This window comes from Panthera leo, chromosome A2 (assembly GCF_018350215.1).
Source record: "Panthera leo isolate Ple1 chromosome A2, P.leo_Ple1_pat1.1, whole genome shotgun sequence".
In the NCBI taxonomy this organism is placed as follows: domain Eukaryota; kingdom Metazoa; phylum Chordata; class Mammalia; order Carnivora; family Felidae; genus Panthera; species Panthera leo.
The window spans coordinates 83,852,563-83,996,741 of NC_056680.1; the positions used below are offsets into that span (position 1 = coordinate 83,852,563).

The 144,179-nt window shown below is 35.9% G+C and overlaps 1 protein-coding gene, 1 long non-coding RNA gene and 1 pseudogene across 3 annotated transcripts; 1 reads left to right on the forward strand and 2 right to left on the reverse strand.

The window, feature by feature from the left end:
- Positions 1-24,121: 24,121 nt before the first annotated feature.
- On the reverse strand, positions 24,122-54,564 carry LOC122213157 (annotated as a pseudogene).
- A 4,937-nt stretch (positions 54,565-59,501) lies between these two features.
- CD36 (CD36 molecule) lies at positions 59,502-113,046 on the forward strand. Of its 2 annotated transcripts, none has more exons than XM_042916493.1 (15): positions 59,502-59,580; positions 81,998-82,091; positions 82,578-82,783; positions 92,287-92,447; positions 96,850-96,997; positions 97,438-97,617; positions 98,926-99,017; positions 101,333-101,379; positions 104,021-104,090; positions 105,488-105,675; positions 108,519-108,637; positions 109,653-109,726; positions 110,315-110,369; positions 111,172-111,336; positions 112,188-113,046. In XM_042916493.1, the coding sequence occupies exons 3-14, from the start codon at positions 82,664-82,666 to the stop codon at positions 111,334-111,336; spliced, it is 1,419 nt and encodes a 472-aa protein (XP_042772427.1). In that variant the 5' UTR covers positions 59,502-59,580; positions 81,998-82,091; positions 82,578-82,663; the 3' UTR covers positions 112,188-113,046. The 2 variants fall into 2 exon arrangements, with proteins under 2 accessions (XP_042772427.1, XP_042772419.1); XM_042916485.1 differs by lacking the exon at positions 59,502-59,580 and adding an exon at positions 74,081-74,457.
- LOC122206893 lies at positions 92,446-107,867 on the reverse strand. Its single transcript, XR_006196616.1, has 3 exons — positions 107,666-107,867; positions 107,424-107,575; positions 92,446-92,597 (listed from the first exon to the last, which is right to left on the reverse strand). It is a non-coding gene; the product is annotated as an uncharacterized LOC122206893 (long non-coding RNA).
- Positions 113,047-144,179: the final 31,133 nt, after the last annotated feature.

Below are 144,179 nucleotides of genomic sequence, written 5' to 3' on the forward strand. Positions count from 1 at the left end.
GATATCAATGTCAGATTTCATATATATTTATTTCTTGAAATGAAGAGTATCAAATACTTTGTGGGGATATTTTAATCTGGCTACATTGTGATGGTAGTGAGCCCATGTTAACTACATTTTGTTTCAGAAAATATTCCTAAAATACTCCTTAATCTATAATCCATTTATCCTGTTTGGTGCTTTATTTCTCTTAAAATTGATGGGAACCACAAAAACAAAATGACTTCCTGACCCTGACTATCCTTAACATTCTTTGGCTAGATATTGCATTTTTCCTATGTTTAGGATAGATTACTTCCAGCTGAATCACCAGATTATTTCAAATGGAAATAATCTATCCTAAACATAGATACTCTTAACTAGGTCAGTGTTTTTTAAAATCTGGTTGTGGACACGTGTTCAATTGTTGCTTTTGTTTATTTGTTTGTTTATTTTTTGCCAATATCTCTGCTACATATTTAGCCAAGTAAACAGAATTTCCATGCAGTATGTCCAACCATCTGAATTTTTAACAAACTCCACAGCTGACTTTTGCTCTATTGGGTTAAAAACTGCTAGCGTCAATTAAGCTTCTCTTTATTTTAAATTCTTTTTTTTTTTTTTAATGTTTATTCATTTTTGAAAGACAGAGAGAGACAGAGCACAAGCAGGGGTGAGGCAGAGAGAGAGGTAGACACAGAATCTGAAGCAGGCTACAGGCTCTGAGCTGTCAGCACAGAGCCCGACACGATGCTCAAACTCAAGAGCTGTGAGATCATGACCTAAGCCAAAGTTGGACGCTGAACTGACTAAGCCACCCAGGAACCCCAGCTTCTCTTTGTTTTAAATGATCACTTTCAAAGTTCTGCTTTCGGGTTCCTGGTCATGATCTCATGGTTTGTGGGACTGAGCCTCGTGTTAGGCTCTGTGCTGAGAGCTCAGAGCCTGGAGCCTGCTTCAGATTCTGTGTCTCCCTCTCTCTCTGCCCCTCCCCAACTTGTCTCTCTCTTTCGCAAAAATAAATATAAATTAAAAAATGTTTAAAATAAAAAATTTCTGTTTTGATTTTATTTTCCCAGTTTATTAACCATCATGAGATAACAATTTGAGATAATAGCCTACAGACTAATAATATACATCTCAATTAATTACTCTTATTATTATGTAATTATGGTCTCTCTTTACAGGACTCTGTGGCCTTCACACAGTAAAATCCTCAATTCCTGGCATTGGTTTTCTTATATAATGGGCTTCTTCCTAAATTTCTTTCTTAGAATTTAAGTCCATATGGGAAAAGAGATAAATGTTACTGAGGGCTTGAACTGTATTCTGTGATTTTTAAGTTATGGTTCTTTAGCTCCAGGCTTTTCCTTCTAAGCACAATTCTAAGTATTACAGAGGGTGGTCATGGAAGTACTTGAAGTTCGAAAATGAGTCTCTTGATACATGAAGAATCATTTTATATTTATGTAAAAGTTTTTGGGTCTTTTTGTTTTGCTTAGTTTTGTTTTTAATTCTAGCATAGAAACTGAAGAACAGAAGAAATGCTTCATGTGGTCTGTTAGGCTAATCCAAATATATTCACATTATTCACTGTCATTCAACTGATATCATGCAATACCATTCAACCCTTTTGTTTTTATCTTTTTCAAAACTGTATTTGTTGGTTTAATTTTAAATAATATTTGAAAATTTTTTTAAAAATAGACAATATAGAACCTCTAAAAAGAAAAGGTACAATCTGTGTCCCATTTCTGCCTACCCCCAGGCCCATTTCTCTGAAATAACCTGTTTTAACTATTTCTAGTTTTAATTCTTGTAGTAGTTCCTTCTGCAGTTGTATGTACGGTTAGCATAACATAGTGGCTTCAAGTGTGGAGGCTGGAGCTAGACTACTGGGTTCAAATTCTGGCTTTACCGCTTACTAGCTGGACAACCTTGGGCTTGACTTTCTGTGCCTCCATTTTCTTATCTATAAAATGGAGATGCAGATATGAGGTTTATAAGTTGCAATACAGTAAAGTATCTTTTTTTTTTTCATTTTTTTTTAACGTTTATTTATTTTTGAGACAGAGAGAGACAGAGCATGAACGGGGGAGGGTCAGAGAGAGGGAGACACAGAATCTGAAACAGGCTCCAGGCTCTGAGCTGTCAGCACAGAGCCTGATGCGGGGCTCGAACTCACGGACCGCGAGATCATGACCTGAGCGGAAGTCAGCCGCTTAACCGACTGAGCCACCCAGGCGCCCCTACAGTAAAATATTTTAGAATACTGTTTGACATGTAGAATGTTAGCCATTCTTAGGAACTCCAAATTTCTAAATATTAACTAGCTAATCGCTATACTGCTACTTTTTAAATTATCAATTTAAAATATTTTCTATTGATGAGATGAAGATTTAACTCACATATATTGGCTCATCTGTCTGGTCCACTGCGGCCATTTCTGTATGTATTTTAGGCCATGGCTTCTGGGTTTTTACTTTATCTTTTTAGTAATTTCTGATCCCTTTACCCTTTTCCAGAAAACTGTTGGAATCCTGTACCCTGAAAGTTCTTCTCCCATTCATCTTACTAGCTTTATATATTTGTTAGGTTCTTACTGTTATTTGAGTGAAGTTTGGGAGGAAAGGAGGTAAAAAATATGAGTTTCATGGTGTATTTTCTTTAAAAATCAAGAGTGAGATAGAAGGCAAAATGATATATACTTGTATGTGAACAGGGAAGATAAAAAATTTCTTACAAAATTACTTTATGTTACCTAGTATTTCTGATACTTAATTTCTCATCTGTGAAATAAAGTGAGCAAAATGACTTCTAAGTTCCTTTCAACTTGAACATTTTATTATTATATTTGTTTGTTTTTTTTTCCCCCCTCTCTGTTATAAATCTCTACCCTCCTTCACACTTAACTATTCTGGCCTAGTTAGTTTCAATGAAATGTAATCTACACAAACTGCCCTTCTCCTTTGTTTCCTAACTATGTTCATGTCTATACATGAAATTTGAAAGATAACACAGAAACATTCTGCCACCCTTCATAAATAATCAACTTCTTTCAAGATTAGTAAATCAACAGAAATACTTTATAAGCTTTTTTTCCGATTGCTGTTGAAGAAATAAGCTCAAAAAGCCATTTTAGTGTAATTGGGCAGTATTTAGTTATGTGTTTGGGGGATATATCTATTAGAGGCTTCTGCATGTTTTGACCTAATAAAGCTGGTAGAACATGACTCTCTTCAAGAAAGCTTGTTCACCAAGGTTGAGTTAAATAGCCCTTCAAAGACAAATATCCAGGATTCATCATGATTTTTCCTGTTTCTTCACATCCTACATCCAGTCAGATCATCAGCAACTACGCTTTACCTCATATACACGTGTAAGAAGTTGACCCTTGAACAATGCAGGGTTAAGGGCACAAACCCTTGCCCAATTGAAAACGCATGGATACCTTTTGGCTTCCCAAGAACATAATTACTAATAGCCTACTATTGACCAGAGGCCTTACTGATAACATAACTGGTCAATTAACATATATTTTGCATGTTGTATGTTATATACTGTATTCTTACAATAAATAAGTTAGAGAAAAAGTGTTATTAGTAAGGTCATAGGGAAAAACATTTACTATATTTATACTATATTGTATTTATTGAAAAAAATCCACGTGTGAGTGGACCCGTGTAGGTCAAACCCATATTGTATGTATGTATGTGTATTATTGTATGTGTGTAATCACGTGTGTGTGTATACATATATATATATATGTATATATATATATATATATATATATATATATATATATATATATAAAATCCAGCCTTTTCTCAACAACTTCACTAAGACCACCTTCTGTCAGGTCAACCCTATACCCAGTGCCTCCTACACTGGTCTCCTAACTAATCCCTTTGCTTCTACTCTTTCCCCTATATTTCCCTATTTTGAAATGGCTTCCCAACACACATAGAATACAATCAAAACTCCTACCATAACCTATAAACCTTGCTTAATCTGACCTGGCCTCCTCCTACCTTCTCTTCTATCAATTCTCTCCTTTTCCTTTACTCCATTCCCACAACATTAGCTTTGTTTTTCCTCTAATACACCAAACCCTTTCCATCCTTTGGGCCTTTATGCTTGTGGTAGCTCTGGAATGTGGACCATCTGGAATGGTCTCCCAGATCTTTGCTTCAATGCAACACCTCAGAGCAGCCTTCCAAAGCAGCCATGCTCTTCTGTTCCCTTTATCCTAGCTTATGATAACTTAGGATAAGCACTTACCATTTTGTGACATCATATATAACTATTGATACTTATAGATACACATTTATCTACATTTTACTTCTGTCTCTGTCTTTCTGTCTCTTCATCTCTTTGTCTATCTTTCTGTCTCTGTATTTTTCTCTTTCTCTTTCTACTTCTCCCAACCCAAGGAAGGGTAAGGTAGGTGTGTGGTCAGCCTCCTTCTCTGCTGTACTGCTGCTTATAGCACCTAGGATAGTGCCTGAAAAATACTAAGCATTTAAAATATTTTTATATTGAATTCTCACTGGCTATTTAATTGCTTCTAAATTGCTAGTCTGGAAGCAATTACAAAGTAGGAACCATGTCTATCTTACCATTTGATTCCTAATACTGACTAGAGTGCTTGGCAAAAATAACACTGTGTTAAAGACAGAAGGAATAAAAGTTCTGAATTCAACAATGAGTCTTATTTGGAAACCACCTATTATGACATTTATATGAAGCATTCTAAAAATTATAATAAATCACTGGCTTCATTAAATTTCTAGGCTTATGAGCACTTTTTGAATAATTTTTTAAAAAAATGACAGTCAACTTTTGAAATTCAAAATCCATTCAGATTTTGCGATGATCACTTTTCAAATATCTGTGGTTTTCTATTATATACAAGTATCTTGCATTTATCAATGTCCTACATTGCAATTGGACACACTGTATTAGAAATGAGGACATTTTAAATAACCATACGAATTTGGGCAAGTCCCTGAATCCCAGGGTATCCCATTTGCTTCATTTGTAAGTTGAAAAGAATCCTATACATGACATGCAAAATGCTGTTATTCTTGTCATACCACATGTGCTATGTCATAATAATATTGGCTTTTTATAAAAGAGTAGTGAGTCATCATTAATCATACAGGCACACTTGAGTACTACTTGGAGATGGGCTTAGTTCTGCATAACTGTTTCAGGAACATGGTTCTGGCATGTGGGCAATAGTGAACTACTCATGAGCTGAGTACATTAGCATCTGCTGTGCTGTCTGCATGGAAAATATAAACAGAGCCTCTTCAGTTCAGTTAGGCAAGATTTCTGACCCTTGAATCTATTTCCCTGTTGGATTATCATGTCTTATGAAGGCAGATGACTTTCTTTGAATTAAAAAAAGATGTAAAAACCATGTTCAGTGCTTTATTGTTTCGCAATGTTTACAGGTAAAACAAATTTATTCTTTAGATTAACAAATCACATGTCCAGTGATGGCTTCCACTCAAATATATTATTTACTATGTACACATTCTTTATTTTTGAAGAACTTGAGAGTAGATCAAGAGAAAGAACTAAAACATGACTTGCAAGCAGAATAGTGGCATTTAGAGAAGTAAACAAGAAATTTTGTTTACTTCTCTAAATGCCACTATATTCTGCTTGTTAGTCATGTTTTGGTTCTTTTTCTTGATCTAAAGTTCTTCAGATTTTATTTAATGTAGAACCCAAACTACAAAGATAGGGCAACAAATATGGTTAATAGAGACCATAAAGGAACTCCTTTACAAGGCATTAATTTTCAAGGCTCACTAACATTTCAATATTATCCTATTTTTTTAGAAATGCCCAAACATTGGTGATACAAATTAGAGCTTTACCAAGAGCCTATTAGTAGGCAGAAATAGATGTGGTAACTACACATAATGATTACGGGAATGCACTTTGCTTTAAAACAAGTAAAATAAACCAAAAAAAAAAAAAAGGAAAAAATCAACTAAAAAATCTATGCCACCATTACTGTTTCCTTTATAACTTTAAAGTGTTTTGGTTTTATAAAGTTACCTTTAAGTTAAAAACATCCTTGTATTAAATTATGGAGTATTTGAATGTTAGGAAAAATGGGTATTTAGTTTTAGTTTCAAGGTTTTGAGTACTAGACAGGCATTGTGCTGTATCAATATCAAGGTAAGACTAAATCAAGAGCAAAACAACAGAAAAGGCTAGAGAAATTGCAGATCAGGATTAGTACTCTTGGTAGATATAAAGTAAAATATGGAAGTGAAATCCTGGAAGATTAGCTTAGACTACAAAGACAGAAAAGCATAAATACTTAAGAAAATAGTAAAATTCAGGAAAGCATAAAGATGGGAGTAGACATTAGAAACATGAAATTGAGGAGCTGAGACCCGATAATCAAGAGACAGGACCAATGATCATATGTGATGGGGAGTCTTTATTTCACTGAGGAAAGAATATTGAGTTCAAAGGGGTAATATAGCAGAAGCCCTTGAGTTAGGAGTAACGGATGAACATTTCATTACTCACTGGGAAGTTCACTTACTGTGTCCTTATCACCTTATCACTTGGTAGGAGTTAGCAGAAATAGGGTTCATGGTAGTGACCTTCAGCATTTGTAGTTATGTCTTGCAGTGGATATGGCTTTATAGCCATAAATCAAAGAGTGAGAAGTATGTCATATTAATATGGTTCTTTTTATCAACTCAGATTCTGAGTATCCAGTCCACTGGAAAGTAATTCAATCTCTGTTATTATGTTCCCCTCCTTCTTGTCCAAGTCACGGTTAAGTCCTAGAGGCTTAATCTATACTAAAGCCCCATAGGCTGCGCTTTTCTCCTGTTCTGATTATCACTAAAATATCTAATGACCAAGTCTCATAGTGCCCTGAGTTTCTAGGCTTCTTTTTGAAATTTTGGATACCAAAACCTTTGTAGAAGGTAAAAGTCCTGGAGATTCTTGGAGATACTTCCCTAGGCACAGCTCACAGCCATTGAGATCCTACCCCTTTAAAAAGTCCTAATGTGGAGTCAACTTCAAAGGACCTCTATTTGATGCTCTGCAAGAATATTCATGGTAAGAGCATTCAAATGGCATAGCAAAATGTTTAGAAATAAGGGAAGGAAAAATGGAGATCAGTGACATATATGTACCTCAATATTTTATCTAGTTACTTCCCCCCACTAGTAAACCTCTATGTCTTCTCAAACAACATATGTTTCCCATTCCTGTGTGGCCACGTACTATCACCACAGTCAACATCTCCACCACCACTAGAAAGCTGAAACATGTGCATGTTATCACATAGGGGGATGTTACCCCCAGCATAGTGTGACACATGTGCAAAGTGGTGCCTGTCAACACCTCAAGAACTAAAATGATGAGCTTGAGCACCAAGATAATGTTTGACAATCCCTTTTAGGAGCCCATTTTTCTTAATTTTCCTTCCAAAGTAACTTTACCCTACCCAGGTTCTCAGTCTTAGGCTCCGGGGCCCCACTTGTCCTCAGAGATAGGTGAACTAAACATGAGCAAGGCTGACCTAACAGCAGCTGTATAAAGTTTCTATTTGCTACTGGTAATTACAGCAGCCACTGAATCCTATTCTCCATCAATACCGTATCATCTTCCTAACCATTTCCTTCCTTTTACCAAACCTATATCAAGACCTCCTGATGATATCTTCCTAGATTAAGCCAGCTGGGTATTTTTATCTGACCTGTATGAGGTCCAGGTTTTCTTTTTTTTCCAACGTTTTTTTTTTTTTTTTTTTTGGGACAGAGAGAGACATAGCATGAACGGGGGAGGGGCAGAGAGAGAGGGAGACACAGAATCGGAAACAGGCTCCAGGCTCCGAGCCATCAGCCCAGAGCCTGACGCGGGGCTCGAACTCACGGACCGCGAGATCGTGACCTGGCTGAAGTCGGACGCTTAACTGACTGCGCCACCCAGGAGCCCCCCCTTTTTTTTTTTTCCAAAGGTCCAGGTTTTCAAGGGCAAGAGAAGAATGGGAATTTATGGAGAATAATTCATATAATATCATATGTGTAGTCTGTACCTGTGTTCTCAATAGAGGGTGGCTGGATTGATCTGGCACATAGGAGGCTCTCAACTAATTGTTGAATGGGTTATTTTCCTTATACTCCTGTAGCTTCAGTCTCTGCCTTTCTATGGACTCCTTCCCAGTAGCAGTTCACCATACTGTCTCGCCACCCCTCTACTTCATTTCCTCAAATCCTTATGTTCTTCTCCACTGCTTGATCTCCCTCTGGCAGCCAAATTTCCTAGGAAAGTTCCTTGTGCTTGGCCATCCCTTTCCAATTCTTATCCCTCTCCAGTCTGACTTCCACCCCCATAAATGCCTCTGATTGAGGTCAGCCATCGTCCTACTTGCTAATCTCACATTTCTCAATTCTTACTGTACTTGCTCTCCCTTTGTTGAGAAATACACTTCCATCAGCTTTTGTGACCTCAGCATCCATTTTTTTTCTTCTTCTTCCTCCCCCTGAGGATGTTCCATCTCAGTCTCCTCTGCAGGTCCCTCTTTCTTTGCCAAGACATTAAATGTACTAGGTATTAATATACCCAAGAGCTCTGGCCTTGTACTTCCTCTTGCTCTCCATTTTCCCTGGCACATCTCACCTTCTCCTTTGGCTTCAGTTATATGCTGATGCTTCTCAATCTACTTATAATTCAAACACATCCCCTAAGGCCAGAGGTATATATTCTAGTACCTATCAGATGTCTCTATGTACCACTGGCACCCCAGACTCAAAATCGCCAAAGCTGATCTTATCATTTCTCCTTAAAACCCACTGGTTCTCTTATTTTTCCTTCTCTCTCTCTTTTTTTTTTTTTTTTCATTCTGATGCTATTATTGTCCTTTTACCTTTAGACTTCCACCATTTCTCCCACTTCTGGCAACCACCAGTCTTTTCTTTGTATCTGTGAGTTATTATTTTGTTTTTAAGTGTCTACATACAAGAGACATTATATGGTATTTGTTTTTCTCTGTCTGTCTGATTTCACTTAGCATAATGCCCTTGTTGCAAATGGCAAGATTTCGTTTTTTATGCTGAATAATATCCCATTGTGTGTGTGCATACTGTAATATGTATACTAGATATACAGTAATATAGACACATACACTCTCTCTATATAATATATACTCTAATAAATCTGTATATATATAACAAATTTTTATCTGTTCATCAATCAATAGTCTCTCAGGTTGCTTCCATATCTCAGCTATTATAAATAATGCATACAACCTTTTCAAGTTGTGTTTTTGTTTTATTCAGGTAAATATTCAAAGTGGAATTGCTGGATCATATGGTTGTTCCATTTTTAATTGTTTAAGGAACTGCCATACTGTTTTCCATAGTAGATACACCAATTTGCATTCTAAATGTGCAAAGTATTCCCTTTTTTCCACATCCTTGTCAAGACTTCTTATTTCTTGTCTTTGTGATAATAACCATTATAACAGGTGTGGTTTTGATTCATTTCTCATTGTGGTTTTTACTTACATTTCCCTGATGATTAATGGTGTTGAACATATTTTCATGTGTCTATCATGTGCATGTATTTTTTTAGATAATTGTCCATTCAGGTCCTCTTGTCCATTTCTGAATTGGATTATTTGGGGTTTTAATGGCCATTGAGTCTTATGTTCTTCAATTATTATGAATATTATCCCCTTATCAGATATAGGATTTGCAAATATTTTTGCAAATAGTTTGCCTTGTCAACTTGTTGATTGTTTCCTTTGCTGTGCAGAATCTTTGTAGCTTGATATAGTTCCACTTGTTTATTTTTGCTTTTGTTGCTTGTTATTTTTAAAATTTTTTACACTTATTCATTTTTGAGAGACAGAGACAGAGCACAAGTGGAGGAGGGGCAGAGGGAAAGAGGGAGACATAGAATCTGAAGCAGGCTTCAGGCTCCGAGCTAGAGCCCGACGCGGGGCTCCAACTCACAAACCTCGAGATCATGACCTGAGATGAAGTTGGATGCTCAACTGACTGAGCCACCCAGGTGCCCCGCTTGTGCTTTTGATATAAGATTCAAAAACTCACCACTGGGGCACCTGGGTAGCTCATGAGTTAGGCATCTGACTCCATCTCGGCTACAGTCATGATCTCACAGTTTGTGAGTTTGAGCCTCATGTTGGGCTCTGCACTGACAGTGAGGAGCCGGCTTGGAGTTCTTTCTCCCTCCCCCTGTACTCCTACCCCACTTCTGCTCACTCACTCTCTCTCAAAATAAATAAACTTTAAAAAATTAAAAAAAAAAAAACAAACTCATCACTAAGACCGATGTCAAAGAGCTTACCACCTATGTTTCTTCTAGGAGTTTTATGGTTCCAGGTCTTATGTTCAAATCTTTAGTCCATTTGAGGTTAATATTTTGTGTATGGGATAAGTAGGGGTTGAGTTTCATTCTTTTGCATGCAGCTGTACAGTTTTTCCAACACAATTTATTGAGAGTCTGTCCTTTCCCCATTGTATACTCTTGGCTCCTTTGTTGTGAATTAATTGACCGTGAGTACAAGAGTTTATTTATGGGCTTTTCATTCTGTTCCATTGATCTGTGCTTCTGTTTTAATGCCAATACCATACTATTTAATTACTATAGCTTTGTAATATAGTCTGAGTGAGGGAGCATGATGCCTCCAGTTTTGTTCTTTCTTTCTTTTTTTTAATGTTTATTTTTGAGAGAGAGAGAGAGACAGAGCATGAGCAGGGGAGGGGCAGAGAGAGAAAGGGAGACAAGGAATCTGAAGCAGGGTCCAGGCTCCAAGCTGTCAGCTCAAAGCCTGACGAGGGGCTCGAACCCACAAGCCGTGAGATCATGACCTGAGCCAAAGTCAGACGCTCAACCGACTAAGCCACCCAGGCGCCCCCCCCCCCAATTTTAAATATTTCTTTTCAATATTTTATTATCAATGTATAGAAATACAACAGATTTTTGTGTATTGATTGCATATCCTGCAACTTTACTGTATTTGTTTATTAGTCCTAACAGATTTTTGATGAAGTTTTTAGGGTCTTCTATATGTAATACCATATCATCTGAATATAGTGAGAGTTTGACTTCTTCCTCCATTCCTACTCATACATACCTTTAAAAAAGTTTACTGATTTTAAGCCTGGGATGCTCCCAGTTTTGAACATTGAGCAACCCAAGAAAACCTGACTGCAGACAGAGTATATAGTAGCATTTTATCTTCTGTATTTCCCTTCTCTGTGCTATAATCTCAGCTCTGCAGACCTTCCTACTTGCATATCTTATGTTCCCATCATCTCTTCACACAGTCCTCTCTGACCACTTTCCTTGGCTATCAATAGCTGAGCTGAGATTACACTTCTATCTGTCCTTTTACCTTATTTTGAATTGAGCAGCATAGTGATAAAACATGGGTCTACTTATGAAATAAAAAGAGCCCATTCTGCAGTTAAAACCAAGTCTTAAGATACTAATATCCTGAAGACACATGATTATGATTTGCCTATTTTACTTTTTAAAGTTTATTAATTTATTTTGAGAGAGGAGGAGAGAGAGAGAATGGGAAAGGGACAGAGAGAGAGGGAGAGAGAATCCCAAGTAGGCTCTGACTGTCAGATGCAGAGCTTGATTTCACAAACTGTGAGATAATGACCTGAGCCTAAATCAAGAGTCAGACCCTTAACCAACTGAGTCACCCAGGTGCCCTGCCTATTTTAAATATTAAGCAGTATAAGTGTAAATTTTCAAAAGAGGATACAAGTAAAAATGACACAAGAGCATTGTTTAAAAAATAATTTATTTATTTTGAGAAACAGTGCACAGAGCCCAATGCGGGGCTTGAACTCACGAACCATGAGATCATGACTTGAGCTGCAGTCAAGAGCCAGTTGCTTACCGGACTGAGCCACCCCGATGCCTCAACACAAGAGTTTTTGATGGGAGAAGGGAAATACCAAATCTAAAATAGAAGAGTTTCACAAGGATGGGAATCCAAGGAATCAAAATAAAACTTCTACTCCAGATTTTTGCCTAAAAAGGAGCTCTAGGAGTTTCTGTCTTGCAAGAGTTCCTATCTGGGTAGACACAGCTGTACTGAGCCCCTGCTTGTCACCAGGCTTTGCTGTAGACACTGGACCATTCTGCAGTAAACAACAAGGCTACCGGATTAGCAAAGCAAATACTTTTATTTCAATTTAACAGACAATAAAACTGAGGCCCAGAGAACTTGACTGAGTGATTTTCCTGAGGTTCTTGGAGACAGTCAAAGAACTGCATCAAGAACTCGAGTCTCCTCATTGTTCTTAGTAGACCATAACTACAAATCAGACTTTAGATACAGGATTCTAATAAACCTTGTCACAGTTTCTTACTTCCTGCACCCATCTGTTCTTCACTTATTGGAGTATCATTCTCCATTTTTCTCTGTCTTTTCCTCTACTTCCCAAGAACGTTTTGCACTTTGGCCTTGAGATTGTATGCATTGCTCCATTATCTTAAATAGACCCAGCCAAAGATTCACATGATAATCTCTGCTGTAAGCACATTGGTCAAGGTGCGAGGGAGGCAGGAAGTGTGCCAATACATTGCATAAGTGCCATGAACATGTAATCGGATAGTGTGACACGGACAAAGTGACCAAGGGAAACAAAGAATAAGGCAGAATAAAAGCAAAGGGGAGAAAACCACCGGACTGTTACTACAATGTACTAGAAGCAGAATAGGCTAGGATTCTTCTGTAACCACACTGTTGGAGAGTTTACTGACAGAAGGAAGTCTAAATAAAATCCAGAATCTAATTACATGAAAAGTTATTAGGCCACTTGATCCATGATCAAAGACAAGAAATAGACATTTCCCCTGCAGCACAGAGTATGTGATCTCCCTATGGGTGCTGGGATATACAAAGCGACATGATGTCTGATTTGCTCACTAATGTTGTTTGTAGTTTGTTTGTTTTTTTTCTCTCTGAAGTGTGTTGCAGTTTTTTACAAAAGATCGTAGAATTGGGGAAAGTCTTAGAATATTCTTTTATGCAGTCTCTGAAATGCCATGTTTTCAAAATGTAAAGGAAAGGTATTCACTTCACATGGTATTTTCTCATTTTAGGAACCATTTTCTGCTCACCCTCAAATGATTGTTTTGTACTATCTTTGCATGTTTAGCAAAAAATGGGTGATCTGTGCACTCTAACTTTATACATAGCAAAGGTTGGAAAACAACTCCGGTAAGGATGCCTGGGGAAGGTGCTAACATCTCTACCTTTCCCTTATAGAAAAGTCTAGAGACGATAGTTTTTCAAATCAGCTTATTCAACTCCTGCTGTCACACACCTTGATGTCACCACTTATCAGTATCCAAGATTTTCTAAATAGTTTTTAGAAACATTCTGGGAGTGAGTGTATAAGAGATGTCTGGATATTACAAAAAGAAATGTTCTGGGAGTGGGTATACAAGAGATATCTGGATGTCAGAGAATTTAGGATATGAGCTCATTCTGTTTGTTTACAGCTTGGTTTCTCTTGGGAGGAAATGTACTCCCTTTTCACTTACAGGATCTCCTACGTGGAAGACAATTGTTCTTAAGTCCTCCTGTTTGTCTTTTCAATCAAAGGTCTTGGGCTTGAGATTGATTTTTCTTCAAGGCTATATAAGTCTTGGTGTTGGCAGGATGATTTTAGAGAAGGTACAAGATGGAAAAAAAGGAGTACAAGCTATGAAGGCAGTGGGTTGACATGCTATTTCTTGTAAGTCCTTAAGGAATCTTCAACTATGTGATCAACTCCTCCCAACTGAATGAATACCACTTTTAAATTGAATTAATATCATAAAGCAGTTGTAAAAAACAATAGCAAGTATATTGTTTATAAGGCAATGCTAGTTCTATTTCCTATTCTACTATAAGAAAATGAACATATTTTATTTCTTATACTCTTATGTTAAAAATATAAGTATAACTGGCAGGCTGCACAAACTAATATTTCCTTGGAAAACTATTCAAACCATGGTTTTCATATTGTCTTTCTTGATATAATTTTTAATTTTTAATTGATTTTTTTCTGCTTAAAGATGAGAATGTATTTCAAATGTAAATAGAGAAATACTTAAAAATGAAATATATATATATATATATTATTTATTCCACTAAGTAAATATGAGCACTTTAAAGGTTTCATTTATTTTCTTCCAATGAAAACGCTATTTCTTTTCTTTTCTTTTCTTTTTTTTGTTTTGAAAACCCTATTTCTTATTGCCTAAGAGTGATTCAAGACTGACTGTTGTATAACATCAAAATATTAATAAATTCAATGTCATTAATTAGGACTTAAAAGGAATGATTAGAACTAAGATGGACATATTACATTCATCATGACAACTTAGTTCTCATTCGTTTAGGCTTTTCCACTATTCATATATTGTATTTTTTTTTGGTTGGGATATTTTTCTGATGTTCTAAATACATCTTATTATAGTTCATTTGACTATTATTCCTAGATATTATGACAACAGATATCTACAGAGCATAGTAAAAGGACAAATAACTTTGATTATGATGGCAAGCTTTTTTGTGCATTTTTTATGTCTTCTAAAGTCAAGACATATGTTTAATTATCTTTTTTTTCTTCTAAGATTTTATTTAAATTCAAGTTCATTAACATATAGTGTAGTATTGGTTTCAGGAGTAGAATTTAGTGATTCATCACTTATATACAACACTCAGTACCCTTCTTAATGCCCATCACCCATTTAAAACATCCACCCCATATCCCCTCCAACAACTCTCAGTGTGCTCTCTGTAGTTAAGAGTCTCTCAGGGTTTGCCTCCCTCTCTGTTTTATCTTATTTTATTTTCCCTTCCATTCTCCTACGTTCATCTGTTTTGTTTCTTAAATTTCAAATATGAATGAAATCACAAAGTATTTATCTTTTTCTGACTGACTTACTTCGTTAAGAATAATACACTCTAGTTGTATCCACATCATTGCAAATGTCAAAATTTTATTCTTTTCGATGGCTGAGTAATACGCATGCACACACACACACACACACACACACACACCACAATCTTCTTTATCCACAGACAGTCTCTTCAGTAAATAGTGTTGGGAAAATTGTACAGTGACATGCAGAAGAATGAAACTGGACCACTTTCTTTTTTTTTTTTTAATATATGAAATTTATTGTCAAATTGGTTTCCATACAACACCCAGTGCTCATCCCAAAAGGTGCCCTCCTCAATACCCATCACCCACCCTCCCCTCCCTCCCACCCCACATCAACCCTCAGTTTGTTCTCAGTTTTTAACAGCCGAGAAACAAATAACCCAGTGAAGAAATGGGCAGAAAACATGAATAGACACTTCTCTAAAGAAGACATCCGGATGGCCAACAGGCACATGAAAAGATGTTCAACGTCGCTCCTTATCAGGGAAATACAAATCAAAACCACACTCAGATATCACCTCACGCCAGTCAGAGTGGCCAAAATGAACAAATCAGGAGACTATAGATGCTGGAGAGGATGTGGAGAAACGGGAACCCTCTTGCACTGTTGGTGGGAATGCAAATTGGTGCAGCCGCTCTGGAAAGCAGTGTGGAGGTTCCTCAGAAAATTAAAAATAGACCTACCCTATGACCCAGCAATAGCACTGCTAGGAATTGACCCAAGGGATACAGGAGTACTGATGCATAGGGGCACTTGTAGCCCAATGTTTATAGCAGCACTCTCCACAATAGCCAAATTATGGAAAGAGCCTAAATGTCCATCAACTGATGAATGGATAAAGAAATTGTGGTTTATATACACAATGGAATACTACGTGGCAATGAGAAAGGATGAAATATGGCCTTTTGTAGCAACGTGGATGGAACTGGAGAGTGTGATGCTAAGTGAAATAAGCCATACAGAGAAAGACAGATACCATATGGTTTCATTCTTATGTGGATCCTGAGAAACTTAACAGAAACCCATGGGGGAGGGGAAGGAAAAAAAAAAAAAAGAGGTTAGAGTGGGAGAGAGCCAAAGCATAAGAGACTGTTAGAAACTGGACCACTTTCTTACACCAGACACAAAAAAAAATTCAAAATGGATGAAACACCTAAATGTGAGACAGGAAACCATCAAAATCCTAGATGAGAACACAGGCAGCAACATTGACCTTGGCCTCAGCAACTTCTTACTAGACATGTGTCCAGAGAAAAGAGAAACCAAAGCAAAAATGAACTACTGGGGCCTCATCAAGATAAAAAGCTTCTGCACAACAAAGTAAACAATCAACAAAGCTGAAAGGCAGCCTACAGCATGGGAGAAGATATTTGCAAACAGCATATTGGATAAAGGGCTAGTATCCAAAAATCTATAAAGAACTTAACAAACTCAACACCCAAAAAATAAATAATCTGGTTAACAAATGGGAAGAAGACATGAACAGATATTTCTCCACAAAGACATACAAATGGCTAACAGACACATGAAAAGATGCTCAACATCACTCATCATCAGGGAAACCAAATCAAAACCACAATTAGATACCACCTCCCACCCATCAGAATGGCTGAAATGAACAACACAGGAAACAAAAGATGCTGGCGAGGATAGGAGAAAAGGGAAACCCTCTTACTGTATTGTTGGGAATGCAAACTGGCACAGTCACTCTGGAGAACACTATGGAGGTTCCTCAAAAAGCTAAAACTCATTCGAGTTTTAACCTATGACCCAGCAATGGCACTACTAGGTATTTGCCCAAAGGGTACAAAAATATTGATTTGAAGGGGCACATGCACCCCAATGTTTATAGCAGCACTATCAACAAGAGTCAAATGTAGAAAGAGTCCAAATAGCCTTTGTATATTTCAATTTCAAATTTATATAGTGATAAATCAAGGAGAATTTTAGAATCCATATAACCCATAATCTAACTTTCAAAGGCCCAGGATTCTGATATCTCTTGTTCATAGCTGAAAAAAGGTTTTATTTAGGTTTTATTAAGTCCTCAGTCTTTCAAAAGGCAGTCTTAGTTGAGGCAGCTGAGTATTGGGAAATCATCCAGGTGTTTGGAAAATATAGAGTTATGGGTAATCCATTAGATATCCATTTCCTATTAAGAACTATAGTTGTAAGAGTAAAAACATGACAACTGATTACGAGGATAAGAAAGGATGTTACAATCAAACTACATTTTGACACATAAGGAGTGATTCTAACAGCAAGGATAAATAATAAAGCCTGGCTGATAAATGACAGTTTCTTTTTCTAGTAGTTTATCCGCACTATAGTGTTCTTTACATGAGGCACTCATAAGGCTTAACTGAAACGGGTAAGGTAAATAACTGTAAGGTGGGGTGTCATAGCAGGAACCAGAGTAGTCAAAGAGTACGTATAAGCTATACCTTGAGGGAACATAAACCCTGAGTTACCCCTCGGAGACATAAATTCAGTGTAGTGTAAAGATGAGGAGTTTGCAGTGGAGTTATCCCCTAATAGCAGTACAGAATTGCACCCGGAAGAAGGCATTTACCTTTTCTCATCTGCCATCTGTGTGACTTGAGTTAGCACTTACGGTTTGAATTCATTTTGAATAAATTAGTTCATGTATATGTGTCAGCTAGTCTGGTTTTTATAATTACAAGTCATCAGAATAGTTGCTCTCAAAAGTCAGCCTTGCTCAAGAGAATGCAAACATAGAGGTCCTTAAGGATGGCCTGATATTGGAGAGAATTCTGAGACCCAAGGGGAAAGATAGGTTAACTTGACTTGAAAGCTAAGCTTCAAAATTGTTTGATTGTGAAATAGCAAATCCCTGTGCATGATGGAGGCTCACTGTTCATGATTCTGATACTACAGATGATCAGAATTCCATCAAACTTTTGATTGATAATTATTACATTATACAATGCTTTGATGAATCTATGCATTAAAAAGTATTGACTACCCACTATGTTCTAGACACAGTGATGACTGCAAATCACTTCCCTCCGTGAGCTTCCAATTTAGTGGATAATGATAGTTAATAACACAAGGCAGCATTTGTTAATTTTCAAATGAGTGTCATTGACAGTAAATTCTCCAGGAAACCATCTTTCTCAACAGAGAGGCTCATAAAGCCTCTTTGCTCCCTGACATTAATCTGTCCATCTTTCATGTGAAACCAAACATTCAACTAAATTTACATTCTTCTCCAAGGAGAACCAGCTGGTGTTTATAGTGAATCCTTTTGGCTTGATTATTGCCATGTACAACTTATTCTTTATTTCTATTTTATAACATGACTGGAAACAGCAACAAATTTAAACAGAGACATTAGCAACGGTCTCCAAACATAGTTAATTTATGTCTTTTAAAAACATGTATTTTTAAAGCATGGTGCAAAATTACCAGAAGTTTCTATAGCATGATTATAAATGTGAAATACATTTTCATGGAGCCACCAAAATAGTTAACCTGAATACCCCTTCTGAGAGAAACTGATAGAAAAGCATATGTGGCATGCTGTTTTTCAGGTCGTTATTCAAAGGACTTCAAAATGAAGTTTGTGAATTCATACAATTATTCGCAGAAAGTTAGATGACTATAATGTTCATTAATCCAATGAACCTATTCAAAGGTATCAGAGGTATCTCACAGAATGTAGGGATATAAATATCTTTCCTGGCTCTTATGTGCGCTATCTGTGTCGTACGGGTTAAGAGGATATCTAAGTGTTTCTCGGTGATTTAAGATAAATGAGACAATTCTTGAGACTGTCCTTGGAGTATTTTTAAGCTTTTTACAGATCAGATTGCTGCCCAAGTTACTTATTTTCTATGATTACGAGAAGAGTAAGGGGATCCGGAAATCCTACTTAGTTGTATAGTCTGAAAATGTTTTCAGAGATGAAGGGAAGCAAGGTTTGGGTAGGGAGGAAAGGAGGATGGAGAATCACTGGTCACATACACCTTTTGTTTTTAGGACCTCTTTGGTGCCCATTGGAGTGTGGGAAGATTTGCTAATGCCACTGGTAAGCTAAACTAGTTCTCTCACAAGCCCACAGCTGGCATGGCTCCAAAATGTCAGGTGGGTGACTTCTATCCTCAGAGTCTGATCAACTCCCCCTTTAATGAATCTTTATCACCTTGGTAACACATCTCTGTCAATGTAACCAGCAACATTTTGTCATAGAGATCTTAGAAATAATTTGTCCAATTTCCATAGAAAGCCTTCAGTGTGACAGGCCCTGAGCCAAACAAGGGGCAATTCACTAATACCGAGTTGTTACTGGCAAATAACTGAGCCAAACTTCCAAGGGCATTTATATGATAATGCAACAAAGGCAGTGGAATACAGTTCTCATTTTGGGTATCATGAAGAAAAGTAGAGGTAACATTCTTAGACTCAATGATTTATGTTATCTCTTTGGGCCTATAGATTTCTAAACTTCTATTATAGCAAAACGAACCCGATCAGTTTCTTCTGTCTTGTAAACTGCCTTGCAGGCAATACAAAATTTCACTACTGCTCTTATCTACTGACCCCCAACCTTAGTCTTTGCAATTCTAATCTAATCTCTGATTATGCTTTCAACTTTCAATATTTACATGTCCATTCATTTTTCATGTGTCCTCCATAATTCCCTTCCCTTCATCAAGGCCTTTTGGGCAAAATATATCAAAGTGATCTGCTGTCCAAATGGCAAAATGTTGATAAACGCTGAAGCTGGGGAATGATCCTGTAAGGTCATTCATTATACCTTTATTTATACTTTTTAATTTTTTTTTTTTTTTAAATTTTTTTTTTAACGTTTTATTTATTTTTGAGACAGAGAGAGACAGAGCATGAACGGGGGAGGGGCAGAGAGAGAGGGAGACACAGAATCGGAAGCAGGCTCCAGGCTCTGAGCCACCAGCCCAGAGCCCGATGCGGGGCTCGAACCCACAGACCGTGAGATCATGACCTGAGCTGAAGTCGGACGCTTAACCGACTGAGCCACCCAGGCGCCCCTTTAATTTTTTTTTTAAGTTTGTTCATTTATTTTGAGGGAGAGAGAGAGCGAGAAAGAGGCAGGGAGAGAGAGAATCTCAACCAGGCTCCACAGGACTTGATCTCATGAACCGTGAGATCATGACCTGGGTTGAAATCGAGTCAGATTCTTAACTGACTAAGCCACCCACATGGCTCTATTACAAATTTTACAGAAAAAAGTTTATAGGAAGACTCACAGACTTAAATGTGCTTCTTCTATCCATTAAAGAACATAAATATGTCCATTAAAATACATAAGTATCTTCTGTATTAATTTCATGTGGAATCAAGTCTTTGTATGAAAGTCTGTGGGTCTCCTATGGTTTCTAAGTTTCCTTGATGAGGTGATGTCCATGTAAATCTTGATCAAGAGTTAGGCCTTGAAATCCCAACTGCTAAATTCACCATTTCTATGTGGGAGTCATTGTTGTTAAATTTAAAATTCCACAAGTCTGTGACTCTTTTTTAACACATCACTAATGTTAGGGACCAGATGTTTCCTTTAGATCACATCAGGGTTTGTTATTGGTTTCCCTTTTTTTTCTCTTATGATACATATGTAGCAATATGCACACTGAAGGCAGTTGTTTGAGGAACATTACAGTGTAGAATCCTTCAGGTGGAAGCTTGAAATAGTTTCTCAGTGACAAGGAAGGGAAATGTGACAAGGGGAAAATGTGGAAAGGAAAAAAAATAATAAGAGAAACAAGCACAATGTATATACCAGATGAGGCTAAGGAAAAAATAGATAACAATCTCTAACTTGTTTAACTACTGTGATCTTAATGCGAAAAAAAAAAAGGAGAAATGTTCCAATTTGCATTGTTAGTTTAATATTGAGAAAAACTTTTGATAACTGTCTTTTAGGATGTGAATATATCTCCATGGCTTGATATTCTCACTGTATCAGTAAATTTTCCATTATGTATCATTTAATGGGAAAAACAAAAATACTGACGTTACTCACTGTGCTTCTTTTGATGTAACTTTTGCTCCCTATGATCAAGTAGAAAATATGTACCCGCAAAGGACATTCAGGATTGTAATGGCTATTATAAAATTCAAGTTAATTGAATGTTTTTATTAATATATCATCTTTTTGCTGACTTTTACAAGTGATAAAATTAAGATTTAGAGAAGTTAAGTGACCTGTGATCACATGTGTTATAAGTGGGAGAATCACCATCCCAGATCTCCTCAGTCAGAATTGTTTAATTTTCAAGGACTCCCATTATATGAACAGCTCATTTTTTCCCTTTGATACTAAAAAAATAGCATTTAAAAATATATTTTGAGGGTTTTTTTTTCAGCTTTTCAAGTCTTCCACATAAAATTTAAATGAGTCTCAACAAATTGTCATTTAATTTTCAAACACTGAATTGTTGAGTCCTATATTTCATCTAACTCTCATTGCAAGTGGTTACAAGTTTTGCCTGATAAACATTATTTCTCGAGATCTCATTATATTTGGAAACAGGATATTTCCAAAGGAAAGAAATGACAAGGCTGCATCTTTTTTTAATATTTTAAACAACTGCTGTATTTTAGGGATGAAGGCCAGCTTCTTCAAAGTCTCATGAAAAATCATGATGAGGAATCACATGTGACTAGGAAAAAACAGGCACTAAATTTTGTTTGTATGCATGCCAATTCACAGCCCAGAAAGGAACTGGTTGGTTTATTTTGCTATCTAGTAACTTTATGTATAAGCATATATACAGAATATAAATAAATTCTGAAAATACCTTTAAATATTCAAATGTCTGTTTTAAAATGCATTCTAATAGGTGATATATGAATTCAAGAGGCCTAGATAGACTTCATTTTAAATTCCAAACTGTTAAACACAGGCTGGTCATTTGGGACACCATCTGAGAAGATTGATTTTTTTCAAGGGTCGAGACCTCATTGAAAATATCCCACTCAAAAACTGAGAAACCCTAACTGCAGATGAAATGAGCCTAAGCAAAGTCCGTAAGATAAGGCTGAGATCCACGTTCCTGGCCAAGAACCTAGGCACACCATGGTCGGTGGTGAGGCTTGAGGATAAACTCAGAGAGCAGTTTCAGAGCTGGGTGTGAGAGGAACATCATGAATACAGACTGGAAGTGAGCAGGCAGGTCTGAGTTTCATAGGCTGTGTGAGCTGAGCAGTAGAGTTCTGATACAGCAATGCAGACGAATTTCTCACAGATTCTTAATGGAAACCTATGTCGGTAAATAGATAAAATGACGGGAAAATTTTCTTACCTTCCTGCTGGGCTTTACCTCTGCTGTCAATGAGGGCCTCACACTATGAACCCCACGGCAGCGCATCCACACAGCCGCTAGGATATTTAAACTGGGAGTCAAGGAAAGAAGTTCTGTGATTACATGCTGTGATCAGTGTATTGGCATCTGCCTATTCTATTGGCACGTGTGTGACACATACCTTAAGCACATCACTTAACAATGTACAATTTCTACAATCTTCCTTCATTGCAAAATGCATGGCAGGCACCCCGTTGAGTGTGTTTGTCACTCCCTGTGGCTGCTCTTGAAATATTTACGGGAACATTAAAGAAAAAATATCCTCTATCACGATAAGTACAGGATAATGAATACAATTGTTGAATTTTATATTGTACACATGAAAATAAGATAGCACTGTATGTTAACTCTACAGGAATTAAAAATTTAAATGTAAATATGAATATGAATATAAAAATAAATAAATAAATAAATAAATAAATAAACATACATACATATATACATTCTCAGGTTCCACAATCTCAGAACAAAAAGTCACCCGTGGATAGGTTGCAAGGATCCAAGGTTAAAAACCATGGTAGTGACTCATATCAAATGCACTGCTGAATGAGCAGTCATAGAAATGAATATGTTAACAGTAATGGTGGGATCAGTAAAAAGAAAGTTTCCACGATTGCACAGATAGGCAAATCTATACTATTTTCAGACCTTTGACCTTTGCTCAGATATGACCCAGCTAGTCTTCTATGCCTTGGCCTTTGTATTTTATCTGACCCTTTACTGCTAATAGACATGAAACAAATCGACAGCCTTTTCTTAAAATTTCCCATTTAAGTTTGTGCCCTTTTTTTCACTTAGGTTTTTTTTAAATTTATTTTTAAATTTACATCCAAGTTCTATAATGATTTCAGGAGTAGATTCCAGTGATTCATCCCCTATGTATAATACCCAATGCTCATTCCAACAAGTGTCCTCCCTAATGCCCCTTACCCATTTAGCCCATCCCCCCACCCACAACCCCTCCAGAAAAAAACTTCAGTTTGTTCTCTGTATTTAATAGTCTCTTATGTTTTGTCCCTCTCCTTGTTTTTATGTTATTTTTGCTTCCCTTCCCTTATGTTTATCTGTTTTGTATCTTAAATTCCTCCTATGGTTGAAGTCATATGATATTTGTCTTTCTCTGACTAATTTCACTTAGCATAATACACTCTAGTTCCATCCATGTAGTTGCAAATGGCAAGATTTCATTCTTTTTTTAAAAAATTTTTTAATGTTTATTCATTTTTGAGAGAGAGAGCAGAGACAGAGCATGAGCGGGGGAGGGGCAGTAAAAGAGGGAGACACAGAATGTGAAGCAGGCTCCAGGCTCTGAACTGTCAGCACAGAACCCAATGCAGGGCTCAAACTCATGGACCACGAGATCATGACCTGAGACGAAGTCAGATGCTCAACTGACTGAGCTACCCACACGCCCTGAGATTTCATTCTTTTTGATTGCTGACTAATACTCCATTGTGTGAGTGTGTGTGTGTGTGTGTGTGTGTGTGTGTGCGCACGCGCCCCACATCTTTTTTATCCATTCATCCATCTGATGGACATTTGGTCTTTTTCCATACTTTGGCTATTGTCAATAGCGTTGCTATAAACATTAGGGTGCATGTGCCTATTTGAAACAGCACACCTGTATCCCTTAGATAAATACCTAGTAGTAAGTTTGTGCACTTTTAAATAGGATTTGAAGTAGCCTATATTAAGGCACAATGATCACTGCTTCATTATGCCATTTTAACCACCATTAGTGATCAGAGACAATAGTATGCTTTGAATACTGTGTATAATTTAGTCAATCTGCTTATCGGTGCTTGAAAAGGCAAAAACAAAACATATAGCTGCTAGAGACAAATAAACTAAAAACTCCAATCAACGATAAAAATTATGGCATGAAATGAAGACTAGAAAGCTGCTATTAGTGTTGTGTATTTTGAATGTATTCATAACTACAAATGAAAAGGCCAAGGTTAAAATCAGTTAACATAGCTTACTTCTTGCAGGAATCTATGACAACAGTGTCTAAATAAATAATAAAGTATGATCAGCAAACATACAGGTTTTCTTTATAATCTTGTAACAGAGACTATTGTAACACATTATGTAACTATAAAATTATTATTTGAACTTTCATACAAAAATATAAAAAACACCTTGTTACATAATATTATTATTAAGTCTTTAGGCTTTATGCCAAAGTGTTACAAGTTTGATAAATAGGAAATCTCTTTTCCTTGTACCTTTATTGTTACAACTGATGTCTGGCTACATGTTGACTATATAGATAACAATTGAATCATGGGCATGACCAGTAATTATGATCTTAACTTGGTACAGAGATGTCGTGGGTTTGGTTCTAGGCCACCACACCAGCAAATATCACAATAAAGTGAGTCAAATGATTTTTTTTTACTTCTAGTGCCTATGAAAGGTATGTTCACATATACTATAGTTTATGAAGAGTGCAATAGCATTACATCTAAAAAACCCCAATGTACATGCTTTAATTTAAAATGGTTTATGGCTAAAAAACGTTAACTATCATCTGAGGTTTCAGCAAGTAGTACCCTTTTTGCTGGTGGAGGTTTTTCTCTCGATGTTGATGGCTTCTGACTGATCAGGGTGGTGGTCGTTGATGAAGCGGGTGACTATGGCAATTTCCTAAAATAAGACTATGAAGTTTGTTGCATTGTTTTCCTCTTCCTTTCATGAATGATTTCTCTGTAGCATGTGACGCTGTGTGATAGCATTTGACATTTGACCCACAGTAGAATTTCTTTCAGTCCTCTCAAACTCTGCCACTGGTTTATCCACTAAGTTTCTGTAATATTCTAACTCCTCTTTGGTCATTTTAATAATCTTTATAGCATTTTCACCAGGAGTATATCCCATCTCAAGAGACCACTTTCTTTCCTCATACATGAGAAGCAGCTCCTCGTCTGTTCAACTTTTGTCATGAGATCACAGCCATTCAGTCACATCTTCAGGCTCCGTTTCTAGTTCTCGTGCTATTTGCACCCCATCTGTAGTTACTTTTTCCACTGAAATCTTGACCCCTCAAAGTCATCTATGAGGGTCGGAGTCAATTTCTTTCCAAATTTCTGTTGAAGTTGATATTTTGGTCTCTTCCCATGAGTCATGAATGTTCTTCATGGCATCTAGAATGGTGAATTCTGTATAGAAGGTTCTCAATTTATCTTGCCCAGATCCATCAAGAAATCACTATTTACAGCAGCCATAGCTTTACAAAGTATATTTCTTCAATAAGACTTGAATGTCAAGATTGCTCACCAATCTTTGGACTGCAGAATGGATATTGTGTTAGCAGGCATGAAAACAACATTAATCTCCTTGTCCACCTTCATTAGCGCTCTTGTCAAAGAGCAGTAGTATTTTGAAAGCAATCTTTTTTTTTTTTCCTGAGTAGTATGTCTCAAGAGTGGGCTGCAAATATTCAGTAAACCACGTCAATAGATGTGCTGTCATCCAGGCTTTGTTGTTCCACTGATAGAGCACAGGAAGAGTACATACAGCATAATGCTTAAAGACCCTAGGATTTTCAGAATGGTCAATGAACATTGGCTTTAACTTAAAGCCACCCACTGCATTAGGCTTTAACAAGAGAGTCAGCCTCTGTCCTTTGAAGCTTTTTAAAGTCTTTTTTAGAGTTTATTTATTTTGAGAGAGAGAGAGAAAGGGTGAAGGAGGGGAACAGAGAGAAGGAGAGAGAGAGAATCCCAAGCAGGCTCCTCACTGTCAGCACAAAGCCCGACACAGGGCTCAAACTCATGAACTGAGAGATCATGACCTGAGCCAAAACCAAGAGTTGGATACTTAAGTGACCTAGCTCCCCAGGTGCCCCTGTCCTTTGAAGCTTTGAAGCCAGGCACTGACTTCTCTCTGGCTATGAAAGTCCTATCTGGCATGTTTTTCTAATATGAGGTTGTTTTGTCTCTCTTAAAAATCCGTTGTTTAGTGTACCAACCTTAATTATTTTAGCTTGATCTTCTGGAAAACATGCTGCAGCTTCAACATCAGCACTTGCTGATTCACCTTTCACTTTTGTTATATGCAGATGGCTTCTTTCCTTACACATCATAAGCCAACTTCTGCTAGCTTCAAACTTTTCTTCTGCAGCTTCCACAACCTTCATAAAATTAAAGAGAGTTAGAGCATTGCTCTGGATTAGGCTTTGGCTTAAGGGAATGTTATGGTTGGTTGATCTTCTACTCAAGTCACTATAACTTTACATCAGTAGTAAGCTTTTCATTTTCTTATCCATGTGTTCATGGGATAGCGCTTTTAATGTCCTTCAAGACTTTTCCTTTGCATTCACAACTTGGCTGTTTGGTACAAGAGTACTAGCTTTTGGCCTATCTTAACTTTTGATGTGACTTTCTAACCAAGCCTAATCATTCATAGCTTTTGATTTAATGTGAGAAATGGGAGACTTTTCCTTTTACTTATCACTTACAGGCCATTGTAGGGTGACTGATTGAAATAACTGACATACATCAAAGAGATTAAATATGTATGCTAAGTATGATAAAATAAGATTTAAGTTTACAGGGAAGTAAAGGGTCACATATAATACTATGGGAGGTCAATATAGGAAAAGCTTATGCCAACGGGAATTGATGAAGACATGACAGAAGGGAGAGGCTTTCATTGAATTTTGAAGCAGGACTACTGTGGGCAGCTACATACAGTAATGCTTATTGTACACTGAACAATACTAAGGGGCACCGTTTACACCGTATGTGTGATAAATTATATATAAATATAAATATTATGGTATAAGAAATATAAATAAATTTAAATATATATATATATATATATATATATATATATATATATATATATATATATATATGATATGGCACTTTTCTTGCAGAGTGCAGCGGAGTGTCTTGAAGAAGTGGTTCCTTTTATTTGCACAAAGTAACCATATGGGCTAATAGCAGCATTAACAGTAATTTTTAAACATGGGAGTATCCATTAATTCTGATTTAATTTGTCTGGGATGGAAATTGAGCATGTTATGTTTTTTAAGGCTTCCAGTATACACACCATGTTAAAGGATTCATTGATTTTGAAGAGTAACATTTAAGTAGAACATCAAAAATTGTAGAGGAAATACCTGAAGCAGTGGGAAATGCAAGGTGAGAATGCAGAGACCATTTCCCTGAAGGACAGACTTCATGCAGGAATAGAAATGATAGTTGAGAGCCTTCAATGGTGGTCTAAAGAGGTTAAAGTCCATTCTCTGGGCATTGGGTACAATTAATGTTTTATTGTAAATAAATAAGTCATAAAATCTAATTTGTTTTTAGAAGATTAATCTATAAGCAGTAGGAAGGATAAATGAGAGAGGAGTAATTCTGCATGCAAGAAAGTCAATTGGGAGACCATGGCAATAGTCAAGGTAGGTTGGAATAGAAACCTGACTTGGGTAGAGGCACACAGGAGTTAAATAGAACACAGGAGACAAACGGAAGATACATGGTGAAGTTAGAATTGTTAGGAACTGGAAGATGATGGGGTGCATGGGCAGCAGTTTCAGGCTGAGTGACAGGAAGCACAATGATATAAGTGCAGAGACTGGGGGCACAGTCTCAGAGATAGGGACGTGGAGACGTATGTTTAGGGCAGCAGGGTAGAAATGTCCACAGAAATGCAAGAGTATTATATCACTGTGGGTCAATTACAGAACAGTATCTCTCAGCTCAAGATTTGAATCTATGGAGAGAGGAACTAAAATCTGGCTACCTGGAGCACTCTAACCATGAAGCAGGTAACTTAACGTTACTAAACTTCCATTTCAACTTGTTAAATGGTAAATATTAGTTTTATCTTCAAAGTTTTTTAAAAAAATACATGACATAATACAGTCACTGTACTAGTATATAGAGAATTCTCAAAATGCTAACTAAACTTACTATTAAGATAGAAGTTTGGGGTAAAAAATAGATTTGGGGATTAACTGGAAAGGTGCTAAATCAAGCTCATAGAGTTGCCAAGGAAGAGAAGATACAGGAGGAAAAGAATAGGGATAGGCCTAGACCTTCTTAGATGCCTACAATGAGAATGCAGACAGAGCAAGGGCAATCCAAAAATGGACAGGAAAAGGACAGTTAAGAAACTGGGTATCAGATCTTTACATGAAAAAAAAAAAAGACACAGAAAAAAAAAAAAAAAAAGAATCATGTGAACTGTGATCTGAAGAGTAGCGGTCTTAATTCCAGAACTTTGTCAGAACCTTCTGACTGACTCAGGATAGTCTTATTTAATCCTCCCATTTCTCTTAAAGAGGATTCCACTACAGTGTACTAGACACTGCTTTGTACAATTGCTCACCAAAAAAGTACTAAAGGCTGCTTGATTATTAGCTGATTATTATGTGATAACATCAAAACAAAATACTACAAACAGAAAGTGCTACAACATGGAAGTAATAATTATAGCTACCAAGGCTCTGTCTGGTTTTAAAAACCGATGGGACATCTGCTTAGCTGCTAACCATAATTGGCTACCAGCCTGTTGTTTTGTTGTGCTGGAAGAAGGACTTTATGTTCTGTGGATAATATTTGCTCTTGGTCCAGGGGGACCCAAGTTTCCATTAGATTACAAGCTCTACAGACATAGCCACATGTATGCAAGACACTTGCACAGTTTCCCTAGTCACTTTAAATTTCCTTTTAGTACTGGATTCTTTCAGGGGCTTTTGGTTCCTCTTCTGTTAGAACTAACAATCCCATGAACTTCTAGTCTCTAAAGTGTCACTTTGTGTCTTGTGACACTTCCTGTCATAGCTTTGGGAAAACTTCCTAGGATAACCTAAACAAACAAAAAAAAGATAGATGATGTTACAATATAACCATTCACTCCTGCTCACATTGTACTTAATTCCACTGATTGATCTCTTCATTTATACTATCTTTAATTCAAAAAATCTTATTTCAGCATTAGCTCTGGGCCAATCACTGAGCTAGATGTATTCTCACGTTATCTGTAGAGTAAGTGTTCATGATAGGGTGCAGAATGATTTTTGGAATAGCTTCACTTTAAAGACTTTCTCAATGAATTATTCTGCCCCTTTCTTCATACACCACAACTACTACCATCACCAAAATCTGTTGATTATACCTTCCAAATATTTTTTTAAATCTATGTGGATATTTTCCTCCATTTTTCCTACATCCATTTTTGGTCATGTGACCATTCAAGTCAGTAATAACTCCCTAACTAGTTTTCCCACATCCATTCCTACCTCTCTTCAATCCCAGCAGCCATGATGCTATCAGAATTTGTTTTTAAATGTAATTGCGATTCAATCATGTATCTCTCTTGAAATTCTTCAAAGTCTTCCCATTGTTCTTGGGGTAAATCCCTGCAAATATCTATGATATCTGGCTCTTTCCTAACCCCTCTGCATCATCTCCTTTTGCTTTTCCCTATCCTCGCTCATCCAGCCACATTGTCCTTCTTCTTTCCTGTCCATGGCAGGCTGCTTACAGTTGCTGGCTTCTTACCTCTGAATGGTTCCCTAATCTGCTGCTTCTTAAAATCTATACTCACTCTTAGAAATTAGTGTGTGTCTGTATGTATGTGATGTATATCTATATACATTTGAGCTCAGTGATAAATAAAAAGCCAAAGTTTGTGCTCCCAAGTATTGTTTAGTGAAAAAAGTCAGGCATTATTTAAGAAATCCTAATATATAACCATAAACTGAAGTAAACTGGAATAAATTGAGAAGGGATGTTACATTGTGATAAGATAAAGCTGAGAGGTCAGAGCTTCCCTGATAAATTATACACACACACACACACACACACACTTTCTGAAATAATATGTATATATCTGTATATAGATATATATCCATATCTATATATAAACAAATGCTTACAATTTATATACACACATATATATGATCATACATATATATATATATAATATATACATATATATGTATATTAGAGAAACCTCTCTGTTCAGTTTAGCTTATCACAATGACACTTTGATTATTTATCACAGTTTATGATAATGCATTATGATTTGTTAAATCGTGCTTGTTTTCCTTCACTAAACAATAAGATACTTGAGAGCCCAAAGCTTGGCTCTTAATTAGCCATTTTCCCCCAAAGGAGAAGCACAATCCTGTATACATCAACAAAATTTCAATATATCTTGCTGTTGAATTAACAAATGATTAAATGATGACCAATCCAACTTAAACAGGAAGAATGCTGCGTTGGGGCTATAATATTTCATGTAAATTCTTGATAAAACTTTTATAATTAATGCAGATGACATTGGAAGGGAGATAAAAATAAGGCTATGAAATTTAGCAATAATTTGAAGCTTCAAAGACTTAAAAAAAAAGCAAAGAAAACCACTCTGTTAGATTATTTTTAATAGTATAAATTATGATTGATCCTCATTACTTTTGAATAACAGAGCTAGAATTCTCTCCTAAAGTCGGTTTCGAGAATAAATGGTAAGAAAATCTTTACCCTAAGCTGATGTTCAGAATAAAAGCATCTCACACACATATAGATTTGAGGAGAGCAAGAGAAGTTTACTGTGAAGTCTTTTCACAGCTTTCCTGCAGGTAAATGCTCCTTATGGAGAAGGTCTTTGAGTGAAATTATTCATTACATGCTAACATGGGAAAGCAAACAGACAAACAAAACTCTGGTAAGAAGAGTCTGCTAATAGAATCAGTTACAAATGAGCCCCAAAATGTCTTTCAGAACCTGAAAATACACATTAAGTAAGCTGATAATAATCCAAGGGCGTTTTCCAAATACGTTTTTCCTAAAAACAAGTTAGCAAGGTTAATGTGTTATATTTTCATTGTTTTCAAGTGTGTACGGCGGTTTATGCCAATTTTCCCCAACAAGGCCACAAACTGTTCTTTCCCTATTATGTTACAGAGCCAGGGATTCAAAAACGCTTTACTGTTAACTCTTACACAATGGACAGAAATATGAAATAAGGGACAAATCTTTGATTTAAAATTTGAGTTTCTCTGAAGAGAATTTTTTTCAAGCATATTATTAATTTAAAAGTCCTAAACATACTCAGCATGGCATGCTTAAGGATGAAGTCAGTACTGTTATTAATACTTGATGAAGCCCACTGGATGATGCTGGTTGGATAGAGAAGAAAGATATCTGGAAGAATAGCACCCAGAGGCATCAGAGACATATGATTGGGAGTTGTTGAGAGGGAGAGAAAATATGATTACTCTTAATGCCACTGTATTGATGATGCTTTGCATATCTTATTTTGAGATGAACTGCTTGTTTGGAGAAAAGATTTTCACAAAGAAATGGGAAATTCCATAATAACATCTTGCAGGGAACAGTATCAACAGCTGTTAACAGCTGCTATTAACAGCAGGATTATGGGTTCAACTTTAATGCCTTAAAGTTCTTTTTTTTTAATTTTTTTTAACGTTTTTATTTATTTTTGAGACAGAGAGAGACAGAACATGAAGGGGGGGGGGGGAGAGAGAGAGAAGGAGACACAGAATCGGAAGCAGGCTCCAGGCTCTGAGCCATCAGCCCAGAGCCCGACGCGGGGCTCGAACTCACGGACCGCGAGATAGTGACCTGAGCTGAAGTCGGACGCTTAACCAACTGCACCACCCAGGCGCCCCTAATGCCTTAAAGTTCTGCCATGTAGCATGCAACCAAAATCAGAAGAGGTTTTGGTTTTGTCTGATTTAAAAATTTAGGTTCATGATTTGTTCATTATAGCCACTCTGGTGTGAGGTGATACCTCAGTGTGGTTTTGATTTGTATTTCCCTGATGAGGAGCAACATTGAGCATCTTTTCTTGTGCCTGGATGTCTTCTTTAGAGAAGTGTCTATTCATGTCTTCTGCCCATTTCTTCACTGGATTATTTGTTTTTTGGGTATGGAGTTTGGTGAGTTCTTTATAGATTTTGGATATTAGCCCTTTGTCTGATATGTCATTTGCAAATATCTTTTCCCATTCTGTTGGTTGCCTTTTAGTTTTGTTGACTGTTTCCTTTGCAGTGCAGAAGCTTTTTATCTTCATGAGGTTCTAATAGTTCATTTTTGCTTTTAATTCCCTTGCCTTTGGAGATGTGTCAAGTAAGAAGTTGCTGTGGCTTAAGTCAGAGAGGTGTTTTCCTGCTTTCTCCTCTAAGGTTTTGATGGTTTCCTGTCTCACATTCAGGTTCTTTATCCATTTTGGGTTATTTTTGTGATTGGTGTAAGAAAGTGGTCTAATTTCATTCTTCTGCATATTACTATCCAGTTCTCCCAGCACTGTTTGTTAAAGAGACTATCTTTTTTCCATTGGATATTCTTTCCTGCTTTGTCAAAGATTAGTTGGCCATCCTTTTGTGGGTCCAATTCTGGAGACTATAGATACTGGAGAGGAAGTGGAGAAACGGGAACCCTCTTGCACTGTTGGAGGGAATGTAAACTGGTGCAGCAACTCTGGAAAGCAGTGTGGAGGTTCCCCCCAAAGTTAAGAATACAACTACCCTATGACCCAGCAATAGCACTGCTAGGAATTCACCCAAGGGATACAGGAGTGCTGATGCATAGGGGCACTTGTACCCCAATGTTTATAGCAGTACTTTCAACAATAGCCAAATTATGGAAAGAGCCTAAATGTCCATCAACTGATGAATGGATAAAGAAATTGTGGTTTATATACACAATGGAATACTACTTGGCAACGAGAAAGAATGAAATATGGCCTTTTGTAGCAACGTGGATGGAACTGGAGAGTGTTATGCTAAGTGAAATAACTCATACAGAGAAAGACCAATACCATATGTTTTCACTCTTATGTGGATCGTGATAAACTTAACAGAAGACCATGGGGGAGGGGAAGAAAAAAAAATTACAGAGGGAGGGAGCCAAACCATAAGAGACTCTTAAAAACTGAGAATAAACTGAGGGTTGATGGGGGGTGGGAGGGAGGGGAAAGTGGGTGATGCGCATTGAGGAGGGCACCTGTTGGGATGAGCACTGGGTGTTGTATGGAAACCAATTTGACAATAAATTTCATATTAAAAAAACAAAAATAAAAACATAAATAAAAATTTCGGTTCATCCACACTTGAAAAGCAACTGATTTGGGAGGAAAAGAAAGTCTTGGTTTTGACATTCTGTGACGAAATGTTTAATTTTGAAGATAGCTGGTTAAGAAAATTCCTGATGATTCTCTGGATGAAGGGGTCAGAGATCTTGTCCTTCTTCATTATCCCAGAGCCAGGGTCATTTTTTTTTAGTTCACTCCACTACTATTCCTTCCTTTCCCTCACCACTACTCATAAGTTGGTGTCTAGCAGGGAGTGAACAATTGAATAACAATGAATATATAATTCATAGAAAGGAAGCTCAGACTTTCTTATTCTTATTTATAGGACATAATCCATATTTCAAGATGATGGTGCTTAGAATGTTGAAGGCATTCTGATATTCATTGTGATTCGTAGAAAATATGTGTGATTCTGAGTTCACTGATTTGTCTTCTCAGTTCTTTGATAAGATATTTTATTAATAAGCTTTTAGTTTCACGGAAAAATGCTTTGCACACATAGAACAATACTTTTTTCAATGAACAGGGTCACATTTTATGATAGTTGAGAATGTGACCCCCTCACTTTCTCATGCAAAATTTCCCTGGTATTGGCTACCTGACCTTACCAGCTGACTCTGCCACATGGATATCCCTCCTCTATGCTGGTCATCCAATCTCTAACTGCCAGACGTGCTATTATGTCTGAGAAATGTATGAGACATGTATGAGAAACGTATGTCTGAGAAATGTATGAGAAATGGCCATCAGCTCTGGAAGGTCAAACTCTGCTCACACAAAATCAAGAGGACATGGGACATCTGGGTGGCTCAGTCAGTTAAGCATCCAACTCTTGATTTCAGGTCATGAACTCATGGTTTCATGGGTTCAAGCACAGCTTTGGGCTCCACATTCTCAGTGTGGAGCCTACTTAGGATTCTCTGTCTCCTTCCCCCTCCCCTCTCCTGCTCTCTCTCTCTCTCTCTCTCTCTCAAAAATAAATAAACTTAAAAAAATTAATGAGGACGAGTTGTCAAAAAAGAGAAATGCAAGAGATGAGAAATATTTCTGGCTAGAGTCATGCCTTACAGATCTATATTTTCCTTGTGCTGGAAACATAATGCTTCTGGGGATTTCCTGGTATCATAGCAATACTCCACAGGGAACATTTCTGTATTTTCCCTAACTTTGTCTTAAATAAAGAAAGAAGCCTTGGAATTACTCACAGGATGGGTAATCTGATACAGATAAAGTATGGATGACACTCATTTTTAACCTGAAACTGTATTGTATGATGGGAAAACAACGTACTTTCAGTCAAAATCCTATGAGTTAGACTCTTATATGAACCACTTATTAGCAGCCATTGTCAAAATCTACCATTTAAGTTCTAGTTTTCTATTCTGTAAAATGGGACATAAAAATATTAACTTGATTTGAAACGATACTTTTGGATTAGGAAAAGAGAATGAAATGATACGATATCTACTTAGCAAAGTGCTAAGAACATGGACAGTTCTCAATACATGGGACCTATTATTAAAATACAAAAACACTAGTTTTGGTAAATTGAAAAAATAATCATTCTCCCTTCTGGGATGGTCGGTACCACTAGATACAGATCAGCTTCATTTAGAAAGTGGTAACCCAAAATCCATTATTTTTCTTTAATGCCGTTCAGTAAAACATACTATTGGTTAAAACATTTAATACCTCAAAATCTCAGGGGAGCAGTATGGCTTTCCTAGTTCCTCTGTTTGATTTGTTCAAATATAGAATTAGAGATCCTTAAATTATGAGTCCCAGAGAGTGATTTATTGTTAGAAATCTTGCCATTATATCTTCAGAGTAAGAATTTTAATCATAGCTTCTCAGGCTGAAGGTAACCTCATTTATACGTTTACAAAGACTACTAAGCAAAATTCAATTTAAATTAGCTACATTATACAACTATACCAAAAGTTTAACTTAAACCAAAGCACCTGGCAATGGATGACACTTTCTGGCTCCATAATTGAGGCAAACAATAAAAGGACCAAATCACTACCTGCAGGATATAAGAGAAAAGATACTAGAAAGTTTACCAAATAGATGCTCACATTTAAGGACTCACCTGCCAAAGATCCTTTAAAAAAATAAACTGAGAAAATAATTCTTAATGTTCACTGTCATGCTTCTTTTATACTTCACCAGGAAAGGAGAATTTGAGCCTGTCTCTATACTATCCCACAGATGGTAATTATGGAGAGAAGTGAATTGATTATTAATGATTATTTGAATCCTCATGTTTCATAAGCACTGAAGCTATTTTTTTAAGGGGTATAACAGGTTTTAACAGGAAAAGGATTAATGGTTTTATTTTCCTCAACTGAGGCACAAAATGAATGAGATTTTTCAAGCTAATGTTCCTTCCGTCTGGCTCAGGTGTCTGGGCTCTATATTTATCTTGTGTCAGGCATGCGCCTGAAGTGCTGGAAGGCTCAGGCTGTCAATGGCTTTCAGATGTCAGGATAACCTTAAAGACAGATGAATGGCCAAGACCCCGTGCCTCATTTTTGAGTTCTCAGCTGCTGCGCTGTGGAAATCATGTGTTTATTTTCTGCGTCTCCTCCTACCACAGTCTCTCTGAAGCTGACTTCAGATCCTACATCGAGACAAGCCAGCTCCCCTAGAAGTTGGTGAGCAAAATCACTTTTGTTTAGGGGTCTGACTGTTAAGGTCTTTCTTGTTGATGGGTTATCATCTGGCAGATATTAATAATTATTATTTTTAGCTGTTTAGGATGATAAATATTATCTGTTGGAATAATTTCATCTATGATGCTTCTTTTAACATTTGTAAGCTTTCAATGAAATAGATGAAATAGACTCTTGACACTTAAATTTAACATTTCCACTAGTGTCTAAATTCATCCTATGAAATTCCCATTTGCACATTTTCCTGGCTTTTATTTCAAAAGTATCAGAAAATGTAGAATTCTTATCAAAAGTATAATATTACTGGCAATCTTATTCCCTCAGATTCTCTAAGTTGATATGGCTTGTCCTTATCTAGACTGAGTTTTTATTTAAATTGCTATTTGCCTTCTTATAGCATTTTTAAAATATCTTTTTGAAAAGGACACTCTAAAGCCCAATTAAATTTTTCTCTTCCAAATTGGAAAAACTTTATTTTAACTGAGACTAGAAGTTGAAGGATCTTTGTTCATGATATTCTGAAAATGTTTTTTGGCACATTGTCATGACTAACAACTATATTTAAGAACTGATTTAACATACCCAATCCTCTAAACAAACTGACTCTTAGAAGGAAAGAAGAAAATAATCTTTCCATATATAAACATATTGATCATTAGTGGTCATACAAACTGTAGTGACTGTGGGCACTGGATATCTTACTTTGGAGGGAGGGGGTTTTGTCACATAGCAGAACTTTGTTACACGGTGTGTTTCATAGTATGGCTATATAAGGCCAAAAAACACTGCAAAGAATGATAGAGGAGTAACTTATGCAGAAAGGAAACTTAGCGACATACTCATTTAGAGACAAAACCAGATGCTGATTAAAATCAGTAACCTGTGACTCCCCACATTATTTTGCAAAGTCTCAAAATGAACTGGGTAGAATTCTTTACCTTTTAAAGAAGATCATTTCCTTGTATTCTTTGAAGAAATGGTTGCTTGAAGCTGTGCTGAATTCTGGGGAAAGCATTCTGCACTGATACTTACAAAAGTGTCAACTTCCTGTTCCCTTCCTGTGTGAGAGCCCAGAACTTAGATGGGATGCGGATCAGGTGAAAAGGAAAAGGCAGCCTGTGTTTTTCTCAGGTATACCTGACTAAATAATGAAAGTGGGATTTGTGAGGCAATACATGAGACTCCTGTAATCTTGGCAAGGGAAGGAGAAATATTTTCAAATGATGTACAACACAAACACTAATTATTTGGAATCAGATCCCTTTGTAAAAGACAATGACAACTTTGAAGCTAACTGTTCTGAGAGTTTAAGGAAGAAAGCAAACAACTGAGGATAATAAAACAATTTTCACCTGGGAAAAGGTAAGCTCTTGACCTCAGAAGAATCATTGTCAGGCAAAAAAAAGGAGGAAACAAACAAAAAAAAGCTTTCCAGTGGCTAACAAATCAGTGGCAAAGACCATGTAAGACTGCAGAGTAGGCCAATCAAATGGAAAAATATGTTTTGTTTTGTTTTTTTAGAGTGAAGAAATACACAATCTACTGATGTTAATGTGACTGGCTAATTTTGCTTTTGGCACCGACTGCTAATTAAGATCACTCATTAAGGAATTTAATCTTCTTAGTTTTTGTTAGCTAAATTTCACAGATTTCTGAAATTAAAAAAAATGCTTTAAAATGTATGAAAAGGGAAAAATTTTTTTATTGATAGTTTTCTTTAAAAATTTTTTAACGTTTATTTATTTTTGAGACAGAATCAGAGCATGAACTGGGGAGGGTCAGACAGAGAGGGAGACACAGAATCCGAAGCAGGACCCAGGCTCTGAGCTGTCAGCACAGAGCCCCACGCAGGGCTCAAACTCACGGACTGTGAGATCATGACCTGAGCCCAAGTCTGACGCTTAACTGACTGAGCCACCCAGGCACCCCATGGTTGGTTGTTTTTTATTGCTCTTCTGATGAAAACTGCAAAGCGCATCACCGCTTTACTATAGCTTCAGTACAGCTTCAAAGGAGTGGTGGGCAGTGAGGAACGGGGAGCTATCGCAGGTGGAGGAGGGACACTGTGTTTTTATCAGGGTCCTGGAATCCTAAATAATTCCAGGTTAAGAGTGATTCTCTCCATGACAAACAATGAACTGTTGTTCATCAGGAAAATGAAACTGTCTAAAACTAGCACAACTGCACAGAGAATATAAAAAGAAACCTAGTTTAGTAAATAATTAGTCTTACTGTTTGCTGTGTTGTATCAAAGGGCAGAAATTGACTAAGACACTAAACTTTTACAAAAGGCTTTGAGTATGCCACTGGCTCCCCAGTGAACTTCCCAGCCATTTCTTTTTGAAGATTGGTAAGATGGATTTTGTTTTGTGTCTTCTGACAAATTTAGCTGTGTGGAAAATGATTAACACTTTTAAGGTGTTTGTTGGTACGCTGTTGTGTAAAATGTTTTGAAATATACCTAGAGACCTTTGTCACACAAACACTGTCATCTCACAGAGGAAATGACAGAAGGTTGGCAAGCATTATTGAGGGGCATAGCAGGCAGCTTGGCTCCATTCACCAAGGACTCCAGAGTGCCCCCAAATAGAAAAGCATTGTTTTTCCTTGAATGCTTGTGAAGTTTACAAGTGGAATAAGAACAGCGCTTTAAAAAGAACTACTAGTTTCATCCCTTAATTTTGCTTCCCTCATTAAATCTTCCAAATATAAATGTTACATTTCTCCCATGTTAATTTTTAGGAAATTGGAAAGGATATTAGTATTCATGTCATAGTTTTAAAAATTAAGAACACAGTGTAATAGAAATGCAGGCAGAGGCTCATTTTGCTCTATTCTGGAATTTCATTATTACTCTTTGAAATGTAATAGGAGCCAGGGTAGAGTGTCCTTTTTGTATCTCAATCCAGGAACCTTTAGAAATGAAATAATAAAAGTTAGTTTATTCACTACAGTGGTCCCATAGAATGGACCCTAAGCACAAGATCTTTTTAGAGAAGGCATAAATTTGTAGTAAGTGAGCAGGATCTTTTCAACAAATATTCTTGCCTTAAGAGCGAACCCTAAAACAGCAAACCTATTTTGAATACCTGATGGAGTCCTCTATCTTTCACAGTCACTTATTCATTGATGCATTTGTTAAAATACATACGGATGAGCATTCACTGTGTGTAGGACAGTGTTGTAGGCTCTAGAGAACATTATTAACAATTTTTTGCTGAATGTTTATAAGGATCCAGGATCTTTTTACAGGTGGTTGTTCTAAATTTTGTTTATATGGAATGAAATCTTTTGATGAAAGTTAAAAAAAAAAAAACTGTTAGTAAATGATAAAGATGTAGGATGATTTTGTGGACATTTTCCCCACCATGTATACAAGCAAACCACTTAATGAACCATCCATCTCCTGAAGAAGATAGGCTGAATAGGTGACTGTTACCTTTACAGAATTAGAAGGAAGATGATGAGCACAGTTGCCTCCTCTGCCTGCTCTCAGCTTCTTGCCATTGCCCCTACAAATGAAAAAGGCATATTTAAAATGCTGAGTAACTTACATAAAGCACATGGAAACCCCTTCCGAATACACTAACATAATTGAGTGTGCATCCTAAGCTTTAATAGCCTATTTAATAGGGTTTAATAGCTCTTAAGGGTTACTTTTTTTTTTAATGTTTATTTATTTATTTATTTTTTTAATATATAAAATTTACTGTCAAATTGGTTTCCATACAACACCCAGTGCTCATCCCAAAAGGTGCCCTCCTCAATACCCATCACCCCCCTCCTCCCCTCCCACCCCCCATCAACCCTCAGTTTGTTCTCAGTTTTTAACAGTCTCTTATGGTTTGGCTCTCTCCCACTCTAACCTCTTTTTTTTTTTTTTTTCCTTCCCCTCCCCCATGGGTTTCTGTTAAGTTTCTCAGGATCCACATAATAGTGAAAACATACGGTATCTGTCTTTCTCTGTATGGCTTATTTCACTTAGCATCACACTCTCCAGTTCCATCCACGTTGCTACAAAAGGCCATATTTCATTCTTTCTCATTGCCACGTAGTATTCCATTGTGTATATAAACCACAATTTCTTTATCCATTCATCAGTTGATGGACATTTAGGCTCTTTCCATAATTTGGCTATTGTTGAGAGTGCTGCTATAAACATTGGGGTACAAGTGCCCCTATGCATCAGTACTCCTGTATCCCTTGGGTCAATTCCTAGCAGTGCTATTGCTGGGTCATAGGGTAGGTCTATTTTTAATTTTCTGAGGAACCTCCACACTGCTTTCCAGAGCGGCTGCACCAATTTGCATTCCCACCAACAGTGCAAGAGGGTTCCCGTTTCTCCACATCCTCTCCAGCATCTATAGTCTCCTGATTTGTTCATTGTGGCCACTCTGACTGGCGTGAGGTGATATCTGAGTGTGGTTTTGATTTGTATTTCCCTGATAAGGAGCGACGTTGGACATCTTTTCATGTGCCTGTTGGCCATCCGGATGTCTTCTTTAGAGAAGTGTCTATTCATGTTTTCTGCCCATTTCTTCACTGGGTTATTTGTTTTTCGGGTGTGGAGTTTGGTGAGCTCTTTATAGATTTTGGATACTAGCCCTTTGTCCGATATGTCATTTGCAAATATCTTTTCCCATTCCGTTGGTTGCCTTTTAGTTTTGTTGGTTGTTTCCTTTGCTGTGCAGAAGCTTTTTATCTTCATAAGGTCCCAGTAATTCACTTTTGCTTTTAATTCCCTTGCCTTTTGGGATGTGTCGAGTAAGAGATTGCTACGGCTGAGGTCAGAGAGGTTCTTAAGGGTTACTTTTTGTTGAAATAATCAATATGAAATGGGGAACAGGCACAAATCCAAATTTTAGCTCAGTCTCTTGGAGGGGAAGTGGGGATGACCTCTAGTTTTTACAGAAACCTCTCATCTCTAGTTGCCTCATGCTTCTAAGAGCTGCTTGGTCAAAAGTTAGATCTAAGCAGACACGTGGAGGGGCAATTACAGTGCAGGAGGACACATGCTGTGGTAAGGGTAGGCACAGTGATCAGGGCACTGGGTACAGACCTTTGCTATTCCCTAGAGACAGCTCTTGGGCTGGGCTATAAACTTCAGGGAGGCAGAGGTCATTTGTCAACCGGGTATCATTAGCATTGCCCAGTTCCTGACACGTAGTAAGCACTCAATAGCTAGATTTTATTCATCTATTCAAAATTATGTCTAAATCTTTTCTAACTCCAGTGTTCACCTTTCACTGATTATCCCTAAGTGGGTCAAGTCCATGGACCTCATTTATTTCACCTAATACCACTGATTTCTTAGTCTTCTTCCTCCACCCTCCCCCCCTTCCCCCCCCCCCCCAGTCTGCATGCAAAACTTAGATGTGCTTGCTTCTGCATTCAGCCTCAGAGATGTCTTTACACTGTGTGCCAAGTTTTGGATAAAGCTAGAGAAAAACAGCACTGTCAGTTCTACTCAGGGTCCACTGGCCATCTTTAAGATTTTCTAACCTGGCCCCAGGTACAAGTTATGATTTCTCTTCTCATACTTTATGAGAAATCACAACATGCATAATAGTAGTTGTTTGCCAGTCTAGTCACACAGAACCCCAAAACCTTCCCTGGGGTTGGAAGCTGTGGCCAGCTAGTGGTAGAGGGGTGGTAATCATCTGTTGTCTTCCTCAGCCCCTTGGTCAGTGTTCCTCTGTGACTTTATTGAGAGCATCTCGCAAGTTTCTTCCTTCAGTCTTCCAAACCTCTGTGTATTGCGTCTGTACTCTGCACTCCTATTATGATAACTCAGTAACATTTTATGTTTTACCAAATGAAGTCAGGAAACAATAGGATTAGGCAAGGAAAAAAGTAAATCTTGCTATGAAGAGGCATACTGCAGGAAGCTTACTATAATTGTGCCCATTATCTTCTCTACCCCATTAATATTCCTCTTAAGGAATAAAGGTGCCATTTTGTTTTCTCTCTAAAATCTCCCACACAGAACTTCTGTACATAGTAACCGCAAGAACATTTCTGAAGCTGAAATCCTCTAAAATAAATAAAAGCAATTGAAACTAACTGAATGGTCTTTTGTGAAAAGAAAACTACTTACTAATTATTTACCATGGCAAAGCAACAGCTATGAAGCTTGGCTTTTTTCTGAGGTTTAAAGCTGGAAGTTGACTTTTGATGGCTCTCCCAATGTTTACATTTGTTCACAGCAAAAACTGCAAACATTAGAAGTGGGAATAGTTCTTAACATACTCTCAAACCAAGATCCGCTAATTTTATGAGTGAGAACCCCAAAGCCCATAGACATTAAATGAGTTTTTTGCGCTTCCCTGGGCATTGGATTGGCAGTCCCCCTGTTTGCAGTTTTTCTAGGGTCCCCTTCCCCACCAATATCTGTTCGGTGACCTCATTAACTTTTACAGTTTCACCAATAGTCTATATTTTGCAGAGAACCCAAATCTACATCTCTTGGCCCCAGTGCCTGCTAGTCAAGGTCTCAGTGTGGATGTTTTATATCTTATGTCAAAAGTATCTGACCCCTTTAAAAACATAATCTAGTTTTGTGTTTCACGATATGCATTTTGTGTTCAAAATTAAACTGTAATCAGCCCCAAGATAGGTGTGACATCATACTTGAATTTATCCTAGTGTTTAGTAAAATACATGCACATCCATATACTCTGCAAATACTTTTCAAACAAATGGATAGGTTAAATAGTTCAGTATATCCTGCCAGTGAAACCAGAGATTATAACCACTCTGATAATAATTATATGAAATGGTTAGTATTTAATGAGAGGCACTGTAAACATTGGCTGAAGCACCCTCTCTATAGCCAGATTGAAGAGGTTTGAAATTTGGATCGGTCACTTCCCAGGTCCGTGGCCTTGGGCAAGATGGTAAACCTCTCTGTGCCTTTGCTTAATCTGTAATATAGGGATTATAAAAGTACTTACTTCATAGGGCAGTTGTTTAAAGTAAGCGAGTGACTGTATGTAAGATACTTACTCAGGTGTCTTCCTTGTACATGATAAGTGCTTAGAAGGGTTAACTATTATTTAATTGTCAAAATAATTAAAACATGTCTAATGTTATCCTCATTTTAAGAATGAGTAAACGGGTGGCTAATTTGGTTAAGGATCCGATTTCAGCTCAGGTCATGATCTTGTGGTTCACAAGTTCGAGCCCTGCATCAGGCTCTGTGCTGACAGCTCAGAGCTTGGAGCCTGCTTCGGATTCTGTGTCTCCCTCTTTCTCTGCCCCTCTCTCTCCCTCCCTCCCTCCCTCCCTCCCTCCCTCCCTCCCTCTCTCTCTCTCTCTCTTTCTCTCAAAAATAAACATTAACAGTGGGTTAACAAAAACATTAACATGTAGTGGGTTAACAGTTAACAAAAACATTAATAATGTTAAAAACATTAACAAAAACAGTAAACAGAGAGATTAAGAAACTGTCCCAGGATCTTGGAACTAATTAAATGAAAATGGGCCTAACCTGAGCCCACCCTCATGTCTAGTTATATTATTTCCTTTCCATTCTTCTCTTTCATCTTGTTACTAGACCTGAAACCTGGGACTCATTCTTGATTTTTTTTTTTTCTCCTTAACCTAGCTATTTATTCACCAAGGCTTAGCTCTTCATGCTCCCTTCTAAATTTCTCCCCATCTCTACTAAGTATTTCTGAAATCTTTCTCAACCTCTTCTTCTCCAGCCCACTATAATTCAGACCATAAACTTTTCTGCCTAGAATATTTCAGAAGATTTCCTCTGGCTTTCTGTCCAATCTACTCTCCAGAGAGCCAGAGCCATCTTCCAACCCTGAATTTTATTGTATTCCTTCCCTAAAATCATTGAGTAGCTCTCTATTGCTTTCAAGAGAAAGTCTTGACAGAAAGAATTCCTAGGTATTGAGGCACACGTCTTGGTGTGGTTTGTTGATATTAGGTCTTTGTGTTGTCATCTGTTCCTGCCTCTCTAGTGTCCTGTCTTGTCTTTCCAAAACTCATATGCTATAGCAAAGCCTTCTCAAAATATCTGTATTTCCTCACTGTGTGTGTTCTTCTGGATTTATATATTTGGGGGGAATGGCTCTGATCCCTTTACCTTCTCCCACTTTCTTTACCTGGGCCTGTATTCTACGACTCTCGAGGAAGATCACACTTCTTCTACCAAAATGTCCTTCATCTCTCTTCCCCAATCCACTATTCTTCTCCCCACCTGAGTGCAGGTGTCACAATGTATCATAACAGTCTGCTTAGGAATTTATCTTCCTAGCCATGCTGTGAGCTACTTGAGTGTGATACCAGGATTTTGTTTTGGTCATTCTCCTATTTTGTCCCAATTAGAAGTCCAGACCAAGAATGCCAGAGGAATTTATTTTACTCTTGCAAAGGCTACAGACTAATGAAACATTTGCCAGTGTCCTGGAGAAATAAAAGTATAAATAAGTGAAAAACAAAGTTAATGATAGGAAAGTATCCTATCATTTCCTATGATAGGAAAGTAGCTCCAAAAGCAATCTGAAATTTTCAAGAATGAGGAAGAGTTTGATAGGGGAAATGACCCAGTATTTTAACCTGTAGAAGTAACTGCAAAAAGCCTGGAGCAAGAATCTGCATATCCTCTGGGTTGTGACATGGAGGTGAAGGGAGCCAGATCACAACTTGGTTCAGGTTCCAGGCATGACCGCCCAGCAGGTGCTTGCTATGTAGGCAAAGGGTTGAGGGCAAGATAAGATTAGGAAAGGACATGCACTATGATGTTGAGTCAAACTCCGAGTCTGATCTAGTTTTCAATCCTTCTTTCTTTTGGAAAAAAAACTCCTGGCAAGTAAGGGCTAGAGATTAGAGAGTGAGAAGTATATCTCCTAGCACTCAGTTCAGTTTTAACAGCTATTTAAATCAGATTGGATTTAACACAGCTGTTCTCAAAAAAATTGTTATATATGTGAATAACCAAAAATGTTTAACTCAGTTCTCATAATGCTTGCTTTTGAGAAATCCGTTGTTACATTGCTGTTTTAATTACCTTCCTCATCACCATCCTTAGGATCACTCTTGCTATTTTCTTAATCTACACTCATACCCTGTACTTCCTACCCTGATTACCATAAAATTTTAATCCCTATTAAATACAGACTTTATCTTAATCCCTTTTAAGAAGTTGTTTAAAATTAACCGACCATTATCTTGATGGCCCTTTACTTGGAGGGCCATTAGTTCCCTAATTATATGACCCTATGCCTATGTTTTGTACCTACCACAATAGTATATTATCTTCAATGTTGTGACCTAGACTCCTTCCCTTTAGTGGGATTTTAGTGAAAAAGACAACATTCTCCCCTAGCTTCTTTTGAAACAGTATTATAAAGCTCTTCAGTGGTTCAATGTCCTTCAGCTCTTGATGTGTCCTCCCTGTGCCCTGGCTTATGTCCCCTAGCTTGGCATATTCTTTTATTCTATATTTGATATGGCTGCTCTAACCTTAAGATCTTTGTTTGATGCCATTTTGCACACCCATAATCATTTCTCCTGTTCCTCATCCCTAAGGCATCTTCTAATTATCCTTCCTTTAAGTTCCATTTAGTCTTCCACAACATTCTGGAGTATTGTGGTACCAAATACGTCAGAGCTTCTTGATAACACTGGCAGGAAGAGCCAAGCTTGTGAGATACTTTATCACTGTCAATGGTCTTTAGCCAAAGACCTGCAGGAACACACCTGTAGTTGAACAAGTTGAGTTGATTATTCATCTCAAAGAGGGCAAAGTATACCATAGGGAAACAAGGGTGACTCAGTAAGAAGGTGTTAAAAAGAAACTCATACAGAATTTGGATTTGGGGTGATTAGATTGGAAGTGGGGTTAAGGAAACAGAGTTGTGCTCTGAATTGGATGTTGTGGGGAAGCAAGGTAATTTTACCACTGGGGGTCTAATAAACCTTATCTAGGAGTAGGGAAGAAGAGACTGGCTAAGGCTGTGATTGGCAAAGCAGGAGCAATGACCCATATTAGCTGGAAAAGGGAGTTATGTGGTATCTTAGTATTCATAAATGCTCTGTGTTTAGACATCATTATAGAGCGCTTGGTTTTTGTCATGAACCATCATGATCATAGAGTGGCCTTTTCTAAAGTTGATGTTCTGTCAAATTGTTGATGTTCAACAAGAGGATACCAAGGCCTGGCTGTGAGTACCAGGCCAATGTCCAGAAACAACAAGACCTACCAGATAGCAGCAGACAAGGTCCTGGACATCAGGAGCTATTTTCTCTTTCACATGACAAAATTCTTTGTTGCTTCAGTAATGAAACTTACCTTTATGAAATCCACTTTCCACTACTTTGGTTATAAGATTCTAATAGAGTTTCTTTGTAATTTTCTCCCTAAGCCCTATGGTATAGTCACTGCACAGTATTTTAATACAAAATCTCATTAATTTGATGCTAGTAATTTGATGGTCAATGAGAACCACAAGAGATCAATCTGTGTATAATAACTACAACATGCACAAACTGTTTAGGGAATTGATTCAGTTCCTTGCATTTACACTCTAAAAACTAATGTGTTACATAAATGAAAAAAATATACCATTGACAGATAAGAAATAAATGGAATAAAATCTTAATTTCATGTAGTGAAGTTACTTGTGGAAAAATTAAGCAGTCTTTCCACTTACTATACAGGATAAGAATGTAATTAACCAGAGATTATAAAATCTTGGAGTTGTGAATTATTGTAAATACAGTATTTCTGGAAATCTCCATCTAAGTTTAACTTAAATAAATGTGGTTTAAAATATATGTGTCAATTTTCTACTTAGATATTCTAGATGCCACCTAAAAAATTGAATCATCTTACTTTTTCTTTTACATAATAGACAATCATCATAACTTTTGCTTAAAAGCACATCTAGTGAGTGATTCAAGTTCATGATCGAGTATTCAATGTTTTAGTAATGTGTGGATTTCAAATGAGTAGAAACATTAACAAATGACCCATGCTTCTAATTTGCTTAAGAACTTGTTATCAAGTCTACAGAGGAGGTGTTGTGGGTGGGGATGGGACAGGAGGGGGGGGGGAGGGCGATAAGGCTACAAATTAAGCTTGATTCCATAAGTCACACATGCAAAAATTACCTTTCCATAATGTATATTTGAGACATTTGGATTTGGAATATTGTTAAATATACCACTCTCTTTATATGTATATGCTTTTTAAACATGAGCTGCATAATAAATGCAAGGTTTCAGTCCCATATATAAGATTAAGATTTTCCACCTTTGAGTTTTTTCAATTGGTCTTAAAATAGAAAAAAGGCAATACAAAATAGAGATTTGTTATCCACCTCTGCTTTATTTACCATATTATTAATAAAGAGAAGCTATTTTCATTGAACTTTATAGAATTTGCCCTTAGTTATCTTTGAAGATAGGATCTAAGCAAACAAAGATGTGCATTTTTTACTTTCCCCTTAAGATTTACCCTTTTGCATGATCCTAGTTCATCTTTCCTGTTTTCAAGTGAAACATGTAGCTTTGTTTTATGCGAGACAGTAACTGAACAGGAAACTGACATTGAGAAGTTAAAACTCGAGTTAAACATTTCCACTGTTAATTAAATAACAAGGCTTAAGTCTTTTTAAAGATTACAGATGTCTGTTATGAGCCTAGGCGATGTGAGTTGATTCAAGTCTTGTACAACCACTGCCATCGTTTTGGATGCGACATCTGAATGGTTCAATAGTTAGAGCAAGGTCATGATAACTGACTTAATTCCCTGTTAATAGTAATAAAAGGAGAACAATACCAATAAGTATAAAAAAATCCATTAGTTAGTTGGGAAATCAGTATTCTTGGAGACCATTCTTTATTTTTTGCAGAGTCAAATTTGCATAATGTACTTGGGGGTATGTGTATATTTTAACATTACAATCTGGAAGACTGCTGTAAATAAACATAATTACTGCTTTTTGTGATGGTCAAAAGGAGTACTTTGTGTGCCCAGTTTAGCAAGAGATACCTATTTTAAATGGAAATTTAAAAAATTAGGGTCAATCACTTTTCTTACCTGAAACATTCCTGCACTTGGCGTGTTTCTGCAAACTACATCCATCATGGATATTCTTAAAATGATCGTTGTATGACTTATGCCAGAATAAAATGGCACCTTTCTCCTCTTACATCTAATCCTTGTTTTTCCAGGGCGTATTATTAGCCTTAGGGGCAAACAGTAGTGATTGTTTTTAATTGCAAAAACCACACAGAGTGTTTCTTGGAGAATATTCTTGTTTTCCACTAGCTTAGATTCTCTTTTTTCCCTTATCCTATACCTCTTTAAAGGGTCCTAATGCATTTACATTTTATGCAGGCACTGGTCAAACAACTGCACCAAAAAGCAGGTTCATGTAATCCTTTCTTTTATTGCATGTTCTTGACAAGGTCCTTCTGTAAATTACTGAGCCTAGTCTAAGCAAATGAAATGATAAGTGTCTCCTACATATTGGTCCATGGCCTTTGCAATACAGACCTCCATCTCTTGACCTTTGTTCCCCTCACTTACCTCCACATCTCCCCAACCCCCATGATGATGCTAAAGTGCTGCCCTGATTCCACACCACTACCTTAAAAGCTAAACCACTGCCTGGAATGTGAAGTGGGGAAGATGGGAAATTAAGAGATTAAATACTTCCTAATAGCAGTGGAAGTGTGTGAGTGTTCCTGTTAACAGCTTAACTGCTGTGCTATTTGTTAGCATTTTACTATATTTGACACTTCAACCGGTGCCGGTATAAGAGAAGTGTCCAGTTCTAGGTTCCTTTGGATTTTAGTGTTTTGTTTCTGCTTTTACGGGAGCTCTTGGTTCAGTTTTTACCCAGTTTTCATTACTTCTCCTATTCCTACCCCTCCTGTTAGGCTCCAGAGCACCATCAAAAAGCTTTTCAGGAGAGTATTTCTCCCACTCAGGAGGAGAACTCCTGGGGCTGGCTTCGTTTTATAGCCCTCCTCGCCGTGGATGCCACCACACACTGCAAGTATCTTCCTACTACTCCAAAAGTCTGTCTAAAGTGAGTCCATCTCCTCTTCATTGACTGAATACAAGTTTTAGTTCAGAGCCTCATGTCTTCCCAGTATTCATTAGTCTCCTGTGTAGACTCTCATCCCAACTTATTGCCTTTAATATGACCCTTTATAAGTAACAACTCTTATCTTGTCATTTCCCTGACTTAAAGTGACTTAATGACTCTATTCTGCTTACAGAATAAAACTCAAGTTTCTTAGAATCATGCAAAGGGCTTCAAAAGCTGGTTTCTGCTCATCTTTCTCACTTTGTGCCATTTCCCTGCAAAGAATTTTGTGGTTTTGCAAATACATCATTCCCTTCTGGCTTTGAATTTATACATGCTGTTCTTTCTACTTGTCCTGACTTTACAACCTCTTGGGTGGTTAGAAAATGTCTACGTATCCTTTGACGCCTTTCCATTAATTTATAGTGTATCTCCTCTCAACAAAACCACGATCTCTGAAAGACATTTTTTTTTCATCTTTGTGTCCCGGCACCAAGATCAATGTCTGGTTATAGTCAGTGGTCAGTAAGTGTTTAAGTGAATATATGAGTTAATGAGTGTCCAAATACCTTTCCTCCTTTCTCATCTAAAGCTTGGAACTTTCTTTATTCTACTCTTTATCATTTCTCTCAAATAAGCTTAAGGGGAAAGCTTCATGAAAACTCTTGGAATTTTCTCCAATAGTAGTTCCCAAGTGTAAAAACTATAGGCTATATAATTATTATTATTTATTAAATAAATCTGAATTCAAGTGCTGCATATTTTGTGACATTGAATAAATTGTGTAACCTTTCAGTATCTCAGCTTCCCCATCTGTAAAATGGGTGCAAAATTATCTTAGGGTTAAGATTTTAAAAGCCAAACTATATATATACATATATATGTGTGTATATATATATATATATATATATATATATATATATACACACACACACACACACATACATATTTATGTATATATATAAATCTGAAACTCCACTTCCTCATCTGAGAAATAAATCATTTAGATTAAATGACTTTTAATATCCCTTGCAGGTTTCAGATTTAGGGGACATGAACTTTGGTTCCTCTTCTCTTACTATCTGTGACACTGAGAAGATAAATTTTCAGGTCCTCTCTGTGCTTCTTGGCTAAAATGAGGAGGTTGTACTAGGTGATCTATAAAGAATCTTCCAATCTAAGTTTACTGGATCATCTGTTATCTAAATCTATATGTCTGTTTCCTTTCTTTTGTATATACTTACTACCATACAGCGTCCCAGGTTTGTTTTTAAAATTACTGACTAATGAATATAATTTCACCAGGGGAAAGTGTTCTCGATTTACAGATGTACAGGCTGGGAGCTGGTAAGTAACAGGTTATATAATATCTTGGTCAACTTCCAAACACAAGCAAATTTCCGTGTGTTGACTTTCTGATCTACAGAATTCTATAGTAACTGTTTGTAAAGACTTCAAAAAAATTTCAGATTAAATAGGAGTAATGTCAGCAAAATAGCAGTTTTAGAAATTTCTAGCACCCATTCTGTCTCAGAAACCTCAATCTGAACCACTACCTACACATGAAAATACCTTTATAAGAGCTAAGGTTTCCAGGTGATGATTTACGTATGTGTGTGAAGCAGGTACCATGTTTTTGTAGAGACATTGAGACTATAGCCGATGGCCTCAATCCTTTCCGTAAAGTAGAATATAAAGCAGTTTCCTGAGCAGATACATTTCCTGGGAAATTGTTAAGAAAACGAAGATGTGGCACAACCAAGGGAGTGAAGGGAAGAGACACAAGGTAGGAAAAGAAGTAAAGGATTGGTAAGTAGTTACTGCGGACAGCTCAATACAAATGTAATCTTGTTTTGGGTGCCAGGGTGGCTCAGGAGGTTAAGCTTTGGACTTTGGCTCAGGTCTTGATCTTGAGGTTCATGAGTTTGAGCCCCACTTTGGGCTTTTTGCTGCCAGTGCAGGGCCCACTTCCTCTGTCTCCCTCTGTCTCTGCCCCTTCCCTGCTCCCCTGCTCATGTGTAGGTTCTCTCCCTCTCCCTCCCTCCCTCTCTCTCTCTCTCTCTCTCCCCCCTCCCAATAAACATGAAAAATATTAAAAGAAACAGATATAATACTGTTTTAAAATGTATTTGATTATCAAATGAATGTGATTGAAAAAAGTCAAATAATATTTTAGCAGCTAAAGAAAAAAAGACCATTGCCCTATTTTCCCTAGCTTCTCCCATTCCCCATGACTCTTTCCAGGAGAAAAATACCTTGAACTATTTCTAGATAACATACTTACAGTGTTAATTCTTGATTTTATAAAAAGTATTCTCTTTTACACATGGCCTTTGATTTGTTCGTATGGAGACGGATCTAGCTTTTATACTACACTACGGAACCCTCCCTCCATTTTACCCACTTGATATAGTCACCTTTCTTGATAGTATTGACTATCTACCTTCATGTTACAAATTTTCTTAAAAGGAGAGCCACAAGTTTGGAATGACTGCTTTCTTTCTGGTAAAATTTATTTTTTCCTGGTGATGATAATCGCCTCCTAAAATCCTGTCATCCTCCTGACCCAATACTAACTTCACCCCCACCCCCACCATCCCCAAGGCCTATGACATAATTCTTATCCTAGAACTTCTTTTAAATTTCTTCCTGGAAATTCCTTTTGTCTCTTGGTTGTCAGACAAGCTATATTCTCCATCCTCTGTCTTCTGATTTCTTTATTTACCTCCTTACTTTGGTGGAGTTTCTGTTCTGGGAGTTCTTTGAACTCCTTAGGAAAGGATAAAAGACAAGTAAAATTTGGGAACTTGCAGATATTAAAATGTCTTTATGCTCCTTCTTGAAAACATGTTTGCATATAGAATTACAGTTGGAAATCCTTTTCCCTCAGATTTTTAAAGAGATTGCTCACATGTCTCCTAAATTCCCAGTGTTCTGACTTGGTGTGACGTTACTCCCAAGTCCCCCGGGAGGCTTTTAAGATCTTCTGTTATTCTTGATACTCTGCAAGCATGTGAAGACAGACAGGTAGGACAATGGCCTGTGGCCATTTCAATCCACCGTGCTAAACTGGCTGACTTCTTGTACTCTGGAGACTTAGATCCTTCAATTCTGGATAACACTCATGCATTCTATCCTTACCCACCCCCCCCCGCCTTTTTTTTCTGGTTTTATTTTTCTTTCCCTGGAAAACCCTTCCTATGAATGTTGGATCTGTTCTGTTCCTCTGATGGTGCTCTTGTGGCTCCTGTACTGATGTCATGCCCGTGATATTCCAAAAGCCCTGCTGACTGTGTTATTTCTACAACCATTGCTTAAATTTTCCTTACTGCTACCTTTTATTTCCCTTTCTATGACTTTATGATTTTCTGTTTCACTAGTTTCATGATGGAGTATCTTCCCTTAGTTGTCTGAACAGAGTAATCACAAAAAAATATTTAGTGTTTTTTTATTCCCTTTTCTTATATTTGTCCTTATTGTCTCCTTGCCTGTTTTAAATACTGTCGTGCATGTCAGAGATCTTCCTCAAATGTTTGGTGATTGTCCATTTATACTTAAAATTGTGGCATATAAATACGAATCTCATTCTAGAGTTTCATTGACCAGTATGAAAGCCACTAGCCACAGGTGGCTATTGAGAACTTGAAATAGACTTACTCCAAACTGAGATGTGCTACAACAGTAAAACAAAAACCAGACTTGTAAGTCTTTGTATATAAAAAAAGTAAAATATCTCCTTAATAATTTTATCTCAATTATTATAATACATTATAATAATGATAATATAATTAATATATTAACACATAATTTATATATATAGATTATTATTATATTAAAAGGATAGTATTTATGATATTGGGCTAAATGATATATTAATATTAAAATTAATATCACTCATTTATTTATGCTTTTAATGTGGCTAGTGAAGATTTCAAAAGTATATATAACATGAGGCTCACATTCTGCTTTTATTGGACAGTGTCCCTCTAGAGGGATCAAGTAAGCTTCTGGTCATTTTATTTTCCTCCCTCATTACCCACTTCTACTAGGAAGTAATGTAATGTGTTCTCTTGGACCAGTCAGTTCCCCCAGAAAGAAATCCTGTCATTTCTTGCTCGCTAGAGCTCTGGAAGTGGCAGTAGAAAAAGGAATCAGTATGTGGAATTTCACTTAAACTTATTTCTGAATGGATCTCCCTCATGCCCCTAACTGGGCCTTCTGTTTTTAAATCCAGAGTTCTTTGCTCAATGTTGTCAAAGCAGAAACACCCTACCCTTTAACAGGGTGAGGAAGGAGAGTGCATTGGCTGAGTGGAGTATTTGAAGAGAAGATCTAGGGTTTAGGACTTAGAAAGACAGTCAACCAAGTTAGACCCTGGTTCCCATGGCACGCCATGCTGCTGGTTCATGACCCTTTCTGGAATTATTTAGCAGATCCTTTTTGCTTCATATTGGCTTTCTGTTCTAGGCATAGATGTTGAGAATCTGACATTTTAGGGCCCATTATCATGAGTCAATTTGCTTTTTAAATATTGACATATTTTCTGGATTTTGTCATCTAAATATCTGGGCTGAACACATGTGTTCATGGTTTTGTTTTTTTTTTAATTCTATTACTTTCATTTTAATGAAATTTCAGGTGCATGTGAAAATGGATTCAATCTTCCATGTTTAACCAAGGGTCTTTAAATCACTCATCTTTTCCTTCATTATTTTCTGTCAGATTATGCTCAGGCATTTAAGTTTCCCATAACCTGGTCTAAATATACTTCCCTCTACCTGAATAGGTCAAACCAGGCTTACATTTTCCACATGCCTTTTTTTTTTTTAACCATACCAATGACAGTGCTAAATGCTTTATGTAATTACCTAATTTTATATTCTGAGAACCCCACTTCCTTCTACTTATTTATATTCAACTAATCTTCTAGGGAAGATTAAGGATCTGTGAGTTCTGTGAACATACTCTTAGGACTTCATTGTTTCCTTGATTGTTTCCTACATTTTACAGTTTTTATAATATGATGAAATGATATTGTGAGATATTAATCCACATGATTTTATCCCTCTACCCTCTTCCTTCTCTTTGAACTGCAAAATAGGAAGCTGCAAATTGGGGAAGGACCTTGAGTGAAGACAAGAAATAGACTTTATGTGAATATTCAGTGTTAATAAAGATATGAAAAGCAGTTATGATCAAACTGACACATTGTTCTCAACATTATTTCAAAGTAGCGCAAAGGGCACTACACTTGAATAGAGGTGGGAACAAAGGAGCTTAGATGTGGAGGAATCCCAGAGAGCTACTGTGGTCTGCCTTGCCGCAGACACATTCCTAAAGGCAAGCTTTCTCACCTCCATCCCCACAGGCGAATATGAGGATCTCAGAGCTGAGGCATGCCTCAGAGAGAACAGCCTCCGAAAACACTGTGTCCATCATGGCTCCAGAGCAGTGGTGTATAATAGGCTGTGTGTGATGTGTAGGCAGCTATGTTTAGAAACAGATTCACAGAGCTCTTGGGGCCCTATCACTCTGCTCAAGGCCCTACACAGTTGCATAAGTAAACTAAGGAAAACAGGGCCATTACCTGCCAAGTGCTCATGACCAGGATAGGGAAAGCCACAGCCACCAGTTTAGAGAGGGTATTCTGTGTTCTAATCTCTTCGTCCGTTTTTTGTTTTTTTTTTTTTTTGGTAAAAACATGCTTCTGATAAGATTATCATTTCACAAAGTAAATACAATGTGATAGTGCAAGAAATAAAAACTGTGATGTGATTATTTAAAAAGTCAACCAACACACATCAATGCTACATCACCTGCCCTGCAATCAGATTCTGGAGATAAGTGCAGTGACTTTGGAAAGGACTCACTAGAAAGAACTTTGCTTGTATGTAGCCCAAAGGAGGAAGGGGCACAAGATACCCTTTCAGTGGTATTTAAAACTAGATTTGAATAATTATTTGTCCAGTTGTCTCATTCTAGGAGCTTACCCATATATCTGACACTTATTGTGGGTTTAAACATTGAGCTAGGTATAGTTCAGAGAAAGAGGAGTCCAGTCCCTGCCTCCAGGGAGTTTGGGAGTTACCTATTTGATAGAAGGAAGCAAGACTTGGCTTCCTATTACCTAATCCAGTTGAGCAATAAACAGGGAGAGACTCCAGGATAAAGTGCCTGACAGAGGTCAGAGTAGGGGGTGCATGTGAGAGAGTGTCCTGTCCTCACATAGCCTCTGTGTCTTGTAAGGAGAGCCTTGACATGAATCTGACCAGAAGGCTTTATATTTGAGTGGCATCTGTAGGAGTAGATTTTAAAATGAGTAATCTGGGATTGGGAAAAGACTTCTAAAGTGGGGGAAATAAAGGATATAAGAGGATAATCAGTGCTTCTAGAAAGCCAATTTCCCTGACTTAATGCTATGATCTAGACTTTACAATTTCAAGAATGTTTTACTGTCAAAAATAGAAGGACTGAGAAATTTTTATTTAAAAACATTTTTTTTTCCTCTGCTTTTAAGTGGAAACACATCTACTGCATTTAATTTCTTTATATAGGAATGCATCATTGAAGTTTTTATCTTCTGTGAATCAGTATTTGTACAACCTTAGGTTTCTTGTTTCCCGAGGCATGAATATGACTGTTTGCTTTCTTTAAAGCCTAACATTCATAGTAAGAGGATATGTTTTATCCAGAGTAAGACATACACAAATATACTAAGATCTTCTTAAAATTTACTTAATACAACAAAGAGATCTCTAAGTGTCATAAGCATGTACCTTTTGATATGTTCAGCCTGATTAGTTTTAGATTTAAAAATCATTAAATGCTTCCAAAGTTATATATACACCTTAACTTTCAGTCTTCATTATTTTCAAATCAAATCAATGAATCAAATTAAATTGGTATGCTTACCAATTTATTGGTATGTCAACATATTTACTCTCATTTTCTAAATTTAAATGACCTTCCACTATCTGTGAAGGTATGGAAACACCAAAGATGTTATAAAATGTATCCAGTATGTTGTTACTCTTTTTTCAGCATTAAGTAAAATTTGGGGGCTTTGAGGAAGAATTTTTAGTTCCTTCTTGGACTTATTTATGCAAAGTTATAATTCTTGGCAGCTTAATACAAATTGCTTTTGAATTTTAAGAAGAAACCACATCTTTCCCCTAACAATGCCTGAACTTAGCAGGCATCCAATTAATTTGAAATTAATTTCCTCTAATCTTATTTTGATGTTGCTGGCAACAACTTTTTATATTTTCTTCCTTGAGGTCACTAGCTTTTTGGTAGAAATTGCTCTTTTTAAAGATGGAGAAATACCTTCTGCCTTTAACCTTTCTCTGTGTTGGCCAATACATGGTAGTCAGTCTCTGACTTATGCTTGCGGAAGAAGCTGGAAATATTAATCCCTCTGTGAAGCTTGGCATCTCTCCTGCTGAAACTTCCCCCTCTGTATGTCCTCCACTGTGCCATAAACCTTCCATTAAGCCACCTATTATATTACTATAATAACTTTTCTGTATGTCTATCTCTCACTCCATGAAGATAAGTTTTATTTACCTTCATAAACTCTGGACCCAGAAATACCCAGTGCCAAGAGAAATAGTTTAATAAGAAATTTCTTTACATTCTTATTTAATGTAACTATAATCTCTATATAAGAGTGATGAAAATAATTTTAAAACCTCAGGGTAGCATAGCAAAATGTGTCTGCTGAGAGCTTTATATTGGCAAAAGGTAAAGATTTAGATCTGGGCAAGGAAATGTTTGTATGTGACCATGTATCCTTATGTCTTCCTACTAATCTTTGCTATTGCTTGTTGTATGGATGCATAAACTCAAGGTCATCCATTTCATACTGATGCTGAAAATTTTAGCATTTATATAATTTTCTTAGTTTTCCTTGTGTTATCTCCTCTGTAAAAATGTGGCTCATAATACCCAATTAGAGAATTTTTTGTGGACTTAAATAATGACAAATGGAAGCATTTAGTATGACACCTGGCCCATGGTATAATGTTAACAAATAAGTCTTCTCCCTTACTCTTTCCTAGAACTTTTCAAAGTGTTCTATGTGAAAGGGAAGAAATAGAATATATTAATCAAGTAGAAAATTTTTATTTTCATATTTAATAACTAAATTTAAATTATGTTGAAGATGTTTAAATATTTAAAATAAATTTGAGAAGTCCAAAGAGCAGGAACCAGAATAGCTTTAAAAAATCAACTTCACTCTAGTGATAGTATCTAGTTCATGGCAATCAAAAAGAGGTAAAAGTTATTCTAATTATCCAGGAATTGAACTTTAAATTGGTGAGCATTGCTAAAGAGGAACAAAGAATAATGACATATACACAAAACGAAAGCAATGCTTTAGCAAATATCAAACCAGAACCTAGAAGAAGATATGTGACAAGAGGTAAAAACTAAGAAAACAGAAGCATAAGGAGAAAAAGAAAGCAATGTTTTTTTGAAAACCATTAGGGCAATGTAGAATAAGCATTTCCAGTTCTCTGGGTCTCTGTGACCTCTTTTGCTCAATTATCAGGACCAGATGATTCCTAAGATTCCTTCAATTTCTGCAGTATAAAGGTCATGAACAGAGGGAAGAAATGTGTCATGCGTAGAAGTGGGTGAAAGGTCTTTGAACTAAGAGTAACAGCTATTTATATCTGAGTAAATGTGGATGTTCTGGGAGCCTAGGAAACTCTGTTATCTTCTACTGTAGAATCTTTCTATAGAATTGTCCTCTGTATGTGAGGTGTGTCCCCAGAATGTGAGCTCCTTGCAGGGAGGTGTTGCTAACCTAACCAAGCTGATTTGAATACATTCTATTATTGGTTTATCTTAGTAAATATTGGTAGCTTTCAACAACTAACAGCAGGGAGAGCTATAAATCTCCTTCTTAAAACAGACAAAGTGAAAGCTCTCTCAAATTGGCTTCTAACTGAAGCAGATGAGCAGCAAGCAGGAACTCAACCTGTTGCCCATGCTCCACGAAGCTTTCATGTTCTGTACTTTTCAGTGTCTCAGTAGTCCTTACGTGGACAATTCAAAGGCATATGCTTAACATGCTAACCATGGAATTCAGCTAACAATACCGTCATAGTCAGACAATGGGGAATGCCCCCAAATCAAAAGCTACACAATGGGCCATTTCTCAACTGAGCCTTAGGCATCTGGGCTTGGTGGGTTTTTATAGCCTGTGATGTAAGAGTAGGGAGTTAGCCATATTTCTAGCCAACTCATAAATCTTTGAAGCCATTCATTTCACCACTGGGAACCTCATTATTATTTTTTATGGAAAGTTTCAGATTTTACGAAATAAAGGTAATTAAATTACAGATTTTGATTACATGGTAAATAGCTCTAGAATGAATGTTCACAACCAGGGTAGCACCCCACTTTAGAAGGTGGATTAAAAGTGTTCAGTACTCACACATTGTATTTATTCTCTTTTGTTTGTTTCAAGTTTTTGTTTAAATTCTAGTTAACATAGAGTGCACACATTGTATTTTATATGGAAATATTTGTAATGCATTGCAGAAAAACTCATGGTAGGAAACATGCTTTCTTCCTCTTTGTGGCAGAGTTCTTGGAACACAGTGGTCACATGATAAATCTTCACCAAATATGTGTATGTATAAGGATGCATATCATCAACAGTAATCCCCAGGAAATTACTGCCTAAATGATGGGAGAAAAATCATATTTTCTTGTCTAATTTAGCTTATATTATAATGGCTCGATTTATTTTTGGAGTGTCTTTACTTTTTTATTCTAATGAGTTGCAAAAATAAGAGTACACCCACCAAATATTGCTATCTTAGTCCTCTTACATGGCAAAAGAATGTCATAACCATTGTAGACCCCAAGCTGTTGATTTTGCAATGCCCTCACCAAGAAGCCTCTTCTCTCCAGCTTTTACAAACTAGAATATTCATTGATGCTTTGATTCTTCTCCTAAGAGAAGTGTGCATGTTTTTATCAGGTTCCTATAACAAAGACACAGGATGAAAAGAGTCAAGGGAACCGCTCTAAGAAAATAAGTAGGAATATCCCTGGAGAGGGATCTGCTTCTGTGTTCTTTTAAACGTCACAGCGTAATTGTTTCTTTCTATCCTTTTTTTTTTTTTTTTTTTTTTTTTAAAGAAAGAACCAGGGTGAGGAGCAGCTCACTTGCAAGCTGGGGAAGTTGGCAAACACTGGCGGCAGAGCCTAACTTTGGTTTAGAAATCATACTGCCTCAGTGGAGTGTCACTCAAAACTCCACAGCCATTCTTGGATACTTGAAGGTGGGGCTCACAGCAGTCAGCAGTGATTTGACCCAGCACTTGGGGCAAACACAACCACAGTAATCAGTGTTAATTCCATTGTCTTCCAACCAGCATTTTGCAAGTGAGTTAATACTGGAGGATTTGCACTTTCTCATCGGACTTCAAACTGGTAATTATGCTTATGTAATCCCTGTGAAGTTTTCTACCCTAACAACATAGGATGCAAGACTGGTTCCTCTAATACTAAAATCTTACTTTGATCTGGTTTTTTGCTTTCTTCTTATCCAGTTTAAGCTCTACCTGCATTTCTCTCTTCTCTCGGGCAGTATTTGAGATACAGACCTACAGGCACCCTGTCCCCAGCTTTTTGATAAGAAGTTGTATCTAAAAGAAAATAGAAGGAGTTGTAACTTTACCATGTATGATCTTGCCAGTAATAAATACAATACTAAGTGATAAGAGGGTATTAAAAAATACTCAGAAGTATTGAAACCCTCCAACAAACGTGATTATATACATGCAGCAGTGGAGGAGTATCTTAACAGAGCAACAACATACTAAAGGACAAATTCATGCACGGTTCTTTTATTCTTAAGAATATCTATGCCCAGGGAGACTGTTAAACTGCAGATGAATTTTTATAATTGCCTGAAGAGGCAATTGTAATATAATTATGCAAGTTTTGGACTCTCTTATATGAAGATTGTAACGCAGAGTGGGTGTCTTCCCAGTCTTGAAGAAGAATCTATCCTTTCCCATTTAGCATCAACAGTAATCAGTAGTTATCACAGGCAGAGTTTCTACTGCTGAAATTCCTGGTATGTCTCCAGTCAACAGGTGGCTTCCTGGGACTTGTATGAGAGGTGATATGTCAACTTTATTTTACATTCAGGTTACAGAACTCTATCATCATATTGTATACCTGGCAGGTTACTGAATCTTTGATGCAACAGCTAACAGGATACAGGAAGTAATGTTACAAAATTTACCATTAAATTAGAACCAGTTTTCAATTTGTACATCATTCCTCCAATGTTTTTCCTGGTAAGAGCTAGCCACATGGAATGATAATGGGAGGCAGGTATTAGAATTAGGTAAAATTTTACAGATTCCAGACCTAATCATTTTACTGTTCACATATAACCATTTCTAGTAATGGTGTTTTATTCTGACCTGCATTGTGATACAGTATTCTATAGGAACAAATGATATCTGTCTGTGTGCCTTAACTCTCTTTCACTTTGATTATCTCAAATAGTTGGAAAGTAAGCCCTGTGAATTAAGAGCTCTAGAGGCAGTGGTTTGCCTCTGTGGGTACTGTGTGAAGACAGGAGACTGGGGGAGAGTGTTTGACATAGACAGGGGCGGGAAATGCTAATATTACCTCATTCAAAGAATTCCTAACCTTCCTTGTACCTCAGACCTATACAATTCTATTTGATGTTTGGGTGGTTAATTATTCAAGCATTCTAGACAAGCCATAATTAAACATTTCAATATAAAATCACAAGCAATTACTGATCTATAATTATGTATGCTACCTAAGTATAAATAATTAGAAAACAAAAAAATTGAAATGACCTGCTGTGTGGTAATGCTGCTAAACAGATATATTTTTTTACACTAAAAGGCAAGGACTTTATGAATGCTGGCATTATGTAAATGACTTTGTCTTTAGAAAGTTGGATTGTGCGTGGTATCTTGTCTGTTTACTCAAACATTTGCCTGCTCAACACATACTAGGTATTGATCATTTTCTGTACCTAATTTCATCCACTTAGCACTTTAACAATCAATTCCCTATCACAAATATTATTTGATAAATTAAATGGATATCAACACAGGGACATTTTATAGCAGGTCACTGCTCTATTGGGTCATCAGGGAATCTTCCACTGAGTCTGGTACCACAAGTTTTCATATTTCTCCCTTAAGGATGATGAAAGATCAGTGGATTCCTAAGTATCTGAAGTCTGTGGAGCCTTGGGTTGCTTAGAAACAGTGAATATGGGCTTGCTATGGCAACCCAATTTATCAGTGAATGAAAAGCCAGTTTAGCTGGCATTGTGCCACCTCTCCATACTTTGATGGTAAGAATATTCAGATCAGATCCTCTATTGTATCAGTATTTTTTATTATTTATAAATAAAACTATATTTATTAGCAATTTACATATTTATATATTTATTTACCAATTACAAATTACCAAATTTTGACATAGGAACTCACAGTTTATAATGGATAGCAACTACACGAAAATCAAGCTGAAACTTACTATGTAACGTTAGTATACACTTCAAATTTGTTACGTCTGCTGGTTATTACCCCATTGCCTAACTTTTTTATACAGGATTTTCATTAAATTAAAAGCATGAGAAAGCAAGACTAGTAAAGTATATTATTTATGTGATAAAAAAGTTTCTGTAAATTTGACTTAAATTTATAGATTGTTTTTATGGAATTATTAATCTATCTATGTAATGTAGTATATTTTAGTGATATTTTCATTTTATATTCACTCTTTGTTTGCATATAAATAGAATAAATGTGGTTTACCATATTTTTAAAAATCTTATGCTTTAAGTAATATACCATGTAATCTGACACACAAAATGTATTAGAGAATTAATTTATTTGAAAAACACACCTTTTTAATAATGGAAAAGATTTTAGAGTCTGACTCTCATCCTCAGTTTGAGGATTTGCTCCTTGGAGTACATTTTCAACTATTTTGCCCTTTCTGATTTAAGACAATTTTTCCGATTTTAATGACACCTTTTAATTTTTTTTTTTTACATATTCATGCTTTATAAGACCATAACCTCTGCACCTCTTCACATGTAGGTGTTGTATTTATCTTATCTGCCTATTGACTCAAACTCTTGTATGTTTGTCACAGTCTGTGGCGGAGGCAGGGCTGGCAGCCTCTCCTGAGACAAAAATGCTACCAGGTTCTACTTACTGTCCTTTTCTCCTGGGTTTTGGCATTTATGCATTTTGTTTTGATATTTAAGAGTTCATAGTCATAGTATGAAAAGTTCTCTTGAGAGTAAAAAAAAAAAAAAAAAAAAGTCCATCTCAGGTTGCCATGGGATAAGGAAGGACACATTTGGTGATATTTTCGATTTTTTCTTTGTACTTTATTCATTTTTACAGACATCTGAAATTGATCAGTGTTTGGAATCCTCTAGCATGTCTCTTTAGCTGAGCGATGCCCCTCTTAAAGATAAGTCTCGTGTCACAGATGGTAACAAGTACAAAGACAGAACTTAAACGGAAACAGAACTTCAGCCATTTTTCTTGAACTAACTGCTATCAGAACATAAAGGCCAATCCTCAGAGGTGCTTAAGTTTCTAGTGACTGGGCCATACTAACACTCTTGACAATTTTGAAGTCAGATAAAGACCCACTGTCTTTTAACAAAATAAATGAGCAGTCCAGAATAAACCCTCTAAACAACCCAGAGGAATCAAACTATTAGCAAGGGATCGCATCAATTGATTTATAAAAAAAGATGGTCATGTAAAAAATTAGACGGTAGTGTATTACTATTCAGAAGACTTGGCGAAAATTTGATAGGCAAAATAATACACCACAACCACTTATAATGATCTACCTTTAATACCGAATCATGGTTTTTGGTGTGAATTATTTTAACAAATTTTAGGAATCTTCATTTTAATAAATATGTCTATTCCTTGATGTGGATACAGAAACACAGTTAGTATATTAGATCATTTAAAATGTTTGGGGGGGGCACCTGGATGGCTCAGTCCATTGAGCGTCAGACTCTTGATGCTCAGGTCATAATCCCAGGGGTATGGGATTGAGTCCTGCATGGGGCTAAGTGTGGGGCCTGCTTAAGACTCTCTATCTCCCTCTGCCCCTGTCCTCCACTCATGCTGTCTCAAAAATAAAAATAAACATTAAAATGTTTGGGAAAAGGTTATTTTGTAGGAGCATGTCATTCATCCTTGTATTGTACTTACTCAAGAAGTATCTGAAGAATGACAGAATCCTTTGTAAGAATGGTTTTCAGTTTTTAAAAAAATGGCCCTGACTGAGCCACCCAGGCACCCCAAGAATATTTGCTAATGTGAAAGAATCAGACTATTTGTTTAATACATGCAGATTTTTGCTTAAAGCAGACCACACCTGTTCTTTGTTGCACTTCATGCCCAGTGTCTACTAAATATAAAAAGGCATACATAGAAAATAACCATTCCTTTTAAACTTGATATCAGACAACATGGAGAACCAAAGATAACCTTCTCTCCTACCAAATTATATAATATACCCATGTTTCTTTTTGATCTATCCTGTGATATCTATAGTATAGGTTCTTCATTATCTATTCAATGTGTATTTTAGCATCTATTATGTGTCTGGCACTATTTTAAAATCTGGGATATAAAAATCGCTACCAACACAGTTCCCAATGAGTACATTATAGGGAGCTTCATTGTCACCTGCACCCTTGCAACTCCTGAATGAACTGAGCTTTTTATGACATATTTTATGAGTATAACACTAAAGAGTTCTGGACATATGTAGAAGAAAATATAGTTACATGGTATTTTATATGTGTTTAATATTATACTAATATCTCTGTTACATATAGTGTAAAAAACCATATTTCTGTCCTTGATTCTTTTTTTTAGAGGTCTCCTGATTGTGTTTCTTTTTTTTTTTTTTTTTTTACATTTTATTTATTTTTGAGAGAGAGACAGAGCACAAGCAGGGGAGGGGCAGAGAGAGAGAGAGAGAGAGAGAGAGAGAGAGAGAGAGAGAGAGAGAGACAGGAGACAGACAGACAGAGACAGAATCTGAAGCAGGCTCCAGGCTCTGAGCTGTCAGCACAGAGCCTGACGCAGGCCTTAAACTCACAGACAGCAAGATCATGACCTGAGCCGAAGTTGGACGCCCCTCCTGATTGTGTTTCTTGATGACACTTAATGAACAAGAACTTTGGTTAGATATTTTATTTGTGTAAATGAGCAGTGATCTAAGATCCACATTTTACATAGAATATTGTGTTTTCAACTGAAACTAGCTGACTCAATAGAGGGATTTTAGGGAGTCCACATAATTGACAACTCCAGAGTTAGTACTTTAATTTTTTTTTTATTTTTTAATTTTTATTTATTTATTTATTTTTTTAGGAAGAGAGAGGAAGAGGAGCAGGGAGAGAGAATCCTGAGCAGGCTGCACAGAGTCTGACATTGGGCTCAATGCCATGACCCTGGGATCATGACCTGAGCCCAAATCAAGAATTGGCACTCAAGGACTGAGCCACCCAGGTGCCCCCAGTGTTAGTACTCTTTAGGCATAGTTGGATCAAACTTGTTGGCTCTTTCTCCTTAACTTTCTCTCTTCCACTTGTTTGGGTGTTGGCTTTGACCCAGACTGACCTACCCTGAGTTTTTAAAAGTCCCCCAGCAGGAAGAATATGTGTTTTCCTTATTCTTCTACATAGAAGATGGGGATGGCGTTGGGGGGGGGGGGGTAGATAATAGTAGAAAGACTGATTCATACCAATGTTGAGCAAAGGACCTTTTGTGAGTCCTGAGGGAAAATGCATGTTCTTGTAACACTCCTTACTTAATCAAAGGAAAATTTTAAACAGAGCATTGGCATTCTTAGAGGCAATGTCTCTAGAATCAAAACCTTTATAAATCAAAATATGGAGGCAGTTTTTGAATCTTCTGTACTCAGTATGGAAGGACATCTCTAAATGCTGAGTCAGTCACTCATGGTTTCTAGATCACAAGTCACTCCTCCCTATACAAAAGGGACTAAGGTTCTAGGGTGTGAAGTCCCTGAAGAAACGTCACTATCTTGGGGTGCCTGGGTGGCTCAGTCATTAATCGTCTGACTTTGGCTCAGGTCATGATCTCACGGTTTGTGAGTATGAGCCCCACGTCAGGCTCTGTGCAGACAGCTTGGAGCCTGGACCCTGCTTTGGATTCTGTGTCTCCTTGTCTCTCTGCCCCTCCCCAACTTGTGCTCTCTCTATGTCTCTCAAAAAATAAGTAAGTAAAAAAATTTTTTTTTAATTAAAAAAAAAGAAACATTACTCTCTTTCTTTCCTCTGGGAAATTCTCAGGCATAGTGAAAAATCCCTTAAATAATCAACTAAATTCATTGTGTTCCATCTTTAAAGATTGAAGCCAATTCCCTCAAACACATCTTAGTACTTATTTAATGGACTTAAAAACAAAAAACAAAAGACATTGTTCTCATTTTTAATTGTATTTGCATAGGATCGGATGAATATTGAAAGAGTGATACATATGATGGTAGAATATTATATCCTAGAGATAAAAAGCTTCCCAAGTAATGGATTTGCACCAAAAGACTTAAAAAGAAGATCACACTGTATTTTTTTTCCATAACCTGGCTGACATAACAGACAAGCCAGAGAAAGTTTAGTAAATAGCATAAATGTAATTTAATATTCATTTTTTGAGTTTCTTGAAGAATTTAAATATTTCCTACTATACAGAATAGTAAATGCAAGGCTAATAGAATCAGTTGCAGAATATGATGAAGTTTTGACTAGAATACTTTTTGGTAATATTTTGATACCTGTAATTGTACATTGAACTGCCACTGGAGGCTGGACGCCTTTCAAAACAGAAATATCTGTTAAGTGGATGATGTAAGCATGTTTGTAAAAGGAGTGAAGGACCAAATGAATTCATGGTTTCTGCTGATTTAGGGATAGATATGCTTTTGTAAATGCAATTGCAATAAGTCATGTGAATGCAACTCCAAATTTACATATCCCAAATCATGTACCCTTTTGAGAGCATACTAGAAAGATAAAAATGAAATGTCAAATAGTCAAATAGAAATCAATCAGGACAGATACACATAGGGTAACCAAGGAAGAAAAGAAGCATGTGAAAGAGAGGAGTCTATACGGAGCCTTACTATAAAAACAGTATTTTGTGACATGCCTCTTTATAACATAGGAAACACTGTAATCGTTTTTAATTTTGAGTTAATTCATGAAATGGTATGGTTTTACATGCTTTTATGGACTTACTTCACCTCCCAATTTTACTCACAGTAGCCTTCTTTTCTCCAGCCTACTGTGATGACCCAGTTTTCCCTGTGGAGTTGTAGAAAATGAGAGGAAAAACAGGCCTAGCAACATTCCTGGATCATATCCAGAAAATGTTCTTTAGTCCTTGGAACACACGGGGATGCTGCTTCAAGCCTTGTACATGCAATTTGGGAAAACAAGAATATTCTCAGCATTCACCCTGAACAGGAAAGCACTGTGCTCTTAACAAAAGGAGCATCACAGAGTCCACTGAAACCCACTCAGATAATATAAGCACTCCAATTCACATACGTACCTTTACCCATGAACTGGAGGCACCGTGGAGGAGGATACTTTGTTTACCTAAATAACACAACCGAGAGACCTTGGGCCCTAATAGCCAAGAAAACAGTTGTGTCCCAGTTGTCCTGAGGACAAGTGAGCTAATCAAGCAGAGCAGAACTAGCAGGACTAGTTCAGTCATGTATGAGGGACATTCTGTAGCAATTCAGACTCCATAACCTACTATTGGTTCCTTGAATCACAACCTCAGAACAAAAGACAAGAGTGACATTCAGGAATCTGAAAGGGATGGTCATGATAAACAGGTTTTGAGTCCTTGGTTGCTTGCTGGCGAGCTCAAGGATGACCGATAATTGCAGAGACGGTGCTGATGCTGCCTGAACCCACCTAAACCTACCCTAGTACAGTTACCACAAGGTCAATTCCTTTATCAGTTCCCTTGTCAGTGCCCTATATTGCAAAGCAAGGTTTAATGCTGCTGCGAAAGTTGCTGCTAAAGTAATGAAGTTTAATAGGCAAGTCAAACTTCTTTATGATTCAAAACTGAAGTATGGAGATCACAAAGGGAAGGTTTCACTCTACCTCTGATATGTTGCAATTTCTTTCATGTAAGCAGGTACCCAGCAATCACAGAGACACATAGAGGACAGTTTCAGGATTCTGACATTTTAGAATTATTCTGAATTCATCTATCTGTCTCATGCAACATAGAGTGCTGGTGTACCACTTTTTATTCTGTCTGGATTCTAATGTTTATGGCATCTGGAATATGCCCATTGAAATATGTAAAGAAAGTGATTGAAATGATCCATAACATTTCCGGGTAAACATTTATTTCTGAAAATTTTACATGTATATATTTTCAATGTTTTTGTTTGTTTTTCTTACAAACAACGTGAGGCTTTATTCAAACAGAAAAATACATTTAAAGTAAAATGTTCCCTCTTGGAATCCTATGGGTTCTTTGAAATTTTAAGAATTTATTTCAAGTTCTTCCAAGGAGTTCATTTGATAAGTAACACTCTAAACCAAACTTGCTGGTCTCTTTGAAGACAGAAAACTCAGGCTCATTGAAGGGCAAACCCTTCCCTTAAGCCCACTAAGAACCAACCTGGGCAATGATGGTCCGCAAACTGTTTTATGTTTCTTTAAAATGCCGGGTCACTCAGATGCAGGGTTTATCCCACTTCAAACAAACAGAAAAAGAAAGGTATTGGGAATATAGTTTTTCCTGTGTAGTGATTTTTTAAATAAATTATTATTGTATAACATGTTTCTTAGAAACCTTTTTTTTTCTATCTTTAAAAAGAAACCTAATTAGGTCGGTCTCCTTCTATGTCCCTGAAGGAGAGTGTGTGTGGGTGCATGCACGCGTGAGTGCACGCACACGTGCATACAGTATGTATACCTAAGTCTTGTAGGAATCTGATGTCCAAGTGTGTATCTTTAAACTTAAGGTAACAGGTTGTCAGATGACACGTATGTCCATATAATTAGGTTTTTCATTGTCTCTAGTGTGATTAGCATGTCTCCATTAAATGGAATAAAATCACTTTGAGTCTCATTATCCATCTTTTTTCTTTGATTAAATGTATTTTGTTTTTATACATTCATCACACACTTCAGCTTTTTACTGGTGTTTAAACAGAGTTAAAAAACCTGATATTTTAGGATTTTAAAGTACATCCTTTTGATCAAGCCATGAGCTAAAGCAAATGTAAACTGATGTCCCTAACCCCTCTTAAAATTATTTTATTTATTTAATTTTTAAGACCCCACTTCAGGGAGTATCTTAGGTTACTTTTCTTAATGATAAAATTTGTTTTGATTTTTTTTTTGTATTTCAATTGAATAGTTTTTTTTTTTTTTACATTTTTCCTGTCCTGTGAAATTTCAAATTCATTGATTATATTTTTCCTTAACCTTTTTAAATTTGGCATTTGTTAACTAACTTCTTGTTTTCTTTATTGATTATTGTGCTTTTTTTCCTACTATTTCACCATGCCATGTTTTCAGGCCTTGTTATCACTTTACCTGAATATTTCTGGTTTTCCCCCAAATAATATCCTATCAACTGTATGAATACAAATTACCCTGACAACTATGCTGATCATACCATGTCCTTATGTTTCGTAGTATAATTTAAATGTTGACTTACTCTACTTCCCCTTAGAGAGTTGAGTCAGCTTTGCAGTGTTCAAGTAAAGATTAGGTCTGTCAACATTTTTAGATGGCCTGTGAAATTTACATATTGATTTGGCCCTGCCCACGTGAGCACTGTCCACATATACAGAGGTGCTCTCTGTTAAATCTCTTTCACACACAGCTCCTACTATGGCTTCTATTAAACATATGGGTAAGTTTATTTTATAATTTTAATTCAGTATGTTTGCTTGTGTCCTGTGTTTCAATTTATTAGATCACATGGTTTAAGTCTAAACTTTAGTTACCCTGATATCCTATGTTTTACCTTTATTAATGTCCTTGAAATTCTCTTTTAAAGGCCATCTTAGAAGCCTGTATTTTAGTCTCTCAAGTTTTACTGGCATTACATTATACTGTTATATCTTAGTTATGTACATATATATTTATTTATTTTTGTTCCTGCATGTTAAGTCCTTCCTCACCATAGAAAAGAGGTAAAGCATGCCATTGATTTCATACTTTCACAAATAAACAAGGTAGCAATTGAAAATGATAGATGTTTATACACACACACACGTGTGTATACATGTGCATAAATATGTGCATATGTATGTGCACATCAATCTCTATGGTTAGTTATCCCCAAGGATTAAAGTGAGAAAACAAATTTTACTTACAGTTTGACACTGGTAACTAATGTTTTGAGATAGTTTACACATCTTTAGAAGGATTTAATTTCAAAATAATTCTGTTACTACTTACAGAATATGTTCACTGTTGATTCTTTGTTATGATTAGATATCATTTTCCTCTCAGTGTAACATCAATTTATTTAAAATTGTTACTCAATTTGTACAAAGGTGTTGAGAAAAGTATATAAAATTAGGTATTGTTCAAGAACTTTTTATCTGCTTTTTTTCTTTCAGAAAAGAGTATAGGCTCTTCACTTAGTCTCTCTGGGTTTTAATCCTTGATTTGGCACATACTAGCTTTGTGACCTACTCTAGTTGTCTAAGGAGCCCAACGGGTGGTATGATAGGTCAGCAAGTAACACAGGTGAAATACTTAGTTCAACAACTGACAGATAGTAAGCCTCCAGTATGCGTCAACCCCCTTATTATATCATTATCATAATTTGTAAGTCATTGCTTATCCATACAGTCCACAAATGCAATGTATATTATATCAAGATTCTTTTTTTCATTTCCTGAACTGTAAAAAAAAAAAAAAAAAATCACTTAAAAAGTTCCATCTCCTAACAGAAATGCATACAGATTTAAATTAGGTAAACCTAACATGTGATTTGATCTGCAGCTTGAGGGTGTGGATGGACTCTGTATGATGATCCTCTTTGGCAAGAAAGAAAATCAGAAATACAATGACTGTGTGTTACTTACTGAGTTCACAAATCCTGCTGTTACTAATAATGTGATCAGAACTCAGGCCATGTGACCCTTCTTCTAGAACTCTTACAATTCATCTGTCATCTGCTTCTCAAATATGTTGCAATATTTGTCATTCAATTTACTTTACTCTTCCTCTTTTACTTCGTAAGTGTTAAATTCCATGAATCAGCTTCTCTAAAAAATACTGTTACAAAGGATTTTGTAAACCATACAAATGCTAAAAGAAGTTTTATTATATTTAATACTTCTGAAGTAAAGAGAGCCTTTGAAAGCATGACACTATATTTAAAACGAAATTACTGTGAAAGTTAATGGCATACAAGTTTTAAATTGTAGTAATATAATAATACAATGAAAATAGTAAAAAAAAAAATTTTTTTGTCAAATGCAGAAGGCTGGTTGGTTCCTTACCAATTAACAAAGAAAGGACAAACAAATTTAAAGAAAAAAAAGATGAACAAGGATATTATCACGAGTATTTTAAAATATAAATGGCTAATATACTTGGGAAAATAGGTACAACTTCATTCAATTGAATATTTACCAATAAAAAAGTACTTGTTAGAAACTTAAAGTTCAGTATAAAACAGTGTAGACAGGCATTCTCACACATTGTTAGTACACACTAACAATTTCACTTACTGCTGTTTATTGGTGTTCTAGAACAGGTAAACAAAACTATGTATGCATGCAATGATATTGTAATAGTGTCATACAGTGACAGCTGAGAACTACACTTGTGGTGAGCACAGCATAACATAGATGTTGAATCACCATGTCATACACCTGAAACTAACTTCGTGTGTCAGCTATACTCAAAAATTTTAAAAACTACATAGGAATTTTTAGCATTTTTTGGCAAGATCAAAGAACTGGAAATAAAACTATGTCCATTAAATAGGAGATTGGTTATTTAAAAGACAATACACCTGTTAGTATGGAATATTTTTCAATGATGGAAAAAGCACATTAACTCTATCCAAAACATGAGAATATCTCCAACGCACATAATAGGAGAAGAGTCAAGTTTCAGAAAGTATCATTTGGTGTATGAATGATCCCATATACATAAGAGGGGTAGGGGAGAATTTTATAATTTTCAATACTTTTTTATTTGTCCATATTAGTTTAATAAAGTCCCTAAAATAAACATTTGCTTAATGGCTAATCATCACCATAGCAAGTATTTACTAACTATACATATGAATCCTTTATATTCTCACTGTCAGTCTTTACAACAGATTAGATCCATGGTAACTAAGAGAGGGGAAGTAGTTAGCAACCTTAACACACTTTAGGAAGTGACGAATTCCAAAGCCACACTCTGCTCCATTGACTTTCCAAGCAGATGCTCTTCATCCCAATCAAACCATTGAATATTTGTGGTACGGACAGCCAACATAGTAACATCTGACTTCTGGCCATTCTCGCTCCATTTTAGGTATTATTATGGTTATGACAGTTGTTGCATGTGTCCATTTACTTAACCGGTTACCAGCTATGAGCCTGGCCTGCACTCTGGGGATTCAGCAGTGAGCCAACCAAATGTCCCCCTCCTCATGGAGACAACATTCTAGCAGATGCAAAAACAGGACCAAACAGATAGCCCAGTAGATGGCTGATGGTGCTATGTAATCTGAAGAAAATAAACCAGAAGGGAGAAAAGAATGGAAGGGGCTTGACTTTGAGTGTCTAGTAATCAGGCTCCTGTCAACTGCCCTCACTTAGTTCATATTATGACCTTCTTAGTTTTGCCCACTTTTTTACTAAAAAAAGAAAAATAAGAGTAGTCATTGAACTCCCAACCCCCACTCAATACAACCATTGCCAGTAACATCAGGATTCACTTGTCTGTCTGGGTCCAAACCCTATGTGGTCTCTCGCAAAAGAAAGGTTCCCAAAAAACTGTGTCTAAGCTGACTTCATTATGTTGAAAGTTTTATCCTTCATTATACTAGATGTATGTAGTGCTGCAGTGGATTTACATAAGGCAAGGGGTACACTCATATAAAATATATCTCTTCAAAATACTGTGGGTATGTAAGCTTTATAAAATGAAAACCTCAACATTCTTTACTCGGAAATGGGTACAGCATTTTTCTGCCTTGTTGTTTAAGGTATATATTTTGCTCAAATCTAGAGAAATGATCGCAGATTTTACTTAGCTGTGCCCTCTCGGGATATTACCACACGAGACTCAGAAAGCTCCTCAGGAACTGCTGTCTATGGGATTGAACACAGCTGCCTCTGGGAATGTAGATTTGATTCTTTGGACTGCTCTTGGGAGTGTGTGACATTTTCCTCTCCAGAGACAGTCAGAGGGTTTGGATGGCATTAGGCTACTGATGAGTGATCCAAGTAAGTTCAGTGTCAACTTAAAGCATGTATTGTGCTTGTATTTTTTCCGAAATATCTTTCTCTAATAGTGTTCATAATTTCATCATAATTTAATGATCCTTTCAATATGTTTAAAATATGCTCTTTAAAATAGGTACTATCTGAACTCCTGTGTTGGTGAGCTATTTCTCAATTTTCATACAGGGGGTGGGGGAGTAAGTGTGTTTGAATTAAAGTTGAGAAGAAAATATATCAAAGCAGCTTCAATACAATAAAATAGATGTTTTTAATCAAGATATTCATTAAAATAGCCTTTTTCTACCTTTTTTGCTAATACAGCAAATACCAGAGATCACAGTTAGAGAAATCCTCTTTTCAAGCTACCTGAAATCTGTGTAAGTTATTCTTTTAAAATGAGTAGCATAAATCACATGGAAATTGTCCAAGACCATTTCTACTTGACCCTGATTAAGCGGTGTAAAATTTGAAAAAAAAAAAAATCCCAATATATCTAAAGTATTAATATCTAAGTATTAATTTTTAAATAAATGTGTCAGTAAAAATACCTGGGAAAAAGAAAGTAATGCCTGAGGGAAAAAGAGAACTTTGAATCCTTTTCCAGTTGTATTGCACTGCTAACAAATGAAAAGATTCACCACATACTCAGAAGGGGCCAACATGACCAATCCAATGATAAGAACTGGTTTAAATATGATCTAATGGACTAAATATATTTCTGCCTGTTATTGTTAGCTTACTTTATTTCAAGGCTAACTTTGAGACATTTATTCAGCTGGCCTGTCTGATAGATGACAGTTTAACTGTCTAAAGATTTTGATCTCTCTTACACGATTTTGAGAATTTCTCTGCAAGAATGGGTTCTTAGTATTGAGGGTCTCCCCCCACAAGGCTTTTTATTTTTATTAGGTTTTAAAATAATACCTTTCTTTTAAAGTAACTTATGTTTATGCTGTTTTTTACATTAAAATGTCATCTTAGATGTAATCTGTTTAAATGCTATTTAATAGTTGTATTTTGGCTGAAGAAATTTAAGGGAAATTTATTTTTTTGTTTTTATAGGGATATTTTGCTCTGCTCATGAAACTTCTGTAAAACTAACAGAAAATGATGAACAGTTAAGAATTTCCAGTTAAAACAATATGCTATTTCCTTTTTTAAAGTCGGTTTGTCATCTTTGTTGATAGTATCTCCAATTGTTTTCAAAATTCTTAGTCTTTATGCACGTCAAATTAATGCTGTATAGCAAGGTACATTTTAATTCAGCATTATGAAGTTTTGTAAGCTAAGTCATGACAAAGAAGTGATACTGCTAATCCTTCCCAGTTTATAGTTTCAACCCCCGGAACCCTATTCGTCATCTGGAATAATGATTGTGCAGTAAAACAGAATAAATAGAAGCAGCGCAGCAAGTCAGTTCCTTTTGTTTCTCTGGCCTCTGACTTACTTGGATGGGAGAATGGCCAAAAAAAAAAGTCTGCTGAGTATCTCAGATATAGGGAATGGGTCCTCACCAGACTATAAAAATAGACCAGTAAAAGCCATAACAGTAGTGTGATATGTGTGTGTTTTTTTTTTTTTTTTTTCTTTCCTAATTCCTCTGGCAACAAACCACATACTGGGATGGGATTTTTTTTTTTTTTAAGCATATTTAAACTCACACACTTTATGTAATGAGGATTTCAGTGTAGGGTTTTTCTGCAGAATACCATTTGGTCCTACTAAGAACCGTCTGTTCAAATGTTTGAGCATTTGATTGAAAAATCCTTCTTAGCCTTTTTAAAGGTAAGTCATATGCTTTTTTTTTTTTTTAACAGAAAAGATTTCTATGTCCCAAATGATAGATGACTCTACTATATAAACCCTCTTAAGAAGTTGTATAAGAGTAACAACAAAAAGCTTGTAACTGTTTTGGTTTTTTTTTTTCCAAGTCATTAGGCTTTATTTAAAAATTGGGTTTGTGTTGTTTTCCAAGTTGCTAATATTTTTACATTTTATGTTAAAAAAATATTAAAACCTTGTCTAATGGTCAATGACATTTTATTTTTGATGTTTAAAATCTTATGCCTGCTATAAACCTTTACTTTTTAATATTTAAAAATGAGTTTTAATCCAATTGAAATTGTAAAACTTTCATTGTACACATAGGCAATTTATACCTGATTTTTAAATTAATAAAAAATTATCATAAAATAAATATAATACATTAGTTATAAATGACTTGCCACTCATGTCAATATGCTTTCCAGTATGCAATTAACTAGTGAAAAGTAACTAATTACTTTTCAGAGTCATTAGTGTGTTTAAATTTTTATCTCAATTGCATTAAGTTTTCATGAACCTGACTTTGTAACATGGTTAAACACAATATGTATTTTGGATATGTTCTTGTTAGGTATTTTTTTCTAATGAAAAAGATACTATAATTGCTACTGGGAATGGTAAGTTATATTGCAAGTAATGATTCTAGATTTAATTAGTATAAATTATATAAAATTTGGTGAGAAAATAAAAACCAAAACTACTACTTTTGACTATTTAGGAAGCTTATAAATATCAGCAAATTATTTCCTTGAATGTTGATACCAAGTTTAAAGGATAAATCACTCTAGAAAAATTACAAGTTTCAAATTAATTACAGTAAGATAATTCATATATAACTGTAAATGGCATAAATTCTCTGGAGTAAATCTTATACAGTTTCTAGAATCACCAAGAAACATAGTGAAAGATGTTTTAAAAATGTTTGCATGTAGTTTTCAGTCCTCTTCTATGTGGTCTTAAGTTAGTAACGTCTTTTGGGTCTAAAATAAACATTGCTTTCAATACTGGCTCACGAAACAACCAAAATGAAATTTTTAAAAAGTTTTGTTATTCAGCGTCCAGTGGTCCATTGGGTTTTATGAGAAAAAATATGTGGAAAATTTTTATTTACTAGAAACACGATTAAACCAAAACAATGATGAATCAAATACACAACCATCAGCTAACAGGTTAGCCCAGGAAGAATATCATAATTACAACTGGAAAATATGTGGGCAGAATGTACTGGAAATTTTAGAATTTCTAATTGCCTCCCTTATTTTTTATGAAAACGTTTGGGCATGTTTACTCCAACACATTTGAATCTTGTAGATTTTTTGTTTCTGAAGGAATTCTGTAACTATATTTTGATTTAATTGTAAGCTGTTTTCGTTCACTGGCCGAAGTTATGGCTAAAAGTTTCAAATAGCATCTTCTAAGCTAGCAGATGCCTCTCCATTTGGGTGATACTCTGAGTTCCTATATACATAAATAATAAATAATTTCATCAGATTTTATTGTAATCTATGTGTTTTGCAAATAATCATTCCTATTTGTGTAAACTATACGTATTTATTAGATTTCTAAAAAAAATTTGACCAATATGAAATAACACTACACTGTTTAATAGTAAGGTTGTTCAAAATAATATTTCATGATAACATATCAAAATAACATTTCCTATGATAAGAATTTTATACTAATATCATTTACTTTTATTTGGCATTCACAACCTTATCTGTTTAAAAAAAATTTTTTTTAATGTTTATTTATTTTTGAGTCAGAGGCAGAGCATGAACAGGGGAGGGGCAGAGAGACAGGGAGACACGGAATCTGAAACAGGCTCCAGGCTCTGAGCTGTCAGCACAGAGCCTGACTTGGGGCTCGAACCCACGAACTGTGAGATCATGACCTGAGCCGAAGTCAGATGCTTAACAAACTGAGCCACCCAGGCGCCCCTTACAACCATATCTGTTGAGTGATACAGCATTTTAGAGAAAATTAAGCCACAGAGAAACTATGCTATTAAGACCCAAAATTGAACCTAAATCACTTGACTTCAAATTCCAAAATCTGAACTATTGTAGATCACATGCTATCTTACTGTTTATACTATAATTTGGGGTGGGAAAAAAAAGCATTCCTGTCTGAGCTTCAAGGATCAAGAAGTGCTCTAGACAATCTTATTTAAACCAACATGAATCAAAGAGAATCATTTCAAACCTATAGTAATCCCTGTAATCAAGTACTCCAAAAGACAGGCTTGTTTCTAGAAGGATCCTTAGTATGATACATGAAGTACAATATACTTACTGCTTTAATTTTTTAAGAATACCACCAAGTTTTAAATTGTAATGTTTTAAAAGTATAATTTAGTGATGTGTCTTATTGTTTCATATTATAGATGTTTATAATTTTTTTCTATTGTGAATTTTTAGCTACACCTATTCTAATATGATAAAAAAGGACTGTGGTAACTTCAATAAGAAAAGATAAGAGAGAACTTCTCATCTAGGTATTTAAGAGTCTTCTGCAGAGCCCTTGAGTTCTGTGAGGATGACTCAGAACCCAAGTGAAGTGTGATACGAAGGGGAAAGGGCCACAGAGTTCCTGCTCCCTTTTATCAGAAGAGGTTTTCTGCTTATATATTGGAATTTCATGTAAAGAATTCTGTCTCTAAACAGAAGTTTATAAAGTACTGATCTAACGGCCTTCTGTTTCCACATGATGAAATGCAACCAGATTTAAATTATTGATTTACACCCATTACAAATAGCTGGGATTTGAATCTGCATCTTACTCATGTCTAGGAAACCATGGCTTTGTAAACACACCTAGTTACAGTGTAGGGCCAGAAAGTGAAAAGGAATTTAATTTTGAAAGCTAACTTTCATCATTTATACACAACTTGTTAAATTAATCACCCCTCACAACTCCAAAAATGGGGTCTGTGGGCAGATACTGTATTTATTAGGTAAAGAAGGCTGTGTATCAAAAGAACAGTGTAATGTGTGTGTGCTTGAAAACAGAAGTGTGTGGTCTGGTTTTCAATTCTAAGAAAATGTGGAGGGAAAGTTCATGGATAGAATAAGAAATCTGAGGTACTCACTCATCAGTAAGAAAATGTCATCCCAGCCCTGGCATTCATTTATGGTACAAATACTCTTGTAATCTGAAGCTTTTTCAAGTTTTGCAGTTTACATCCCAGAAAATTTACCTCTGGGTCATGCCTTTTCTGGGTGGAGTTTCCCAAGGAATACAGCTTTGATCACACATGGGAAGAATTACAGATTCTCTAAGAATTTTATCTGATTTTCTGACCTATTTACTGGAAAGGTTTATTATAGCTCAGTCTCTCAGTTTCCACCACCAGGTTTCCAACATAATGGAAAGACATAATGCTCATAAATTCATTCTGGAAACACTCCACTGATTTGACAACAAAAAAGTAAAGAAAAAAAAGTACCCTTTTTTCCTTCTTTCAAAGATAACCCAAGGGAATAAAATAGACTCACAAATTCTACAAAAGGAATAGGATCTATAATCTATAAACTGATAGGATACAGGTGATCTCCCTCTAGACTCCAGAAAGGTATGTGATAAGTGATATTTTAAAATACGCCTTTTTTTCTTTTCTCTGCTTTATACAAGTCTCAGCAATTGGTTTTTCTTTACTGTGCCTGTGATGATTCTTTGCTTTCTAAATTTATTTACTTGAAACAAGAAGTAAATTATTGCAGATTTTGATGTCTTGTCTATTCCTATGAAGGAGAAATAACAATAAATAATAAAATGTAATCCAAAATTAGCAAGTGAAATAAATTACTATTTTAATATGTAAGGAATTTGTTATTAAGAAAACCAAGTTCACAAGACACAGATTTACAAGCCTTACCAAATTTGAGAGGAGAATGGGGACAAACAACACTTTTTTTTTTCCCTGAAGATAAACATGGGTGGAAAAACTGGTGAATGTGCTGTAACCTGAACTTTCTTATGTAGTCAGCGTGTGTCTTACATAGTGTGTTGGGCCCTCCTTTGCCTCAGGTGAATAAAACTAAATTTAATAATATGAAGCATAAAGCTAAGGGAGGAGTTTAATAACAATACTTCATTACTCATGGTTTCAAGGCACTGAAGGATAATGAACCCAAGTAATGTCGCGTATCTTAACGTATTATTAGGGGGAAAAGTTGGAAACTTACAACAAAGTAACAAAAGTGAGTCAATCAAATAAAAATTTGAAAGAAGTACATAAACACAGTCTCTCTCAAAACTATTAGTACATGTGTGAAGTGATGTTAGATTAATACTTACAGCTTTGCTTATATATCATCCAGACCAGTGTTATTCCAATAACCATCTAACGGCATGATTCAACAGAATAAGTTACTGGATACTTCTTTTTTCTGATGAGCTTGACTCAACAGCAGTGGGATGGATACACTATATCACTTCAGTTTTAAGTTTAAAGCAGACAGAGCCTATGTAGGACCCAGGCATGACCATTACTTGACAGGCCTGGGGCTCAGGGTCCTCAGAAGTCATAATCATGAGTTTCCAGGTTTAGAGAGGGAAGTATTGGACAACATGTGCTGTTGCCTGAGTCCTCCAGTGGACATTCTTGGGACTCTTTGCCCCTTGCAGAAACTTTCCTCTGTAGTACATGGGCTACTTGAATAAAGGAGAATAATTTTGGCAGAAGTCCAATTCACAACTAGGTTATGGCACCTAATCTGGAAAAGGGCAGATAAATGCACAAAATATTTTAGCAGCCATAGAACTGTAATTTTTAAATCATTTTATTTCCATATGTCAGAGTTGCAAATGACATTAATAGGAGTGAAGTTTTTTAGTGATATTTATATAGAACATAAAATAATTTTCCAAAAGGGAAATTTAATACTTGAGTTGTTTCTTTTATGTTTTTATTTATTTTACTAGAGAGAGAGAAAAAGAGAAAGCATGAGTGGAGAAGGGGCAGAGGGAGAGTGAGAATCCTAAGCACACTCCTTGCTGTCAGTGCAGGGCCCAACGAGGGTCTTGATCTCACAAACCATGAGATCGTGACCTGAGCTGAAATCAAGAGTCAGACGCATAACCAACTGAGCCACATAGATGCCCCTTCAGTTGCTTTTTAATTTTTTTTTAACGTTTTTATTTATTTTTGAGACAGAGAGAGACAGAGCATGAACGGGGGAGGGTCAGAGAGAGGGAGACACAGAATCTGAAACAGGCTCCAGGCTCTGAGCTGTCAGCACAGAGCCCGACGCGGGGCTCGAACTCACTGACCGCGAGATCATGACCTGAGCTGAAGTCGGCCGCTCAACCGACTGAGCCACCCAGGCGCCCCTTCAGTTGCTTTTAAAAGATAGATTCATGAGGGGCTCCTGGGTAGCTCAGTTGGTTAAAGGTCTGACTTTGGTTCAGGTGATGATCTGGTGGGAGTTCGAGTCCTGTGTTGGGCTCTGTGCTGACAGCTTAGAGCCTGGAGCCAGCTGCAGATTGTGTCTCTTTCTCTGCCCCCGCCCCCTGCTCATTCTCTCTCTCTCTCTCTCTCTCTCTCTCTCTCTCTCTCTGTCTCAAAAATGAACATTTAAAAACATTAAAAAAATAGATTCATGATATCATATAAAGAAAACTGCAATTTGACTCTGGGGATTTCCTTTCCCAATTTTTAATTGGCTTTGCAAAGCCATAGATTTCTACAGAGATTCTCATAGAGCTTCCTCAGAGAAAGGAGTATGTCACGTGGGAGTAGGTAGACCAGGCTGGGACTCAAGGTCACAGGGTTGCCACCACTGTTGTACTGCATAGTCACTCTGCCTGTTGGTCTTCCATGTAAGAATCTGAAGAACTGATTCAGCTACTTAAATTAAAAACTGCCGATCTCATCCTAGCATCTCATTTTACACATGAGGAAATTCAAGTCCTAAGAGATGAAGTGATTTGCCCATTGTCATCTGGCAAGAGAGTAGTAGCACATCAATTTTTGGTTTAATCTCTACTAGTCTACTGGTCTTAACTACACTACATTAGATCCCTGTCTTGATTGCTACTTTAGGTATAACTTGGAAATGAGACGTAGAGGATGGTGTCTGAAATGATGATTCAGCCAATGATTACTTAATTGGCTCCCTTGGATATGACTATTTGTCCATAGTATACAGACCACCCAGATGGGTAGCATGTTACATGATTTCAGAGGGCAAGGAAAGCTGTTCCTCACATGCCATCCCCAAACAATTAATACAAAGCAAACACCACTTGCTCAGTGAGATATGGAAGTCCATAGGAAAACCAAATTACTTGTTTAGACAGCTTATAGATAGTCCTTTTACATTGGGAAAAAACAAAAAACGTGTAATATTACTACTATTCACACTTCTTAGCTGCTAGAACCTCGGTGTGAATGAATTCAGTTTATCCTCCTTTACAGTGGAAGTATCCTAGATAGAAGGCATCGGTAAAGGGAGATCACAAAGATAAGAAAGGGTAAAGAGAAATAAATAAAATTGCCATGGGAAAACTCTGTAACATTTATATTCACAATATTGAGGAAAAGTCTAATTTTCCTTATTTTCTTAGCTATGTAAGCAATATTCCTGAAAAACTAAATGGTTCCTCCAGTGGAAATAAGTACTAAGAATATCCTAAGAGTGGCACTTCTGTTGGAACAAAGCTGTGGAGGGAAAATCTGAGACCATAACAAAGTAGAATTTTTGTTATTACATTTACAGTGCTGACAGTAATAATTGGCATGTGACTCTTTTTTTTTTTTTTATATATCTATAGTCTCCATTCTGTTGGCATTTATGTTTTCCATGGCCTTGGGCAATAAAGTAGAGAATTTTTGTTTATAAGCTACAAAGCACATTTTGGCTCTTTATCAACGTCAGGTCAGCCCCATTTAAAAAAAAAAATACTGTTACAACCAAAATATGAAGGTGTTTTAAAATCCTAGAAGTAATAAATTCTTATTAACTTTGTTAAAATAGAATCCACTCGTTTCATTAATCATTTCCTTTCAATCTTTATGAAATAGCCACATACTGTACAGAAAGATATCAAAAATAAGACTGACTAGTGGAAATACACACTGGCACAAATTAGTTGATTTTAACCGAATTGGTGTGAATCAAATGTTCATGATGACAAAATAAATAATGTTGCAGTTTCATATGTAAAAATAAAACAAAAACAAAAAAACCCTGTGAGACTAGTAACAAAGAAATGTCTGTCATTAAACATCCTTTACATTCATTATGTATTTTCTTTAAATTCTTCCCACCTTTAGTGTATTCAAAAGCCAATTATTAACAATGAAATTGAAAGTACATTCTTTAAAATATTTGTTTTTAACACTATAAAAAAAATTCAAGCATGAGCTCAGTATTCATGAAAGATTTTTTTAATAGTGATTATAATTTTGGTGTTATTAGACAATATTCTGGTATTAATTTACTGACAATGTATTTTCCCAATGTAACCGTGTTTTTTTTGTTTTGTTTTGTTTTAACAGATAGCTTACAAATGATTAGAAGAATTAATTCTTTCTGAGACTCCTCAGATCATTTCCTATAAAATTTGTATCTTGCTGTATACTTGTGAATAAGGTATAGTAAAGACACCATCTATTACCATACTTGTTTAGCATTGGACAGAGAAGACATGGGTCAGGATACCTCCAGTTTGCAGGAGAACTCCAGGCAAGATGTGGGTGGCTGTGCTTGAGTGGAGAAGCCAGATAAAGAGCAAAGATGCATCTAAGTGTCCTGGGCTGAGGGTAGATAGATGAGGGAGAAAGTACAGTAAGCAAGTTCTCCTTAGATAAGATTTCAGTGTTAATCATCCATAGGAAGAAAATTTTAAAAGAGGGGAATTTTAAAGAAATACTCTATATGACAATGTTCTTTATTTCTTCCACTGGTAAATAGTGAAAAGCAAGACAGGAGAGGACCTAACCTAGAAAGTCAGTTTCATCAAACAAAAATTATTTATTCATAACCGGCTAAATGCTTGTTCAGTTGTGTTTTCTTTGTACTTTGATCTTCTTGTACTGATATTTAAGCTTCTGTTTTATGATCTCTTTCTAATGCTAGGACCAGACCTCTGGAAACCACCTAACCAGACCTGGGAGTTTGAAAGAAGCAAGTGCTGAACCTTAATTTCTCCCCTGATTAAGAAAATGGGCTGTGACCGAAACTGTGGGCTCATCGCTGGTGCTGTCATTGGTGCAGTCCTGGCCGTGTTTGGAGGCATTCTGATGCCAGTCGGAGACATGCTTATTGAGAGGACAATCAAAAAGGTACAAGTATTCTAAAGGATACTTCTTGTCATTCATTTCTTGTCATTTGTATTTCCTGGTAACTGGCAACTTTGTATCTTTAATACAAAGGTGATTATGAGCCATTACAACTTCACACAGTTGAGAAATGTTAAAAGCATAATGTACTTTTAACATGAATGCATCACTATCTTAAGTATAATATCCAAATTCTCATCAAAGGTGTTTAGAAGTGTACAAGTTAGTAGAAATAATTGTTTTTCATTACGCCTAAGGACTATATTGATGAGCTTCTGAACGAGAAATAAGTATGTGTATTTTGTGTATTATATATAAATTTAAAATTGTGTTTAATAATGAAACAGGAATCTTTGGTAAAGCTGGTATAATTTTTTTTATTTGGTAAACTGTTGCTTTTTATAATATATGTAATAACATAATATTGTTTTATAAACATTCCTATTTATAAACATTTATACTGATTCTGCCAAAATACTTCCGGAAATGTTATGTAGGACAAATGTCAGCATAAATGAAATGAGCTGACTGTAGTTTTAACAAAAACTAGAGCGGTTCAATAGCCAGACTTTGCACAACAAAGTAGAGTTCATCTTCCACCTTCCTTCCTTCTATTGTGCTTCACACTCACCGACTTGAACTGAGAGAGAGTAGGAAGACTAGAATAAGAAGCAGATTTGCTGAAGTCCTAAATCAGTGGGTGGCAAATTGAATCAGCTTCAGGAGTTTGAAGACAGGGTTTAAAAAAAAAAAAAAGAAAAGAAAAAAGTGAAGCCTCTAAGAACTTTCCAAGAACAAGATAACATAAGAACAGGGATAACTGTGAACTTTGAGAGTGTGTATCCTGCCCCAGGGCTAGTATGCTCAGGTTTTTTACACATAATCCTACCCAAGTAAAACCTATCTGAGTGCTGGCCTCAGCTCTCAGCCTGCTTAGATGTCAATGCCCTGGCAGAGACAGATAGACAGATAGATAGACAGATAGATAGATAGATAGATAGATAGATAGATAGATAGGAACCATTACCTCAATAACATCCTATTGTCTTATCTTTGATACTAAGACATTAATACACACACACACACACACACACACACACGTATATATACACATACATACACACATATATGTGTGTATATATGTGTGCCTGTATGTGTGTGTGTATGTATATATATATATATATATATATATATATATATATATATTTACTCAATAATAACATAGGCATTTTTATCTTTTGCTAACAGGTTGTAAATCTTCAACCCCATGCATTTAACTTTAAAAATATATTGTAGGGGCACCTGGGTGGCTCAGTTGGTTAGGTGACTGTCTTTGGCTTAGGTCATGATCTCATAGTTCATGAGTTTGAACCCCACATCAGGCTCTTCGCTGTCAGCACAGAGACTGCTTTTGATCCTCTGCCCCACCCCCCTCTGCCTCTCCCCAGCTCTACTTGCTTAGCATTTGACAAAGATGACATGGGTCCACATACCTTCAGTTTACAGGAAAACTCCAGGCAGGATGTGGGGGGCTGTGCTTGGGTTGAGAAGCCAGATAAAGGGAGAAGATGCATATAGATATTTATATATATATATAGATAGATATATATATATAGATATATAGATATATATGCATTTATATAATATATATTATATATAAATAATATAGATTTATATATTATATGTTTATTATGTTTATATATTATTTATATATACATAAATATAAATATAGATAGAAACTGAATGTCATCCCCTCCCTTGGAATGTCCAGTTTTCTTGCTATTATTCATGATACAGTTCAAAAGAGACAGGCAGATGCTGGTGAGGTGGAGCTTATGTAACCATGTGAGTTGGAGCTCCATTGCACAGCGCTCTTGCTATTCTATAAATTCTGCTTCCCTTCTGGGCCTTCTGTGGAGAAAGAACAGATACAGTATCTGTACTAACACTCAGGCTATAATTTATCTTCCGGAAAAGTCTCCAGAATGGAAATTCCCAATAATCTCCTACTACACAGCATTTTAGACTGTTTTTTTCCAACACACAAATGGTGTCCAGTAGTTGAATATTGTTCACTTATCTTTTTCTTCTTCATTCAACAGTATTAGTACAGATAGTTTTTCTGTTCAATCATGTGCAAAGAGCTAACATCTATTTTAACTGTCTAATGTATATCTCTAACTTCATAATAGTTGTTCATGAGGAAATAAGAGTTTTGAGATGTCAAAAAATTTACTTTTATATAGTGACAGAGAGTAAAATAATTTTTTTACTTCAACAATATAAAATTTAACCAGGGGAAAGCATAGTATACGAAAACATAAAGAACCATGAAACTAGGGTATTATATGGGAATTTGCTATTTAGAAAGAGAAGTCTCAAAACATTTGATCACTTCCGAAAGATGAAACTGTTGGATTTTCAAAAAGGATAAGATTTTGGAAGTTCAAAAGAGGGCTGTAATAAAGGCATCAGAGGGCTGAAGAATATTATAGGAAAAGGATGAAATGCAACTAAGTGCTGTAAAAAGGGAAGGAAGAACATATCAACTGTGCCCAAAATATGGGATCTACAAAAGAGATGATTAGAAAAACAACATGGGGTAAAATATATGAAGCTTTGAACATCAGGAAGAAGAATATTTAATTGGCCATGTGACAGGCAGTAGTGGTTGGTGGATCTTTCCTGGTAGGTGTAAGAGATAAGAAAACCTGCATTTAACGATTCATATCACATGGCTTCCATTTATTTAGTGCTGTGAAGAGCTTCATATACACTAGTTCATTTAATCTTTGCAGATATCTATGAGATCCTCTTATTGTACCCACTTTAGTCACAAGACCTTAAATCTACTTGCCAACTCATGTGGCCAAAAGGAGTCAGTTCCCAAACCTAGACAATCTGAAGGCAGAGACTAGATGATACACAGTCTTGTGCAGTATGATCCTACAATAAAAAGAATTGGAGAGACCAAAAACAAGAGAACAGGGGGCACGTGGGTGGCTCAGTCGGTTAAGCATCCAACTTGTGATTTCAGCTCTGATCATCATCTCACAGTTCATGAGTTTGAGCCCCACATTGGTTTCTACACTAACAGTGCAAAGCCTGCTTGGGATCCTCTCTCTTACTCTTTCTCTGACCTTCCCCACTCACACACTTGCTCTCTCTCTCTCAAAATAAATAAACATTAAAAAAAAGAGTTTAAACAAAAAACAGGAAAACAAGGAAAAATTATGCAGGACATGGCCATTTTCAAGGAGAATTTAAGATTCCCTTTTAGGAAGATCTTTGCACAATCTGCACATTATGTAACAAAGGCACTCTGGGCTAGTGTAGTGGAGTACATAGAAAAAAATGGGTGATGGAGCGTAATGGCAGTTTGGATATGGAACTAAATTAGGAGGGAGGGTAAAAACACTTCAAGATGTCCAGTTGAATTATTGGGAGAGATGTATATCTTAGGAGAATAAAAGAGGTTTTATGAGTGTTTTGACGTGAACATCAGTATTTCAAAGGTCAGTACTCAGATTGATTTGATCATTGATCTAGAGATTACAGATAAAACTAAACAATCTATTTGCTATCTAGATGGCTTGAACATCAAGACAAAAAAAAAAAGCAGAGAGATTACTATAGGTTTTATACATAATTCAGAGGTATAAAAACAAAAAAATGATTTTATGAATGAAGAAATAAAAACAGAAGAGTGTAATTACTTTGGAGGTTAATATAAGGCTAGTGCTCAAAGAAAGAGAAAATGCTCTGAGGCAGATGAAAATTCAGGAAAAAATGATTAGGACATGGTTACTAATGTTCTTGAAAATATAAATTCAGTAGGGTAGGGTAATAAAGAGAGGTATGCAACAAAGAAATAGAGTGCTTTCTCTTCTTGTTTTTGAAATAAGAGTTATCTGTCCAATCTTGTACAAGACAAAAGGGGATGGTATGGATCTAGACCCTAGAAGGAGGAAGAGGCACAAAACAGATTTAAGGAAGAATGAGTATCCAAAAATATTAAATGATAGTTTATATTGTATGCCTGCCACAAATCTATAGCCTAAAACTAATCACCAGAACCTCTCCAATGGTCAGAATCTGTGATACATTTAAAACTAAGCCTGGTTTTGCTCTCAGATTTCCATATAGTCATGTTGATCTTATCAACTTTAGTCCTATAAAGATGCTGGGACTTGTTCTTTCTTTATACAGGGTATTTCTTTTTTCTTTAGTTTACAAAACTGTTCTAAAAGTAAGGTTGGAATATATATCTGTTTGAAATACAGTCGGAGTCAAATCTCTGAATTATGTGTAAACCCAAAGAGCCAAGTCATTTAGGGTAAAGCTGTTATTTTACAAATAAAGAATAATTTTAGTACCAGTCAGTTTTGTTTGCCGCTGAAACTCACTGAAGACTACTTTCTTCATTTAATTGACTAACAGCAAATTGGGAAAGTTATTACCTATATACAAGCACCTTTTAAAACTATTAAGTTGCTTAATTTAAAAAAAAGATCAGAAAATCATCCCATAGTTATCTCATTCATAAAGCAAAGCTGGGACTGTATGATATCTTCAGTTCTAAAAGAGCACCCTGAAACTGGCATTTAAAATGGTCTAAAATAGTCCAGAAAATTTATTTCTTTCATATATATATATATATACACATATATATGTATATATATATATAAAATGTGTATATATATGCATATATATAAACAACATTAACAATAAATAACAATATTTATTAACAATAAATAAACATTAAAAACATATACATATAAAATGTGTGTATAGTGTGTACAAATATACAGATGTATATACACATCTATACATATACACATGCATTCATTTTACTCTTAATTTTTAAGGGATGTTTTCTAGGGACTTCATGCTTTTTATGGATTACAGCTGAGAACTTTCTTACCAGTACTTTTGACTATGATTCCTAACAGATAAGAGTGGAGCCAACAGATTTATGCAACCTTATGTAGATAAGCAAAGTCAGTGGCATTAGCTTCCACAAATATAGAAACTGGCACAGCACTTTGGAAAAAGGTCAAAGTCCTGCCACCGTTTATAAAAGATAATTTATCACTTGACACTGTTAATATTACTTGATGAATGTTTAATGAATATTGTATAACAGTAGTAATTTTAAATAAATTTTAATTTCCCTATGATATTAAGTATAGAACACCAAGAAGGAAATTAAAGCTCTTTCTTTCCTCCTAAAAGACTAATGTTAAATTATACATCATTTCTTTGCACACTTCCTGAAAAGAATAATCCTTTAGTAACTTGTAAGACATGCTTTCAGATAAAATAAGTTGAAATAATTAGTTGTTTATTAAAATATCCAATATTGGACTCAATAGTCCATATTTTAATAATATAAATTAACATTTATATTGCTTCAGTAATATGTGCTTATTGTATTTCCAGATATGAAAAAATAATTTGTATAAATTATGCTAATGATAATATATGAGAACATAAGCATGAACATGAAACAGTCCAAAGTAAATTTTAAATTAAAATAGAGGCATAAAAATGAATTAAACACTACATACATTAGCATTTTAATTGCAATAATAAAATTACTTAAAAAGGGTTTCAAGAAATAGCAGGTAAGCATATATAATTTTTCCCCCAGTCCAATTTTTATTGACATATCAACATAATTTACTACTCAAGCCAAATGCAGAATCTCCCATATTAAGTTCTTACATAAATTTTGGAGGCTAATGACCTGGGTTTCAGAAACATTAAATCCAATCAGTTTCCCCAAATTGGTGTTTTAACTGATGACTTGATATCTGAGACTGAAGTCATTTTTTGACTCTCAGCACAGCTGCCACTAATATTGTAATTCAGTCTCCGTGAGCATGCACACGCAAGCATGCATGCACACATATGCCCATGTACGTAATACACACTTTTTTGAATGTGGGGAAATGGTTTGTAACTGGTCCTAACCAGAACAAATTGTGGTAGTAACTGGAAAGGCTGAAGACTCTTTTCAATATGAAGAAACACAGTGCAGAACATTTTAAGGAAGTTTTGATGTCACTGCAGTGAAAATAAATGTAAAAATGATTAAAGAAAAAGAAGTGTCACCATATACTACATGAGTTATTGCCACATGACTGGGTTAGACATCTCCATTTACTCTGGAGAGTAAATATTAGAGTTTTTCCTCCAAAGAGTAGATAGGATTTGTATAATAGCCAACATTCACTGAATGCTAGCTCTGTGCTAACACTGTTGTTCTAAGTGCTCACATTTATTAATCTCTATAAGAAGCTAGGAGGCTATATATTCAATTAAACCATATTCAACTCATGTTGAGTTTCAAAATACTACTCTCATGTGGTTCAACCTAATATTATTATTACCCCTATTTTACAAATGAGGAAACTGAGGTATAAAAAAATTAAATAACCTGCCCAAGTTTAATGGTTACCATGGCACTCAACTGGGGATTAAACCCATAGGATCTAGTTTCATTCTTAAACACTTTACTCTGTACCCGGAGGGAAGAAGCCACTCTATATGTTCAGGGTAGGGATAGGATAAGGAAATGTAACTCATAGGTTAAAATCTGCTACACATGATCCTGTCTATTAGTACTTTACAAGATCCTTGAGAAATGGGACAACATATTTTCCACATTGGTACTCTATCTACTCCACCCATGGGAAGTTAACAAGGACATTTTAATAATTACCCTAAAGTTGCCAGTGGTGGTGATGGACAATGTTTTCCTGCAAAAGCAATAATCTAATGAGTATGTAACAAAGTAGAAGATACTACTATTCCAAACTTCTGCTTTCACATTAATGTAACAAAATAGAAGTTTCAAAGGTCAATAGTTTTCAACCCAGCTGGAGACCATACCATAAGAGTGTCATTAGTTTGGAATCTAGTCAGCACTGGGACTAGTCTACATGCTTAAAGTCAGGGACAGATACTGATGTAGACATCAGCCAAATGAGAGGATTTTGAATTACATTGTTTTTTTCATGTGCTCATTTATCAGCTTTGTACTTCTAACTTAGTGAAAGGTTTGCAAGATTGGCTAGATAGTGCAAATCCAACTTAACTTTAAGGCCTTTTAAGTTCACAAATGATGTAAAATCCTTTGCTCCTTTTAAAATTAAGGGAACTTGTGGCTTGATTTAGTCTTGGTACTCAAGGAGTGGCTAGCCAATTTTCTAACACATAGAGTAGTCTTAGGATCAAAAGAAATGCATTCCTATTTTGACTGCTTCAATGTTTTTCTCTTTGGCTCTGAACAAACGATGGCATTATGAAACTATGCAAGATTGGAGTAAAAAGACCTGATTTCTCCATTACCTGCTACAAAGTTGTCCTATAACATTGACTAATCATCTGTTTTTCTTAGGACTCATTTCTACCTCTGAATAAATAGAGATGTGGTTAGATGACTCTAACAGCTAATAATTCAATGCATTCATTTCAACTTTTTGCGTTTCATCTTTGCCATTTAAAAAATATCTCCAGATCAACAAATAAGGCAAAGTGTTTCCTGGCCTTTAGAAGAAAGGCATGATGCACTATTAGTCTTTTGATGTTAAATGCACACACATTAGAGTTAGGGAGGTTTTCTGCCCTGCCAAGTATCTTCCATCACTTTCCTTTTCAATTCTGTAAACATTTATTGAGTTTATTGCATTAAGAACTAACGTAAAATGTGTGCCTTAAGAGGTGTATGATAAATAATTGATATTGCATTGTCTTTAAGATTTGTATAGTGCAAAGGTAGTAATGTGTAAGTTCGTCTGTATCTTCCCCTCATAAAATCTCTTGAAATTGGTAAATTAACATAGCTTTCAGCTTCAACGATCTCATCAAACATATTTACATGCTTGATCTGCATGTAACTCTGTCTTAATATGGAGCTTGTTACTATTGGAAATAAGACTTTTGGGGAACTAATAAAAAGTTTTTCAAGGACAGTTGGTCATAAAAAGTAATGGTCGAACATCAACATGAGCACAACAGTGAACCCAGTGAAAATGCATTGCAACAGCACAGGATTTTGTAATAGCATTTCAGCTTGGTTCCCTGTTCATCTCTAAGGAATTTCCTTATTCTCTGGATTAAGCAATAAGTAACATATCCTGAAGATATGAAACTTAATCTTACTTCTACCAACTAAGTGCAGAGGTGACAGGAAAACTAAAAGACTGTAATAGCATGGTATGAAAGAGGACTAGTCTAAGAGTCAGAGACTAGGATTTTCATCACAGTTCTGCTATTATTTGCCTGGGTTACCCATGGGCCAGCCACCTGGTTCCTCAGAGCCTCAGTGTTCTCTCCTAGAAAATATGATATTGTTCAATGTCCTTTCCTGACTCATCATTCTATGAATTGATGCTTCCAGGTGAAGGAAACAAATAGATCAGATTGTTCCTGTATTCATAGATCAGTTGGGATTCATTTTCTGTGAAATACTTTTCTTCCTCTTCCTCAAGCACAAAGGTAGAGCTTTCCATTCTAGGCAGTCTTCCCAAGGTGCTTAACTGGGAATACTGCCTGCTACCAAATCACCTTTGTTTGCCCTAGTTACTATAGCCTTATAGACTTTGGGATAAGAGAGTGAAAGCCGGGGAAGGAAACTGGGAGATCATCTATAACCACCTCTTTTATAGATAATGATATTGACCTTGAGTGGTTCGGTGACTTTCCATCCAGTTCCACAGCATCTAAAGCAAGGGAACACATTTCTAACATGAGGTTTTGTGATTACCTCATTGACATTTTTTCCCACTTGTTTATCTTTACTACATGGCGCATTGGTGATTTTTAACGAATTCCACAAAATAATAATAGGATAATCTCCTCATTTCATCCTTTTATTGTGTAAGTAATAACTTTAATAATAACATTAGACTGTTGTAGCTTCTGGAAACATGTCTTATTTAGTTGTCACATATATACTAAGTTAGGGATTGAGAAGGATTTTGAAGAGAAGAAGTCAAATTTGTGTTTTTCACCAAGAAATTTTTTTTTTAATTTAATAAATGTTAAGTGATCATCTTCTGAAGTGTCCAACTTTTGAAGAAAAGTTAAAGCTTTCAATACCACCAGATTTTTCTCTCTTTTTTCTGTTTTGTCTCATCAATCTGAGGACAGCAGAGAAGTTAATGTTCAACCTGGTAGGAACTTTGTTAGGTTTAATAAAATTTGCTTAATAAGTTATAACTGTTGCAATATAGGGTCACTCTAAAGCTTGCCAATGGTTGGGCTTACATCAACAGCCATGTCTGCAATATTGTACCCTGATTCCCTTTGTAAAAGGTTGACAAAAAGAGGTTGCTATAGTAATTTTTTGAAAACATTTCTGTTGCAACCGTGTGGCAAGGTTCACATGAAGAAGGTACTTGAGCTTAGTCCTTGCCTTGGCTAACAAAGTTATAAACTCCCAGAGGTGCCCATATTTACTACAGAGAAATAACCCAAACTTGTTTTCTTTTTCATAGGAGGTTGTACTCGAGGAAGGTACCATTGCTTATCAAAATTGGGTTAAAACAGGCACAGAAGTTTACAGACAGTTTTGGATCTATGATGTGCAAAACCCACAGGAAGTGGTAGCTAACAGCAGCAAAATTAAAGTTAAACAAAGAGGTCCTTACACGTACAGGTGAGTCCTCACAAATAAGTGGCATTCTTTCCTTGACCATACATATTTCTGAAAAACTTCCACTTGAAAAATGCCATTGTTTTCAGATGTACTTCTTCCTGTTCCCCAGTAAAATATCATGAAATATTTTGTTTCTGCCTATATGGAATCCTGATAAGGATTTAATAAGAAATATAGATTTTATTATAAATTCAGCAGTATCAGATAACAACCCTACATTTAAGAAGTCACAGGTGTTTTACAGTTACGACATATATTCTCAACAACTCTGACATATGCATGCATAATAGAAAAAATCTTATCAGAATTTTAAGAACCAGAATATTTTAAGATCCTAAAATTGTATACATTTTATCAGTTATTCTCAAAGTGTGGTTCCCACTCCGACAGCAACAGCCTCACCTGGGAACTTGGTAGAAACACAAATTCTGAGAATCTGCAGATTTTCCCAGATCAAATGAATCAGAGACTCTTGGGTTGGAGCCCAGCAATGAGTTTTACAAGTCCTCTGGGTGATTCCAGTACTTACTCAATTTTGAGAACCACAGAATTAAACTGATTTTATGTAACCGCAGTACCTGTTAAGGATTTCTAGAAACTAATTTCCAAGTCATATGGGTGTTTATATTGATTCAGTGGCTTCATTCTTATATTTTCTCCAGAACTGAGACCAAAATGCTATGCCTTTCTCTTATATACCCTAATAGTTTAACACAATTCTAAATAGAATGTTCGGGTATTAGAACTAGAGGGGAAAGATTAGCTAGGACTTTTCATTTTGTTCCCCAAAAAACTGACACCAAGGGATATGAAGTGATTGTTATGTTTACACAGACCTAAGAGATGGTACCTCCTAGATTTTTGTGTGTATTTTTATTTCTTATTTAAATTATACACTATGTGTTTTCTCCAACTATCGAAGTAACACAGGGGGGACTGAGGTGCTAAAAGCACTAACTGTAACCAAGGATTAGATTTATGATATCCATGTGGGAACACCATTAAGTCCTGCTGTATCATTTGTTATACAAATGTGTGATTTTCCCTCAAGGATAATTACAACTAGTTACTTAGTTTGATCAGTTTTTATCACAAAATTACATATTTATTATGATTTCATATAACTCGTAGTTTTAATATCTGTTTTAGATAGTCTATATAGTTTCTTTTCCATGCATTAATATATTTTTAGATTGACTACTCACACACACAATATAATAAAATAACAGTAGTTGTGAAGGTAGTGGCTGCTGCCATAGTATGTGATATATAAGCTACAGAGGGCTGTGGTGACTTTTCTGTCCTAGCAATTGTCCCCAAGTCTCCTGTCTCTGTGCATATGTCTGTGACTATTCACAGTACTGTTGAAGAACACTTGGTTTTCATTGTTAAACAAAACAAAACAAAACAAAAAAACCTTGGAAAATGTTTTTTTCATGGTCTTAAAGTTACCATGTTATTATCAAAAACTTATATGAGGTGTGCATGGGTGACTCAGTTTGTTAAGTGTTTGATTCTTGATCATGGCTTCATGGCTCAGGTCATGATCTCTGAGTCATGCGATCAAACCCGGTGCTCGGCTTAACACAGAGCACGGAGCCTGCTTGGGATTCTTGCTCTCTCCCTCTCTCTCTGCTCCTCCCCTGCTTGTGCTCTCTCTTTCAAAATAAACAAGTAAACTTAAAAAAAAAAAGCCTATGCGAGTATCTTACTCCAAAAAAAATTGTTAAGAAATAATAATCTAAGAAAAAATGTTTAAAAAATTATAACTTGACTGAACTGCATGCGTGTGAGGAAACTGAATAGTTGTTAGAATTTGAGAACTCTTTCACTTTTATTTTGCAGGGGTATTTTTTTTTTTATTTTTAAAGATATTCCTTGAGATATGTAGAAACAAACAATACTGAATCTAGCCCTAGACAGCTAATACATAGTTACTTTTTAGAGACTTTAACCTATGTCTCTAAGGGACAAAAGGGTTAGTTTAGATTTACTTGGAGAAGCAATGAGGGGAAGGTTGAATTAGGGAAGTGGGATTTGCAGCTAAAGTTTATAAACAATAAATCCCATTTATATAACAATGTTAAAGGGAATTCTAAACTAGGGTTCATCTTAAGATGTCACCAAAATGGAGTCATTAGTGTCTGTCTGGATACCTTAAATAATAAGAAAATAATTGATTACCTTTCAGAAAAAGTTAATAATTTCATATTCTTCCTAACAGCTAATAAGTTTTACTGAACCTGCCTCCCTATAAATTATACCCTGAATACATTTGAAATTGGAAGTGTAGGAGGATGTCCCTCTTCAAACACAACCACAGCTTATTTGGCTGATGTCTGTTAAAGTGAGTTTACTGAAATTTTGACAAGGTACAGCATTGGTCAAAGCATGAAATTGCCTGGATTGAGATCTTAATTATACATATTGTAAATTACGTGGTCTCTATGAAGACTCATTAATTCCTTGAGAATATTCTCAGGTCCAACATTAATCTTTTATTTAAAAATTTTTTTTTTAATGTTTATTTAATCTTGAGAAAGAGAGACAGAGTGTGAGTGGAGGAGGGGCAGAGAGAGAGAGGGAGACACATAATCTGAAGCAGGCTCCGGACTCTGAGCTGTCAGCACAGAGCCGGACGACATGGGGCTTCATGAACTACGAAATCATGACCTGAGCCTAAGTCAGAGGCTTAACTGACTGAGCCGCTCAGGCACCCCTCATCTTTTATTTTTTTAAGTTACTTGGCTTTGGCAGGAGTACAAAGAAAGCAATTTGGGGCAAAGTCTAAGGCAAATTTCTCCCTTTTACCTCATTAACCAACACTTTCCAAAATCTGTGTACATTTTAATTTTTAAACAAAAGAATTGAGCGATTATGTTCTCCTTCTAAAAGTATTTTCTAAACACAGACCTCAGTTAAAAGATTTTTCTCTTAGTGCCATCTACTGGTATAATGTTGTAAGTACAACTTAAGTAAATTGGAATCTGGGTAACATTTTGCTATTGTTTCAATTATTTTACATACATAAATTTTACTAAAAATTAAAGTACTTCAATTTTAAATGCTAATAGTAGGTTCTCTAATTTAAAATACAATTATGTAAGAAAAACTAGAAGTTGACTAGTAACAGACTGTCTTGGGTGCTCTTTCGTATTTGTATATTCCTGGTATGTCTACAGTACTTCAAGAAGAATAAATAATAAAGCTTTGATGACATTATATTAAAAATAAATTTTCTATAGTACTGTGAACTCTTTTAAAAGAATGTGAGCCATTAACTAATTTGTTTATTCATGCAAAAAATTATTTATCATGAACTCAATATGTGCCAGGCACTCTGCCTGTGGATACAAAACACTCATAATCCCTACCCTACAGGAATTTACAACTTTATTACACCGGAGTGAAATGTTGTTCCTTGTCCATGGGTTTTCAGTCTTTACCTTAGCTATCTATTCATCTCATGTATGGACATTCACATATATGATAGTGAAATGAATGATATATACCTCATTTTGTCTCAATAAACATCTTGTATTTGGAAAAGATTTTTCTTCATGATAATGAAGACTATTCATTCACCCTTCCCCATGTTCCTAAAAGGTATTTGGTACTTATAAGCCCAGACATTTTACAGCCAGGAGCTTAGAACTAATAAGTATTTAATATACGGCAGGAATGGTGAGGGGAATTGACCTGTAAAATGGAAATTATATTCCATTAGTTATCTTTCATTCTCATTAAAGTACTAGAAAATATGGAAAAGCCAGTGCTGAATACGCTATGTACTTAGAACATTCTTTCTCATTTAAGAAAATGTACTCTTAATATTCATTCCGCTACTGAAACCTTTCTGTCTCCTCCTTACCCTCAGGATCAAGGCTAAACATTTGAGGATAGGATGCAACTCTTTTATGCTTGAGATCTTGCTTACTTCTGTGCTCTATTTCCCATGATACTCCTTATTCTCACCTTGCAATCCATCCAAATTCAACAATTTGTGTTTCTAACAATACACCATGGGTCTTTTTACCCCACTCCACCTAAACTTCTATTTGTCATTCGGACCACCTGGGTGGAATTGCTACCAAAATGGCTATCATTACTCCCACTATGACAGTCCTAAACCTGGATTTATATTTATTCTGGGTTTCCCCCTGGACTCTGCATAAGCTCTCATAATGACACATGTTACTTCTCCTATGTTGTGAAGATTTGGGATCACCTCTAATACACTAAAGACCCCGCACTGGCTTACTTGTCATTTTAAACCAATTGGCTGGCATCACTTGTGACGTATTCTATATACTCAAAAATTGTTTGTTATGTGAATGGATGGCATTTGAGACCTGTTCACTTGAGACAATTATTTTGAATTTTATTTACTTCTGGTTTTCAGAGTTCGTTATCTAGCCAAAAAAAATATAACCCACGATCCTGAGAACCACACAGTCTCTTTTCTTCAGCCCAATGAGGCCATCTTCGAGCCTTCACTATCAGCTGGAACAGAGAATGACACTTGGACTGTTCTCAATCTGGCTGTAGCAGTAAGTAGACAAACAACAAAAGTACTGGTTTTGAAATACTCTAGGATCCACTGTAGTGGATCTTATGATTAGAACTCTCATCAGATATTCTTCATTTTGTCATTTTAATAAAAATATGTTCCTATGTCATTATTTTGAATGGATTTAGCATCATTTGGAAAAATGACAAAATCATAACAACTGAATTGGAAGACTACTTTATCATTAAAAAAAAAATAGGGTTGAATTTTAAATGTCTCCTTGTGACTAGCACTGAGGCAGAGAAATGTAGTCATCTAGGGATTAGATAAATTGTACTTTTTGTCCTGGCAAGATTGAGCAGTAATTTTAAAGATAAGGTTAGATTTGTTTCTATTAAACTTAAGGCTCGTATTAAATCCATCTATGTGTTAAAAATATGATACTAAAATTGATGTCTCAAACAGTGATTTTTTTTATAGGCTGCACCCCATCTCTACCCAAATACATTTGTTCAAGTGGTACTCAATTCACTTATCAAAAAGTCAAAATCTTCCATGTTTCAAAAAAGAACTGTGAAAGAGCTCTTGTGGGGCTATAAAGATCCGTTCTTGAGTTTGGTTCCATATCCTATTTCCACGACAGTTGGTGTGTTTTTTCCTGTGAGTACCAAATGTGAATGTTGATTTTTTATATCTTAGATAAATATAATGACATTGGCAATTTATAATTTTACAACTTAGTGTGTTCACATGATTTCTGATCTGGGAGTAGATATTCTAATTTTTTATTTTATTATTTTTATTATTTATTTATTTATTTACTTGAGGTTATTCTAATTTTTTAAAGTCTCTATCTCAGATGGCTCTGTAGTTAGAAAATTTTACTCATCTAAATTTAACAATTAAATTTAAAATGAATAAACTGAGATTTAATTAGGTTTCCATTCTTTGATAAATACACAATTGTCTAAAATAGGTTGTAAGCCAATAAGGCTGCGAATAATGTTTTCTGTTTTGATTCCCCTTATCAAAAAATCAAGTTTAATACTGTATTTTTCTTTGTGTTAAATGTATTCATCTTAACATTCCTCCTTCTCCAGAACTCTCACAAATTTGTGTTAATAAAAATTTAAAAGTTAGCCTAAATTGGAACACAGTGAGATTGACAAATCAGCAATGTCCTATTTTAATGCACTTTGTCAAAGATTTGGCAGTTTGCAGATGAAAGAAAAAGTGAATTTGGCAATGTACTTATAGTTTAATATTTTGAATTATAAATAGGACAAGCTATTGAATTAGAATTTTGACTGATTTATTTGGCACTATATGTGATATTAGTTATATTCTCCAGTTTATTGTTGTTATTTTACTTTTAGATAGTGTTTAGGATTGAAAGGTTATATGCCACTAAATAGGAATGTAGAAAGCTTTAAAGGATCAGAGATTCAGTTACTATGTTTTGACTCAAAAACTCTTAACATCTTTCCTTGGCTGATTGCATTTTTAATTTTGTAGGCCTAAGTTTTATATCCACTTGTTAAAGATCATAACATTTAGAAAGAAAACAAAAAATATCATAACATTTAGAAAACCTCTAGAAGTCTTCCCTTGTTCTCAAAGTTTTTTCTTAATATCCCCTTACCTCAATATAATAGGAGTAGCGATCAAAATTGCCTTACTGGCTTAGTTATGACCAGAGTTTGGATCATGGCAACTTCTGGTATTGGTCTTTCTTCCTTTGTCTCAACCCCTAGCACAAATTTGAGGTGCCATTTATAGCCTATGTTTTTAAAGTGTTAAAGACCAATAATTTTAAAACTTGATTGCATATATATTTCAGGCCACATAAAATAATTATTAATTATCGATAACTGGTATTTGAAAAATATGAACATGAGTTACATACTTTATAACTTGGAAACTATGACTTGTCCTAGAAGTAATTTCTTCTTGTACATATCTTTTCAGTACAACAACACTGCAGATGGAGTTTATACAGTTTTCAGTGGGAAAGACAACATAAACCAAGTTGCCATAATTGACACTTACAAAGGTAAAAAGTAAGTATCCAGGTAAAGTGTGTGAACTCCAAAGCAGGAGGGGTATTTATTTAACAACTGCTAAGGCACAGGCACTAACTATGGTCCAGATCTGCCTATATCTCAGCCCTGGAACTTCGTGTTCTTTGAGGTGTTAACCCTCTAGTTGTGACAACTGGTCACTAGTGCATAGTTGCTAAATATCAGCCTCACTATAGAATTAGCTTTACCTTTGTACACAGGTTCTCTTACATAAAGAAATCCAAAGTGAATTCCATCTCTGTTGCATGGCCACCATCACAGTACACTCATACGGCCACAAATGAAAGGAAGAAAAGCATTACATCAGCTGATCAACTAGCAGATAGAAAAACATAGTTTTCTGGGTGTGTTTAACTTGTTGTATTGAGCCTATCAAATAAAAATTGTTCATTCCACAGCATGACTTCATGTGTCTCTATAAAGTTGAAAACTTAATGAATCCATGCAGATGTTGTCATGGCGTTTTCCTTCAAAATTTCTTAATTTGCTATATTGATAAATCAGCATTTTATACCTTTATCAGTGCAAAAGTGGAATTAGTACTGCAAATATAGTTCTAAAGTTGCCATATTAAACTTGAAAATAAAGACCAGGCCTCCTCTGAAGTAGTAATAGAATGATTACTATTCTATCTTGTTACTACTGGATTACTACTATGCTACTATTCTGAATGAATAGTAGATAGTCATGATTTGCTTTTTTCCTTAGCTCCTGCTTAATCATCTAGAGTACACATAATTTATCATGTAAATTTATCATGTAACAAAGGAAGAATCTCAATAAATGTCAGGGAAGAAAGTCATCTTCTCTTTTAATCAAGGTTAATAAATATGCTTTGGATCAGTTATTTCCTGGAAAGAATACAGTAATCAAAATTCAGAGAGATTAAAGGTTTTTATTAATTAATACAAGTAACCACTGCCTCACACTGAGTCCTTATCTAAAAATTGCATACAACCATTAAATATTCACTTAGGTAGTAGTTTTTCTTCTATAGATTCCATACTAACATCTTTTTATAGAAAAGTATAGTGGAGGAAAACTCACACTCCTAAATGCTTATTGCAATGAAATCACATCACTGTATATTGAGAAACACAAGCATTTTTGCCTTTTCAATATTACAGAGATATTTTGAGGAGAGTTACTAAGTGCTTCTAATTGGAGTAAGAATTCCACCTCAGTTTAAGATTTGATAAGCTTAATGTAACTGATCATGGCAAGACTGAGCATGGTTAACAGTTTATTCCGTTTAAAAAAAAGTAACATTAATAAAATAAAAATAAATAAACAGTGAGACTAATTAGAAAAAAAAAATTTTTAATAAAAAAGAAGCAACAACTTCCCTTGACATCTCGCTAGATGATACATTATCAGTGGGGAAAAACCTGGTTTTGCATCACCAAAAAGTGGCTGAGGATACAGAGAAATTTTTACTACTATTTTTATTGCTTCCAGTTATATATACATATATCTTACTTAGACATCAGTATATAAATTAATAAACTCTGTCCTTTATTTTTTTAATGTTTTTATTTATTTTTGAGACAAAGAGAAACAGCATGAGCAGGGGAAGGGCAGAGAGAGAGGAAGACTCAGAATCCGAAGCAGGTTCCAGGCTCTGAGCTGTCAGCACAGAGGCTGACACAAGGCTCGAACTCACAGACTGTGAGATCATGACCTGAGCTGAAGTCAGACGCTTAACCAACTGAGCCACCCCAGTGCCCCAACTCTGTCCTACTTTAATGCAAGCTTATGCAAGAGTTAAAAGGGAGAAAAGTATAAATTGATGATCTATATGTTTCCATCTCTTTCTTCGACATCAGCTTTTCTTTCTTCCCTACACCCCTCTTCTCCCCTCATACTCCCTCCATCAAATATGAAGAAAACCACTTCATATTTACCTATATATTTTGAAAACTCAACATATTACCAAATAGTTCATTTCTCCAAATGGAAAAAAAAAATTCTCTGCTATGTAGAGATATAAATTTCTGAGGTATTTCTCCTTTTTCTTTTTTCAGAACTGCTTTCTATTCTAAGTTGTGTTAACATTTGGCACTTTTTATTTTATAATCTGGCACTTAATGGTATTGGGCACTTAATTTATCTCAACAAGATGAAACCTTCAAACAAAACATAAACCACAGGACTTAGAACATTGCTTAAACTTAACATTTGTCACACATCTAATCTTTATTTTAGCAATATTGAATCATAATAGACTAAGTAATATGAGAAAGGTACTCTAGAAAAAAGAATGTTTATTCATTTCCTTTCTTTTTATTCCAAAGGAATCTCTCCTACTGGCCAAGTTATTGTGACATGATTAATGGTACAGGTAAGGGCATTTGTTTTGTGGTAATAATCACCATGAACCCACCTCCCTCTCTCCCACAAATTCCACCACTGTACTTACAATGTTCTGAGTGTTAAGGGTATGCGTTTACCTATCTTTATATCCCAAGGACATAATTGAGAGTGTCTATTGTTACACAGGCTTAGTAAATGTCTGCCTAATGTGATGGGATTTCTGAAGATTAATCCTTGAGGATTAGCCTTTACTGCATTACCAGGGAAACATTTGATTAGTAAAACCTTGACTACTTGAACTATCTTCATGGCAACAGAAGTAAAAGAGTAAAAAGAAAAACTTAGAAAAGTAGTTAATATTCACATGTTTTATAAATACTGTACAGAAAATGATTTAAAATTGAAACATTTTAAAAATGAAGATAATTACAAAAGGTAAAATTTACTTTCAAGTGAGATTTCAAGCAGAAGTAGAAACTGTGAAGTTGCAAGCAGCCCTGTATTTCCGAATAAGGTGATCAGAATGAAAGAAAAAGAAAAACAAAAACTTGACAGGTTTCATGCCCACTAACCATGAAAAATGTGTGCAAAAATGAATATTCTGAACTAGAAGTGGGGAGAAAAGAAAGTAGAAGGAACTTAGATTTGCAGCATGGTTAGATTTGGCTTCTTCTTCTCCATGAAGAAAAGCAAAGTACACATAGACATATTAGTTTAAGAACTAAGGTTTTAAAAAGCAAATGGGGATCAATACCATGAGGTAATTAAAACCTGAGATAAGGTGAGCTCTCAGCAATGCAGAAGCAAAGACAGAGAAGCATGATGTTTACAAAGCTGGTGAGGCAGTACCCTGTAGGAAAACAATATATTAAAGATGAAGAAAGTTAAATACGAAGTTATGTAAAGGGTGGGGAATAAGAACAAAACACAGGGTATTTACTTTCCCAAAGGTATTGTTGAGCTTTACATGCCTATTTAATTTTGTTACCACTGTCTTCTAGAAAACAACAGCAAAAACACAGTTGAGTTTGCTTTGTAGCAAGTTTCAAGAAATCCCTAAACAAAGCATTTCTGCAAATAAATTGTCAAGTGTCCTAATACTACTAACTCCAATAATTACATAAGTGTAGTATTTCAGACTTTAAATACAGAGAAACAGATTGTACTGCTCCTTAATAGTAATGGATTCTTAATGGTAATGAAAAGAAAAAAACAAAAAAAGCTATTAAACAATTCTGTCCAAAGCTAAAAAGTTTTAAAAGGGGAGGCAAAGGATTCATTAATCACAAAAATATAAGTACATGAGCATCAGGCATAAAGTTAAAAGTATCTAAGAGGAAAAAAAGAAGGAAAACAAATGAGGATCAGAGGGAGATTGGACAGAGCAGAGGACTCAGATGTGATCACTGGGAGAGAGATTCTTGGTTGATGGCCTCAGGGAAAAGCAACCAACAAAACTGAAAAAGTCATAGTATAGAAGTGTCCCCTCCACCTTCAGTGAGTAAGAGACAGAACATGAAAATATTGATACACATCTGAATGTTTAAAAAAAAAGTCTGCAATCTTGTACTTATTTCTATGGTACTTGTTAGAAATAATTATGGCATAATCTTCAATGATATTTCAGTAATAATTCTTACAGCTTTTTAATGTATTCTTTTCCTTCAATGGTTAAAGTGTTGGAAAGGCAAGTTGGAGATGATGTCCACTGAGTCACCTATCTGGGGAGTTTAAACTAAACTCTAATATCCAATGCTCTCAATACCACAATCAAATTCACTGTGATATTCTATTTCATTGATCACAAGAGTATAAGTGAAATGTAATAAGATCACAAGGTTGAAGCGTAATTGAAGGATGGGCACTGTTTACAACAAACACATTCAGTTCTGTGGCTCATTTTAGTGATACTTATTTGAGAAGCTAATAGAGGAGTTATCGAGTGATTTCTTCATATATCCAGTGTGTTCCATGGATCATAACCATAGTAGAAATTCAATGAATACAACAAAATCCTTTTTGTAAGGTGATGGATATATTTCAAAGCAGTTAGAGGAAATTCTAGTTAATGAGAGAATTTTAATAAATTTTTAAAATATTACTCAACCCTTAGGATAGACGAATGAATCCCTATAAAATGTAAGAAAAACATAACTCTAACTGAAGTCCTAAGTGAATTTCATAGAAATAAAAGTGCCACTCTCCTTAAAGGGTGGGGAGATTTCAAAAACAAACACAATCACAATTTTAACAACATGTGATTTTGCTATTATTTTTGTAAATATTTATTTTTAAGGTGTGGGGAAATTTAACATGAAACTAAATACCAATGAATATATATAGTATACAGACTTACTGAATATGGTAGCTGCTAGCCCTGTGTTGCTATTAAGGAATTGAAATGCGCTATAAATATAAAATACACATGGGATTTTGCTAATTTTTAGATCGATTACATGTTGAAATGATGGCATTTGAGGTACATTGGGTTAAAAAAATATATACCTGTTTTGTTTTTTTCCTAAAAGAAATTGGCTACTAAAGAATTTTAAAAGTACATCTACAGTTTGCATTATATTTCTATTGACCATACTGGAATAGAGATTTCTAGATTTTTCTAGGATACACATTACATCTAATCCCTTGCCACTGGCTTGATTTTTGAACAGACGCAGCCTCATTTCCACCTTTTGTTGAGAAGACACGAGTGTTACGTTTCTTTTCTTCTGACATTTGCAGGTAAGACCAAGACGCCCAATGTATTTCTGTAACTTAGAATTTTTTTTCCTCAAGTGACAAAGCACAGACCAAGAAGCTTATACTTAATAATTATGTTTTCTGAGAAGACTAAAATACACATAGGGAAATTTTTCTTGATTTATTCAGGATAAATACAATATGGAATTGATAATGTGCTTATTAACTTTTCTAAAAATTGAGGGCTGCAGGAGGATATTTTACATAATGCAAATTATTTTATTCTCATTTTTAAGCGTGAACTATTTTTTTTAAAAAAACTAAACTAGTAGTATATTCAATAGCAATTATGTCTAGAAGGTCATCCCCATCTTTCTAATGTTGTCCAGAGAAGATGATGCCATTGTCACAGAACTATGTTAATGTCACATTAACAACCTCTTTTAAAAACGGTGGAACCCAGTAGATATCACATAAGCATTGGAACCCACGCCAGTTCACTCTTAGCCCTTTTCCTAAAGATCATATGTTTATGGGCAAACATTTAAAATATCTCAGTATTTTCCTTATCTGTAAAATTGAAGAGAGCAGTGTTTCTTCATATAGGGTTATGTGGGGATTAGAAGAAATAGGTATAGAGCCCCCGCACATTGCCTAGGTGTTGGTGAATACTAAGTAAACGATGGAGGCACTCAGTAAATAATGAGATGTATATCAAGAACTCACATGCAAGTACCTCAGTGAGTATGTGGTCTTTCTCTCCAGGATTAAGTTTTGAAAGAAAGAAATTTTAATTGTATTTCCTGTAACCTGGGCACAAATAAAGGATTTGAGGGAAGTCATATAAATATTTAATCTACAGAGGAAATTAACTATGAGAAACGTCTTCAGTGTAAATAATCCATGGTAATACATAAGCAAAAATTGCTCTTGGAAGCTTTTGAGAACAAAGAATAGTTCACGCTCAGGTATTGTGTCCTGGTATGCCTTAAAATTTCACAAGAAAGTTTTTTTCATGTGAATTAAATGAGGATTTAAAATTCTAACAAAAGTATCCAATCTTTCTTTTAATTTTTTTTAACATTTATCTATTTTTGAGAGACTGAGAGAGAGCACGAGCAGAGGAGGGACATAGAGAGAGAGAGAGAGAGAGAGAGAGGGAGACACAGAATATGAAGCAGACTCCAGGGTTGGAGCTGTCAGCACAGAGCCTGATGTGGGGCTCAAACTCACGAACTGCGAGATCATGACCTGAGCCATAGGTCATTTGCTGACCTGAGCCATAGGTCAATTGCTTAACTGACTGAGCCAACCAGGCGCCCCAAGTATCTAATCTTTCTTATTTAAAGCAAGAATATAATCTAAAAATAAGAGGAAAAAATAATCTCTAGAATGTAGTTTAGGTTCCTGGAATAAAGCTCTTTTTTCTCTGTGTTTAGGTCAATCTATGCTGTGTTTGCAGCTGAAATTAACCTGAAAGGAATCCCTGTCTATAGATTTGTTCTTCCATCCATGGCCTTTGCATCTCCACTTCAAAATCCAGATAACCATTGTTTCTGCACAGAAACCGTTATCTCCAATAATTGTACATCATATGGTGTATTAGACATTGGCAGATGCAAAGAAGGTAAGTGTTCTCAGTGTCACAGTCCATGATATAATCTGAAGCCTTGATGAGTGAGCATCATCAGGGAAATACAAATCAAAACCATGAGATACCACTTCACACTCATCAGAATGACTAAATTAGCAACACAGGAAACAGATGTCGGTGAGGATGCAGAGAAAGGGAAACCCTCTTACACTGTTGGTGGGAACACAAACTGGTGCAGCCACTCTGGAAAACATTCTGGAGGTTCTTCAAAAAGTTAAAAATAGGGGCGCCTTGGGTGACCCAGTTGGTTAAGCATCCAACTTTGACTCAGATTATGATCTCATGGTTCGTGAGTTTCGAGCCCCGCATCGGGCTCTGTGCTGACAGCCTAGAGCCTGGAGCCTGCTTCGAATTCTGTGTCTCCCCCTCTCTCTGCCCCTCCCCTGCTCATGCATGCTCTCCTCTCTCTCTCACTCTCACTCTCTCTCTCTCTCTCTCTCTCTCTCTCTCTCTCTCTCTCTCTCTATCAAAAATAAACAAACATTAAAAAACTTTTTTTAAAAAAGTTAAAAATAGAACTACCCCATTGCCCAGCAATTGCACTACTAGGTATTTACCCAAAGGATATAAAAATACAAATTTGAAGGGGCACATGCACCCCAGTGTGTATAGCGTCATTATCAACAATAGTCAAACTATGCAAAGAGCCCAAATATCCATCGACTGATGAATGGATAAAGATATATCATATACCACAACTTCTTTATCCATTCATCATTAGATGGACATTTACACACACACATATATGCATACACGCACACACATATATACAATGGAATATTAGTTGGCCTTCAGAAAGAGTAAAATCTTGCCATTTGCAGTGCTATGGATGGAGCTAGAGGGTATTGTGCAGAGCAAAATAAGTTCATCAGGGAAAGACAAATACCGTATCATTCCACTCATATGTGGAATTTAAGACACAAAACATATGAACATATGGGAAGGGACAAGAAAAGAAAGGGAGGCAAACCAAAAAGACTCTTATGTACAGAGAATAAACTGAGGGTTGCTGGAGGGGAAGTGGATGGCGGATGGGTTAAATAGGTGATGGGTATTAAGGAGGGCACTTTGATGAGCACTAGATGTTACATGTAAGTGATGAATCACTAAATTCTACTCCTGAAACCAGTTTTACACTATATGTTAAATAAATAGAATTTTAATAAACACTGAAAAAAATACACAAAATAAAATGCAACCTTGAGGCACCTGGGTGGCTCAGTCAGTTAAGTACCTGACTCTTGATTTCGGCTAAGGTCATGATCTTGAGGTTTGTGAGATCGATCTCCTCGTGGGGCTATGTGCTGACAAAGTCTGCTTAGGATTCTCTGTCTCCCTCTCTGTCTGTGCCCCTTCACCACTTGCTTGTGCACACACTCTCTCTCAAAATAAATAAATAAACATTTTTAAAAAAATGCAACTTTTACCCAAGATCCCTTTCAACCAAAATTTAAAATTAAAGCGAGAAAGCAAGAAGACAGTTAAGGAAGCGTGGTAATAGAATAATTTTGCTTTGATTTTTGTTTTGTTTTTGAGGTCCCAGTTGTGTTCCAGTGTTGTGAAACTTAGTTATTATTAGGTAAAACCATACTGATATTTCCCTGCTACTTTGGACAATGTCTATTTAGGTCCTTAGCCCATTTTTTGTTATCTGGTGGTTTTTTTTTTTTTTTTTTTGAGTTCTATGAATTCATTATATGTTTTTTATATCAACTACTTACTGAATATGTGGCTTGTATCCATTCCACAGTTACACTTTTCATTTTGTTGGTTTCCTGGGCTCCTTTCAAATAGATGGTAAAACAAGAATAATTCCTAGAGTACTTTGAACATCCCAACTTGTCCATCTGCCATATTTCTAGATTTTTCTTCCCTAGAAATTGGTAAATAAAAATATGTTTTCAATATGTCTCTGAAAGAAGAATTGACTTAAAAACAAAACTTGGAATCTTATTTAGCTCACCTTCATATTGGAGTCAATGTGAAGGCAAAAAAGAAGACCTCTTAAATTAATTCTCATTCACAGACTTATTACTGCCTGAAACAAGAACATGATTGAAATTTTATGCTCAGCAGCTCATCTTTACATATTGAAAATTGACATCTAAGGGCGCCTGGGTGGCGCAGTCGGTTAAGCGTCCGACTTCAGCCAGGTCACGATCTCGCGGTCCGTGAGTTCGAGCCCCGCGTCAGGCTCTGGGCTGATGGCTCGGAGCCTGGAGCCTGTTTCCGATTCTGTGTCTCCCTCTCTCTCTGCCCCTCCCCCGTTCATGCTCTGTCTCTCTCTGTCCCAAAAATAAATAAAAAAATAAAAAACGTTGAAAAAAAAAAATTAAAAAAAAAAAAAAAAAAAAGAAAATTGACATCTAAGGAAGAACAGCAGGCATTAACTTACTGTTTAATAGGATGATGCATAAATTTTTATTTTCTTTTTGTACAATAGTGATCAGGTAATATAATTCTCCCCCACCCTCACTCCCCAATCATTGTTCAAGCCTAGTTATGCATTCTTTTATTTAAAATTTTTATATTTGGGCTGCCTGAGTGGCTCAATTGGTTAAGCATCCGACTTAATTTCAGGTCATGATCTCGTGGTTTCTGAGCTTGAGCCCTGTGTCGGGCCCTGTGCTGACAGCTCAGAGCCGGGAGCCAGCTTCTGATTCTGTGTCTTCCTCTCTCTCTCTCTGCCCCTCTCTCTCTTTCAAAAATGAATAAACATTAAAAAAAGTTTGTTTTATTTTTAAGGAAATATTTTTTGGGTGGTATGCGAAATGAGAAAAATTATTTATCTCCAATATCTCTTAAAATGTTTTCAGGAAAACCTGTGTATATTTCACTTCCTCATTTTCTACATTCAAGTCCTGATATTGCAGAACCCATTGAAGGCTTAAATCCAAATGAAGACGAACATAGCACATACTTAGATGTTGAACCTGTAAGCAAACATATTATTGATCTGATTTCATTAAATTGAAAGAAAAAGTAAATTCTCTCCTTGTTAATTGCAGTTACTGAATCACAATCTTGATATATTACTATTATTTCAGTCAAAATGACATTATTTCTTTCTATTGTTGCTTATGAAATGTCAAGGTAATTAAACTTCAGTTTCTCAGCATATGGAAATTTATATGCCTATCTAATGGTTCATAGGTCAGGAATACCAATGATGGGAATGATTCTAATTGGCTTAAAACAATTTGAGATGTATAAAATAATCATCAAATAGTAATTTATAACTGTAAATACTGCTTATATGAAGAGATACTGTGTATTATGAGGAATTAAAAGATATTTTATGGGTATTATGTGAATTCAGGGCAAGATCTATTTCACTTAGGGTCAAGAAAAATCAATAAAAATTCCTGTAACTCAACAGTTTAAAGTTTTAAATGAATTTGATATTTTCCTCTTCAAAAGTCAAATGAAATGTCAAAATTTTAATAGGCATGTGTCACTTTAAATAATGATACAACTAGTATAATTACACTGAGGATACATGGATTTTTACTGAATATATATCTGGCCTTGTGTAGTTTAAGAATCTAATTATATGAGCTCTGTGTTTCCATATTGCTGATTACCAAAATCATGTTAGGTAACTATCACGAATCTAACTAAAGCCTTGACATTTGGTTGGGCAAAGAAATTGTGTATGCAATACCTGCATATACACATGTAATTATAGATAGCTATTTGGTTAAATATCACATATCTAACTAAAGACCTGACATTTTGTTGCACAAAGTTATTATGTGTGCACATACCCGCATACATATATATGCCTGCATATACACATGTAATTATAGATATGTAATAATTTAATATGTCCAATTAATTTCACAAGTTTCAAGTAGTAGCGTCATATTAAATTTTACATAATAATAAAAGTAAGTTTGGATATTGCAACTTTTTGTTTAAAGTTGGTAATTAGTTTGTTCTCTTTTTAGATAACTGGATTCACTTTACGATTTGCAAAACGGCTGCAAATCAACATATTGGTCAAACCAGCAAAGAAAATTGAGTAGGTCTCTTAAGTGAGGTTATCACTGCATGATTTTTGTAGTATTTTCTTTTCATAGACTTAACTCACATTCTTATAAGAAGTGGAAAGAATATAAAATTTCAACTTCTCTTTGCTTAATGTTATTAAATAATTATTAAATGCTTATGATAATTTTTTAAATTTATAATTATGCCTAGTGTTTATAGAAATGATATTTACACATATTTTGATATGTTTTAATTTAAGTATTTGGTGGTATCTCTCATTTTGCTAGCTGTCCAGATACTTCCATGACCATAGTTTCCAGAATTCATATTTTACCTTACTGGGTAGAATTTGTTGAAAGGGAAAATCTGTGCTTAGAAAAAGTTAATCTAATTATATATCTGTATTAAACAGATTTGTAAGCATGGAAAATGTCTGAGGAACAGCTATATTAACATTCAAATGACTTGTTACAGGGAACAGAAATCAAGGAACTTAACCAAGTTGCAAAAGCAACTAATTTCTGAACATATATTTACACTAGTACTTGTTGAAATTTATGTTGTGTATGTGTAATATATTAGTATATATTTTCATAATTACTTTTAATGTATATTACAGGGCATTAAAGGGTCTTAAGCGGAACTATATTGTGCCTATTCTTTGGCTTAATGAGGTTAGTATTTTTATCAGTAAACAGTAAACTTCATTGGTGTTTCAAAATTAAATATATATGTATAGTTTTTGAAGTTGTATATGTTTTCATTGCCCATATAGATGAATATATATATATTTGAGAAAACCCAATCACATAGTTGTATCAGTTTTCAGTATTTTTCTTTTAGAAAATCAAAGCAATTTCTATTATTTTAGATTATTTTCAAAATGCATCTTTAGGCACTTTTTCTTGGCATAGTGCTTATTTTAAGAAAGAGTCATACATACATGTAACTCCAAATAACTCAAGACTCAGTGAATATTATACTGGTAATAAAAGTCAACCAAACTTATAAAGGCCAGGTTAGAATAGGTGTATGCAGTCTATCCTATTCCCTGATGACATAATTTTAGTGTAAACCATGATATCAATTAGCCCCAGAATTGGGGAATGCAGTACATAAAACTTCAGAGCGATTGAAACTATTGAAACCTTGCCACTTCCCTTGGTTAAAGGGAGCATCTTTTGGAAAGGATGTTATAAGGTCATTCTGAAGATCAGTGAAGCCTAGCATGTTCAATAGTGCTATATAACATGTGCAAAGTGGGGGAAGGATTATATTTCACTCTCTAAGTATTCTACCTTGGCATTTACTGCCGCCTTTGACATGCAAAGTGAATTATCCTAGTTTATCTTAAACATACAGATGACTAACACCTATGCAAGCATTTGGAGGAAAGAGTGATATGTAAGTGGAAGGTTTTAAGTCTTTTGCTTTGCTCATCTATTCAAATCATGCTAATCATTAACTTTATTACAGACTGGTACCATTGGTGATGAGAAGGCAGAAATGTTTAGAAAAAGAGTGACTGGAAAAATCAACCTTCTTGGCCTGGTAGAAATTACCTTACTCAGTGTTGGCGTGGTGATGTTTGTTGCATTTATGATTTCATACTGTGCGTGCAGATCAAAGAAAGTAAAATAAGTAAGTATATACCAAAAATTATTACCTGTATTCATTTTACCAAAGAGGGGTTATAAAATTAGCCTACAAACATTTTTAGATTTGTCTACCCAACTACCATTTTCAATATATCCTCCAAGTTTTGAGATAGCTAATATAAATTAAAACACAAAGACTGAATGAGTAAATAAGGCCTATGAGCAGATTACTCATTGCATCAAGCAGATTACTACATTGCATCTTAAGTTCTGGGAGGAATGGAATAAAAAAATGAAATTATCACCTTTGAAAGTACGAATATAGCTTTAGTGCAAAATCCTGACTTTTAATTTTTTTAATTTTTTTTTTAATGTTTATTTTTGGGAGAGAAAATGTGATCAGGCATGGGGCAGAGGGAGAGAGAAGACAGAGGATCCAAAGCAGAATCTTTTCTGACAGCAGAGAGCCCCATGCAGGGCTCGAACCCCAAACCTGTGAGATCGTGATATAAGTCAGAGGCTTAACTGAGTCACCCAGGTGCCCCAGTGACATTTTGTTTCTTGATTATTTCTAGCTAATTATAACAAAAAGTCACAAGTAATTAATACATTATTGTCTAGGGCAGGTTATGGGAGATTGAAATTATTTTTTTTAATATGTATTTATTTAGAGAGAGCCTGAGCATGAGTGGGGGAGAGGCAGAGAGAGGATCTCTGTGTTGACAGCACAGAGTCAGATGCGGGGCTTCATCTCACCAACTGTGAGTTGATGACCTGAGCCTCAATCAAGAGTTGGAGGCTTAACCAACTGAGCCACCCAGGCACCCCGAGATTAAAATCCGTAAGGGATTTTCCCACTGCTTTCTGATTAATAACATTTCTTCTATTTTCCAGGCAGTAAATGAGTTTCAACCTTTATGTACCAGCTACATCAGGGCCATTGTTACTATTGACCTACAAAATGAAGATTAAATATGCTTTATTTTTACAAAACACACCTTCTAGTTGAAGAAATGGTGGCATTATTTTTGCACTAAGCAGCAGCATATTTCTAACTGATTTTAAGATATTATTAAAAATTTATACTTTGAACACAAAACTGGAGCCTTTTAAAATTCTTCATGTTCACAAACTGATTTCAGTTTCTATGGACCTGGCTCAAGCATGAACCAATTGTTTTTATTTGGTACTGATTCACCAACTGGTTCCCTGGTGGCAAATTCAGCACAGTGCACATTCTCAACAAATGTTGGACCCTGAACGCTTGTCTTCTTTATCAAGGGAAAACATCAGCATCCCTATTCGTTGCAATAGACTGACGCCAGGACTGTCAGTACATCACATTTCATGAGCGCCACCAATTGTGAAAGACATTTAAGAATGGAAAGTAAATGATTGGCCTTAAGAGCCATTCATTATATATTACTTAAGTTTCTTTCTCTGTGGAATCCTTTGTACAGCAACAGCAGGCATTGTAACCATTTTCTTACTTTATAGCAAATGGGCTTATATTTTATCACTAATTATGCAAATGGACATTAATTTTAGCACATTTTGGCTCTTCATGTTTAAGAACTTTGTCATCTTCCACATCCTGAAGCTCTTCTAGCAATACGGGAAGATTGTGATCTTTCTGCTCAGTTACATGCAACTTACGCTTGGCAACTTCAGAATCTTGTGCTAGCATTAAGAGATGTAAATGACAATAAAGGAATTATCATACGAAAGATTATCAAGGATTGAATTGTGTTAATAGTTATTTGTTGTAATAGTTCTTATTTCCCTTGTCACCTCGGAAAGACTGGTCTCAAACATTAAAATATGTTCTTCCTTAAATTCCTGTGTTTTTCATGGTTCTTGTGACACAAAGCATTTACCCTAATTTAATATTCCATCTGAGTCTCTATTTCCTTCTGGCATATGCTTTCTGAATTCAATCATGACAACTTTCTCCTAGGCTAAATTTTTAAGCGAATAGGAGGAAAAACAAACAAACAAACAAAAAGATATTTTGTTTCATCCTCTGCAGAAGCAGGACTTGAGCTCTAAACTGAAGGATTTTTCCTTTCTATGAGGAGACATACTGGTAAGTAATCCTGCTTTCTTCAGCAAGGGTTCACTTATTGGAGAGAACTAGTCCTCTGAAAAAGTTCCTCACAGAAAGGGAAGATGCACCACATTGTCTTGTGTTTTATACACAGTGGTTTATAGGACAAAGTAGTAGTAACTGGTTTGGATATGAACATTGATTAAAAGTAACTTGTTTCCCTCACATTACCTTCCAGGGCAAATACTGAAAATCCAAAGATACTGCCAGTTTGGAGGGATCATTAGAAAATCTCAAAAGTGTACTGATTTAGTGCCTTTACATTTAATTGAAAGGGGGGGGTGGGGGGTGGGTGGAAGGCATCCCTGTAAGCTAGTGACATGTAAGATTAGATTCTGGACATCTTATATGTAAAAGTGGACATGTTGATCTAAGAGATATAGGAAGGAAATTAATTCTTGAACAAAGTAGGACTAAAGAATTGTATGAAAAACATATGTAGCCACCTCACACAAGATCTGGATATCCAATCAATGATTCAGACTTTAAAATCTTCATAAAGAATATCCTCTCACCACATTTAGGTATCAGGAAAATATTTTCACTTCTGGGTCTTTAATATTGTTTAAACGCATGTGTGTTCTAATATTTATAATTATACATTTTCATTCCAAACTATCTTTCCTCACCACCACACAAAGCATGGTTGTTCATACCCTAAATTTGAAAATCTACAGCATCTGCAAAAGTGTTAACATAAGTTAGACAACCTACGACATCTAAAAATGTGTTAATGCTTATTGTTGCAGACAAGTGCATGAAGAAATAAAATCTCTATAGCTTTTATCTCAGGAACAAAAAGATAAAGGGGATATCATTTAGGGAGAAAAAAAATGAAGCTACAGACAAATTGGTCATCCCTAAATATCCACTGTGAAAGTACTGGATGTCTGTGTTTGATATGTGCAAGTGCAATAATCAATCTTTTAACCTATTGTCAATGTCTGAGCTACACAACAATATTATTTGTAATTAAAGGAAAGGCAGAGAGAACTCAAAGTTGACCTTCATTGGCGTGTTCCTTGAGAATACCTCCATAGGCTCCTAGATATGCGCCAAACCTAAAGCTTGTCCCTCAGGCCAGAGCTCCTGGACAAGCAAATTGAGCTCTTTCTCAGATAAACTGGGCTACGTGTCAGCCTGTTGTCTGTCCAATGCTCTGGGAGTGGTAATCTGTCAACAAATGTCTCCCGATTGTTTCAGACCTATGGAATCTAGGCACATAAACTGCCCCAGACACCAGGCCAGGTAATCAAAGGGTGTTTCCTGGGCAGCGCTGCAGAAATCAGGGCACTAGATTTGTGTAAAAGCTCCCCTCTGGGAGCTACTGGCACTCAGAGGCATGGCAAGGAGGTTGAAATTGATGCCTATTGACTAGAGCAAGGCAGAGGACACGAAGATAGCACCCACCAGATTCTCTCCCTGGAGAGTAGCAGGCCCACTAGTGCTATGTTAAAATCCATCTGGAGATTTTTTTTTGGCTGCTGCCCAGTTGATACCTAGAGTACTTGGCTTCAGGGCCAGCAGTGTATACATTTGCAGTTCCACAAGACTGTATATATTTCCAGACCTTAAAAGCTGCTGCTGCCTGAGGATCTGGGTCCAGTCTGCCTGAATACAGATGCCTACTGAGATCCTCCCCTTTTTGACACTGACATGTCTTGGCACACCTTCATCTACTGGGAGTCATTAAAAAATAAAATAGGCTCCTTGGAAAATCACAAAGATTTAAGAGATAACCAAAAGTTAGGGGCAGGGTTGAACAATAAGGGTTATCTACAGGAAGATACTCCTTCAAATCAGAGAGGTGGCTATTTCATCTAATGCATAGAAACTGTCACAGAAAGTCAAGCAAAATGAAGAAACAAAAGAATATGTTCCAAATTTTAAAAAATACAACTTCAGGAAAAATTCCTTAATAAAATGGAGATAAGTAATTTACCTGATAAAGAGGTCAAAGACACTGTCATAAAGATGCTCAAAAAACCCAGAAAAATGGATGAACACAGTGAACTTCAACAAAGAGAAGATAAAAGTATCAAACAGAAGTTACAGAAGTAAAGAATAAGTAAGTGTACTGAAAGTACATGAGAAGGGTTCAACAGAAGACTAGAAGATAAGATGGAGTAGAAGAAAGGATCAATGAACTCCAAGACAGGGCAGAGGAACTCACCCTAATCAGAACTGCAAAAGGAAAAACAAAAATTAAAACAAGGAAAGATACCTTAAAGGACTTAAGGGACAACATCAAGCAGGCTAATATTTGCATTAGAGGGGGCCCAGAGGAAAGGAGAAAGAGAAGGTACAGAAAACAATTATTTAAAGAAATATAGGCTTAGGGGCACCTGGGTGGCTCAGTTGGTTGAGCATCTGACTCTCTATTTCAGCTCAGGTGATGATCTCATTGTTTGTGGGATCAAGCCCTATGTTGAGCTGTGCACTGACAGAGCAGAGCCTGCTTGCGATTTTCTTTCTCTTTCTCTACCTATCCCCCGCTCACTCCATCTCTCTCAAAAATAAATAAGTTTAAGATATATATATATAGGTTTAAAACCAACCTAACCTAGGGAAGAATAGCCATCCAGAGCCAGGAAGCCCATAAAGTTCCAAATAAGATGAACTCAAGGAAATTCTCACTAAGGTACATTACAATTAAATGTTAAAAGTTTAAGACAAGGAGAGAATCTTAAAGGCACAAAATAAAAACTACTTGTTATGTGTAAGGGAACTGTCCCTTCCCCCCATAAAGTTATCAGAATTCTCAGCAGAAAGTTTGCAGACCAAAAAGAAATGCCACAATATATTCAAAATGCTCAAAGAAAAAAAATCCCAACCAAGAATATTCTACCTAAAATCAAAGTTATCATTCAGACGAGATACAGAATTTTCCAGACAAACAAAAGCTAAAGGAATTCATCGCTACTAAAGTGGCTTTATAAAAAATCTGAGAGGGACTTTAAGATGAAAAGAAAGGGTGTTAATTAGTAACAAGAAAACTTATAAAAGTATAAACCACACAGATAAATGTATGGATGGTAAAGGTAATTGATTATTCACTATTAAAGCTAGTATAAAGATTAAAAGTCAAAAGTAAAACTATAATAACTAAAGGGCACACAAGATAAAAAGAGGTAAAACATGATGCCAAAAAACATAAAAATATGGAGCTTTAAAAATGCATTCAAACTTAAGTTTTTATCAACTTAAGCTGTTATAAATAGAAGTTTTTATATGTAAGTATCACGATAACTACAAAGCAAAAACCTCTAGTAGACACACATTAAAATAAAGAGTAAGAAATCTAAACATACCATTCTGAAAGTCATCAATTTACAACAGAAGAGAGCAAGAGAAGAAAGGTACAGAGAAGAACTATAAAATAGCCAGAAAACAATGAACAGAATGGCAAAGAGTACATACCTATCAATAAATACTTCAAATGTAAATGGACTAAATTTTAGAACCATGAGACAGAGTGGCTGAGTGGATTTAAAAAATAAAAACAAGACCAAGATACAGGCTACCTACAAAAAAATTCACTGCAGATATAAGGACACACAGAGACTAAAAATGAAGGGATGGAAAATGATATATCATGCAAATGGAAACCAAAAGAAAGTTGAAGTAGTTATAGCAGACAAAAAGATTTTATTTTTAATTTTTTTAATGTTTATTCATTTTTGAGAGAGAGAGAGCGAGCACGTGCATGAGCAGGGGAGGGGCAGAGACAGAGGAAGACAGAATCTTAAGCAGGCTCCAGACTTGGAGCTGTCAGCACACCGCCCAATGCAGGGCTTGAACCCATGAATCGTGAGATCATGACCTGAGCTGAAGTCAGAAGCTTAACCAACTGAGCCATCTAGGCACCCCTAGACAGACAAAATAGATTTAAGATGAAAACTATAATAAACATCAAAGAAGGACATCATATAATAATAAAGGGGTCAATCCAACAAAAGGATATAACATTTACAAATATTTATACACCCAATATAGGAACATATAAAAATGCAAAACAAACTTTAACAGACCTAAAAAGAAAAATAGACACCAATATAATAAAGTAGCAGACTTTCATACTCCATTTACCTAAATGAATAGGTCATCCAGACAGAAACATTGGCCTTAGACCAGATGGAACTTAATTTTTATATACAGAACATTCCATCCAAAAGAAATACAACACATATTCTTCTCAAATGCACATGGAATATTCTCCAGGATAGACATATGTTAGGCCACAAAACAAGTGTAGATAAATTTTAAACTTAGAAATCATATCAATATCTTTTCTGACCACAGTGGTATAAAACCAGAAATCAATTATAAGAAGAAAGCCAGAAAACTTACAAACATGTGGAAATTAAACAACATACTACTGAACAACCAATGGATCAAAGACATCAAAAGAAATTTTTTAAAAATTTTCCTTGAAACAAATGAAAATGGAAATAAAACAAACACAAATGTATGGGATGCAATTAGAGCAGTTCTAGAAGGGAAGTTCATACCAATGTCTACATCAAGAGACAAATATCTCAAATATAAACCTAATTACATCTTAACTAAAAAAAGAATAAATAAAGCCAAAAATTAGCAGAAGAAAGAAAATAACAAAGACCAGAGCATAAATAAATGAAATAAAGAAAAAAAATAAAATAGAAACAATCAATGATAGGAAGGACTGGTACTCTGAAAAGAGAAAAACTAACAAACTTTTAGCTAGATGAACCAATTAAAAAAAGAGAGAACTCAAAATGAGAATGAAAGACAAAATTTACAGCAGATGCCACAGAAATACAAAGGATCATGAGACTATTATTAACAATTATATGTCAACAAATTGGACAAACCTAGAAGAAATTGATGAATTCCTAGTACTATACTACCTACCAGGACTGAATCATGATGAGATACAAAGTGTAAAAAGACTGGTTACTAGTAAGAAGAGTAAATCAGTAATCAAAAACCTCCCAACAAACAAAATTCCAGAACAAGACAGCTTCACTGGTAAATTCTACCAAACATTTCATGAAGAATTATTACTAATCCTTCTCAAACTCTTCCAAAAAATAGAAGAAGTAAGGACACTTCCAACCTTATTTTACAAAGCCAGAATTATCTTCATACCAAAACGAGACAAGGATGCCACAAGAAAACAAAATATAGGCCCAAATGTCTGATGAACATAAATTCAAAAATCCTCAACAAACCGAATTCAAAAATACATTAAAAGAATCATACATCATGAACAAGTGGGATTTATTTAAATAATTCAAGGATGATTCAACATCTGCAAATCAAGCAATATGATATGCCATAGCACATTAACAAAATGAAGAATAATAATCATATGATCATCTCAATAGACACAACAAAATGCAACATTGATTAGTGATTAAAACACTCAACAAAGTGGACACAAAGGGAACATATTTCAACATAACAAAGGCTATATGTGATAACAGCACAGCTAACATTATACTCAACAGTAAAAAGCTGAAAGCTTTTCCTCTAAGATCAAGAGCAATACAAGAATGTCCCCTCTCATCTATTTTATTCAACACAGTATTGGAAGTCCAGGCCACAAAATTAGGCAAGAAAACAAATAAAAGGCATCCAAATTAGAAGCAAGAAGTAAAACATTCACTATCATAAAGAGAAATTAAGAAGACAATCCTATTTACAATTGCATCAACAAAAGTAAAATACCTAGGAATAAATTTAAACAAGGAGATGCACGATCTGTACAGTAAAAACTATCTGACATTAATGAAAGAAATTGAAGGAAACACAAAGGGAAAGATACTCCATGCTCATGGATTAGGAGAATATTGTTAAAACGTTCATAGTACCTAAAGCATTCTATAGATTCAATGAATTACCTATCAAAATTCCAATGGCATTTTTCACAGAAATAGAATAAATGATCTTAACATTTGTGTGGAACCAGAGAATAGCCAAAGCAATACTGAGAAATAAAAACAAAACTGAAGGCATCATACTTCCTGATATCAAACTATATTACAAAGATACAGTAACCAAAACAGTATGGTATTGGCATAAAAACAAACATAGAGATCAAAAAGAAAGGATAGTCTCTTTATAAGAGAAACTGTGTTGAGAAAAATATATAACCACATGCAAAAGAATGAGACTGAACTGCTTTCTTAAAACATGCATGAAAATTAACTCAAAATGGGTTAAATATTTGAATGTAAGACCTAAAACCATAAAACTCTTAGATGAAAACATAGACAAAAAGCTCCATGACATAAGTCTTGACAATGATTTTTTTGGATCTGAAATCAACAGTAAAGGCAATAAAAACAAAAATAAACAAGTCAACTACATCAAACTAAAAACCTTCTGCACATCAAAGGAAACCATCAAAAGGCAGCCTATAGAAAGGGAGAAAATATTTGCAAATCATTTATCTGATAAGGGATTAATATCCAAATATATAAAGAACTCATACAAATCAAGCAACAAACAAACAAACAAAGCACTTCCCAGGGGAATTCTACCAGACATTTAAAGAAGAGTTAATACCTACTATTCTCAAACTGTTCCAACAAATAGAAATGAAAGGAAAACTTACAAACTCATTCTACAAGGCCAGCATTATCTTGATTCCAAAACCAAAGACCTCACTAAAAAAGGAGAATTAGGCCAATATCCCTAATTCACATAGATGCAAAAATTCTCAACAAGATCCTAACAAATAGAATCCAACAGAACATTAAAAGAATTATTCACCATGATCAAGTGGGATTTATTCCTGGGCTACAGGGCTGGTTCAGTATTCACAAATCAATCAAGGTGATATACCACGTTAATACAAAAAGGATAAGAAGCATATGATCCTCTCAATAGATGCAGAAAAAGCATATGATAAAATAGAGCATCCATTTTGATAAAAACCCTCAACTAAGTAGGGATAGATGGAACATACCTCAACATCAAAAAGGCCATATAGGGATGACCCACTGCTAATATCCTTAATGGGGAAAAACTGAGTGCTTTTCCTCTATATTCAGGAACAAGACACCTACGTTCACTCTCAACACTGTTATTTAACACACAGTACTAGAAGTTCTAGCCTCAGCCATCAGACAACATAAAGAAATAAAAGGCATCCAAATTGAAAAAGAAGAAGTCAAACTTTCACTATTTGCAGATGACATGATACTGTATATAGAAAACCTAAATGGGGCATCTGGGTGGCTCAATCAGTTAAACATCTGATTTTAGCTCATGTCACAATCTTGTGGTTTGTGAGTTCAAGCCCACATCAGGATCTCTGATGTCAGCACAGAGCCTGTTTAGGATCCTCTGTCTCCCTCTCACTCTGCCCCTCCTCTGTTCACACACACACTTTCTTTCTCTCTCTAAAAAATAAATAAACATTAAAAAAAATTTTTTTAAAGACAACCTGAATGACTTCACCAAAAATATTGCTCAAACTGCTACACAAATTCAGCAAAGTTGCAGGATATAAAATCAACATATAGAAATTTGTTACATTTCTCTACATTAATAATGAAGCAACAGAAAGATAAATCAAGGAATCTATCCCATTTACAACTGCACCAAATACCATAAGATACCTAGGAATAAACTAACCAAAGAGGTAAAAGATCTGTTCTCTGAAAACTATAGGACACTTATGAAAGAAACTGAAGATGACACAAAGAAATGGAAAAACATTCCATGCTCATGGATTGGAAGAACAAATATTGCAAACATGTCTATACCATTCAAAGTAATCTACATATTTAATGCAATCCCTATCAAAATACCAACAGATAGAGCTAGAACAAACCATCCTAAAATGTGTATGGAACATCTAAAGACCCCAAGTATCCAAAGCAATCTTGAAAAAGAAAAACAAAACTGGAGGCATCACAATTCCAAACTTCAAGCAATATTACAAAGCTGTAGTCATCAAGACAGTATGATACTGGCACAAAAACAGACACATACATCAATGGAAGAGAACAGAAAGCCCAGAAATGGACCCCCAACTATATGGTCAACTAATCTTCCAGAAAGCAGGAAAAAATATCCAATGGAAAAAATAGTCTCTCCAAAAAATGGTGTTGGGAAAATTGAACAGCATCATTCAGGAGAATGAAACTGGACTACTTTCTTATACCACACACAAAAATAAATTCAAAATGGATAAAACACCTAAATATGAGAAAGGAAACCATGAAAATTCTAGAGGAGAACACAGGCACCAACCTCTTTGACCTTGGCTGCAGCAACTTCTTACTAGACAAGTCTCCACAGGAAAGGGAAACAAAAGCAAAAAGGAACTATTGGGACTTGATCAAGATAAAAACCTTCTTCCCAGTGAAGAAAAAATCAACAAAACTAAAAGGCAGCCTATGGAATGGGAGAAGATGTTTGCAAATGACATATCTGATAAAGAGTTAGTGCCAATAATCTATAAAGAACTTATCAAGCTCAACACCCCAAAAAACCAAATAATCCAGTTAAGAAATGGGAAGAAGGCATGAATAGACATTTTCCCTAAGAAGACATCCAGATGGCCAATACGCTCATGAAATTATGCTCAACATCATTCATCATCAGGGAAATACAAATCAAACCCATGATGAGGTACCACCTCACACATGTCAGAATGGCTGAAATTAACAACACAGGAAAGAATAGAAGTTGGCCAGGGTGGAGAAAGGGGAACCCTTTTATACTGTTGATAAGAATGAAAACTGGTACAGCCATTCTGGAAAACAGTATCGAGGTTCCTTGAAAAGTTAAAAATAGAACTACCTTATTGTCCAGCAATTGCACTATTAGGTATTTATCAATGGATACAAAAATACAGATTTGAAGGGGCATATGCACCCCAATGATTATAGCAACATTATGAACAGTAGCCTGATTATGGAAAGAGCCCAAAAGTCCACTGACTGATGAAAAGGTAAAGAAGATGTAGTATACATGTATGTATGTGTGTACACACACACACACACACACACACACACACACAATGGAATATTGGCCATCAAAAAGAGTGAAATTTTGCCTTTTGCAATCATATGGATTGAACTAGAGTCTATTATACTAAGCAAAATAAGCTCTTCAGAAAAATACAAATACCATATGATTTCAATCAGACATGGAATTTAATGAGCAAAACAGATGAACATAGGGGAAGGGGGAAAAAGGATGGAGACAAACCATAAGAAACTCGTTTTTTTTAATGTTTCTTTATTTATTTTGAGAGAGAGTGAGCAATCAGAAGAGGGGCAGAGAGAGAGGGAGAGAGAGAATCCCAAGCAGGCTCCTTGTTAGCACAGAGCCTGACATGGAACTCAAACTCATGAACCACAAGATCATGAGTTGAAATTGAGAGTCAGATGCTTAACCAACTGAGCCACCCAGGTGCTCCAAGAGACTCTTAACTATACAGAATAAAATGAGGGTTGCTAAAGGGGGGCGTTGGTGGGGGGGGACACCACCACCCATGAGCTAAATGGGTGCGGGCATTAAAGAAGGCACTTGTTATGTTGAACAGTGGGTGTTCTATGTAAGTGATGAATCACTAAATTCTACTCCAGAAACCAATATTACAGTATATGTTACCTAAATAGAATTTACATACAAATTTGAAATAAATAAATAAATAAATAACACAACAACTACATGAACAAAATGAAGAATCCAATTTAAAAATGGACAGATCTGAATAGACATTTTGATAAAGAAGACATACAGCTGGCCAACAAGTACATAACAAGTTCTCAACATCCATAACCATCAGGGAAATGCAAACCAAAACCACAGTGAGATACCACCTCACACCTGTCAGAACCCAAAAATCGAAAAGACAAGAAATAATAAGTGTTGGAGAGATGTGTATAAAAGGGAACTCTTGTACTGTGTTGGTAGTGGTGCCACCACTATGAAAAATAGTATGGAGTTACCTCAAAAAATTAAAAATAGAACTACCACATGATCCTATTCCACTACTAGATATTTTCTGAAGAAAATAAAAATACTAATGAGAAAGATCTGAACCCCTATGTTTACTGCATTACTTTCAATAGCCAAGATGTAGAAACAACCTAAGTGTCCATCAATGGATGAATGAACAAAGAAGATATATACACATATAATAGAATATTTTTCAATCATAAAAGATTAAATCTTGCATTTGTGACCTGGATAGACCTTTAGGGCATTATGCTCAGTGAAATAAGTAAGTCAGAGAAAGATAAACAATGTAGGATTCATTTATACGTGGAATGAATGAATGAATGAATGCCCATCTCACAGATATAAAGATTGCTGATTGCCAGAGGTTGGTTGTGTATGGGGGGTGTTATTGAAATGGCTGAAGGAGGTTTAAGGGTACAATCTTCCAGTTATAAAATGCTTAAGTCATGGGGATGTAATGTACAAGATGGTGACTAGAGTTAATGTTATGGTACTTCATATTTTAAAGCTGATATGAATATAAATTTATAAACTCTTATCTAAGAAAAAAGTTTTGTAACTATGTCAGTGACCGATGTGAACTAGACTTATTTTACAGTACAGTATGTACAAATATGTTGTAATCCTAAAACGAATGTAATGGTATATGTCAATTATACTTCAATTAACAAAAAAGAATATTCAGCTTTGCTTATAAGAGAGATAACAGGGAGAGAAACTAAGTGTTAAGGAAGGAAGTAGTTTGTGTGACATGTTAGACAAAAACTAGAGAATTTGGTGAAAATAGGAAGGTACAAAACAGAAAGGTACAAAATTGCCAAAATAGGAAGGCACATATGAGTCCCTACATATGTGTAATACATTTATATGAGACGTAGCAGTATCCCATTTTCCCCTGCCAATAGCATGCAGAAAAAAACAAAAACCAAAGGCCTGGCTATCTATCAGGTCACTGGTTCTCTACAGCTGTAGCTAGACATACTTTCCTCTGTGACTCTCCAATACAACAAGGGAAGATTTTGATACCAAGCATCCTCTGTACTTTGGACCCCCTTGCTCAAACCCCAGCTCTGGTCTTACTATCTTCACCATCAACAGGGAAAGCTGTTGCAACAAAATGAGAGACAGGCAATATGATTCAGGAATAGTAGGGCTTCCACTCTGTCCTAAGTTTGTAAACGTACTCACTCACTTTCTCCTAACTTCTCACTGTGTATTTTTAAATAGATAAATTAGGTTATTTGATAAGCTAAGATTTTCTGAGACTTTCTGTTTTAAGACCTGTGGCACTGCCCCTGGATGTATACTCAGAAGAAACTATTGCATCAAGATCATTTCCTACACACTAGAGTTCTTGTAATATGAAAACAAAAACAAAAACAAAAACCAAACAAAAAGCCCAACACACAACAAACAACTTTGTTTGTTTAGAGTAACTTAGCATGCAAAATAAGAAGAAAATATTCAGGAGTGTTAAAAATGGGTGGGCTCAGGAGGGAGGGGCCAAGAAGGCAGAGCAGCATGGAACTTTTTTTTTTTTTTGCCTTTCTCAGCCCTGAAATGCAGCTAGAATACCACCAAACCATCTTGCACACCTAGAAAACTAATTTGAGGATTAACACAACAACCTGCACAACTTGAACCACAGAACTTGGCAGGTACTTGGCACAGAGAGGTGAACTGGAGGAGAGAGAAGCCACAGAGTTTAGGGAGCTGGTTCGCTTACTGAGAGAGGACTGAGACTGGGGGAGAGTATAGGAAAAGCACTCTCCCTCCCCCCACCCCCCACCCCCCGCCAAAAGCAGCCAGAGAGAAAGAGAAAGAGTAGACTGAACAAAAAAAGGGAAAAGGAGAAAGGGACTTCAAGGGACTGAACAAAAAAGGGATAAAGGAGAAAGGAGAAGGTTTAAATTCCATTAAGATGCTATAAACAGGAGAGCTCAGAGTCTGAAACTTGGCAGCTCAATACCTGGTGGACCACTGGTGGGAAGGGTGAATCCCCAGGAGCAGACAGTGAGATCCAAGGGGTTCTTAGAACACACAAGGAGAGGTGGTTTCCCTGCTGGGAGGACATGTGGTAGGGGCCAAGCGGCCTTCCCCCAGGCAGAGGTCTCAGCAGACCCCGGAGAACAGCCACATTCTCTGGGGTTGGAACAAGGACATTAATGGTTCACTGAAGCCTGGCGTTAGATGGTGTTGTGATTTACATAATCCCTGAACCACAGCTGCTACACAATTGCACGAAATTTTTCTGGGGTGGGCTTCCACCGGCCACATTCTCTGTGCATCTAGAGCAGCACAGCCAAATGAACATTCCAGGGGGGAGGCTGGCACCCAGCCATTGCTCAGAGAGATGCTCCCCAGAGGGTTTGAGTGGGCCAAAGCTACAGGGCACTCAGAAATGAGGGGTTTGGAAACATAGCCCCATCTAAGATAAAACTCTGGAGGGAAGTGCAGCCTGGCAGGCTGATGGCTTGGTCATGGACAGTGTAGAAGCAGGGAGTAGACGGAAGCAGGAGAAAAAGGAGGGGCGCTTGATTGCCAGTGGGCAAGAGCACAGAGTTCTGATACTAGAGACTGGGTGGCTGTGTGAAGCCATTATCACCCCTCCTGCACATGCACACACATGCCTACACATGCCACAACAATCCACCCTGGTAAACTAAGTAGCACTATCTACTGGAGAATGGAGCCACTACACCAAGACCTTCCCAACTGGGCCACCATGCTCTACTGGAACACACAAATCTCTTCACCTGCTTAGTATAAGGACTATAAAGTGCTTCATAGTTTGACTACTAGGGGAAATTGGATGTACTTTCAATCATATTTCATTCTTTTTGCTGGTCCATCAATCCAATTTTTTTCTTTTTCTTTTTTTATTCTTGAATACAGAAAGAAAAAATTCATTATCATTTTCAATTTTTATAAAAAAGACTTTAATTTTTTCTACTATATTTTTACTTTATGGTAATTTTTTAAACCCTATTTTATTTATTCATCTTATTCTATTTTATTGTATTCATTTTTTTAAATTTTCACACATTTTTCTTTTTCTTTCTATTTTTTTCTTTCCTTTCCTTTCCTTCCCTTTTCTTTTCCTATCTTCTCCCCCCGACCTTTTTTTTCTCTCTCTATTCTATCAAGCTTCTTCAACAACCAGACAAAAACACACCTAGGAGCTAGCATCCTTTATTTGATTTTTTGTGTTATTTTTAATTTCATTTTAATTATTATTTTTATTTTATTAATACTTTCTCTTCCTTCAAAATCACAAAATGAAGGAATTCACCCCAAATGAAAGAACAGGAAGAAATGACAGCCAGGGAATTAATCAAACAGATACAGGCAAGATGACTGAACCACAAATTAGAATCACAATAATAAGAATACTAACTAGGGTTGAAAAAAGCATAGAACCCCTATCTGCAGAGATAAAAGAAGTAAAATCTAGTCAGGACGAAATTAAAAATGCTATAACTGAGCTGCAAATTTCAAATGGATGTCATGGCGGCAAGAAGGGATAAAGCAGAGCAGCAAATCAGCAATATAGAGGACAAACTTATGGAGAATAATGAAGCAGAATAAAAGAGAGAAACTCAGGCAAAAGAGCATAAGAATGAAAGAACTCAGTGACTCATTAAAAAGAAATAACATCTGAATCATAGGGTTCCCAGAAGATGAAGAGACAGAAAAAGGGATAGAAGGTTTATGTGAGCAAATCATAGCAGAAAACTTTCCTAACCTGGGGAAAACACAGACATCACAATCCAGGAAGCACAGAGAACTCCCATTAGATTCAACAGAAACCATCAACAAGACATATCAGAGTCAAATTCACAAAATACTCAGGCAAGAAAAGAATCATAAAATCAGCAAGGGGAAAAAAGTCCTTAACTTATAAGGGAAGACAGATCAGATTCACAGCAGACCTATACACAGAAACTTGGCAGGCCAGAAAGGAGTGGCAGGATATATTCAATGTGTTGAATCAGAAAAAATATGCAGCCAATAATTCTTTATCCAGCAAGGCTGTCATTCAAAATAGAAAGAGAGATAAAAAGTTTACCAGACACAAAAACTAAAGGAGTTTGTGACCACTAAACCAGGCCTGCAAGAAATTTGAAGGGGGACTCTGAAAGGAGAAAAGACAAAAAAAAAAAAAAAAGACCAAAAGCAAAAAGACTAGAAACGACCAGAGAACACCACCAGAAATCCAATTCTACAGGGAATAGAATGGCAATAAATTCACATCTTTCTAAATGTCAGTGAACTAAATGCTCAAAAGACATAGGGTAATAGAATGGATAAGAAAACAAGATCCATATGCTGTTTACAAGAGAACCATTGTAGACTTAAGGACACCTTCAGATTGAAAGTAAGGAGATGGAGAATTATCTATCTTACTAACAGTTACCAAAAGAAAGCCAGAGTAGCCATACTTATATAGACAATCAAGATTTTAAAATAAAGACTGTAACAAAGTATTAAGAAGGGCATTGTACCATAATTATGGGGCCTATACACCAAGAAGATCTAACAATTGTAAACATTTATGCTCCAAATGTGAGACACCCAAATATATAAATCAATTAATCACAAGCATACAGAAACTCATTGATAATATAATAGTAGGGGACTTCAACACCCCACTTACAACAATGGATAGATTATCTAAACAGAAAATCAATAAGGGAACAATGGCTTTGAGTGACACACTAGACCAAATGGACTTAAGATATATATTCAGAACATTTCATCATAAAGCAGCAGAATATACATTCTTCTCAAGTGCACATGGAACATTCTCCAGAATAGATCATGTGAGGACAAAAATCAGTCCTCAACAAGAACAAAGAGATTGAGACCATACCATTCATATTTTCAGACTATAATGCTATGAAACTTGAAGTCAAACACAAGAAAAAATTTGGAAGGATAACAAATACTTGGACACTAAATAACATCCTACTAAAGAATGAATGGGCTAACCAAGAACTTAAAGAGGAAATTAAAATGTACGTGGAAGCCAATGAAAATGATAACACCACAGCCCCAAACCTATGGGACACAGTAAACACGTTCATAAGAGGAAAGTACATAGCAATCCAGGCCTTCCCAAAGAATGAAGAAAGGTCTCAGATACACAACCTAACCTTACACCTTAAAGAACTGGAAAAAGAATAGCAAATAAAACCCCCAAACAGCAGAAGACATGAAATAAGAAAGATTAGAACAGAAATCAATGCTATCGAAAACAAAAACAAAAACAAAAAACAAAAAAATAGAACAGATCAATGAAGCCAGGAGCTGATTCTTTAAAGAACTAACAAAATTGATAAGCCTCTAGCCAGTGTGATCAAAAAGAAAAAGGAAAGAGACCAAATAAATAAAATAAAGAATGAAAGAGGAAAGATCACAACCAACACAGCCAAAAAACAAAAAATAAAAGAATATCATGAGCAGTTTTACACCAATAAAATGGGCTGCCTGGAAGAAATAGACAAAGTCCTGGAAACATACAAACTACCAAAACTGAAACAAGAAGAAATAGAATTTGAACAGACCTATAAGAAGTAAATAAATCGAATTAGTAATCAAAAATCTCCCAAAAACAAGAGTCCAGGGCCAGATGGCTTCCCAGGGGAATTCTACCAGATATTTAAAGAAAAGTCAACACCTATTCTTTTGAAGCTGTTCCAAATAATTGAAATGGAAGGAAAACTTCCAAACTCATTCACTGAAGCCAGCATTACCTTGATTCCAAAACCAGAAAAAGACCTCACTAAAAAGGAGAACTACAGACCAATTTCCCTGGTAAACATGGATGCTAAAATCCTCAACAAGATACTAGCAAACCAGATCTACATTAAAAGAATTATTCATCACAACCAAGTGGGATTTATGCTCAGGATGCAGGGCTGGTTCAATATCTGCAAAACAATCAATGTGATACATCACATCAATTAAAGAAAAGACAAGAACCACATGACCCTCTCAATAGATGCAGAGAAAGCATTTGACAAAAGACTAACATCCTACTAAAGAATGAATGGGCTAACCAAGAAATTAAAGAGGAAATTAAAAATACATGGAAGCCAATGAAAATGATAACACCACAGCCCCAAACCTATGGGACACAGTAAACACATTCATAAGAGGGAAGTACATAGCAATCCAGGCCTTCCTAAAGAATGAAGAAAGGTCTCAGATACACAACCTAAACTTACACCTTAAAGAACTGGAACAGACACTAAAATCAATGGAACAGAATAGAGAACCCAGAAACAGACCTCAAAACATATGGCCAACTAATCTTTGACAAAGCAGGAAAGAATATCCAATGGTATAAAGTCAGTCTCTTCAGCAAATGGTTCTGGGAAACCTGGACAGCAACATGCAGAAAAATGAACCTGGACCATTCCTTTCTTGATAAAACCCTCAAAAACATAGGGATAGAAGGATCGTACCTCAAGATCATAAAAGCCATATATGAAAGACCCACAGCTACTCTAATGCTCAATGGGGAAAAACAGAGCTTTCCCCCTAAGGTCAGGAACATGACAGGGATGTCCACTCTTGCCACTGTTACTCAACATAGTATTGGAAGTCCTAGCCTGAGCAATCAGACAACACAAAGGAATAAAAGGCATCCAAATCATCAAGGAGAAAGTCAAACTTTCACTCTTTGCAGACAAATAATATTCTATATGGAAATCCCAAGAGAATCCATCAAAAAAATTGCTAGAAATGACCCATGGATTCAGCAATGTTGCAGGATATAAAATCAATGCACAGAAATCAGTTGCATTCCTATACACCAATAATGAAGCAACAGAAAGAGAAATCAAGGAACTGATCCCATTTACAATTGCGCCAAAAACCATAAAATACCTAGGAATAAGCCTAACCAAAGAGGTGAAAAATGTATACATTGAGACCTACAGAAAACTTATAAAAGAAATTTAAGAGGATGCAAAAAATGGAAAAATACTCCATGCTCATGGATTGGAAGAACAAATATTGTTAAAATGTCGTTACTACCCAAAGCAATCTACATATTTAATGCAATCCCTATCACAATAACACCAGCATTCTTCACAGAGCTAGAACAAACAATCCTAAAACTTGTATGGAATCAGAAAAGACCCTGAATAGCCTCAGCAATCCTAAAATAGAAAACCAAAGCTTGAGTCATCACACTCCCAGACTTCAAGCTGTATTTCAAAGCTGTAATCATCAAGACTGCATGGTACCGGCACAAAAACAGACACTCAGATCAATGGAACAGAATAGAGAACCCAGAAATGGACCCCAAAACATATGGCCAACTAATCTTTGACAAGGAAGGAAAGAATATCCAATGGTATAAAGTCAGTCTCTTCAGCAAATGGTTCTGGGAAACCTGGACAGCAACATGCAGAAAAATGAACCTGGACCATTTTTTTACACTATACACAAAAAGGAACTCAAAATAGATGGAAGACCTAAACATAAGACAGGAAGCCATCAAAATCCTAAAGGGGAAAGCAGGCAAAAGACTCTTTGACCTTGGCTGCAACAACTTATTAGTCAACACATCTCTGAAGGCAAGTTTCCTTTGCAAAAATGAACTATTGGGACCTCATCAGGATAAAAAGCTGCACAGCAAAGGAAACAATCAGCAAAACTAAAAGGCAACCAACAGAATGGGAGAAGGTATTTGCAAATGACATATCAGATAAAGGATTAGTATTCAAAAGCTATAAAGAACTTATCAGACTTAACACCCAAAAAAACAAATAATCCAGTGAAGAAATGGGCAAAAGACATGAACAGACACCTCTCCAAAGAAGACATCCAGAAGGCTAAAGACGTGAAAAAATGCTCAACATCACTCATCATCAGGGAAATACAAATTAAAACCACAATGAGATACCACCTCACACCAGTCATAATGACTAAAATTAACAACTCAGGCAGCAACAGATGTTGGCAAGGATGTGGAGAAAGAGGATCTCTTTTGCATTGCTGGGGGAATGCAAACTGGTGTAGCCACTCTGGAAAACAGTATGGAAGTTCCTCCATATATATATGTGGATATATAACTACCCTACAACCCAGCAATATAACTACCCTACAACCCAGCAATTGCACTACCAGGTATTTATCCAAGGGATACAGGTGTGCTGTTTCCAAGGGGCACATGCACTCCAATGTTTATAGCAGCACTATCAACAATAGCCATAGTATGGAAAGAGCCCAAATGTCCCTCGATGGATGAATGGATAAAGAAGATGTGGTATATATATACAATGGAGTATTAGTTGGGAATCAAAAAGAATGAAATCTTGCCATTTGCAACTACATGGATGGAACTAGAGGGCATTATGCTAAGTGAAATTAGCCAGTCAGGGAAAAACAAGTATCATGTGACTTCACTTATATAGGAGGAATTTAAGATATGAAACAGATCAACATAAGGTAAAGGAAGCAAAAATAATACAAAAAAAAAGGAGGGGGACAAAAAATAAGAGACTCTTAAATACAGAGAACTGAGGATTTCTGGAGGTGTTGTGGTTAGAGTGATGGGCTAAATGGGTAAGGGGCATAAGGGAGGACCCCTATTGGGATGAGCACTGGGTGTTACACATAGGGGATAAATCACTGGAATGTACTCCTGAAATCATTATAGGACTCTGTGTTAGCTAACTTGGATGTAAATAAAAAGAGGAGGAGGAGGAGGAGGAGGAGGAGGAGGAGGAGGGGGAGGGGGAGGGGGAGGGGAGGGGGAGGGGGAGGGGGAGGGGGAGGGGGAGGGGAAGAAGAAGAAGAAGAAGAAGAAGAAGAAGAAGAAGAAAGTATTCAACAACCTTGCTAAATAAACAACAAATTACAGATAGCATATGCAGTATAAGACCCAAATGGCAAAATAAGTCTCTTTTAGCAACTGTTTGGTAGGAGTTTCCTGAAGTTATTTGGTTGAGAAAGACTGAACTGAATGAAAAAGATAAGTAGATGGACCAATGGCTATCAATAGTTAGCAAGGCCTATCATAGACAATACTGAGGGAAAATCCCTGGATCTCTAGGGGAAGGGAAAGTCCCTAGAGTTAACTGTATGAAATGTGCAAGTTGATGTGTGGGTTTAAACACTGACACCATTAAATGAGATAAACATTTATGATCAACTAGTTTAATTCACTGCCACATTGTAGAAATACTTACAAAAAAAATTCTCAATGTTGTATTAATCTTAAGGTTCACTTTTAAACACTGAAGTTATATAAGTCACTCAGTTTTATATACATGAATGAGATATTTATCACTGATGAAAATCTGCTTAAGCTACTAAAATAGGAATCAGCATACTTTTTCTGTAAAGGACCAGATAGAAAATATTTCAGGCTTTGCAGGTCATATGGGCTCTGTGTCAGTTATTACTACTTAGCTCAATCATGTAGCACAAAAGCAGCCAAAGACAATACCCAACAAATAGGTGTGGCTATGTTCCAATAAAATTTTATTTACAAAAACCAGGAATGGACCAAAATTGGCCCGCAGGTCATAGTTTGTTGATCCTGTACTAGAAAATATCTAAACCTCGCAAATATGGTATGATGGGTAATGTTGAATGACTTGGTTAACTTGGAAGTTTCCTATACACTACTATTACAAAGCTACACAAGTAAGGCATTTGTCACCCAAAACTTGGGCTCTAAAGAATAGATATTTAACTGATTCAATTGCTTTTCCACACCAAGAATAAAACTAGACATTGAGATTAGAGGCCCATCTTGATGGGGCTTCTATGCTTGATACTATAGGAATTGTTAAATAAGAATTGCCATATTTTAAATTGGTGGGGCCTTCTCTTCTAATTCAAAATTCATTTGCTCTCTTCTCAGATACTCTTATGTTTGTTGGAGAAAAAATTTTGATTTGCTTTGATTTTTATGGGAAGATATTTGGAAATCTGGGGGTTTTATGGTTTAGAGAATCATACTTCAGTTAGGTTTTTTATTTTTACTTTTTAAATAATAGTTTCGGTTTCTACCGTGACTAAATGTAAACTTGTTTCCTTTCTCTTAGTTTTATGGGTAATAATTTAGTTCTGGTGCCCGGGTTTGAATTCCAGGCCTACCATTTACTGTATGACCTTGGAAAAATTATTGAACCCCTCTATGTCTTAGTTCCCTCATCTGTAAAATGAAGGCATTAGCAGCCCCATCATGGAGTCACTCTAAGGATCCAATGAGTTAATGCGCACAAAGTGCTTCCAACAGTGAATGAAGCAGAGAAAGCATTCAAATGTTAATTAAGACCATGTAAATTTGGTAGATCACAGCAAATGTGAGAGACTTGTCTAATAACTCACATTTCTCCTCTCTCAAATAAAATTCATAACACTGGAAAATTGATCCAAACTAACCATCCTTTGGAAAGTTCTGAAAGTTTATTATTACCATGTTGTACTGTTGGATCCCGTATTTGACTTTGCCCTACTTACAAGCTAATAATTTACCTATACTGTGCATAGATGTGGACAGCAGATAATGATACTCCTGGGAAAGAGATGAATGGCCCTGTTACTTATAGCACACCAAAGCATGAGCATCGGCGTATTTGCTTTCAGCTGCCCTTGACTCCAAGTATCACAGGGGCGATGCAATACAGCCCAGATGGATGCTGTGCACATAGTGGATTTGTATCCAGCTGAGGTACAATGAGTTTCAGGAATCTACCACTTTGAAAGTAAACAGTATGCAAGGCTGCTTTTTGTTTGGGGATGGGAGTGAGACATTCCTGTGTCCCTCCCGACGGACCAGTGTCCTAAGACAAGGACCACGTAAGGGCCAGGGCCAGGGCCAGGGCCTTCCTCTCTTGGCACATCCAGCAAGGCACACAGGAAAATGAGAAGCCTGATGACTACTATCTCTTTCAGTGATTTACATGGCCAAGTAGTTTGTTAGATTAATTTCTCTTTACTCTTTTTAGCTATATGATAAACAGTTTGATAAATGTGGGAAAGTAACATTAAACTTATTTCTTCCTGGAAGGTTTCTCAGAGGCTTTAATGTGCTATAAATCTCCAAGGAGAAAAAAAATACTGTTCAGTGTATCCCAAAGTTTTAGGACTATGAATTCCTTTTACTTAAGAATAATTACTTATGAAAGCTAAGTACATTAAAAAAAAAAAACTGTTGGCTGTTCCTATTTTGCATGTTCCTCACAAGGTATATCTTGGTCTTTTTTTTTTTTTTTTTTTTTTTTTTTTTTTGGTCACTGTAAAATGACCATACCTTTAATCTGTGCATGTATATAAGGTACTTAGGACCAAAAAAAGGCACACATAAAGTGCTCAGTATTTAAAACCATTGTCGTCCCTACTCTGTGGCTTTTAATGACAAGCTAACCTTAATCATCTGATCATGATAGTGACTGCACTGTTTTATTAACTTCTTATGCCACATGACAAGTTCCTGGGCTACATAGCTACCATCAGTAAGTGAATGCCAAACGTTCCTTTAGTGCCTTGCCAAGACTTTCTGAAATTCTTCTCTCAATGGTACGTGACACACATCTTACTAATGCATTTATCTTATATTCAGTATTCCCACATTCTGTGGCAAACTCTATTCATCATCCTACAATATGTATGTTAATCTATCACGACATTCAGGAGACATTGCTCCCATTGATGCCATGGAAATTTCACTCATAAAAAGACATCAAGAAGCATTGTTAGTAGCAGCAGAGAAAGTGGTGTCCCCAAACATTTTGTCCACCTCCCTACATCTCTCAGATCCCTACAATTAGGAGTCATGCAATAAATTCTGGCCAATTGTCTGCAGATGGAAGCAACATGCGATACTTACTCAGAAACTCTAAAGAGATTTTAAATCATTGTTACCTGTTGCTATACGTGACATCAACAGGGACAAGATAGTGGGCTTCATCAACCTGGCTTCCTGAGTGACTGTGTGCAATACAGTCACCACTCACAAGTTTGAGGCATGTGGTATGAGAAAGAAAAACCTGTTGTGTTATGCCATGAAGGTTTTGTTATGTTATATTATAAAAACAAAACAATTTTGAATAGTAAAGGATTCCCCCAAAAAGGGATTCCCCAAAATTGTTTAAGTTGTTTTAGGGGCCACCAACAGCCTATGTAAAATCTATGCTAATAAGTTCAGCAAACCTTGAAGACCCTTATTTTGAAATGAAAATATACTGTAGTGATGTTTACTAAATGGTGTCTCTTTGCACACGAATTCTTGGATATGATACTATATGGGGAAAATTGGCCCTCTGGTGAAATATTTGGGAGATATTGCAAGCTAAATAGCCCTCTAAGAGAATCATAAGATATATAAGCATGATACATGTTCCAAGATACCAGTTACTCTTTTAAGCCAATGTTTTCTAAATTTAAACATGGAACACAGTTTTTTCCATTAAATATTCATAGTAATAACTTAAGAATTCCAATTTGGGAAAGTCAACATGGAGAAATGTTTAATACTTCTCACTCAGGCTGCTATGTAATAAAGAAATTATGCATATTTCATATAGCTCAAGAGCTCCAGGATGAATAGGTACGATATAAGAAAGATAAAGAGTATAACTGTTAACTCAAAAAAGAAGCCTCTTTACTTCTACAAAAGTACTTGGATATAAATAAATAAGGACAATACTGAACCTCAGCAGGCAGCAGTCAAGCTCCAAAAGCACATAGATTATTTGGTGGGGTTCCTAAACCACCTGAACCTTAACATGTGTATGTACATGTACAAGGTATATGTGTACATACACACACTCATGCACTTAACATGTATACTATATGCATGTGTGCATGTATGTGTGCATAGAACAACACAAGAATGGTCTTGTTCGTGTAATGTTAGGTTTCTCCAGCATATACCCTGAATTTTATGAACCGTAAGTTTGGAAAGCCTAGTGACTTAGATTAAGTTTAGAGAGAAAATATTTATTGAATACCTGTTATATGCCAAACATTATTCCAGTATCATCAGATATATCAATTTTAAAAAATTGTTTTAATGTTTATTTTTTAGACAGAGAAAGAGCATGAGCAGGGAAAGGACAGAAAGAGAGGGAGACACAGAATCTGAAGCAGGCTCCAGGCTTTGAACTGTCAGCACAGAGCCGGATGCGGGGCTCAAACTCGTCAACTGCGAGATCATGACCTGAGCTGAAGTCAGACACTCAACCAACTGAGCCACCCAGGGGCCCCAGATATATCAATTTTTTAAAAGACAGGCATGCGCAATTAAATTAGGGCGATGTGATGAAGTGCTGAGCAGTACCTTCGTACTGAGTAATGAGGGAAGATCTCTGTAAGGATTTGACATTTGTAGTAAGAAGACTGGCCCTCCAAAGATGTCTATGCCCTAATCCCTAAAATCCCTATAAACTGAGACTGTATTTTGTTCCATGGCAAAGGGACTTCAGAGTTGTAATTAAAGTTATAGACTTCAATTGGGAGATTATCCTGTCTTATCCACGTGGATCCAAAAAAAATCACAAGAGTCCTTCAAAGTACCAAACTTTTTCTGCCTGCAGGAAAAAGAAATGTAGCAGAAGGGAACATCAAAGAGGAGGCAAGCATATATTATTCAGGTTTTGGGAAATGGAGATGAAGAGTTAGAATAATTTCTATACAATAAGACCATATTATGAGGATGTACCATGAATTATAAGGAACAAGCTATGTTATGCAGCATTTCCAAACACATTTTTTTCAGAGCAACTTACTGGAATAGTGTTCCACAGAACAGGCTCTGAGGAAAAGTCATCCAGACAGATTATAATTCATATCTGTGAAGGGTAAAATGTTTTGGTTGAAGAGTAATTGTCCAGTAGACAGGAGCTCCAAATTTAGTCCTGTCAATAACTTTCTGAGTAAATTTCATTTGCTTCATCTATACATTGAAAGAATTGAGCTGAGTGCTTTTTATCTTTAAAATTCTAGATTTTTTTCAAAAGCTTATAGTAGTTATAATATGCTGTTACAGATACACAAACAAGAAAATTGTGATTGTTCCTCTAGAATCACATATTGTTACTCTAGAATTGATTGTATTTCCAAAATAAATTGATTGAAACTATTCAAAACATCTTACTATTTTATATATCTGATGAGATTTGATTATTTTGAAATCTGTCCTCTCACTTAGACAGTATTTCCCCATGTTTAAGGCTTTTGTTGAGATTAAAACTAATTTAATCACACCTCACAGACCACGTGGCTGCCTTAATATCCTGGAAAGATATCTTGGTCTATAAATGGTTCATGGGCTACTGGTGATTCTCAAATTTAATGGGCGTCAAATCGCGTGGGAGTCTTGTTAGAATGCAGATTCTGATTGCACAGGCCTGGGATGAGGTCTGCGATTCTGCATTTTTCACAAGCTCCAAATGTGATGCTAAGACGGCTGCTCTACAGGCAGTAGAGGAGACTTTTTAATGCATTTCCTATAACTGCCAGCCCTTCTATAACTGCCAGTGAGATTGATCAACTAAGTATTTCTCTTCCTGATTGCTCATTGGCAAATAGTAGTAACAAGCCCGCTCTAAAGGCCTCAAAGAGTTATTGGAAGATGAAATGAGATTTTATGTGATGACTCAACAAAACTTAAAAATATTTTACACATTCTTATGTAGATTCAATGATTCTCTCATGAGTATTTTTTACCCTCTTTTCCACAACATATGTGACTTATGTTAATCATCTTTTAAAACATCATTTGTTGATTTTCCACATAATTTTTGTTTCCTATTACCTGACCGATGCATATGAATGATCCTTATAAGTAAGGTATGAAAACAGAGGAAGAGTATCAACTTAAAAAATGATTTTTACTGTTATCAATCAACATTTAGTATAATGCTGTAGAATGCTGTAGTGAAAGAGATTTTAACCTCATTTTGTGGAAGAGTAAATGAAGATGGAGCGAAGGGGGACAGATATTGTCCAAAGCCACATAACATGTTAGTAGCCAAAATCCGGACTGTACAAAAATTCCAAGATGACAAAACACGTATACATTAGATAATAAATAATGTGTACATAAGAGTACTTTAAAGGGGCCAGATAAAGAGTTTGATTAAATTTCAAAAACAAAAAAAATTGAATAGCCTGCTTTGAATGATTCCTTTGTTTTTACATGTGATTCATCAAAATTCCACTAGATGGCAAACAAAACCCAATATAAAATTAGTAGGCAGGAAGAGGGGGGAAAATGGATAAGCAAGAATTTCTTTATTGATTTACTAATTTTTACTTGAATAATTACTTTACTCAATTTACTATTATAAATCGTATCGTTAATATACAGAGATATACTTCCTATACGTTAGCTTATAAGTTTAATAATGAACTGAAGGAGTGGCTATCCAGAGAAAAGGATTTGGTATAGTGGAAAGAGCATATAAGGAGGCTTGAGGCTTAGTCATAGTTTTGACATTAAACGAAGGAATTATGTTATCTAACCTCTCTGAAATTCACATCCTTACTCATAAATTGTGGGTAACAAATAATAAAGCACCGACTAAGTGGAAGATTGTGAGTTGTATGGAAAATTGCTTTGTGAATGATAGAGCAGTACTCAAACATTGATTAATGTTATAATTTCAGTCTCCTCCCCCTTTTTAAAAAAAATTTTTTTAACATTTATTCGTTTTTGAGAGACAGAGAGAGAAAGAGGACAAGCGGGGTGGGGCAGAGAGAGAGGTTGACACAGAATCAGAAGTAGTCTCCAGGCTCTGAGCTGTCAGCACAGAGCCCGACGTGGGGCTCCAAGTCAGGAACTGTGAGATCATGACCTGAGCTGAAGTCGGAGGCTTAACCGACTGAGCCACCCAGGTGTTCCTCCCCTTGTTTGACTGAGATGGTAGGAACTGAGGACCTCAAGTCAGGCTGGCCGCCGTTAACCAATCCACACTTTGATAATCACCCTCAATGTCCTCCTCAGTCTTCACAGATTCTGGCTGGCTTCTTTATTTGTCTCCCAGATTCCTTTGGACATTTTCAAGTTTGTCTACTCCAGGTGAAACATTCTCCTAGTTTCATAGTGGGAATCACAAGGACTCTTGTGAGTTAAAGCCCTGACTGGGCTCTCATGAGAGAAATATAGGAAACTTCTCTAGAGTCACATTGCTAGAGTCACTTAGTTTTCAAATCTGTGAGAAAGAACACAGGTGATGTCATACTTGTCCCCTCACATTCTTTCTGCCCTTCTGCAGAGGTTTTGTTCCCCTCCTGGTCCTGTTGAAATTCCAGTAATTCAGATTCAGCAACAGCCCCAACTCCCTCCTTATAGCTCCTAGACTGGTACAGATTCCCACTTGAAAACCATTTCCTAACAAGACAACTTTATTTAAAATTCAAATTAATTACTGCAATCTGAGGTTACATGGAATATAACGCAAAGCTCTAACTATAGCAGGCAATACGTGAGACAATCGTGCTTTTTAATATGTGAGAACAAACAGAAGGTGACTTTTCAGATCTGTAGCTGGTTAGCACAACAGTTGTAGAATATTCTCCAACGAAGGTTGTGGCCAAGGCATTATTGGAGAGTGTGATGCTAAACACGCTAACCAGAGGGTGAACTAGCTGTTCCATGCAGGAACAGTGGGAGTCTTTGAACAACCTGTAAAATGTCTAAGTAATAAACTAAATTCCAAATAACAAAATATTTATCTGTCACTTGCAGGCGATTAGAAAGGTGTGTACCTCTGGCCTTTTTGTTAATAATTTTCACACAAAAACAAACTTTTAAGCTGTTAATGTTTATCAGGATCTGCTTGACCTCATTTGTGAAGGAGGTGAAATTGATTCACTGTGATTTCTCTCTGGGAATACATTATTCCCAATTCCCAGAAATGCCCCCATGTTCAAGCTTTTTCCTCTTTTTCCCACCCATCAAATCTTACCTCCCTGGCTTGCATTTACACAGAATGGTAAATACATGATAAGATCAGAATGAATTAAATACTCCTTCTTAGGCTTTCACATTTCTAAGAAATCAGAATGGGACGAAGCAGGAAGAATATTTGAGATTTAAATGGGTTCTAAGGCCCCTGAAAGTCCCCCAAAAAGACTGACACCTCCCAGCATCCTATATATAACATATATACATATATATATAATACATATAAATATATAATAACTATAAGTATATGTTATATAATAATTATAAAAATATACTAAATTTTTGTCTTTTTGCTACTAACTGGAGACAAGCATCTGACAGAATTGTGACAAACTGGAAGACTATGTTTGCAATGATTTGACTTGAAATGGGTTAGCAAATTACCCTGGCATATATCCCAAAGATGAAAGTGAGCAGCCTCCAAAGCAGAGGTAACTGGGGTACACATAAGGGCCCATGTAAATTCAAACTGGATAGAGGCCTATGTGAATTAGGATGTTCTATACAGAGAAAACACGCAGTGCTGAAAGCCCCTAAGTTGAGAGTGGCAAAGACAGATCATCCAAAAAGCAGGGGCTTATATACTACGTTCCTAAACAGCTTTCCGCATGAGCAACTCCAGAATGAGCAGAGGCAGAATTATTTACATAGACCGAGCAACATGAAGGAGGGAAGGTGGTGAATACATATAAATATATATTAATAACCTTATCTCTTAAAATGCTAATACCAAGCTCACGTTAGAAAAATACTTCTGCTATATTAATGAGTATCTATAACAGAGTTAGAACTTCAACATAGAATTTTGAGGGGATACAAATATTCAGTCCATAATGGAGACCCTGATCTGGAATGTCTGCCTAAAGCTGGTCCACACCAGAACCATGAGAAAGAATATCAGATGATTGTTGTTGTTTTATGCAACTAAATTAGGGATAATTTAATACACAGTGACAGAAACCAGAATACTGGGTGACTCCTATGTAATGTTCCAGGCTTCTGCCTGTCATATCTGCAGAGAAAACTTTTCTGTACTATTCCTCTTCATTTCTCCTACCCAGGCATAAGGTAGCTATCCCTCTCACTTGCTCCCCAAAATCATTTTTAACTTTAATGTGGCATTTATCACAAGTAAGTACAATTGACTGTATCCCCTATGAAAGTGTCTGAAGGCAAGCAATATAGAAGCTATTTAAAACAATGTTGAAAAGATAAACATTTAAAATCCATGCTCATATGTTATCTCTGAGGAGTGCACTTGTGCATAGAGAGGAATTAGGGACAGCACGAGATGTGGAAGGAGCAATTATATATCACTCCTAAAGAAAACGTTAGTTTTCCACCTTCAATCTCTCAATAATTTTTGTGTGTACGTGTGTGTGTGTGTGTGTGTGTGTGTGTGTGTACACATACAAGGGTCTTATCTAAGCTGACCCACAAGTTTAGTTGAATTTTAAGGAAGCATCACCTTCCAGAGAAGAGCATCACCAGAAGTAGCAAGCTTGTTTTTGATATAATTATATATGAATGATTAAAGAGAGCACAGATGGTAACTAACAGTGCAAACATTAAATAGAAGAAAGATCCAAATGTACTCAATTAATCAAAACGTATTTATTGAATGTCTGCTGTGTGTTTGGAACTATCTTATTTTCTCGGGGAGAAATGAGGGAATTAAAAGGAAGACTTCAAGGGAGTAATTATCTAATTAGTGAGATAAGATAAACACAAAAGAAATTTAATAACAGAGGAGATAAATGGCTTATTTGAGCATATTAAGATCTGATACCACCCAGCAGGAAATAATCTGTGTAAATAAGTGACCAATGCTATGTTCAAAAATATTTTTCAAAGTTGGGACATTTAAGATTTAGGAAAATGAGCTATATACCAAGCTGAAGCACAAAAGGAATTGCTTATATTTATTTTATTACTACTGCAATTATAAAAAATGAAGATATGCCAAATAAAGAACTCCTTGTTGAATTTTCTGATTAAGAAAATGGAAGTGTTCCCCTAGGGGATCTAACAACAAGCACTTGTTGATGTTTCTCTTTCAACTGTATATTTAAAGGATACTTATAGATTTCTCCCTAATGTTTTTAAGGCCTCAACACTTTCAAAATTTTTCTTATGACCTACAGGAAAGCATTATATCAAATTTGATTCGGGCCATCAAGTAATATCTGAACATTTCTTACTATTCTCTCTAAAATTCATAACCTCCATTCCAAATAATTATTCTTTATTCTTTTGTAGGCTTCGAGGCTCAACTTGATAATTTTTCTCAACAAAAACTATACTGTTTTTAGTTTTACACATAATGAGAAGTTAATACAAAAGCAAAATCAGAAAAAAAATACACTGGACACATAATGAAGGAATTTGAGAAAACAGATAGAAATGTGTTAAACTAATTACATTTCCCTATCTTGTCCATTTCCTTTATTCTCTATTTAGTGAATGGCTCCAACATTTATGCAGTTGTAAAGAAAATGAACATAAGTAACTTGCAGTTTAGAGGGGACACAAATAAATAAAAAGTATAATACTCTGTTAATCAGGACAGGAGACAGGACTACAGAACAAACAGACTGAGAAAAATGAAAAAAAAAGAAGAAAAATCAGAAAAACTATTAAATCAAACTAGGGAGAGTTCTAAGCAGAACATCATATGGAAAGATTTAAAGAGAAATGCACCTGAAGGAGCAGAGACAAGTTTTGTAGGGCTAATGTTTCAAGTGCAAGTTGGTGATTGGCAAGAATGGTGCTGAAGATATGAACAATAGGTGAATAGAAAAGTATCCATAAAGCAGGCTAAGGAGTAATGGAAATAGGAGGGCAAGGTGGAGACAATGAAGGTTTTAGGTAAGAGGGTGATATGACCAGATAATATTTCAGAAAGATCATTCCAGATACTGTGTATGGAATCAATTGAAGGATGTTACAACAAGCTTAGCAAAAGATAAAGTGGTCAGAAATAAAGTACTTGAAGTTTCGCAATGATATGGAAGGTATTCAAGAAATAATGAGCAGATTAAATTGGCAGGATCTGTTAATTAATTTGAGAGATGTAAGAAGATTTTATTTAGATAGTTAAGCAATTTGATGAATGAATGTACCAACCCCTAACATAGGAAACAAAATCAGACATGGTTTGTGTTGGGTGAAGTTCCTGATTTTTTCAGATAAATACATAATTTATAAGTGAACTCAGGAGATGGAGCTGGAAAGAGGTATAATTAAAGCCATGGAAGTGAACAGATTCATCCAGAGGAAATGTATAAAGTAACACGATAATCCTTGACAAAGTTTTGAGAAGCACTAACTTTATTAAAGGATCAGGTGGGAGAAGGAGTATTTACAAAAAATCTATCACAAATAGTAGGAAGATAACTACCTCCTAGTAGCAGGAAAACCACCTGCTGCAGAAAAGAAGTATTAGTAACTAGCAGCTTCCATCCTTATGCTAGACTTTGGAGGAGAGCAGGGATATTGGAGTGGGGGAGTAGAAACCAGATTGCCCAAGAATGAGTGGAGTATTAAGCAGTGTAGGGACTCCTGGGTGGCTCAGTCAGTTAAGTGTCCAACTCTGATTTTGGCTCAGGTCATGATCTCATGGTTTGAGAGATGGAGCCCTGCTCCAGATTCTGTGCTGACAAGGCAGAGCCTGCTTGGGATTCTCTCACTCCCTCTCTCTCTGCCCCTCCCCTGTTCACTCTCTCTCAAAATAAATAAACTTAAAGAGAAAAGAAGCATAAAAACTCAAAAGCTGAGAAAAAGAGGTCATCAACTAAATCTCATCCTATGCATTAATCAAAAAACTAAAGAAGGTAGCCAGAATGGTGTAGTGAGCACACCGTTTTCTCTG

Bases quoted from the DNA above. Each gene is read 5' to 3' on its own strand.
- CD36 (XM_042916493.1), top strand. From the start codon at position 82,664: ATGGGCTGTGACCGAAACTGTGGGCTCATCGCTGGTGCTGTCATTGGT. The intron at 99,018-101,332 runs GTAAGTATCCAG...TTTATTCCAAAG, and splicing joins GACACTTACAAAGGTAAAAA to GAATCTCTCCTACTGGCCAA. The intron at 105,676-108,518 runs GTAAGTGTTCTC...AAATGTTTTCAG, and splicing joins CATTGGCAGATGCAAAGAAG to GAAAACCTGTGTATATTTCA.